A 144,179-nucleotide genomic window follows, 5' to 3' on the forward strand; every position below is an offset into this window, starting at 1 on the left:
GCCCTGCTCCCAAGGAAGCCTATACCTCTGTCCTCCACTGGGAAATGAGGAAGACCAATGTCCCCAGGCTGAAACTGATCTCAAATACCTCTCTGAGATTCTTATGGCCTTTTAGTCCCTGTGTATTTTGATTATCTGATCCCAACACCTATGTTGGTGCCTGCATCCCTTTGGGGATATATGTAGTGGAGGATCTGGCTTGTATCCAAGAATTTCAGCTGAATATTAAAGCCACTAATGGAGGAAAATGTTTGTTAATAGTAAATGAAAAACTTTTCAAGGTGTCTTTATGAAACTACAGGGTGCACAAATACTTTCCTCTGTCCTTAGTGGATTACATTTAAGAGTACTGATTGAAGTACGTTAGACACTGTGGGCTCTAAGAGCTCGTGATGAAATGTACTGGCAGTAATATTTAGGTTAAAAGCAGCAGTTTTACCCAGAGTTGATCCTTTGAAAAAGTGCTTTTTAAGAACTGTGATATGCATAATTCCACCTGAGAATTGCTATCATCATGACTTCCTTCAGCCCATGTTTGCTTTGATACAAACCCACATGCACTGCTAGTGCTGACTGCATGGCAAAGACAGCAGCATCCTGCAGTTGGTGGTGGTTGGCGTGCCTGGGTTGTAACAGCCTCTAGAATGTGCTTTTATCATTAGGAATATTGACTTAATGTTTACAGTCTTGGCTTCAAATACACATCATGGATTTTTCTGTGTTTCTACATAACAGCAAGCAGCATAGCAAACCTTGAGACTGCCAGAGACGAAGCTGCAAACTGACCAAAACCACTGCAGTTTTTGTCTGTAATTTTATTATTGGGCCCTGAAGTTTTTCTTTTTCCTTGGAATGAAACAAACGATACCTGAATTGGCTCTTCCCATCCATATCAGGAAGCTAGAAAGAGGGTGACAGGGCAAATGTTTGCAGAGAGACTCAGGCTATATCTGACTTGAGACGCATAGGAATAGATTTGTTTTCTGGAGTCTGGAGATGCTCTTTGACCAGGGATGTGCCTGTGCTAGCAAGTGCTGGTGTGTAAATGGAGAAGGTTTGCAGAGCAGAGCAACTGGTACGAAGGCAACAATGTCTTTGTGGTGTTTTGTTTGTAGGGCTGTAACAAAGTGGCTCCTGCTCAGTCCTGTAGATGCAGTGCCAATTAGTGGCTCCTTGCATGTGCTCATGGACCGTATACAACCGTTTATGTGCATTTTGGTCTAAACAAGACCAACACAGCCATGTGGAATCACCCATGTTCTGACTTCAGGCACAAAATGTCTCACTGCTTTCTTGCCAGGGAAGGAAGGGAGCCAGCCATGGGGATGGGAAAGGAGCTGTGTCATGCAACAGCTGGGGTGTCAGGAAGGGCAGTCTTGGTGCTCACACCAGGATCAAAGACATCTCCCATCTGGACCTAACCTGATAGGAGAGAGGACTCTCTTCTCCAAGCACAAAGCTTCTAACTTTCACTGGTGGGACTGCAAATGCAATTAGGAGGATGGGCAGAATCAGAAGCTGGGCATCAGATGGGGAGTAGTACTATTGATCTCAGTAAGATGATGCTAGTATGAAAATTCTGCTAAAAAAGAAGCAGCAAGACGAGAGACCAGATCTTTACTTTTTCCATGAGTCATACTTAACCAAGTACTTTATGCCAGATTTCTCTGTTAAATCATGAAACGACTTCTGAAGTGGTGCCCTGGCAGGGCCTTAGCTGAACTGATTTTCATAGACGCCATATTTTTTTTATTGTGAACAATAAAAGAAAGGAGCGCAGATAAAACATCACAGCTAGCCAATAAAAAGTGAACCACTCTACAGAAACATTACGATGCATAAAAAATTAACTCTGTGCTCATGTATGCAAAACTTAATTACGTAGGCTTCAAATCTCATCAGAGTCATTGTTTAACTGCTTTTCCCAGAAACTAGGCTAACTCTCTTGAAACAGTTCATATATATCATTAATTTAAAAAGCATTTTAAATGCAGTAGATGTTTAAACTTCAAAGAAAATTCAGTTTCTTTGTCCCGAGCTAAGTCTGCTATGATGAATTCATTGTTTTGCTATTTAGACAGATGTTCTACAAATACAAATATGAATGAAATAAGACTCTTGAGCCCACATATACAATTGCTGTAAAACTGGCATTGCTTTATTAAAGCTCATGGGGGCAGATTCGCCTCAGAAGAAGAGTTTACTCTTGACTCTTTCTGAAAATATTTTAGCCATGGCAAACACTCTAATTAGCAAACCAGGTAGCCTTGAGTAGCTGCAAAAGAAGAAAATTATCAGCCATTTTGTGCTCCCTTCTGGGCAACAGGGAGTAAGTAAACTCTATATTGCTAAATTTCACTCGTGTTATGCCCAGCTCAAGCTGAACTAAAGACAAGTCCGGAATCAAACCTGTCTATGGTTCAGTTGTCAATTGCTAATGGGCACTGTTGCTGCAGGATCAGATTAGGTTTATGGTAGTTTTGCAGCACAGAGAGCTCCACAACCTCTGCTTTTGATGGTTTAGTTAGTAAAAGCTTTAAAATAAAGATTATTTTAAAGGTAAAGAGAGGAGGACCCTAGGCTAGTTCTCTGACATTATTGAAGTGCTACATAAGGAGTTTGGCTGTCTATGACCCATTAAAGTATATGGAAACTGCATGGTCAGATCCCCAAGTACTATTGTGTCCATAGTGGACTATAGGAGTTAGAAAATTCTGTTCAGTTTTCGTCTTCTGGTGAGGCACTGGAACAGGTTGCCTCAGGGAGGCTGTGGATGCCCCATCCTTGGAGGCATTCAAAGGGCAGCCTGGTCTGGTGGTTGGTGACCCTGCACACAGCAGGAGGTTGGAACTGGATGGTCATTGTGGTCCTTTTCAACCCAGGTGTATGGGAACTGCTGAGTCACGGCCTGAACCTCTGATTAATCACCTGAGGTGAGCCATGAGTCAGCCAGAGGAGCACAGGTGAAGGCAATTCACCTGTGCTGCTGGAAGGGGTGGAGCCAGGCTGCACCCCTCCTGGACCTATTTAAGAGCTGGCTACCAGAGGGGAAGGTTCTCTTCTGGAGATCCCCTCTTTTGGTGTCTTCTGGGGAGCTCAACCCAAGGGTAAGCTCTTCCACTTATTCTCTTTTGTGATCGTTGTCTGCTTTGCCTTACTCTCTTGATTGTATTGTGATTATAACATCTTGATATCTATTGATTATACACAATTATATTGTGATTATAACATCTTGGTTATACACTAGGCCATTCTATGATGGTTTGTTTGTTTGTTTTTGTTTTTTCATTTAATGTATGAAAAATTTTGTATATAAGGGGTGTATGGAAACTGTTGAGTCACAGCCTGAAGCACTGATTGCTCACCTGAGGTGAGCACTGAGTCAGCCATGGGAGCACAGGTGAAGGCAATTCAGCTGTGTGACCAGAGGGTGGAGCCTGGCTGCACCTCCTAGACCCCATTTAAGAGCTGACTGCCACAAGGGAAGGGTTTGTTGCTGGAGATCCCTCTTTTGTGGAATCTTTCCTGCAAACCGAGATCTTTGGGTACAGGTGAGCATTCCTTTCCTGTTTGTTTTTGTTTTTTTCCCCCCCTTTTTCACCATGGTAATTTCTGCAGAGTTTTTGTAACATCAGCTGTAACAAGGGGTCATGCTAGATTGTGGGTTGCATTCTGATTCCTACTGCTTTAGCTCTCACACTAGTGTGTAAACAAGTCTTCTAGAGATGTTCTTCTAACAGTATGCCACTTGGGGCATTGTAAATGCATTGTAAATGCATTGCTTGGTTCTAAGTGTTACCTAAATAAATGCATTCTTCTATGTTCTCCTTGAAGAGCGGAGACAGGTAAATATCAACAGACAAACCTTTGTATGCTGGGAATGTAAAAACCTCTCAATTTCCCTTTGGCTTCTCTGGCCACAGATATGTTATATAAATGTCTGCTTTCAGAATTAGTAACCAACTTTTGGGTGGACTACAGTGAGGGACAAGGAGAAGAGCCCTTTAGACCAGGTTGTGACAGGTGCTATGCTTAATTACTCTGATGTTGGACAAAAATTGCTTCCAGGGAAAATGAGTAAGCTGGGTTTTAATCTGCAGGAATGCTCTGTGAATACTTCTGGCAGGTTTGCAGAGCTAGGAGGACCTGCAACACCTGCGTGGAGGAACCTCTGAGCAGCTCTCATGTGGATGCCTCTGGCTGGTGTTGTGGCATCTGAAATGCCTGGCTTGGGGGTGAACAGGTGATGGTGGTGGCAGCAGTGTCTTGCAAAGTGCATGCACACATACTTTGGCAATCAAAGCTTCTCTCTGGTTCCTCTTATCCTGTTGTACTTCTGGTGTTGTATGAGATAACAGCAAAAGCTTTAAATAAAATAAAGACAAGATGGGATGAAAGGATAAGAGAACATATATTCAGAGAGAATGACTGGCACACACTTCATCTGGCCCATTTTTTCTAATTGCTGCTTATTCCCTGACTTCGCTCATGTAGGCTCCATGGCAATTAGCTTTGGGATATATTTGCAGCTGATAATGGAAGAGGTTCTTCCATCCAGACAGAAGTGTTTAAATTGCACTTGAATGTTCTAAAGCAACTCCAGAGCTGCATCTGACATAGCTGCTACCTACTTTTCATACTGGAATCTCAAGTGGTCTTTGCTGCTACCTTCATCACTCAGGTAGCCACTCTTGTGCAACAATGTATGTGAGCTAGGACAAAAATTAGGTAGCCCTGTCTGCTTGTAATTACATAGCAGATATCCTTTTTCTCTCTATTTGAGAATTACAGAAGCAAAAATATCTTTGTTCTTCAAAATTAATATTGGAACCCAATTTTACTATTAACCTGAACCTGTAGCTGTCTTCACCAGTAAATCTTTGTGTGTGTGCCTATATTTACATTAAAATGTTGACGAGGGATTATTGTAGCTGCACGTTTGGGTATGGCCCTTGCATACTTGATTTTCCAGCTGAAAGGAGGGTCTGCCTGACATTGGAGTGATAGTGATCAAAGAGAAACAAAAAGGGGAGCAAAACTGTTTTTTGGAAACCCCTGGGTTCCTCTGAGCCTCCCCAGACAAGAATGTTTGCCTCACTGGTGTGCAAGGACCAAAAGCAAGTCAAGGTACCACTTCAACCCCTGTCAATGTGAACCATCCTGTATTTTTGTTCTATCTGGATGCAGTGTGGATTTCTGTCCCTCTATGCTCCCTGTCTGCCTTCTCCCTTGCAGTCACCATGCCAACCCAGCTGAATTCCTTCCTGACACAGCTGAGGCCCAGCTGAAGCAGCAGGTCCTCCGAAATGCCCCTGACGATGGACAGATTCTCCAATTCTCTCAGCATCTGTGCTAACCTTGAAATCCTACCTGGTAGGCACAGCACTATCAAAATCTAATCAGTGAAACCAAGCTGGGATTTGATCTTGCGAGCTAACAGGAGGAAAAAAAAAAAAGATGACTGTGCAAATACGTATGGCTTTCTAGAGGGGAGAGGCACAAAGCTGTCGTTAATCATCAGCATCTCAACAGAGTAGCAATGGGAGGACCTGGCAAAGCCTGTCAGCATCTGCGGTAATCCAGTTAATTAGTGGGAAAGGACAAACTCCTCTGGAAGTACCTCAGTGACGGCAAGCTCTCTTCCTATTTCATTAGGATGATTGCTTTAAAGGCTGCAGGCAGACCCGTGGCTCCGGAGCTCTCCCTGGCTGCACAGGCTGATGCTGGCCATGCTGGAGGGTGTGGGGAGGGGGATGCAGTGTATGGGAGGAGGGGGTTTGAGCTCCGAAGCACAGTTTGCATGCATTGTCTTCTCCTTCCTCTCCTGCCTTGCTCTTTCAGCAAGTTAAAAGAAAGAAAGAAAAAAGAAGGAAAAGGCTGCAATGTGTCACAAAGGAACAGACTGGCAGACAGCTGCCTCTTGCCTTATTTATTTAAAAAAAAAAAAAGGAAAGAAAGAGGAAAGAGTACAGAGCCAACTCTTCACTCCAGAGCCCCCGTTCCCTTAGCAAACCAAATGGTGGCTGTTGGCAGGGTATTGACAGCTTGTTAATGAAGGAATTCTTGACAAAATGACAACCTGTGTGGGATGCTGTGTGAAGCAGAATCCGCCCACAAGCCAGTACTAAGTAATTAGGAGGTGGTGAAAATAGCAACTAACTACTTCTGAGGAGAAGAGGAAGGGGCTAAGGAAAAAAAAACCTCCTAAATTAATTATAAAAGCATTTCTGATTTGAAAAGTATCCCTCTTCCCTTTCCCCTAGGAGGCACAATACTTTTTCCTGAACTGTCTATTTTCTCCTTCGCATTTCTCTTTGTGGGGCAAAAGGTGCATTTCAAAGGACTGCACCTGGTGGCTGAGAATGCAGTGACTTTCTCTTGTTCAGAGAGACACAAATGGAAATCAAACAACAAGCTGGGCTCTGGCGCAGCCCGTTCTGCTCCTCAAAGGCTTGCCTTGCTGTGCTTTTCCCTGGATTTTTTTGTTTGTCTGATTGCTTCAGGCAGGAGAGCTCGACTCTGGATGAGTGTGCTGGGCAGAAAGGAGGGTGGGTGGGGAAGCAGCCGGGGCTCGTCAGTCACAGAGTGGGTCTCATGGAAAGGCACAGCTTTGAGCAACAGACTGGCATTTGTGAGTTGTAGCAGCACCATCGTTCACTGACACGGCATTGGCATCAGTGTTAGCATCAGGATCAGGTGCTAGAGCAATGGATAGCAGCAGAGGTAGCAAAATCCATTGCTTCTGGTGCAATTACTTTCAGGTCATCCTTCCATAGGCTCAGAAACAAGATGATGTTCTTCACCCTGTCTAAAATGTGCTAATTTCACTAAATGATTTGGAGAAAGAGAGCCAAAATGGTTTGAGCAGTAAAAGTGAGGCAGTGTTTTAAAATGCTGATTTTTCCCTGGAGACTGAAAACTTTTAAACAACTCTATTGTGTAGCAAACCATTGGAATACAAGGGATGGAAGAAAAAAAAACCCAAACATTCTGAGAGAGTATAGTGGATTTTTTTAATTTCTTCTTATTTTTTTTTTTAAATGAAAGCTAGAATTTTGAGAAACTCAGGTAACTCGTTTTGTAGCTTTAATCTGTGTGGCCTTTTGGCATCTCTTACAGCTTCTGGGACTGGCATTTACTTTCTATGAGCATAGTTCTGGATAAGCAATATGAACAGAAATGAACATTTTATTCCTTCTGTTTTGAAAATAATGAGAAGAAATGTAGAACTTGCAGACTTTGAACAGCCCTCAAACAGTCAATATGCATTTTCAATTCTTCATGAGGTTGTTTTTTGTTTAGAATGAGCAAAGTAACCTCTCTAGCTTTGTGTCTCATCTGTTACTCAGTTAAATTGTTCCCATTTGTGGCTTTTGTACTCAAGCTCTCCTAAATTATTACAGAAGCTACGAACGAACAACTGCCTGAGGAATTAATCACTTTTTTTTGTAGTGGATGGACAATAACAGTTCCATTTAATTCTATGCAATATTTTTGAAGGGGAAAAAGATTGACTTAGTTCTGGTTTACTGTGTGAGGTCAAGAGTAGACATAAGAAAGAACACTTTAAAGGTTAAAAGGCTGCACTTTACAGGGAGCTGTCAAAGCATGCCATGTTTCAGTGGTCTGCTGCACCAGGCAGAAGCAAAGGCCAGGTCAGGGCTATTTTGTGCTTTCCAAGTATACTAAGAGAACTAAGAAATTACTGATCATTCAGAAAGTAGATGTTATTTTGTTTAAGTGCCTTAAATCCCTGATTTACTTTATTTTTGGTGACTTCTATCCCCACACAGTTCTCAAAGAAAGCAAAACGGTGTTTGATGTTGGGTAATTACGTTGCTCAGAAGGACCAGTAAATTAATGATAGGACATAAATGAATGTTTTATCATTTGGGTAGTCACCATTGGTTTTCTTTGTGATGTGAAGCATAGCTGTACTGATGTTGAGAGTTTGACCCAAGTATGGTTGTACATTAGCATCAGCTTATAAGAATTTAGCTTTATACAGATTACAAAATCAGCACTAGAAACCAGCCCTTTTGCTTTCATTTCTGGCAGACAAATTAAAGCTTTAGGGCATGATCTTAGGGACAACAGGATTGAGAAATGAGTCCAGAAAGCCAACCAACGTGCAGGACATAAGGTGAATTAATGCACTAGATTTATTCAGTACAAAGATTCCAAGCTCCTTTCTTTTTAGAAAGATCACTTGGTGTTGTGGCCCTCATTGTAGGGCTGTGGGATGCTACCAACCAAGGGAAAATATATCTAAATACAAAGGAAACAAGGTATGTTATTTGATGGTTATATCAAAAGGTACGTCACCAAAAAAAAGTCGAAGCACTTAATCAAAACAGGCCTATACTGCAGAAGATAATGCAGGTGCTGTAATCATCTTTCCCACAGATGGGGAAGAAAATGTGTACAACCTCTTTTTTGTGTTTGTGCAAGCACTGTAGGGCTGGCTTGGTGATAGTGAGGTAGGGAGAAGCTCTTTACTGTGAGTAGAAGTGCTTGTGTGATCATGCTCCTGGGGCCGGTTTCATCACCTGTAGACTGAGAGACAAATATTAAGGCAGGTACTGATGTGAAGTTCTTACCCCTCAGGGGAATGTTGCTGCTTGTACTGTTTACAGGTTCCAGCCTCACACTACTGGTGCCTGTGCAGGAAGTGAAACCTGCATTGGAGCAGTGGAAAATGCTCTCTTCAAAGCAGGTAGGAGCTACTGTCCCCCCTACAGAAAGGGTCTGTGCATGGGGCTTGCTCTTGTGACGTTCAGAGTAAAATACATTTTTATGTCTAGTGCTTTGCAGGCTCAGAGCTCTCAATCTTTTTGTTGTATCAAACTGTCAGTGAGGAATGATGTACCAGTGAATCTCTTTTTGCTCCAGGGTCTTATTTGTCCAAAAGCAATCTGAAATGCAAGTAAATTCCAAGTGACCGCATGGGCGAAGCAGCTGAAATGCTGTCAGTGGAGACAGACATGTGCAAGCAGTGCGGGCTGTGCTCAATTCAGTTGCATGGGATTTCAATTCAGTTGCACGGGACTTTTTCAGCTGCTAAGAACTGAAGAAAGTGATGGGATGAGATCTCATTCACTCCTCCACGTATTTTAATAAATCTGTACATTTCTTATACTAACTAAAACTATAAAAGAAGTCTTTCCAAAACCTGACAGTTATCTGTTAGTGCCCCGTGATGTGTGAGCACTTGTGATGCTCAGCTGCTCAGAAAGGCATGCAAGGTGCAGCAGAGTAGTGAAATTCTTCAAAGAGCTTTCTCTTGTTTTATGGATGAGGAATTGTATTCTGCTTTGCATTTAAAAGTCGTGCTGTTGGTTATCATATGGAGTTGCACTAAACAGCTGAAATAGAAGAGCATTAAAACATACTTGCTTTTGTGACATTGCAAAGTTGTGATGAACATTAGCTAACTGGTTATCTAAACTTACATTTTGTCTAATTCACAATAAATATCACAATTCTTCTAGAGCTACTGAATACCCATATTTCTTCTATTGTTCATGGAATCAGTTGGAGACACTGAGTACTCGATGCTATTGAAATTGCTCAAATAGGGGCTGAAGTAAGGCCAAGCTCTGTTTTAGGCTGTGATGTTGAAAATCTGGATCTGAGATCTGCCCTGAGGGAATCAAGTAAACCTTGGTATGAGGTGAAACTCATTTGTGTAGCTACCTGTGGGCACCAGATCTCAGCTTGTCCAAAGTTTTTGTTACAGCTTCCCAGAGAGCAAGTTCTCTTTATGAGGGCTGTCAACAAAGTGTCTGCATTAGAGCCCACTCAGATCCAATCATCTGTGTACAGTAGGTAATGAAAGGAGGGCTGGTCAATAGCAGCCTGCATTCTGTCATCACCCCTAAGTAGTAGGCTAATTGTGGATTTTGGAGCTGAGCTTCACTTTTCCCTGTTTTCATCTTATGAGTTAGGGAAGCTCCTGATAATGTCAAGCTGCCTTGTCCCTCACCAGCCAGCACCAGCTTTCATGTTTGTATAGGTGTAAGGTGCTGGCACTTAGAACACATATTGCTTTCTCAAAAAATGACTGTGTTCTCACTGGTGCTTACCAGCAGGTGATGGCTGAGCTAAGTTGTAACCTGAGATCTCTGCTGCAGGTGGATTTTAGTGCAGTGCAGATGCATGGTGAGGGAAGATGCTGATGAAGGAGGTTGTATATGTGTACACATGCAAATATTGTATATACGTGGAAATGCTTCACAAAATTTCCAAGAGAAAAGCCACCATGTTATACCTTCAAAATATTTATGTATGTTCTTTGGTAAAAACAAACAAACAAAAAAACCACCAAAAACACCAACCTAACTAGGGTACGTAAATAAAAATGAGGAACTGAAAAGCAGGGCTGAGGGAGGTAAAGGAAATTGTCTAAGGAGACTGCAATTAAACCATGGGAATTTCTGATTCTAAGGCACCAGTTCAGCTCAGTTCATCAGACCCAGCTGTCTGATTATTATTTAGAGTGAAATGTCTGTTGGCTTGTTCACTTTATTTATTCACTTTAATCATCTTGCAGCTCCTTCCAAACTCCAGGGCATCGCTGGTGGACAGGAGATTTATAATTTGGAGATATCCTCTGCCTGAAAATGGGTGAATTGCTACAGTTGTAGCACAGGTGTCATTTCATAGCAGTAGATCCTCTGATTTAAACCAGTGGATGTTATCGGCTAACACAAGCAGAGCTTGTTCAGCAGGCAGTAATACATAATTGGGAAACTATATGGTGCTGCATCGTTATTAGGACAAAATCTAGGGGTAGGAGGTGTTTGCTCTATCTAGACAGCAGGCTATCAATATTCTCAGCAGCATTATTAGTATTTATTGAAAATCTTTTTGTGAAGCACTGCAAGTTTGCACAGAGGTAATTTACATCATGTAATTAGGATGCCTAAAACCATAGAGGGAAGGATAGATCCTAGCAGTGCCATGTACTTGATTGTATTGCATTGCAATGCTATTCTATGGGGATTAGAGCATTTTCTGTCAATGTTGATTGCATGGCAACAAAACCAGTAGTTTGTTGCACATACTCCTGGGTCTGACTGATGATGAATTCTACACTGTGCCTTACCTGCACTATCCGGGTGCTGCTATCCAGCAAAATAGGGTGCAAGTGATGTGCCATAAAATGTCTCCCATTTTCCACAAACATTGTGCCTACACACATGTAAAGTACCAATGTGTAAACTACCAGCTCTGCTTTTACACGTATGATATTTTGAAAGTCAATATTGCCAAATGCAGGAGTTCTGAATTAACACATGTTTAAGTGGTCACTTCTTATTGTAAGATTATTTTCCCTTTGTAGAAAAAGAATAATGGTATGTCATCACCCCATCAGGGTTCTGGACTTGAGCTTGAATTTCCCATTCAGCTACCTTTGAAAAGACCTGAACATTACTGCTTTTTTTTTCTTGTCTACACAGCCTGGATTTCAGTTCTCTGTGGTGTGAAGTTGCTGTTTGTCTAGTAGGAGGGTGTAGTTCTGTATGTTGCATTCAATTTTGGAATATGCTGAAGTTTGGACTGGATTTTGAGGTACCAAGCAGCTCCAGTTGGTGTCACTCAGCCCTCAAGTTCAATCAGAACCATAATCAATATTGCGAGTGTGATACAAAGCCCACAGAATTCAGTGTCAGGTTTTGATCTAAAGGAACAATCAGTAGCGTTCCATTTGGAGGACTCAGTTTGCTCCTTTTTCGGTGCGTACCAAGAAATGGCACCTAGACAAATGGTGCGTATGTGCATCTGCAGTCAGTCCCTGACCTTGCAGAGATGCTAAGGAGTGGCAAGGCTGGACTGGAGTCCCTGCACAGGGAATGTGGCGAGTGAATTTCTTCCCATGTGGAAGCTGTTAAAGTTTGTGAAAGCCACCATGACCCCTCCTTGTGCTCCTTCCTTAAGCACCCACCTCTGGGGGCCAAGCAAAATGTAGTGGTGACAGGAAGATTTTGCTAGGTCAGGCATGAGGGGTGCTCTCCAAGGCTAAGGTTTTATGAAAAGCAGAGACACAGAGGTCCAGGAGCACTTCTAAATGGACCAATCAATACCAAATCCATTTTTCAACATTCATTCACAGGAAGAATAGCCGTGTCTGTTTATTTTCTGTAAGGAATGATTAAGTTAGACACATTGTCAGCCCGTGAGAAGAATCATTCAGTAATGCCAAGATAATGTTTCTAAACAACTGACTGGATCAAAGGTGAAATCTAATTGATTATGTGTTAAATATTCTCTCCGTCTGACATAACACTTTCTCTCACACAGACAGTGAAAATACACACAGTAGGCCAAACAATTTCTTTCTTGTTGCCATAGAAATTTCAGGAGATTATCCAGTAGCTTAGCTGGATTGCTTCTAGAGGCATAAAGTTTGATCCTTTTTCACTGAAACGATGTAAATCAGAAATGGCTTTGCCTAACTCTGTGAATGGTAGAGCTGGTGTAAATGAGAAACTGCCATACTGTTAGAGGTTTCTTTTTTTTTTTTTTTTTATATCATAAAACTAAGTGAAAGAAACGATTGAATTGTGCACGTGATCTGCTGCGTGTCTTCTGTGGTAAAGTTCAAAATCCTGGGTGGACTGTTAGAGATTTTTTGGGAATTTTGTTAATTGCCTCTTAAGTCTTTGGTGTAGGATTTGAGTACTGTTAAAACTTACAGTACATCTATATCCTTCTCAGTGGGATTTTTGTCTACATTGGGAATTGAAAAAAGGAGGGACTAAGTGCATTTGAGCAAAATGACTTGACTGGAATCGCAGGCAGATCAGAGGCAGGGTAGGAGCAGATCTCCTGTCTCTTCTGCTCCCATTTTTACTAGACAGTGTCTGTGAGTAAAAGGGCAGTGCTGCAGGTAACCAGAAGGCAATGCTCCAGTGCTCGTTTTGATTTTACCAGTACGCATGTGTCAGATCTGGTTTGTAGGCTGAGATCCAACTGAGCATCCCCATAAACACCATATGACTATGACATCCAGCTGCGGTCTGTTGCTGTTGTGTTGAATTAATCAGTTTGGCTCTCTGTATTCCTTGTGGGAAGGCAAAGCCAAGGGAGTGGAAAAAAAAAAAATGAGACTGAGCATCTTCTATGCCAGGCATATGGACTGGTAAGAGGGCATTTGACCCTTGCCTGGGACACCCACAGCTCTATAAGTCTCTGCTCACCTCCTGCCACAGTGCTTGCCCAGGAGGGAACTCTGGTCAGCTGAGGAAGATGTTGTGATGGAGATGACCAGGAACTGAGACTCTCTTTGGGCCCAGCCTTGTTACCAGAGTGGTGAGCTGGCCCAATACACTGCTCCAGGCACAGTGAGGGGGTGAGCTGGTGCAAATGAAGACTCCAGGCCTAGCCTTGGGCCCCATCAACATGACTTACATCCTGCACCTTCACCATTGCCTGCTTGTACCCTTGAATCTACCAGAGTGCCTGAGAACAGCTGTGCTTGGGATTTGCAGTTTCCAAGGCTGGACTTGTTTGTGCATGCAATTATCCAAGCATCTTTTTCAAGTATGTTTACTTGGGCTCGCTCCCAGCACCTTGCATGTGGAACACAGAATGCACATGTATATTCCCTAGGATACAGCATTGGTTGTGCACTGGTGGTCTTCACCTCCAGGGGAGGTAGGGTGTGTGTCATGCAGTAGGATTTGAGTTGTTTCTCTGAACATCGACAGTTTCCCATCTGTAAACTGATCAGGTGCTAGGGCCAATGGGATGGCAGTATTACGGAGATGAACCATCACTGCAAGAACCTTAATTGCATCACAGACAAGTCAAAATCATTCTCTGTAACCTATACAAATCTGGGTCTACAAAAAGAGGTTTTTGAACAAAAGGTCCCTTACCAGATAGCTGTCTCTCAGGGGTTCTTCCCCTCCCTTCCAGTTATTTAATTTGGTAAAGATGTGCCATGTTGTTATATCTTTTATTTTGTGCTGTAGTATGGGAATTTCTAACTGTGAGGCAGGAGTGGTCTTAGTACCTTCCTTGGGCAACCCTGTTATTATTTTCTCAGGTCTGTCCTCACCTCGTAATATTTTCACAGAATCAATGGATGAATACCTGCCATTGATGGAGGAATATGGTATTAATGCACCTTTGATGAGTTAAGAGGCTGCCATCCCAGAAAGAGCTGTGTGTTCTGTATTAACTTCAGGGGGAATGCTGTGCACTCTTACATTTGGGCCATCTGTAGAAACAGCAGCTCCATGACTCATGATTTTATTTTTTTTCTATTTGAAGTCAAGGAAAAATTAATCTGGCCCATCTGCAGCCGGCCTTGTTTAGAAAATCTGATTGCCTCCCAGACACCAGCCATCATGCTCCAGGGATGACAGTCTTTCCACATGCTAATTAAGTGAGGACAGGAGAAATCGTCCCCAAACATTCCCATCTTTGTGCCTGCAGCTGTAAATTCCAAATTCAAATAATTTGGGGAGAAGTAATGTTGTGAGGTGTCATAGAAGATTTGCAGCTGCCAGTATTTTTAAAGGAGCTGTGCTTAGAAGCATGTACTGAATACTGCACTGAAATTTGACATTCACTGGTTTAATGCCTTGTTCTGCCAAACCAGCCCATTAGGAAGACTCTCTAGAAAGCACCCATGTAATTCAGATTAGTAGTTTAAGCAGGGGATTACAAAGATGGGTCTAAAATTACTGAAGGTACAGATCTTTGGTATCTTCTATGTTCCTTGCAAAGCTAAGCCACTGACAGACTAAGAGTCATTAGGACTCTTTTCAAAAATAAAATGCATCAGGAGAAATGGCGGAGGCATGAGGCTCGGCTGCTAAATAAAGAAATTTAAATGAGCAGTATCTTGAACTCCATAGGTTTATGTTATATCAGCTGCCTGAAAGAGACAAATGTTAGTTATTCAGGAGGAATCACATGCAGTGAGGTCTTGTCTTACATGTTAAGAATAGTATGATATTGGTTACTGCCGCATGGAAGTGGAAAAGGTGAAGGGCGTCCATAAGGATTCCTCTGATGACTATGTTTTGTCAGCTCTTACCTTTTACCATCAATCTAATGATATGTGCTATTTTTCAGTAATTCTTGCTTGGAACCTTGGATTGCATAGGAAAGAATGAAGATTGGGGGGGGGGGGGGGGGGGGGGAAGCCTATGATTAAAAACATTCCCTAACCAGAAGATGAATGAAAACAGCCTCACATTTTATCTTTACCTCCAGATTTGTTCCACAGTAAAACTGGAAATAACTCCTTAGCTGCAGGACCTCTCACTCATCACAGTGGCTCTGAGTGGTCTGTGTACTCCCACTTACACCCACACTGATTTCCCAACAGAAATCTGTGTATAGATGAGAACAGCATTCAGGGCTGTTCCAAACTCCATCAGTCAGTCGGAGTCTTTCAATTGCTTACGGTGGTCTTTGGATCAGTCCTATGACCATTAATAATAAATTAAAAATGGCAACTCCAGTGCTCTGGTTACTGTAAAAGTAACTTTTTGTGCTGCAGCAAACCTTGCTAGTGACTGGTCTATTTTATCTCTACCGCTGACCATAACAGGTCTGCACAAGGAGTGTGGGGGAAAAAAGGAAAATGCCTTCTGCTTTTTGATTCTCAAGTATCTTCTTTATGTAGGTATGCCTGCATTGCTGTCTGTCAAGCTCTAGATGCCCTGGCAATGAATTAGGATTCAGCACCCACTGAGTATTGTGCTGAACGCTTTAGGAAATAATCATTTTAAAAGAATGACAGACTGAGTGCAGGTGCAGTCCCAGAAGTTTTGCATTCACTTTGTGTGACTCAAATCCAGAGTGTCTAGCTGGTTCAGACAGAGCTTGCAATGATTTTCATTCTTGTAGCTCCTGGTTGCTTGGCAATGTACAGTTAAACAACCTGCTGTTGCATGGTTACATCAGTAAATGTGTGTGCCATCCTGTGCCTGTGCAGGCAGCATGAGTAGAAAAGCTCAGGTGGGCTCTGAAATATTACTGTTCATTAATACAGTGGATAGGAGCACTCTACAGATAGCAAGAGAGTCAGCAACCCACAAAAGATGACAGAAAGCAGACAAATGTTTAAGGCAAATCATCAAGATGAGTAAAATGCTGGGCACTAAGCCCACATCTGTAGGCAGGCTACCTGTAAGAGGCAATGCTGGGTGGCTTTTTTAAGGGGGAGGACTTGGTAGTTCATGTGAACTTTTGGATCCCCAGCCTTGTGCTGTTACAAGACAGTATTTGTAAACAATCTGCCATAAATCAGCTGATGAGCAGTACTTTGCCTACTTCTGGCTGGGTTTCTACTGAGAAACCTGAGGAAGTAAACATAATGTAGTCACCCTGCTATGGTAAGCAGTATTAAAAATCTAGTTAAAGATCAGCATCTTTGACCAGTCACACCTATTTTTATTTCTAGTGATGTGATCCTGGAAATCTTAATGAAATCATGCTGTGCAAAACAGCTCCTCTGCAACTGTTTCAGGACCTGAGATACTACAACAGTATCTTGAGTAGCTTCTACAAATGAAGTAAAGGATTTGTGAAGAGGATGAAAGTCTGTGCCCAGTGGAGTTGTGTGGCGCTTCAATGCGTACATAAGTGGTGAAAGAGTATGATTATCAGAGTCTGGCTGTACAAGCTGCATCAAATGATTATCTCCCTGTTTATGAGTCACTAGAAGTTCAAGGGGCAAACTGGACTTGTATGAACCCATATGCCCACCTTCCTTCCAAATGGAAACTAGGCATGAAACAGAGACAGGAGTTCATCTTAGTCTATAGTCTGCACATGGCCCTGGTAGACATGTGGACCTGTGATCTAGACTTGGCTCCACACTGTAGATAACACTACTTATTGCAGCTACTGATGATGCAGATTATAAAGGTGCATGTGTAGGGCAGTTACTATTTTAGCTGACACAAAAAATGTATGGCTTGGTTTGCTTTGTGTCAATTCACTTGTGTGTTGGCACTGCAAAAGCCAGTAAAAAAAAAAAAAAGCTTAGTAGTAGATTAGAGCATCTTTCTACGTGACTTCGGTTTGCTACATATTCCTCATTGAAATTTCTACAAGGAAAGGAGATCTGATAGAGTGTCAGATTTAAATCTGTCTGCTTGTGATGATTGAAATTTCACACTTCTGCACTGTTATTCTTTCTCAATAGAAGTATGCTAGTGTTTATTTGACTATAGCTTAGCTACTTGAGAATAGTTTAAACAATTTGAAGGGAAAATGTAGACTATATAAAATGTGTGTGGAAGATGAGAAATGCCTGTGCGTGGAAGGCACATGGTTCATTAGTAAGATGTCTCTTTACGGTGCAGCAGAAAGAGGAGGATGTGGGCAGAGGGTGCCAAGCTCTCTGTCCCACGGGGATCATCCTGGAATTAGAGACAAGAATGTTGTTGCTCCTGTGAACTGGCATGTTTCCAATTATGTCACTTTTTTCAGCAAAAACATGTTTCCACAGTTAGCCCAAATCCAATTTTAGGCTAGTTTTGAAATGCGGCCTGCCCTAAGCTCAATGAATGGTGCTTTCCATAACCATTGGTGGAATTTGCTCCAGATAAGTGGCCATACCTCATAGATACTATGGACTGACTTACCCTGGGACTTAAAAGGGAGATTTACGAAGGCCTAAAGGAGAAGCAGGTAGCTTGTTCCTGTCATCAGATGAAGCTATTAATTTAACTAACTTTTGTTCTCTTGTACATCCGTGTTTCATTTGCGCTTATACGGCTTATCCTTTGTGTTGGTGTGGCGGTGCCACTCAATCAAGCACTGAGTTAATTAAGAACATGTCTTTTACCTTGCTATATACAAAGCTCTCTTTGGCATTCTTGTGATGCTCAGGAAGGTTTTCAATTAGATATGCCACCTCCACATTTGAGCTGTGGCAGTCAATCTGTTTGATCAAAAGAAGGAGCAAAGTCTGCCTGAGGTGACCGATGCTTGGAGTGGTTCCACCCTGATTTGTTTGTGTTTTGAACTTGGTGGTTCATAATGTGCGGAGCAGAGACTAAGCTCTTTCAGGGAATTATGCATGCAACAGACACTTTATACCTCTGCCCTGAGGAGTGGTTGGTTTAAACTGTGCCAACCACATGATGTAGCCAAGAGAATGTTAATGGGGTTGAAGTCAAGATGAGTGCCAAAACAAATAAATAAAATGAAACAATGTGAAAATACTGTTTAAAGCAGCATAATGGCTTAATAGTACGTGCAGAATGAACCTTGATTGAAAAATCTCGGTTGCATCTGGGTAGGCCCTGCAGACTGCACAGACGCCAGGCTATGTGGTGCCCAGGTCAGAAAATTCCTTCTGCACAACTTACCCAAGTTCTGCTTTCATATGCTGGCCACGGGTAGGCATTTCTCATCATTGCAAGTGAGCTTGGCCAGCACATCTAGCACTGGTCATCGTTGTGGGATGCCAAGAGAGTTTTCTTAACACAGTTTATGCAGGCAGGTTCTTTTTGATCTGGAATTATGAACTGCATTTTCCCCCATATCTCTTTGAAAGCCAAAGGGGGATGCTTAATACAAGATTGAGTTAGATTTGTATTTATGTATATGTGCAATCAGTGTGGGTTTGGTATGCTATTGGTAAGTGCCAGGGAGTTTTGTCTCCAGTACTAAGTAAAATAAAATAAAAAATACCACAGTCACATTAACATGCAGTGTGTGTAGGTGAGAAAGGGATCTGATTTCCTTTCTCCTCTATTTCTGGATGGAAATGCAGATATAATGGAAATAAAATGACTTGCTAATGACTTTGGTAATGCAGTATCTCTTAGAAGGGTATTTAGACAGGAGAATGGTAGTTGAGAAACAACTCCAATCGTAGCTTTTGGCACTTAACTGTTCCATTGTAGCCACTAGCTTCCTCTTCTAAAATAACAGATTGCCAGAGCAATAGTTTAACTCACAGTGAATGCCAGGGCTGAGATTCAGGAGACTTTGTCAAAGCTCCCATTGGCTTCAGCAGGGCGTACTTTAATTTTCAGCATAGAGTTCCTGGGATCCCTGAATGGTCCAAAATATGTTTTTAAACTTTTAAGTGCAAAATGAGGTGTAATTAAGACTAGACTGAGGACTGACTGTTAAAATGTGTGTTCGCACTGGGCGTGTGAATGACTGAGTAGGTAGCAGTGCAGATATAACATCTGTAAGGACAAAATTGCTAATTGTGTTTTTATGCTGGTTTTCTATGTGATACTTAGATTGTAAGAACAGGTCTAGCATCTGTTAGCTTTCTTTTAAACCTTTCAGACACACAAGTATGTATTTCTCACGCTTACTGAATCTATCAATCTGCTTTCAGCTCAGCAATATCATTGCCAAAATGCTTTTGTGACTCCAAAGGTTTGAGTGCCTGGAGCAAGTGAGACGTGTATTAGATTTGTCTGAGGTCTTTTTAAGAGTCTAGAGAGAAACAGCAGCTGCAGAAGGTAGTGCTGTTTTCTGCTAAGGCTGAAATTAAGGAAGGCCTTACGTAAGATGACAAAAGTTCTGATTTTAAGCCCAGGTTTATGTTACGGATTCCCAACGCCTCTGGGGATTTCTGTCATGAAATTGTTAATGAGAAGCCCCTTCATGAAAGATCAATAGTTTAGATTCTCTTCTGCACTAGCACAAAGCTTTAACACCTTTAGTGCATGGAATCACTTTTTTAGAGGAAGTTCATCAGCTCTCACTGATGATAGTTGCCTTTCTCCATGCTGTTGTCTGTTGTCTGGCCTGCCTATTCCTTCAGTAGTGGGAAAATATTTTCGTACACGCTATGAAGGACATATGCAGGCCATTATTTTTGCAAGTATGCTACTCACAGCATGGATGTTTTCCATTAAATGAGGCAGGAAAGCTGTCAGCAGAAGTCAGGGTGAACAGACAGACTGAAAATCAGGGAGAAAAGGGGCATGCTTTCAGTCATGTATGTGCTCCTGAATGTCTGTGGAAAGGATGGGATGAGAAGTCCTTTCTTTATACTAGTGGGTTCTACATGTGCAGGCAAAAGGAACAACAGCTATCCTACAGTATAAAATGCCCCCTGATATACCTGGAATACCCATTCCATGCAGGAATATGTGCTAGCCTATTCTCATTGCCTAATGTTAGCCTATTCTTATATAATCATATATATAATACATATATTTACAATTCTAACACTACCTTAAGCCCCATATAATCCTGATATTAGCTCATGGTTATGCTCTAGTATCAGTCTCATGTTTTGTTGTAGATGCAGTCTTTGAGCCATGTGTTAAAGATAACTACTAAAACACTGCACTTCTGTAACTGTGTGCCTGATTCCAACAGATGCATCTGCGAAAACAAGGGAAAAAATGTGCAGAGCAGGGCAGCATCTACTCAGTCTGGGGAAAAAAAAGCGGAGTTAAGCCCAACCAGGTCTTTTGCAGAAGTCAGTGAGAGGCTTAGGTGTATTAAGAGCTTCTCCATCATTATCTTCTCCAAAGTTCTTTGTGGCTTCAGCTCTGGGGTCTCTCTTTCAGCTATGTTGTATTGTCTGTATTAGTATGGGTTTTTAACATTACAGTGAGCGCCCTGGAGAGTGAAATTAAATGTGGATGATGATGGGGTGCTGAAACTCAGCAAAATTACAGTTTCAATTACCCAGCTACAAATACGGATCAGAGACATGTTCCTAAACCCACCATTCTGTCTGGGTCTCAAAAGTATTCGAACTCACAGTTTCCTTGTTCAGCTGAAACCTGTCTTATTTCTGCTTATGATCCATTTATTTTCCTGGGACAGCCATTGAAGATGTTTAGTCTGGGAGGCACTAAAAATTGCTTTAGAAACGAGCTAATATCACTATTGGGAAATGATCTTCTTCCATCTCACACTCCGTGTCTCAGAATGACATCTAGTGCAAGTCCAGAGGCTGAAATTAGAAGGTATGCTGAAGCTGCTTAAATAACCCAGATTCGCTGTGGGTGGTTTCTCCAGGAGTATAAAACTGTCTCTCACTATTTGGGTGATAAGTCAGCATCTTCTGAGACCTCTAGGCACTGCTAGATCATAATCTTACAATAATAGATATGCAGTATAATAAGAATTGTTATTATAAATATTGACCTAACAGTATAAGTGAATACATCAATTCTGGCAAGTATATCCAAATCTGACATAACTTATTCTGCTCTGTATGCTGTTCAAGGTGCCAAGCAGCTAGGCTGAAATGGATGCATATTACAGAGTTTGGCCCATGCCAGAAAGTAAATAAGTAGTAAGACAAAGAATATACTTGAATAGATTTGTGGCTAAGCTAAGCATACAAAAACTTCAAGTTTTAGTGACACAAAAAGTTCTGTAAAGCAAAGACTTTAGAGCAATTTTCCAGTGAAAAGCGTCAGCCCAACAATTACATATGAAATTTCCCAGCAGGTTGTGCAAATTTTTTTAGAGTAGATTGAAAGTCAAAGATAATGTCAGGTGTTGGCTACTGCCTTTAAGCAAGTGCTACGTTAAAAGTAGCAGAAGAGATCAAGCTCTTAGGCCTTAACATAAACTGAGGACGTCCTGAATTGATTTTACTATTTCACGTTGCTAAGAATTTTAGGGAGTATGTAGTTGAATGGAGTTTCAACTTTTTCTGTTATGCTGCTCGTTAAAGAAGTGTGGATTAACAGCAAAAGAATGTATCAAGCTAGTTAGAAATTACTGAAAGGGTTATGAATGGTGGGCCAGAACTTCAGTGGACACAAATTGGCATAGCTCAGTTCAACTCAGTGAACTATTTTAAATCCACTGAGATTCCAGCTCATTATATAGAAACCTGCATCCATTTATAGATAATAACCAGAAAAGGTTAAAATTTAAGATCACAGAAAGAAAGCATTAGTAGAGAATTCTACCTTTTCCCTTTTTTATCAACTAACAAAATCAAAATGACCTTTGGAGATGGCACGGTGTTTGGGGTGCTAGAAATTTATATATCGTTAAAGAAGAAATCCAATATATTATTAGGAAGATAACACAGCTGTATTTCTTTTTATTACAATTTTATTTTTAACTACTCTTGTAAAAGAGACATAAAAGTTTAATGTGTCTGAAAGTAAATTAAAAAAAAAACAACAACAACAAAAAAAACAAACACAAGAAGAATCCAACTGCAATCTTTTGGACATATATTCATAACTGATTTTGCCATCTCCAGACACAGTCCAGATTTTTACTCCAGCGTTTCTCTTTTTATACATCTTAAACCAAACTGCTCAAACAGAAATTAAAATTCTACACTGGAAGCTATAAAAAAGTACATCAAGCCTTCTCCTTTCTGCAAAGAAGATTGCTGTGCTGGAGGTTTGCTGGTACCCAACAGCAAGGGCAGAGTTGTTGCAGCAGTTTTGTATTAAACGCATCCTTTAAAACTGGCTGGCAGAAAGATGAGCTGACTTTTACCTAGAAGGCTTTGTGGTGAAGGGTCACCCCACTAGCATGCTGGTCAGAGTAGCTCAGGGAGATGTGAAAAACAGCAGTCAAAAGTTTCTGCTGCCTGCTCTCGCTGCTGTGCTTGCATCATGGCAGCCTTGGACTTCATCTGTAGAGTAATTGAACAGCACTGGTAGGAAAGGACCTTGAAAGATCAGGCTCAAGCTTTTGTGGGAAAAGGGAGTCTGGATGAAATTATCTAGCACCCTGTTCAACTGCATCTTGAAATCTTCTGATGATGGGAACACTACTACAGAGACTGACATTACTGTCAAAAATTTCTTTCTAATATCAATATGAAACCTCTCCTGATGCAGTCTGTACCTGTTACCTCGTCTTCTCCATGTGACTCCTTGTGAAGAGAAGGTTTCCATGCTTTCTGTACTTACTCTTCAAGTACTGAAGCATTGTAAGGAGCCCCCCTGAGTGTCTTCTCCAGGATCAAAAGACCTCGCTTCTTCAGTCTATCCTCATGGGGCAGGTTCTCCAGCACCCTGATCACCTTCATGGCCCTACTTTTGACCCTCTCCAATCTGTCCTTTTTTGAACATGGGGACCAGAACTGGACACAATACTCCAGTGCAGCCTGACGATGCGCCCCAAACTGGGGTACCATGCCTCACTGAGCGGATCAGGGAAGAGTCAAGTTTTGGAGAATAAAAGGAGAGTATTGTTTAAGCCATAAACTATTCTGTGAGTTTATGCAGCACTCAGGCATTTGAGAAATAAAGCTGACAGGCTGCTATGGCCCTGACATTTTCAATGTATTTTCTGATAGACTGCGATCATAAAGAGGCCCAGACTCACATGGGTGCATTCATTTTTCCTTTGAACTGGAATAAGTCAGGAGCAATGGAATTACATCCAAGTAAGCCCTGGTAGCATGGGTAGCATTGAAACAAGGCTCATTTAGCAGCAAGATGTTATGAAAGATGTTATTAACCCTTCCCACAGAAACTAATCTGTACCCTTCTGCAATGCAACAGGAGAAGCTGATTGTGATACACAGCCAAAGAGCTAATTCAGACTCCGTTATCTGCTGCTTATGATTCAGGCTGAAATTGTCCGTGCCCGATCTGGGTCCGGCTAACTCTTCTTCTGAGGAATGCTGCAGGTGGGGGCGAGTCAGCCATTTCTCAGAGGGCAACGCGGATGGAATACGTTGTTTTGTGAGGGTTAGAAAACAAAAGATCCTCCACCAGCTCTCTGATTGAAAAATTGGAAGTCTTTGGGGTCACAAATGAGCCTTAACGACGCTCCCCGAGGTGGGAGGTGGAGAGGTTTTCCGATCTGCCCCTTTGACCCGGGGCTTCGGTTTCAGCTCCGCCGCCTCGTTTTTCTCCCGCGCTCCCTGGAGGCTTGTCCTGCTGGCAGGAGGTCGGCTGCGCACAGCTGTCTCTCGGGCTGTGTCCTCAGGGTCTGCCTCGTCCCTCAATGCGCCTCGGGGGGCCGAGGGAGCCCCTCACCCCTGTGGTGCTGCTCAGGTATGGTGGGGCTTGTGTGCTGTGGTGGAGGGCACCATGTCGTCTTATCCTCCTCTGATGCCCCAGGGAGGAATGCTGCTCGGGAGGTTTTATTCAGTAGCAAAGTAAGCCAGGTTAAATGAAGGTGAGGCTGTGAAGTAAGCTTGGAAATACCGAGGAGCTTTCTAGGCTAATGATGTGCTCAGCTTTCATGAGTGTTGGTGGTTCAGTGAGTAATCCTCGTCCACAGAGCTTGTTGGATTGCTGTCAGCATTTCCTTTGGTCGGTGTGCAGCAGCCAGGCGTTTTTTCAGTGCATCTCGTCTACAAGTTGCCCTGCATGCCTAAATGGCCTCTTCCCACCCCCTTCCCCCCTTGGGATTCATGAGGGTTTTCGGGGCAGTACCTGAGTGCTTCTGTGTTCTAGAGGGCCTGGAGAGGTGAGGTAATGCCTGCCTACCGCTTAGCTCTGGGAAAGTGAGTCTGCAGTATTTTAAAAGAAGACAGCATTGTGTCATGGCTTTTTAAGGGCCTGCTAATCGAGATACCAAGCCTGAGAAGCCTGAGTTTCTGCTTGGCATGCACTGTAGAAATGCGTCCAGTTATTTGTTTGTTATTCTGTCAGTCCTAAATGAACTAAATGCTGTGCATCCTGAAGGGAGTACCTAGCACACAGCGATCCACGTACCGGGATTATTTGCTAGCTGTGTGAGGAACACGCTCAGCACTGCATGGCACTGGTTTGGCACATGGACAGCAGGTCTGAGTGTTATCCAGTGAACTGAGCTGTCTCTGGTTTCATTGCAAGATACCTGTTGAGACTTGATCTATCAAGTACCTCCAACTGTTGGGCATACGTTTCCCCTTGAGGGTCTAATGTGTGAAATTGGTGTCCGCTTATATATTTAATTAGAGCCTTCTTAATTGTGGAGTTCTTCTCTTGTTGATTGGTAAGGATGTTGCTTGCAAGCCTGTTCTTTTTGCAGCTGAATGCAAACAACTTCTATATGAACATAGAAATGTGCTGGTTTTGTTTGTTCACATTAGTCTTCCACATATAAACATTCTGAATGGCATAAAAAAAGCAAAGGCCTTGTTTTGGTGGACTGGTTGGCTGCCCTGCACACAGCAGAGGGGTTGAAACTAGATGATCATTGTGGTCCTTTTCAACCCAGGCCATTCTATGTCTCTATGATTTGCTTTTTATGGTGAAGTTCTGTGAATGAATGATCTTCTGTTCTTGACTGTAATTGGATTCCTGTGCTTATGTACAATGGAAAGCATATTACATATTTTGAGCGTAATGTAGCTTTTGAACTCAAATATTCATTGTTATTCACTTTATAAGTTTGGTTTTTTTAATATTGTTTTCTATTGCTTGGTGAAATACTATATATGTATTTTTTTAATGGCGAATTCTAAGATAACTCATTGTATTGGCTGGCTAGAACAAGCAACAGGGTGTTAATTAAAAAATGAGTTTTGTAGAATGAAATTTGTACAAGAATTATATTTCTTTTGAACACTGAAACATTTCAATATTTGAGCTGTAATAAACCCTGTATTTTTCACTTGAATGCTATGTCCTATTACAGTTAGATAAAAACAGTGGTAACTCTTGTTTCTTCACAGTATGTTTTCACAAGTGAGGAAATTTATTACTGAAAATATTCTAAGTAGGAAATTTATTGAGTTGTCAGTACAATAAACATACCGAGTCTCAGGCTTTGGCAATTATGTGTGAGATAAATGTAGCAGAACTCAGTGCAGGACCTTACTGAGGATTGAGGTGATAGATGTCTTAAATACTGTTGATGGCAGTCACTCTCTCATGGATTTCTCCCACATGCTCATTAGCACCATATCCAGGTACGTGGCTAATCTGGGACAGATGCATATTTCAAGACATACATGTGCAGGTATTCATGTTATATTTCCAGCACCAGAAAGTTACTGCTTACCTTGGGTATTACAGCATGTCTGGATCCCCAGGTTATTCCTGATCCTGGCCAGCTGCCCAGGATAAAACCAGTCCCTTATCTGATGTGATGATCTCAGCAGGATGCTGAGGGGAAGGATAACAGGTACAAAAAATGGAAAACTGAAGTATGCAGAGAGGCGTGAACTACTCCTAAATGCTGCTACAGTTCTACTACTACAGTAAGTCTTTTAGTGGCTTCAGGCAGTGTTTATATATTCCACACTGCTCCTGAGGAAATCAAATGAACAAGCAAGTAGGACAGCTGTCCCCAGCACATTTGCAAGCCAACCTTTATTCTAGGTTAGACTCTTAAAAAAGCTAATGTTTGCAAAGTGCTGTAATCCGCTTGTGGATCAGGTGTGGATGCATTGTAGACTAAAGAATATTAATATTACCATTCTGAAATAAGAAAATACCATTTCCCGTTTCAAGTGGCATTCCTGAGGGACTAGATGGCAAGGCCCTTATCAAACTGGCAGAGTGCATTTTGATATAAGAAGGTACGCGTTTGTTTCTAGTATTTTATTAAAGGAAAACAACACAAACAGAAATCTTGAAGAGGTCCTTGGAGATGCAGGAGAAAAGGGGAGGTCACCAGTATTGCTGCAGATGGGTCATTCATACCAAATGAAATAAAAAAAGAGTGCAAATCATCATTGCACTGACACAAGTTTTCTGTAGAAGAAAATGATGTGGCTTGATATAGTGTAACCAGACATAATGCGATGTGATGTTGGAAATGAGAGGTACCATATAGATAGTTGTAGTGTATATTTTTTAACACACTACCTTTGCTATGTGTGAGCTGGCAGACAATGTTCTGTGGTTCATCAAGTTGCTTTCAAACGGGCAAGCTTACCACATCATGATACACAAAAATAAAGCAGCCCCTTCGGTTGTTCAGTCATAGACCAAATTACTGAATGTGCACCAACACACTTTTTTGAGTTTGGGGCTGGTGTGTAAGCACAGGTGCTGAGCTAAGAAGTCGTAATTACAAACTGGTAAGTGAGAAAGATCCCTGCTGCTGTTAGAGACAGAAGTAGAGCGGTGTGACTTTTGTCATGCTCTTGAAGAGCATCAGGCTGGCTGAACCTTCTAACACTGCCCAGCCAGCTGGGATATGATGAAATGCGAAGGTTAATTTTGAGTCACTGAGTCCAAATCCTTGTGCTATGATGGTTCCAGTGGCCTCCAGTTCAGCAGCAGTAACAGAAGGTTGTTGAAAGTTCATGAATTTGCTGGTAAATACTGCCTTTGACCAGGAGAAGGAAGGGAGCCGTCCGTTGTTGCCTGGTATGGGCTTTTACTGCCTGGATCAGTATTGCTGATGATGTGTGTAATTCTCTTCTGTGAAGTCCTTTGTTCTTCTGACAAAAGGAGAGCTCGGGTAGATGTCCAATAGTCTCTTCAGCATAGGAAGAATGTTTTATATCTGAAAACAGCAAATATTTTAAGGATCGAGCCAATCCGTCACCAGATGAGTTAATGCTCGCACCGAAAGCGGAGTGATACTGATGCTGTATGAACAAAATTGTTTCCACTGTATAACAGGAAACACTGTGTGATTGTAAGAATGGGAAAATGTTCAAAACATGTGTTGTTATAGGAAACTATGACAGGGGAGCATGACATGTAAGGTGTGTGAGGGAGTTCTTCCAGTGCTCAGCATTCGTGGCACTCCAGACTGAGTCCCGCTGTGGGGCTAATGATCACTTGGCTGGTTTGCATTAATGTATGGATTTGAGATTTGAGTAGGCAGACAGCACCCCATTAGCTGGAATAGCAGTAGGCTGGGATGGGCGAAGTGGTAGAAAAAGCTGAGATAACACCATTATGCTGGCATTCTCTGTGTACTTATTTAGACCAACTCTCTAGTCCATTAGGGCTTATTAGCTATGATTCAGGGCTGGCCCAGGTAATTTCACTCCATCTCTGTCTGCTGCTCCCTGATGCACTGGGTTTTAGGTATAGTGCTGGAGGAAAAGAAAAAATTATTTGCCATCTGTTACATCAAATGGGCCCTGAAGGAACCAGGATGGAGGTGCAAAGGTGTTTGTTCTGGGGGAGGTGGTTCGGGATATAGATGTTGCTGCAACTTGGCTGACTGCAAGTGATCCTTCAGTTGTTCTACCACAGCACTGTAAAAGTTGGAAGTACCTTTTCTGGAAGGACTTTGGGAGATGCTTGTGATTTCTGCCCTGTCGTTCAATACTTGCTTGTGATCAGAGTCTAGACTTTCAAGTAGTCCTGCTGTAAAGAGCTCCTGCTGTGCTGTTCTCTGTCTCCCTCTAAAAGCAGGTGCACGCCAGTACTTTCAACTTGTGTAGCAAGTGTGTGGTGTCTGCCGTGGTTGTGGTCCCCTCGGGAGGATGGTGGATGACACACTTGATTTCTCCACGTACCTGGATTTATTTCCCAATGATAGCCATGAGAACTTCTTGATTTGTGTCTTGGTGTGGAATCAGAACAAGGCAGGGCATTCCCACCAGTCCCGCGTTGTATTTGTGTCATAGAGAGATTTCTGAGATGGCCAGAACCTCTGCACAATTAAACCTTTCTGTAGCTCCTCTTAGACCACAAAGACCTCCAATTAATTTGTTGTTACAGTTTCAGTGCAGGGTTTCTGTGCTGAATTACACAAGAGCTAATTATTATTGTTACACAAAGTATGTGATTTTCTTTGTTTTCTTTTTTTTGCTGCTTCTGTGCAAAGCATGTTTAAAAACCCACAAATATCTCCCTCTGCTTTCCTTTTCAGAAACATGTCTGGCTATTCTATAAATGTAGCTTGATTCACACACACATTTTTCTGATTCACTGCAGGATAACCGCATTGTTTTAAAAGTTGTAATTATAAAGCCGCGCTCTTAAATAAAACAATAATTATTTCAATACAAATATTTTCAAAACCAACATGCATGACTGAAATTAAAATATTCTGTCCCCGTCCTGTCCAGTGCTGGATTCCTGCCCGTCCTGCAGTGCTGTGCATTCATCTGGCATACCGTAGCAGAGGCTTTTCTGCAGGCAGAGATATGGCAAACCAGCGGCAGTCTGTGACCAAATTTGTGATGGGTGCAAATGGTCACAGTCCTGTGGTTTTAGTGGCCAATTTAAATGTTCTCTTATTTTTTATTTTTTAGCGCAGAGCTCATGAAAGTAATTCTGTCTGGTGAGGCAGATCTTCAATATTCTCCTCCCTCTCATCCCAGTGGGTATGGTTGTTTTTTCTTTAATCTGCAGAGAGGGTAGGGATGCAATGTATTTCATTTCTGACACAAATGGCTGGAGCTCTGTTTTCTAACTTGCTTATTGTTTAAGCTACACTTGGCATAGTACCTTCCATTACTTCCACTTTGATCTGCTTGTGCCTCTGCTAACCTTTGGCAAAACCAAATGGAGTTGGATGTGGTGTGCTGGCCCAGCTGGCTGCTATGCCGTAGAGCAGCTGCTGTGCAGGAGGGGCCACACGTACAGAGCTGGCTCCTGCAGAGCTGAGCACAGGAGCAGAAGAGAAGCTTTTGTCTAAGGAGAGAAGGGCTATTTGTGTGCCAGGGTGGATTCCATTAGCTCCTATGCAAGAGGAAAAGGAGATATTTAAAAGAGAAGGAAAAAAAAAAAAGCAAAAACAGCAAAAGCCGAAACACACAAACAGATAAAAGCATCATAAAAGAACGTGGACAAAAAATGGGTCTTTGCCCCTGAGGAGCGCTCAGCCACATGGGCTGTGTGCACCCTTTGGTTTTTGTGTGACACATGGTCAGTGTGCAAGGTGCTGGAGTGAGAGCTGATCTTGTGGAACCAGGACAGAACTTACAAGTGGCTTTGATGAGGAAAAATTACACACATACAAGGATGATTAAAATGAATCATTTTGATAGGTGGAATTGTTATTTTTGTTCTTGAAGCGCTTTTGACCTCTTTGTTTCAATACAGCTTGTGGCTTTTTTATTAATTTTGACCTAGGTAAAATGTGGAGAACAGCAATGAGCAAAATGGTTCCATAACCTCTCAATCAAACAAACCTTTCACATACATAGTAACTTTGCTTTGCCAACAGATGCTTTCCATTTCACTGAGCATCCTCTCATCTACCTTACTGTAAATCCTTCTACAAATCATATATATTAAAACCAAAACAATATCTTCTTTCTGCACACTTTCTATTTGGCCTTAGAGCTGCAGAATCGGTTCTTATTCAGCAGCGCTGTGATGCCTGCAGTGCTGCTGCTCCATGGAGGATGCAGCAGTTGCTACGGGCACAGGTAGAGCCACCTTCTGTCACTTCTGCTTTGCTGGGCACATGAACTGGGCGCAGCTTCTTCCTCTGCAGGGAAACTAAGCTCCAGCATTCAGTCCCTCCAACTCTTTCAATGGCTCTTATGTAAGGGTAAATGTGAAAGAGCTGAGCTCTGAGGAGTCTTGGAGAGAGGGTATTGGTTTTATTCCTATGATTACTGGGAGGAGGAGAATTTAGTTTTTGAACACAGAGGCTGTCCATACTAAGATTAAATGTTTGAGGGAAAAGTGGGGAAGCTGCTTAGAAAACAAAGACAGCAACAAATCCAAAACACAATTAAAAAACTCGCTTGCCTCATTTTGATTTTTAGCTCTTTTGGGTTGTGTGTGACTTTGACAGGAGGTAATCTGATTTTCAGGGATGCTACACACCTGCAGTGTCTGAGTTGAGGTAGATTTCCCCTTGTGTGACGTGATGGGAGATCGGCAACTATTTATCTGGAAGTAGTCCTCTGGAATTGAATGAAGCCTCATGGGAAGGCTGGCCTCTGAGCTGTATGCCATCAGCTCTGCTGATGTACAGAGCCAGTGCAGGGCTTGCGTTGTGTTCCACGGCACTGAGCATGTTCTTAACTCTTGCAGCATAGTATTTAAGGAGGAGGGTGTGAGTGGACACAGAGTTATCCAGATCTGTGAAGAAGGCAGTAACCGCTACTCCTCCCGTTTTATTTCATGTTTTCTGGTAGGAAGTAGAAAGCAAGTGAAGATTTTCATTATGTGATTTTTTTGGTATGCTCGTGTGGTGCCAGGATATCAGCAACAGGTCTTGTTAACAATGAGTTATAGAAACTCTAAAGCTAGAAGGTTAAGCAACGTCGGGCGTTTCTCATTCTGTCCTTGATATATTACAGCAGGGAGAGAAGTCATACTGTGTCTTGTAGTAATGAAAGAAATTGGAAATACTGGCAAAAATATCACAGTAATTAAAGCAGTTAGCCTCTTTAAAAGTTCAGACTGATAGAATCTGTTCATACTTGTACATTCTGCCAGAGAAGCAAAAGATGTTGAGGGCTGCTGCTTTCTCTTGCTGCTATCTGTAAAGCTTCTTTGTGCCAGGTGATGCTGCTGTGTATTTTTATGGTGGTCCTGCAAAATACTGCACTAAAAGATGCCCTCTGCTGAAGATACCCTTTTATTTTTGCATTATTCACAGAGTGCATCATTTTTTCCATCAGTAACGTGCTGAAATGGAGAATGGGATTCAGCTTCCCCTGAAACGCGTAGTCAGGGTTGGTGCTGTGCACACACCATTGGCAGCCTGACAGGGAATCGTCTGGGGGAGAGGCGTGGCTGCAGAGGTTCAGCTTCCCATTTGATGAGCAGAGAATGGTCGTATCCGCAGGGGTCAGCAGCAGCGTGAGGGAAAGGATTCTGCTGTGCTGTAGAAACTGCCTCTCCTTCAAATGTGGGCATAAGGGGCAAAGGAGAGAGAGAATTTGCAGCTACTCAGCTTTTTTCTGTTAGAAAGTTCACAGCAAGGGATTGTTTGCTCAAGTCCAAGTACTTCTGAAAAGTAAATAAAAAAAGTAAAAATTTAAAATATCCTCTAATGGCATGAGAGCACACTGAAAAAATCTTGTGTTAATGGATAAGAACGTTGGGGTTTCTTTTGTCCCAGTGGAAATTAGTAGGAGTAAAAATACGAATCCTTGTTTAATGGTGTAAAAAGAAGCTGTCTTTGTTACTGTGTTTTTATGAACACTGGCATTGCAGGGAAAAAAAAAAAAGGAAAAGTGCTTGCTTGCTAGTGTGTTGTATTTTGTATCTGATCAAAGAGCATAATCACATGAGAACTTCAGAAACAGCTGTAGTGATTGATGCCTCTTTGCTATTGTCCCTGAAGCAGTGCTGCTGCAACGTAGGCGCTGCAGATCCACTTCAGTGTAAAGCCCTCCTGCTTGGTCTAAAACGTTGCTGGTTGGTGTATGAGGAATAGCCATGTGGTTAATTACTGAGGTGCAGCTGAAATAGATAGAAGTAGCCAACTGGTGAATAGGTACATCAGCCACATCAGCTGTTTGCAGAGTTCACACGTGGCTGTGCCCTGTTCATGCCAGTGACATCAAGCTGAGCATCCAACAGATGTATGTATGTAGGATTTCTACCCGAGGCTCTCTGAAAGCGTTGTGAAGTTGGATGTTGATGGGTTTTTTTTTTGTTTGTCTGTTTTTCCCCACTTCAGGAGTTTAAAGACAGCTATAGAGAGGTTAAGCAACTTGTATGAGGTTATTTAAGTCCAAAAGCCAGGAAGAGAACCTAATTATTTCACAAGATAACTCTCATCTACCAAAACCGATCTTTGCATAAAACATGAGCCAAGAAAGGCATTATTATTTTTGTCTCAAAGTAATGTATTCATGCTTATATTTAAGAGAGGTGGGAGGAAGTATCAAGATCTCTCTCTTCCAACTATTTGATTGACAAGCTTCTGCTGTGCTTTTAAAAAGTTTTATAACATTGATGTTTGATAAGCTGGTGTGGATGTGTGTGTGTACATGGGCTTTTTTTTACATGCAGACTTTTTGCACAGGGATATTTGCTGAGATTGAGCAGTGCAAATCCTGAAATAGTGACACTGGAGTAATGCTGAGTGGCCTCTGCCACTAGTCAAGGAATAATGTGATAGAATAGAAAAGTGTTACAGTAGTTATAGAGTATGGTAAGAGCTCTTTCTTGCACTTACTGTTGTCAAAATAGTCAGACCTACACTGCATTGGTAGAAGTTTCCTTAGGATTTTATGGTGGTTGGCTTCAAGTTGGCAAGGGGAGTCCAAGACCAGGGCTGTAAGTTAACTACAAATCCCAAAAGCACCCCAATCAGGAAACACAAAGAAGATGGAGGCCATTATTATCCTGGGTGTCTTAGTAGCACAGCTGTATTTTCCTCAAAACCCTAAGTCCTAGACACGTGACGTTGTGACAGTCTTGGCTTTAACAGCGATGGCCAGAATTGTACGCTTAAAGGTACAGAAACTTCAGTTTTGCAAATGATAATGGGTTAAATTATCAGTATATTAATTGATAGAAATCTTACTTTCGTGAGGTCATATAATGTTATTTTAATACCAACACTGGGATCAGCGCTGGGACCACTGTGCAGTACTTTGCGTTCTGGTGCAGTGTAAGAAGCAGATGCTTTGCAAGAGGTTGTGGCAGAAAAGCAACATCTCACCTGGGTAGGACATAACAGCAGCAAAAGTAAAGGTTCTGGGAGAAATGCACTGTGGATGTCAGTAGGTGACAGTTGGTATCTAAAAACTGTAAATGAGGAGTCTTCCCTGCATTATCAGAATAGTTCACTAGTACTAAGGCAGAATATCGTCAGCTGGAATGTGTATAGCAATCTGCTATTGTCTAAAGATTTCAAGTAATTTAAATTGTTTCACCATTTTATTTTGCAGAAAAAGAAGCTCTTGTAGTTTTTGAATCATTATTTTCAGCTCTACTTTTTAATTGGTGATGTGAATACGCACAAAAAATCTCCAAGCCCCAGGGTCGGGGTTGAAGATGAATGACCAGAGCTTGATCTTTCCTTTAACTTCAAGTCAATGCTCAGATCTTAAAACAAAGGAAACAGGATGGGGAGAGCACTGTCTCTCCTGAGACCCAGGACCTGGCCAGGTGTGAGAGAGGCAGCCATCAGCCTTGTGCAGTCTTTTTCTTTCCACCATACAGCTTGAAACAATGCACATTTGTTTTGCAAGGTCTTTCCAGAGCAGTGAGCTTATCTTGCTTGCTGCCTGCTGGTTGATGATTGCCACACCTACACTTCTTAAATTAGTCACAGGTTGGCTGGCTGTGGTCTAATGGTACCCAAATGACAAGATACAGCTTAGGGACTCATTCTTTGTCCCAGGAATAAACTGGGATTATTGAGCTATTATTTTCCCCTCCTCCTGAGGTGATCACTTTCTTTCTGGCATCAGGAGAAAAGATAAAACAAGGTAAACTAGATTAAGGGATTTCCACTTATTCCCAGCTCTTATTTTCATTTGTTCTTGTTGTTTTCCCCCCTGTGGTGCTGTGGAATTGCAGCTATGCTTTACCTTGCAGTTGACCTTTCAGAGAAATATATAGGAATGTGGGAGCTTCCTCCTGCTTGGAAGGGACTGGAAATAGAAGGTTAGAAAAAGCGGAGTGAAATTAGGATGTTAAGGGTTATTGCTTAGAGAGGAGTTGGCACAAAGTATGCAACAAATCAGTGATGTCTATATTGACTCATTTAGAAGTGTGTCAGAAGGGGACCTGAGTTAGTCGTCTCCCATACAGAAGTGATGTGCTGGGTGAAGAGCTGCTTTAGAGCAAGAAATGAAGAAGCACTTCTCTGCTTTTTTTTTTTTTTTTCTTTAAACATGATAAATGTGGGGTAGATGCTGGCCACTGCTGCCTGCGCTTAAAATTTGACCATTTTGTGTGGTGTTTCCATTTGGTTTTGTTCCTTGTCTGAGAAAGCTGAAAGCTACACGTGCTTCTGAGAACGGTGCTCTCCAGTTCCTTTCAACTCTTTTTTGTAGGGAGGTGCTTGGAATGAGAAGACCCATGCAGTCAAATAGAACAGAGGGAGGAGGCACCACTGTTTGATCGCAATACTGCTTTGTTAAAATGCAAGCCTGTTATCTTATACTATAGTGTAGTCAAGGAAGAGGCCCTTTTTTTATCCAGAGCTGTCAAGCCTGTTATATCATACTATAGTGTAGTTGAGGCGCCCTTTGTTTATCCAGAGGTGCAGTTTTGATGGAATGTATCTGTTTTTCACCTAAATCTTGCTTTAGGTCCATAAATCCTATTCTAAGTGTGGCTGCAGATATTCTTTCTAGTCTAGAATAGGCGCATTTGAAAAGAAACTTGCATACATGTGTAGCTTCCTACAAAAAAGTAACAAGCGAGATTTTCAGTTTTTGGAATCAGAGGGGAACTTCTTTCCCGTTTCCAGAGGATGTGGAAAAGTAATTTGGGATATTGAGATCTAAATAGCGTTTGCTGCACATAGCTGAACGCCGCTTGCTGATGGCAAGAGATGGACCATTGGTTATCCTGCTGCTAAAAAATGAAACACAAATCACTAAAAGCTGCCTGCGGTCATTGCCTAAGGAAAAAGAAAGCAGCCACATAAATGGGTGCTATGGCGTGGTCCCCAGAGCATGTCTAAATACCCAGTTCAAAGCTAGGCCAGCACTACTGGGTCTGCAGTCCCTGTGCCACGGGCTTGGCTGATGCTGCACTCATCTGAAAGCTGAATTTTGGCACTCTGAAAAGCACGGGGTGACTTGTGTTCCTCAATCGTTCCTGCGCCGTGGGAAACCTTCTCTAGTTCAGTCCTTGTCAGGCACTTACATGAGTTTGTGCTTCATGAAAGAAGCACAACGTATGAATTTTACTCCTTTTCTCACTTGCAATGCCTTGAAAGTCAGTTCTGGCCAATTTGCACTGTGATCTGTATTCTGTAATAAAGCATGCAAGAAATGTGGCACGTTAATTCTTGGATGTGGTCAGATTCTCCCCAGTTTGAGCAATTTCCAGCAGAGTGTGAGAGGTGTCATATTGTTCTGCAGGGCAGAGTTAGGCCCAACTCCAGCTGTTCTGCAGGCTTCAATCTCCCAAGGGTGTTAGGGGAGCCAGGACTGAGTAAAGAATGTTAAAGATGAATCTGTTCTCTTTAATGTATAGTATTCAAGAGCACGATTCTGAATGTGCGTGGCAGAGTGGGGTGCGCTAATTAGTTTCCCACAGTGGAAATACACAGCAAAATGCTGGGAACTGCACAGACTTCAGTGTTTCAAAGCGTACTGTTTTTGATGTACCTTCCTACCCCCATTAGATGCAGCCTTAAAAAGTGGGCCCTGAAACTGTTCAGACATTTGTGTAGTTTTTTTTTTGTTTGTTTTTTGTTTTTTAAGTAGAATTCTGAAGCCACTGCTTTAAACATCTGTTAATTGTCTGTTATCTCTGAATGAAAAACAAAGGTGACCATTTGATGTGTGGCTGCAGAGCAGTCTGAAGGCTTCCGGAAGGTGTGTGTGAGCCTCCTGAAAGGAAGGATTTCAGTTTCTGTGCATCTTCCCCTTTGTATTTAACCCCCGGCCTGCTGCATTGCCCAGCACGTGCTACCCAGCTGCAGTGCAGGTTCCTAGCTTATTCTGTAACCTTAGCAGCACAGATGGGGGCTGGTGAGGCTTTGGGGCACAGGTAGCACTCGTTGCTTTCATCAACAGCCCTGTACCTCTAGCTGCTGACCTGGTAGTCATTCTTTACGGCAGCCGCTCAAAGGGAAAAGAGACCGCGTGAGTCACCAGCGCTGCTTTCTTTCTGAACTGCAATGAAATCCACGTGCTCCCCGCTGCTTTTGTTCAGGCTGGCTCCTCTGTGGTGTTGGCTTTTGTAATCTGAAGAGCATTTGGGCTGTCAAACCTGTTTGTATCGGAATGCTGCAGAGAGAGAGCCTTCCTTCCGAGGTTCTCTAACAGGCTTCTCTAAGCCCAGTGGCTCCTTCTACCCAGCCTTTTTTTTCCCTAATTTAACAGCCTCAGCCTTGGTGCTACCAGGTGCTGTCTCACTTCGTGTCTCTCTGCTCACACACTGACACCCACTGACTCGATGAGAACACCGCTGCTGTTCTAATTCGCTGTTAAAGTGTCCAGAGCAAGCTGGCCGTGCTGTGTGCCCTCAGAGATCCCAGTGCACTGGGGTAGGGAGGAGGGAAGGGAGAGCGAGTGGAATAGTTTCTCCTGATGGTGACAACAGCATTAACTCCAGGTATAAAAATGAACAAAGGAAATGCGTAGAGCTATAAGACTCCTGATGGCAATGCTATCAAAACAGTTTTCATTTGTTTTCTCCTCTGGATTTTTGACACACCTGATGTGAGCTGCTCTGAATCCAGGCTCATTTCTTTCACCAAATAACATTACTGGGGGGAAAAACAGCAATAAGCTGTTTGTGCTGATGCACAAAAAAGCCTTAATTGTAAACATGTTCCAAGTTACCTGCTTGTTGCTTTTTATTGTTTGACTTCTGTTTCTTCTGAGATTTCTGTTGCTATTTCCAGTTTTGCTGCAGTGTGGACTCTGCCTTTGATCTTGTTTTGTTTTGTTTGTTCTTGATGTTTTTTGCAATCCAAGCAGTAGCAAATGATGTTTGGAAAGCATCAGTTTGAACCTTTCGGCGATTGCTCATTGCTACTTGAAATTCAGAGCATCTTTCTTTCTGTTAATTTTTATGTTGAATGTTGCTGATTCTTGCTCAATCTATGAGCAAGAATTACTCTGTGATTTTTCCTTTTAAAATAATTTATCATAGAAGAATATTCAATTAATTGAAAGAATTAGTAAATGAAGCAGCTTCAGCCAGTGCTGTTGTTTGATGAGTGCACATGTTCTGTTTTTAATTCCAGGACCCTACAATGAGATCACTAAATGCAGACCTGCACCTGAGTTTATTTGATGTTACACCAGTGCAGCACTGAAGTCTGTTATTTGAGCTGCAGTGCAAAGCATTTAAATAGGTTCCTAAATGTGAACGCAGAAATCCTTATTTGGAGGAACCTATTTTTTTTAATGTCTTGGCCATTAGTATTTATCTCTAAATTTATCTCTATAAATTAGCTTGTAAACAAAACTCGTGTGGGTTCCCATTGCAATATTTTCTTACCTGTAAAAGTTGTTGAAAATCTTCCTTGCATTTGAATGTAGTTCAGGGGGTGTGATTTGTTGCTGTTCAGTAACTGTGCACTAGAGTCTGAGAGCTCTGTGCACATCCAGGCCATTTCCATACCAAAGTTCTACCTCTACGTAGTGTCAACATATGTTGTATTTTTTGTATTGTTAATATATACTGCAATGTATATTTATGTAAATATAGTATTCCATGTGATGAAAAGGCTGCCACTGCAACAGCTGTATTCTGGAGAGATCTGGAATGAAACTCTCCTAGTTTAGAAAGCAACAACCATACTCTTCATGTTTTCCAATACAAGGACTCATCCCCTTTGGCAGCTGCATGTACTTTGGAGATATAAAATATCAAAACCTGAAAAAAGGAAAGCTTTTCAGCCATTCCCCTCAATGATGAAGCTTTGGTCTTCTTTTTTTTCTTGAACCGTCAGTGACAAGAACTGTTGGTGGTGCCTTGTTTGTCTTGCAACAGACTGAAGGAAGATGATAGCTCTGTGCTTTTCCTTCCGGGAGCAGTCAGTGTGCCAGGCGTGAAATAGTAGGCAAAAGTAGTGCAGAGTGAAACGGGCTTAAAAGTCATTTTCCCTTTAACCACCTGATGTTGTGTTTGTCGAACCCTGTTAGACATTAGTGTATATGTGTGTCAGTGTTTTATGGGCTGCTTCGGCACGGTTCTGTGACTAGCAGGGCAGAGGGATCTGCAGATCCGCGCCTCCAGAAAAGGGAAACGGGACCCCAAAATAATTGAAAACAGCGGCAACGATCTGAGGTGGAGCAAACTGATTTACTGAACATAGTATCAGCAAAATATAATGAGAGAGAGTGTGTCTGAAAGGTGGATAGGCCTCACCACAACGCTGAGGTGAGAAGTGCAGTCCTGTTGAGCCGGTGTAGAGAAGCAGACAGAGAAGCGCAGGTGAAGAAGAGCAGGTGAAGAAGAAGAGCAGCAGGTGACCTTGCCAGGAGTTACATCTCCTCGCTGACCACAAAGCCCCCTGGGGAAATGTAGTTCTTCTGCTCTGGACAGGCACCCATAGCCAAACCCCCAGTGCATTACATGATGTTATGATGTGGAATACTGATAACCAAAAATCATAAAACCATGACAGCGTGGTACTATTGGCTACTCAGAAAATAATGCCTCCTATTTCACTGTGTGGGCCGATGACAATATTATTACTTAGGTCTACATTATTTTTATAGCAAGTTTGGTAATGTAAAGTAGTATGTCATGAACTTGAACTGAGATGCTTTCCTTTACTGATGCGTTTGTCCTGATGAGTGCTCATTCTTGGTTTCAGTTCAAGCACCTGCACTCACTAACCAGTTAACTGGTGAGAGGAAATGAAATGCTGTTTTCTGATAGTGTAGAATTACCTTTTCTACAGTCAGAAGTTTTCTGCATCTTCATGTTCCTGAAGATGTGTGTGTGAAATATCCCTGCAAAGTAGCAGAGGGTGCTGAGGCAGGGCAAGGGGCAGCCCCAGCGGTGTGTGCAGTGCGGTGCTGCTCCTCGGGCTGGCAATGAGGGCAGCATGTCCTGCTGCGGGGTACGTTCTGTGTGCGGGAGGCAAGGAGGGGACATGGGAACCTACGTGCAAACTCTAAGGTTCCTAAAGCACTGACACAATCAGTACTTTTCTTCTTAAAAATGAAAATGTGTTTATTTTGCTCTGTAGTTTCGACTTTTTTTTTATTTTGTAGTGTTGTTTTAAACTGATGATTGTCCAGGCTTGACAGAAACATACACACACAGGACCTTCTCGCTACAGTTCAGCACTTCTTCGTGTCCAAACCAAGTGTGGTTCTCCCCAGGAGCAGCTGCTTCTGTCCCTTCTTGGGATTCTTCTCCTGCCCTGGGCAGAGATGAGGGAGGGGAGCAGGAAGGATGGGCTCATGGAGCCTTGTTCTGTCAAGAGAAGGATGATGAGGAAATGGAAGCTCTGTGTGAGCCCATGGGATGGCCCTGATTTGGTGCTGTCCCTCCTGGCTAAGGGTGAACTTACGGGATCCTCGCAGCCCTGCGATGTTTGAGGTTCCTCTGTCAGACTCGTCCCGCTGCCCCGGCACAGCAGCTCCGAGGATGGCAGTCCCTGCCCTGCCCTCTTCCTCAGAAGAGATGAGAGGAGTTGGGAAGGGACGAGGGAGGAGGTCGGGAAGGAAGGGCTCGTAGGAGCCTTGGCTGTGAACAGAAGAAGGACCAGGCAATGGAGGCTCCCTGTGAGCCCGCAGGATGGCCGTGAGCTGGGGCTCTCGCGGGTAAGGGCAAACTTACAGGATGGGAGGATCAGCGCCGGCGTCGAGGCGGCCGTTTTGCGGGAGGTGGACGGATCCTGGCGCCCCTGCGATGAAATTTGGGGCGCGACCTCTTCCTGGTTGGCCTGGCAGCAGCAGAGAGATGGCTGGTCTGCCCTGATGGAGGTGGATCCACTTCCATCAGCTCATCTGCCACAGGTGGATCCACCTCCATGGGCTCCTCTTCGCTGCCAGGCGGGTCCACCTCCATGGGCTCGATGTCATCAGCCTCTTCCAGCAGCCGCCTCTTCTTTAAAGGTGGCTGCCCCATGCCGTCCTCAGAAATCACAAGAAATGCGAGGTATCTCTTGGAGAAGCCTGGCAAGCTGCTGTCTCCTGCAGTGTCAGCTGAGGGACTGCGGTTGAGGGCAGTTGGGTGCCCATGGCGACAGGATTCTGAGTGCCACTGCAGGCCCAAACATGGCAGCTGGCAGTTATTTAAAGCAGTGGAGTTGCTGTGTTTGTATCGGCTGTGCTTTGCCATCCCTCAGCTCTGGCCCCGGAGTGTGAGAAGGTGGCATCTCTTCTGCCCTGATGCCAAAGGAGAGGGGTGTGGAGGAGAGGGCCTGGCGTCCTCTGGGCAGCCGCACTGGGACTGCAGGGGGTGCGTTGGAGGGCCTGTGAGGTCCTTGGGGCCTGGTGCTGGGGTTTCGCACCTGGGGGATGGAAGGCTGATTAGGGATTGCTGTCCTCAGCCTGTTCTCTCCTTTAGAGAACCACAGAATGAGTGGTTGGAGGTGAAGCCAGGCCCTCCATGGCAATGCACAAAGAACAGGTGGCTGTTAGCTGTGCCTGTAGAGATGTAGTTTGGACAGATTCAATCTCTTCCACTTTTACTGCCGTACTGGTTCAAACTTATGAGGAATCTTATTGGTGGCATCAGGGAGACAGTGTGTAAAAATGGCGTCTGATATAGAGTTGTGTCATAGGAACTGTGTTGAATGGACTTCTTCAATGTGGAAGAAATTTCTGCAGTTGACATTCTATTTAATTTGCTGAACATTGATGGAATATAAGCAGTGGATGTCATTGTGGTGATGCGGTGGGTGGTGTGTTTCAGCCAGCAGCGCCAACAGTATTAGTGGGTCACTTTTGCTTGAGCAGATTTTTACAGGGCCCCTTGGTGAAAATGCGTAGCTAATAGTGGTAACTACATTGAAACATATCTTTTGTAGGCGACTAATGACTTTATCTGATAGTATTATTGTGCTCTTTGTATGTGTTGTGTTTTCTTTGAAAATAAATACGAGGCATTACTTTCTGAGTATCCTGTGTTTTTTGCTGTAGGTAAACATTGCTTTTTTTTTTTTCTCTGGTGAGTCTTGGCAGTACAGTGCTGGCATAGTTTATGTCTCAAAGTCTTTTAGTGAGAAAACTTGGAATGTTGTGTATGGTGGAGGGAAAGAAGCCCAAGCATCTTTTAATAAGGTTTGTAAGAAGGGTTGTAACTAGAGGTGCTAAAGTGCTTTGTTGTTCATTTGTAATGATTCTTTTGAAAACACAAGAATAATTCTGGAAACTGCATTTGCTCCCTTGCAGAGATACTTTATCAAAATATATATTTTTTGTAGAGGAAAGAATGTGGAAGGGTGGAACTTCTTAGCTTCTTTGCAGTAGCTAAGCCTACTTTGCAGGCCTGCTGTCACCCAAACATTTATGTTTTTCTTTTCAGTTCATTTATGAGAAAAACAAAGACTGTGCTGTGTTTGTTGACAGTGCTAGCAGAGATTCCTTGTCAAAATAAATGGAAATCACATTGTCACCACAGTGGGCAGTGGTAATGGCTGGCCTTTGCCAGGCCATTGTGGCAGAGGGCTCTGAAATGGGCTCAGATATGGCTTGGAGCCTTGCTGGCAGCAGCGTGGTGGCATCACCACCAAGTCCTGCAGAGGCAAGATGTGCAACTCCTAATGCATGATCCTGAAAACTCATGGACCTCTCTGTAGATAACTTACATGTGATGTTTTTAATACTCGGTTGTCTCAATCTTAACACTTCCCGTAGCTGAAACCTGACTGCCTAGGAAAGTCAGGCCGTGTATTTTGTTACACACTTCAGTTTTGATAGCAGGCAGTTTGGAGGTATTGGGAAAATCATCCCTATGGGTTTGTTGGATTTGTGGGGAAATGTACAGAGTGAGAGCTAGAGACAGGAGTCACTTGAGGTTATGCTGTAGAGGAGTCACAGCAGGTGAGATGGAGTAGCTTTCAGTCTGCGATTAACTCTGTTGAGGCAGCAGTTTGTTCCAAGTAGGTGGAACAAATGTTGGTATCTTAGTCAACACAGGCCTTTGACCTGACATCTGAGCTTTTGTTTGGCACCATTTACAGCAACTTTGCCTTGGTCATGTCTGTTTTGGCTGTGGGATGAATAGTCTTCAACTAGTCTTTTTTGTTGCATTCTTTTCCCAAGAGCCTCTCTTGAGCTAAGACCCAATGTGAAAGTGAGCAGGCCAACGTACAGTGCTTGTTCAGTACTTAAGAACACACTCAGATAAACCTGTGTTTCATGAAAGATGTAGAAGATGCTATTCATACATGTAGATACAGGCATAGCTATGGTAAATAGCTAAAAAGAGATAATTCTTATCTCTTACAATGGTTCCATAGTATATTCTTTCAGTCACGCAAAGGCCTGAAGTTTATAAAAATGAAGGAAGCTTTCATCTCTAAAATACTTGGATTATTAAATTACTCTATTTTGAGGTCTTCTTGACTATACCATCTGCTTTTACTGCAAAATCAGTCCACAGCAGGGCTGTATAAGGTTAAATGCTGCACACAAGAGTGTCCTACTGCCACAGAGTGAGTACCTTGTGCAGAGAGCAGGTAGCTTTGTAATGAGTTTCAGCTGGGTCCCTGTGGCTCATCCAGTGCAGGGGGCTGGTCTGTTTGAGAGACAGTTCTTGAACTTCACCAGATGGGATCTAACCACTGTTCCAGTGAGAAGCCTTTTCACCACAGGAAGGCTTTTCCTTTGGCTGAAGTGTTTGTTGGTGAAACCCTGAATGTAGATCTGAATGCGTAGCTCATGGCTAGTTCCCCATTCCTTGTAGGAAATGCCAGAAATGGAAGCATCCAAATAGGAGTGATTCAGGTGGTTCTGGTAGAGCTGCTGTGAGTATAGAAATTTGGTTTCAACAAGTTTTCATCCCAAACTCTAAAGTGGGCTAAAAATTGCCCCCTCTCCCTCTGAATGTATGATTAAAATCATACAGTATTTAGCTGAAGAAACTCTCCAGGATTCCTGCCGGCTGCTGTGTGAAGCTGAAGGGGTCTGGCAGTTTTGCTGCTGTTGATCAGTGAGGATGCTAATGAAACTAATAGGATTAGATCATCTTCCTGTGGCAGCTTTGTGGGCTCCTGGTGCTCCTTGGCGAGCTAGACTCTGTCCTGGGAGAGGCAGGCTGGAGCTCAGGTGGCAGGAAACCAGCACATCCTCACTTCTAGCTCCCTGCTGCTGAGTAACCAGGTGAATTGCTGCAAAATGGGCAGATATCCAGCCCTGCCTCTGCATTCTGTCAAAAGATCAGTGTTTCTGTTAAATGTTAGAATTGCAAATTTTATCATATCTTGATTTTGATCTTGCTTACTCCTGACTTGAAAACAAGCTTCTGTTCTTTGGATGAACAAGCAAAAGCTACAAGTTCATCGTTGCCTCAGAGGTGAGCCAATGCCTTTTGCTCATTAGGGTTTATTAGTCTGAGTTGCATGCTGTATCAAGCACAGACAGCTCCTAGCTGTCTTGGAAAGCAGACAAATCTCCGCTCATGCTGTGGTGAGATCCCTGGCCTGTGTAGTCAGGGAAGGTGTGCTGTCACTTGTGGACTTTCCTGCAGTCCCCTGTGCCTGTACAGCAGTGTGGATGGGTATGTTCATGCACGCAGTTGTAACTTGTTGCGTGTATGAGTGGACATAACCTTGATGTTCTTTTTTCACAGGCAGGAAGTGTTGTGATTTGATTTTTAGTACAGTATAGTATAGTATTCAATGCCATCTTTGCATTTCTTCTTTAAAGGGGATGATTTGAAATGAAATGCCTTTGTCTGTTGAAAACCTTGATAAACTCAATCTACATACCTGAGTTCCATTTGAACACTTCTTAAAATTCTTTGAGTGATATTATCCATTGTATTCAGCTTGTCTGCAGTAAACGATCTAGAAAGACAATGAAATTCATTGTAGCTTTCTTCATAGCAAACTCTTGCTGTTAGTTTCTCTTTATTTTAGGGAGGAAGAATATCTCCTTCTCCATCATCAATTTTTTTTTTTTTTTTTTAATGTAATGTTTGAATATATGGAATTGTGTTAAGATAGCTTACCTTTTGGTAATGGCTGTCGTATTACTGTGAAAGATCTGCTTTTCAAATACAAGCTATTGAACTGAAGAGTGTTCTGTTCTGTGCTAGTAGTAGTGTACTATGGCATAGCTTTCATAGCCCCCAGGTCTCCTGGGTACCTTTTGTAGGATGAAGGCAGTTTGTGTTAACCTGAGTGGTGCTGGGCTTTGCTTCTTAGTCTTGATGCTGTGTTTGCAATAATTGCTGCAGATGCCTACTGAAAGGGGGATGTGAAAACGAACACATACCCCAAGATCTAAAGCGGTGCGTTCCTGTTACTTCTTCCCCCAAGTGAGTCTGTGTAAGACATGCTAATTTGATGACTATTTTTAATGGTGATCTTTTGAAATCAGTATTTGAATGTTCATCTGACATCTCTTGAATGTCTCGAGGAAGGCTGGGAGTGATCTCTCAGCAGATGACCAACACATTGGTATCTTTGTTCTGTGGCCCATAAAATCTATTCTTACATAGATTGGTCCTCTCTGCAGAATTGTCAAATATCTACAGCGTGTTGTGTTTGTCAGCAAAGCAGATAGGCATTATTTTTCTGTGAAAGTCGAGAGTCCTCTGACACCAATACAAACGTGTCATCCTCCAGATGGATTAGAATGAGAATGTGTTCTGGGCAGAAGGGGAAGGAGACAGGTTAAAAAAAAAAAAACAACCACATCATGGCCTGAAATGTGTTTTTCTTGAAGACATTTTAGTAACTATTCAAATCACCAACTGGTTCAATTTCACATTGTAAAGCAAGGGGATGAAACAATGGAGTACATATTTTCAAAAATGAGGTAAGATAGGTGGTGGGTTTTTTTTTTTCAATGTGAAAACCTGTGTCTTGTCTTCATTCCTGTGACAACTGGAAAAAGGGAAATTTTGCTTCCTGTAGCTACATTCAGTGTTTCATTATTGTGTTCTTAAAGACTCACCTTTCATTTGGAGGAAGGAGACGTTTCACAGCTGTGAGAAAACAGGAGCAGAGACAAAGCTTGGTGGAGTGGAAACAGACTAATTATCATGGAACGTGATTTTATATGAGCCATTTGGGTGCAAGTTTACCAGATCTTGGCTTTTGAGCCTTGTTTGCAGCAATTTTCTGATTCTGTTTTGTGGAACAAGTTGGATAGTCCAGATGTTAAGACTTAAGACCAGATATGGCTTTTAATTGTCACCTGATTATATTGAGCATTACTGCACTACTACTGCTACTGCTAAACTGTGAGTAGGAATTTTAAAGTATTTGCTTCTCAGGCAGTATTTTTGCTATTTTGACATCAAAGGTGATATGAGAAACATCTTTCCAGAAGGTTCTAAACAAGAAGGAAGATGTTGAAATGTACTAGTATTAGTAAGGTATCTCTCTGTAATAGAAGTGCTGAGGCACGGCTGAACCTGTGATGGAGCACCTGGTGGGAAGGCAGGACCAACACAGGGGAGCTCAGGTGCTTGCAATGTACCTGAGTAACCAGAAGGGGTGAAGCAAGGATCCATCCCTTCCCAGACCTCATTTATGGGTTGGCAGTGGAGGCTGGAGATCCCTGCCTACCTGAGGCCTTCCAAAGGTTAGCAGCTCTTTTCCTTCATTTCTGTGTCCTCTGCATTTGGGCTCGTTCTCATTTGCTGTAGCTGAAGGCTTTGCCACCCTGCTATTACTGTGGTGCTTCCCATCCTATTATAGCATTACACCCTCTGTTCCACAACAGGCTGTAGAGTTCAGCATGGGTTTAATTTTTCAGAGCAACTTCATTCTGTAAAACTGAGACTGATTATGAGGGAGAAATAGTCTTACCTATAACCTTACTCGAGGTTATCATATCTCTGGGTATTCTGTCTTATTCTAAATGGGAACAGGGGATTATCAAATCTGAACGGTATGGATAGCTGTGTTGGATTTCCATACATGTAAAACATCTGTATTTGCATCTGCAGAATTTCAGTTTTGTCTAATACATCCTACAGAGTGTGTTGTTATCTGCTACATGTGTGGTTCTTTCTTTTCAGGAAATCCTATTCAGAAATCTCCCCCTGGTTTTATCTTGAGCATGGCTGGACAGTACAGCTTTGATTTTTGGAACTGTCATCTTCATCTCACCCTCATAACCCGATAGATCTATGCTGGCAATCTCACACAAGATAAATTGGGCAATGTGTGAAGTACGTATTGTAGGAGAAAAAAGAAAAGTTTGTTGCTGTTTTTTTATTATTTTTATCCCTTAAACTGCAAAATGCAGGCTATAGTAGGTGTTGGCTATCCCCTGGTCTAGGAGGAGAGGTGTTGGCTAGGAAACATGAAATTTTGCATTTGGATCTAGCAGATCTGGCAAATCTTCTAAACTAGACCAAATTACTTTTCTCCTATTTCCATGTTTCCCAGCCCTAGGTAGCACAGTGACATGGTGCTCAGCAAGGTGGAAGTTGATGCTGGGCTCCATAGTATGCACAGAGATCTCTGGACACATCTGCACTGTTAGCGTTCTTAAGACAGATAAATGTGTTAAAATGTTGTATACACAAGCAGACTATAGCAGTTGCAGGGGAGAAAAAGCTTATTTAATGAAGCTTTGTGAATATGCCATCTAACTGAACGAAGCATTACTCCATTAATAAGAAGTACATTTAGAAGTTTCCAGGAGACTCAACTAGAATTCTGGCTTCACAGCTTGTAGCTGTGACAGCTCGTGGAAATGCAGCCCTTTGACCCAGAAAGAAGTGGAAATGTATCGAACTCTTTGCAGGTAGCAATTTCATTGTGTCAGTTACCCATTGTTCATGACCTAGGGAAAACAAAATACATCACATACCTGGCACGGAAGGATTGTATCAGCCGTTTGCTTTGAACACGCTCCAGTCAGGCTCCTATTCAGCACACAATGCTGCTGCAGACCGTATTGAAGTTCATAGTGACGTATTTTTGTTCCTGTGGCAGGGGAATGCTTTTTTTTGAATTAAAAAACAAAACAAAAAACAACCAAAAAACCCTGAATTAATTGGGCTATTTATTGATCTTAATAAGGCCTTTAATCTTGTGAGTCGTAAAACTCTTGTAAAGTGATTTCTCTTGAGAGGCCTGTGGAGTTCCTGCTGTTTGTGCAGGAGTGCAGGCTGCTAGTGACAGATGCGTTACTAGTGAACAAAATCGGTCTTGAAGTCTTCAGGTTGTATGCTACTTGGTGAGCTCACAGTTCAGCTGATGATGAAACTCTGAGGAAATGGCTCAAATATAGTCCTTAGCACCTTCTAACCTGAAAAGATAAAGCATGCAAAAACATATTGATACCATTTTCAAAAGTGCTTTTGTTGTTGTGCTGAAAGTAAATGAGATGGCATGAATCATTTCAGGAAAGCAAGAGGATACAGTTACAAATGTTGGAGATGGACTTCGATATATGAGATCTGTTTTAAAAATATTTCTTCCTATTTTATTATGTTGCTCATTATGTTATATTATTGAGCCTCAGAAATGACCTCAGGTTTTAACATCTGGCAAAAATAGGAGGCGTTATTTTTGGAGTAACCCATGTATTACATCAAAACAATTATTCTTCAGTATTTTGTTGTCAGTACTCAGCTTTTTGCCTAAGTAAAATGCCATTAACTTAAACAGAAGCATTTTGCTTTAGTTATGTGTTTGTCTTGGCAGGTGTTCCTCAAGCAGCATGAAAGTGTTCAGCCCCTACCATCAGGTGCAGAGGAAAGGGAGGCGTTTGTTTCCTGTGCAGTGATTAAATTGCCAATGGTGTGCCAAGAGTGTGTGCAGACCATTGTTGAATTAAGACCAGAGCCAGTTGTATTCACCTGTCAGGCAATGGCTTGCTGTGCCTGTGCTAACATGGAACCAGGTGATCTCAGTGTGCCCCTACCTCCTGGATATTTGCAGTGTTTTGCTTTCACACCTTGTCTAGATGGCAGAGGCAGCAGCAACTACGAAGCTGTCCTGTAGACTAACAGGGACAGGTGTCCCCTCTCAGCCAGTTCTTAGATATTTCTCCTTTTGTCTCATCCTTTTTTGTGAAGCCCTCTGATGCAGGTGGTGCCTATAGAGGTTTGATTTGTTGTTGGTGCAGTGGGCTTGATTCATCTTAGCTCAGTTCAGTTGGGATTACCTGGGGAGGATGGAGACTTGCAGCCTCTCTGGGTGCCGATTCCACGTCTGACCACCCTTGTGCTTGTCTGGCAGTTGTCCATGCTCCAGTGTGAGCCTGGTGCCTCTGCTCCTTCCAGCACTGAGTACCTGGGAGCACTGTCATGCTCTGTGTTCACATGCTCCCAGTAGGCAGCTGTAGTCAATGCTCAGATCCTCCCTGAGCCTTCTGAGAGCAAAGCAGAGGCCTCTCCCTCACACTGCCCTGGAATGCCCTGTGCCCTTCCCAGCCCTCGTTCCCTGGGATAGGCCCATAGACTGATGGATGAAATGTGAAAATGATGAACCCTGCTGCTCACTTCAGCTTTGCCTGTCCAGGTCAGGAGGAAACCTCAGAAATGACCTCAGGTTTTAGGTGTATTGCCATGCCCAAGTACGAGCTGCTACTCTGTTTCTGAGCTTGTGTTGAGCTACTGGTCCAGTGTTCTTTTACAGCTGGGTCCTTGTTCGAGCAATCCTATGCATTTCCAGGTGTATCTCAGGAGTTTTTCAGTCCTTTAGCACAACCTGAGGATATTTTTAGAGTCTTTGTTAGCTTGATGCATCGCTTATCATGTGCTTCTTCCAGCACAGGGGCGTGGATGTTAGGAATGTTTTCTGAATAGCTGCACAGTCCTCATCAGTAATACAATGCCTGCTCCAAAAACAATGCCTGCTATGTTATTATGCTGGCCCACAACATCGGAGGCAGATGTTGGTGTTATGACATCAGAGGTGGAACCTTCCTACTAAGGAACTGTTCAGTTCTGTTTCCTTGCCTTGTGATGGGTGGCAGCAGAGGGGCAGTGTGACAAAAGCCTCTGACTTAAGTAGCAGGCATTACTTTTGGAGCAACTTCGTATTACATCAAAACAGTTGTTATTTGGTACGTTGTAGGCAGAGAGATGAGTACCCCAGAAGTAACATGTCACTAATTTAAACAAAGATGTTTTGCTGTACTGGGGTGTTTGTCCTGATGAGTGCTCATTCTTGGTTTAATTCAAGCATCTCTATTCATTCAGCACTTCTTCGTGTCCAAACCGAAGTGTGGTTCTCCCCAGGAGCAGCTGCTTCTGTCCCTTCTTTGGTTTCTTCTCCTGCCCTGGGCAGAGATGAGGGAGGGGGGCAGGAAGGATGGGCTCATGGAGCCTTGTTCTGTCAAGAGAAGGATGATGAGGAAATGGAAGCTCTGTGTGAGCCCATGGGATGGCCCTGATTTGGTGCTGTCCCTCCCAGCTAAAGGTGAACTTACGGGATCCTCGCAGCCCTGCGATGTTTGAGGTTCCTCTGTCAGACTCGTCCCGCTGCCCCGGCACAGCAGCTCTGAGGATGGCAGTCCCTGCCCTGCCCTCTTCCTCAGAAGAGATGAGAGGAGTTGGGAAGGGACGAGGGAGGAGGTCGGGAAGGAAGGGCTTGTAGGAGCCTTGGCTGTGAACAGAAGAAGGACCAGGCAATGGAGGCTCCCCGTGAGCCCGCAGGATGGCCGTGAGCTGGGGCTCTCACGGGTAAGGGCAAACTTACAGGACAGGAGGATCAGCGCCGGCGTCGAGGTGGAGGATCCTGGCGCCCCTGCGATGAAATTTGGGGCGCGACCTCTTCGTGGTTGGCCTGGCAGCATCAGAGAGATGGCCGGTCTGCCCCGATGGAGGTGGATCCACTTCCATCAGCTCATCTGCCACGGGTGGATCCACCTCCATGGGCTCCTCTTCGCTGCCAGGCAGGTCCACCTCCATGGGCTCGATGTCATCAGCCTCTTCCAGCAGCCGCCTCTTCTTTAAAGGTGGCTGCTCCATCCCGTCCTCAAAAATAACAAGAAATGCGAGGTATCTCTTCAAGAGAGCCTGGCAAGCTGCTGTCTCCTGCAGTGTCAGCTGAGGGACTGCGGTTGAGGGCAGTTGGGTGCCCATGGTGACAGGATTCTGAGTGCCACTGCAGGCCCAAACATGGCGGCTGGCAGTTATTTAAAAGCAGTGGAGTTGCTGTGTTTGTATCGGCTGTCCTTTGCCATCTCTCAGCTCTGGCCCCGGAGCGTGAGAAGATGGCATCTCTTCTGCCCTGATGCCCAAGGAGAGGGGTGTGGAGGAGAGGGCCTGGCGTCCTCTGGGCGGCTGCCCTGGGACTGCAGGGGGTGCATTGGAGGGCCTGCGAGCTCCTTGGGGCCTGGTGCTGGGGTTTTGCACCTAGGGGATGGAAGTCTGATTAGGGGTTGCTGTCCTCAGCCTGTTCTTTCCTTGAGAGAACCACAGAATGAGTGGTTGGAGGTGAAGCCACGCCATCCATGGCAGTGCACAAAGAACAGCTGGCTATCAGTTGTGCCTCGTGAGAGATGTAGTTTGGACAGATTCGATCTCTGCAGTCTCTGGTATAGCAGTCTTGGGAAGAGCTTAGGGGCACAGGTGTGTCAGTGGCTCTTGCCCATCTGTTGACCCCAGTATACGTCAAGCAGCATGAAAGTGTTTAGCCGCTACCATCAGGTGAAGAGAAAAGGGAGGTGTTTGTTTCCTGTGTGGTGATGAAATTGCCAACGGTGTGCCAAGCAGACTGTACAGACTGTTGTTGAAGTGAGACCAAAGCCAGCTGTATTCACGTGTCAGGTGATGGCTTGCTGTGCCTATGCTAACATGGTACCAGGTGATCCCAGCGTGCCCCTTTCCCCTGGATGTTTCCAGTTTTCCTTTCACTCCTTTCTAGATGACAGGAGGCAGCAGCAACTGTTGAGCTGCCCAGTGGACTAATGGGGGCAATGTCCCCTCTCAGCCAATTTGTCGCTTTTCTCCCTTTGTTCTTATCCTTTTTTTGTGAAGGTCACTGGTGCAGACTCTGGTATAGCTCTGTTGAGAGGATGGGGCAGGGTCAGAGATGGCTGTTCTTCATCAGTTGACCCCAGTGTACCTCAAGCAACGTGGAAGTGTTCAGCCTCTACCATCAGGTGATGGGGAAAGGGAGGTGTTAGTTTCCTGTGCGGTGACTAAATTGCCATTGGTGTGCCAAGACCATGTGCAGACTGTTGCTGAGCTAAGACCAACACCAGTTGTGTTCATGTGTCAGATGATGGCTAGCTGTGCCTTTGCTAGCATGGGTCTAGTTGATGCCTTGTTTTTTCCTGGATGTTTGCAGTGTTTTGCTTTCATGCATAGCATCAAGATGGTAGAAGACAGCAGCAACTATTAAGCTGCCATGTTGGCTAACAGGGACAGGTGTCCCTCTCAGCCAGGTCTTACGTTTTTTTTCTCCTTTTGTCTCATCCTTATTTTTGTGAAGGCCTATGGTGCAGATAGCACCTCTGGAGGTTTGATTGGTTATTGGGACCGTGGGTTTGATTCAGCCTACCTCAATTAAGTTCTGGGGAGGTCAGAGACTTCAGCCTCACAGGGACCTTGGTTTTTGGAGTTTTACTTGTGAAGTAGCACAATGAACATCAGTAATACAAGGTTGTGTCTGAAAGTAATGCCTACAGTTGTTTTGTTTTTTTTTTTATGGTGGCCTGACATATCAGAGGTGGGTGCTGTCACTGTGGATGTGGCAGCTGAACCTTCCAAAAAATATTGCATGTAATCGATGGCAACAGAGGTGCAATGTGACAAAATAGCATCTGGTATGAGATACGTGTGAAGTAGGAAAGGCGTGGAAGAGCATTCCTCCATGTGAGTAACACCTGTTAACCTTTGTAGGCACTTGCTGAGTGTTTATGGGGACTGAACTGTGATGTATTGGGTGGTGCAGTTCATTAGTGGTCACTGTGACAGCATTTTGCCTTGCACTGGCATGGATTGTTACGAGCTTGGTTGGTGAAAATGTTTAGCTAATACTGGTGGCTGTGTTGAGAAATGGTGTTTTATAACTGAGAATTTCTTGTCTAATACTGTTATTGTGCCCTTTGTTGTTTTAATGGAAATAAATATGAAGCGTTACTTTTGGAGCAATCTTTGTATTATGTCAAAATAACTTATTCTTCAGTATTTTTTAGGCAAAAAGATGAGTAATCCTTTCACTGATGAGTTTTGTTTTTATTTAGTAATATAAATAGGTTTTCTTTATATTTAATAAATTAGTTTTCTCCACCTGTTCAGATGCACATCAAGGGAACGGAGATGGGGAGTGGTCTGTGTGGATTTATAAAGCAGAAACTGTGCCTGATGAACCTGGTAGCTTTTATGGTGGAATGGTTGCCTTGAGAGACAAGGATGAGGTGGTGACTGCAGGTTTACCTTGACTTGAACAGGACTTTAAACACTCTCCAATAAGCAGACAGTGAGTTGCCTTGAAATCTGGCTGAACTGCTGGTTTGTGGTTAGCAGCTCAAATTCCAGCTGGAGGCTGGTCTGTAGCGGTACATCTTAGGGGTTGTTATTGTGGCCCATACAACTTTATATCTGCTTTAATGACCTGGGTGATGGGATGTAGTGCACTCTCAGATGTTGTGAGCTTGGTGGACCGACTGATAGACCACGTGGTTGTGCTGCTTTTCAGAGGGACTTTGGCAGTCTGGAGAACTGAGCAGGGAAGAATTTATTGAAGTTTCACAACAGGAAGTCCTGTATCTGGGGAAGAACAACCCCATGCACGTGAACACCAAGTGAACACAGTGGTAGACGACGCTATGCAACAACAGAGCCTGCAGCGTTTGTAGCAGAGGCAGCCAACAGCATCCTTGGCTGCAGTAGAAGGCTGAGGCCAGAGGATCACAGGTGCTTATTTTTCCCTTTAGCTCTGCTCTGGCAAGGCTGCATCTGGAGGTCTGTTTCCTAGACTTGTTCCAGAAAGATGAATAAGGTATTGAAGCACCTGTCATACAAGAAGAGACTGGAAGAGCTGGGACTATTTATTCTGTAAAACATGGGACACAAGGAGATGGGGAGGAGAACTGATCAATACATGTAAGTCTCTGATGGGAAACGATTGTCCAAGTGCTGCCCAGTGAAAGGACAAAACGCAGTGGGCATGAACTGAAATACAAGAAATTCCATATAAATATATATTAAAAAAAAAGATTTCAGTGTGAATTTGGTCATACCCTGGAACAGATTGCCCTGGGAAGCTGAGACATTTCCAACCTTGAGATTTCTTGAAATCCAGCCACAGTCCTGAGCAGCCTGCTCTTGTTGACCCTTGTGAGCCGGTGGAGTTGGGCTACATCTCCGATGGTCCCTTACCAGCTGAATACTTGTGTGACTGTGTTTTATATAGAGAAATAGTTGAAGGAATTGATGTGCTCATAACCATTTCAGGCACATAATGATCATAACTCAGTGAAGAGTGTTAATTATAGTTTAATTTGTTCACTTTGGAATTGAATATGCTGAATTAGACTTCTCTTGAGTCATGCGTTATTCTGGTTAGAAAACCGATAAACTTGCTCTTCTGTACAGACCCAGAAAAGTTTCCCAATTATTATCCCAGACTTAATTTGACTTCTCTCACTATTTTTAACAGCTTCTGTACTTTATTTCTGACCTCAAGAGTTGCAGTCTTCTATAATAGCCACACTAACAATCTACAGATTTGTTTCTTGAAATAATTCTGAGAACCTGCTTTAGCAGAAAGGCTTAATAATTGTAGTTCCACATCTCAATGTGTGTTTTTTTCCTACAGATCGAAAAATGAATGCTTTCTGTATGTGCAAAGCAGTGAATACTCACACCACTTTTCATTTCCAAAGTGCTCCAAATTTGTTGGCTAATTAATATCCAGAATGTGTTTTGGAGGTTGGTGTATTTAATTATCCTTTTTTTTTAATACACTTTGGGAATTTGGAACACATGGGACGCAACACAACAAGCCTTTGCTTTTTTGCATTGCTGCCCCAGACCAAATAATAGTTTTCCTGCAAGTTGTATCAGAAAGTATACAAGCAGAAAGAGAAATGAATCAAGATCTCCTGCTCCAGTTATCCAGCCTGTTCCCAAACAGGGAAATCATTTTTCATTCATGAACTTCCTTTTATTCCGTGACACCACCAGCACTTAAATTTGTCTTGGAGATGGGACAAACAGAACGTCGTTAGTCCATTTCTCTTGAAAGTTGTTGCAAACTGTTTGGCTTTGTTTTCATAAGCTTTGCTCAGCACATCAGCTGGGAATGTGCTGTAGGGAGTGACAATTACATAGAACACAATAAAATTTGTAATAACATTTTGAAACAAGTTAGAACCTGATATTTTGGTGAGATTTCTTTTCTGTGCCTCTTTCCAGAGGGGAAAAGGCAAGGTAAGTACTCTGCTTCTTTTGTGTTTTTGGAAGGTTGATCAGTCGCACTAGAAAGATGGGGAGAGGAAATAATGTTATTTTTCCAAATAAGCCATGGAGAGTAAAAGGAGTTGAACTACTTGGCTTCTCCACAGCAGTTTACTTAGTTCTCTCATAAGCATCTTTATTAACAAACAGCAGGGCTTCATATAGTGATCCTTGACGATTCTTTCAGCCTTCTAATGCAGGAAAAGAAGTATTTTACAAGAGTACATATAAAAATGTATGGGAGTATTTGAACTGACTTGGTCACTTCTAGGCATTAAAGTGAGTCCCCTAGTCTGCATATTTAAAGAAAATAAAAGTATTCAGATTTGTCTTGCTCTGTCCATGAAATCTCCTCATTTGTCTTTGGAAAAGATAACTGATTGTTTTGTTAAGAGAAAGCAAGTAAGCCTTACTTTATCGAGAATTGTTGCTTATTCACGTTGAACAACCTAATGCTTGCTGTCTTTGGGCTAGTAAGTTTTGTGAAACATAACCAGCAGTTCCCCTGGTTCTCTACGGCACTGTTGCTTTGGTGCTTCCAAAGAAGGGAGCCACTAGAAAGCCTCTTGCACAGTAACTCATGCCATGTTTGCTTATGTTCATTTGTTCTGTGGCAAATATATATAGTCTAGATAATTACATTTTGTTTCTTGAGGAAAAAATTAATCTATAAAGGAAAGTCTGCTATGTGAGAAATAGCTCCAGAAGTAATCATATCTCACTTCCTGACAAGTTTCTTGAATAAGTCTGACCTGTCAGTGCTGCTTTACTTTAGGTTTGCAAGTCTGAAATAGCTACTGATGGGCTTTCTCTTGTGTTTGATTGTTTTGTTTTATTCAGAGATTCTGGTTGAAAGCAGAACCATTGCTCATCTTAGTCACATGCTGACTAAATAGTGTCATCAGTAATGTCTGTGTGATTTCAAGAAATGGGACAGGTACAGTGCAGGTACTTGCTACTGTTAAGCAATAGCCAGCCGAGATTTAAATGGCAATTTTACTAATGCTGTAGCTTTTTATTTTCCAGATTTGGTTGGCAGTAGGTGTATGAACTGTTTCCATTAGAAACTGGTGCCTTTCATGGTATTCCGATGCTAATGAAATTTTCTTTGTGATGTTTTTTCAGCCGAAGTGACAGAGGCAGAGTAATTGATACCCAGTTACTTCGTGAGCTCTCCTATCCTTGTGCACCAGTGTGTGGTGTTACCATCCACAACAGAAGTGAGAGCTCTGTTGGATGTTCACTTGTGTGTTTGCTTTCTTATTCAATGTAAATAACCAGGTATTGCCTGAAACTGAATTACTTGATTGGTAGTTAGGATGGTTCCTCGAGCACTGAGCTGATGCTAAGTCAGGTAAAGCAGGGATTTTGGCTTGGCTGGCTGGCATCCTGGGCAAATGCACTGACCAGTGAGCTGATCAGATTGACTCTTCTAAAAGGAGAAGTGGGCAGTTCATTTTAATGTAAAACTTGCTATGGTTTTTTTCTTTTGATAACTTGATTTCATGCAAGTCCAGAGGAACAAGAATGTGTGCAGGATGTTCCAAGGTCTGTTTCGCTTCTATTCAAGCAGGGAGGACTTGAAGTTGGTGTGGGAATATTCTTTGTCAAGTGCTGCCTGTTTCCATTATAGGCTTATGGTAGCCATACCGTGTGTTAGTGCAGATACTGATATGTAGAGGGAATATACTGACAGGCTAAACCTCAACCTTTCTTATATAAAGAGAAAGAAGTAAAAAGGAGTTTAAGGTCAACAGAGCCATTACCAACAGAATATTTATAGTGGGGTTAAGTAAATGATTTTATCAGCTTATTTTTGAATGATTGAATCGAGGCTGAATTCTATTAAATGAAATAATTTCAGAGGATGAATTAGAGATACAAGAGAGAACCACCTTCCCAAGAACATAGTGGGAAAATTCTGAGTGCTGCACCTGTTTAAGTGAGTTTAAACCAGCTGGTTCTTCAGAGCAGTTATGAGATATTTTAATTTTAAATAAAATAGACTCATGGAAATGACAATATAGCAAACTCTGACATTCCAAAATATCCTCTCATGCTGCAGTTAACCCTCTTCCCCTTCTCTTTCCTCCTTCCTATCTGCAGCAAATCACCAAATGAGCCTCTTATTCTCCTGACTTGCATTGGAGGTGAAGTTAGCATTGAGGAGCTCTGGAAAGAATCAGTGCAAGTAGTGGAAGAAACTGGGCTAGGGAGCCTTCTGCTTTTAGCTGGGACAACAGCCACACTGTGTGTCCTACAAATGAAACTGTCCAACATAAAATGCTTTTTGATTCCCTCCTGCCAGCCATAACTCTATTCCACAGTGCTGTTCCCTTCATGATATAGCTCTCCTTTTAGCCAAAATGCTTAGTTAGAATTGGGGTGGTTCTCGTTGTTCTTTTACTTAAATAGTTTTCTTTTTCCCCAACTTCTAGCACTTGCTGTTCATTTTGGTAAGCTATAAAAACAAGCTCTTCCATTGGCTGTCATGTGTGGATTTTTAATTGCATTCATTTATGGAGTTGGTTTTTTTTCTCCACTTCTGGCTAACTGAAAAAGCTGTACGTAACCTTTCAGATAAGGTCCCACCAGGGTCAGGTATGATGGCTTTTAATTTTCTCCCTGCCAACACCTCTTGTGATGTGCTCTCTGTCCCTCTCATAGCCATGTCGCTTGTTTTCAGAGCAAAGGAAAGATTTTACTGGACCCCAACCTCAGCAGCATCTGGTGCTATGTAGGGAAGTGCTAGCTGAGCTGCAGGAGAGGGTGCTTAGTACCAGTGTCATGTTGGGAGTGACTCGAGGAGATGAGAAACTGTGTTGAAGGAAACTGTAAGACGTGAGGGAGGTTATTAGTGAAGGTTCTTGAGGACTGGTTTTCACATTGATCTTATTTTTTGTTTTCACTGCTTACCAAAAAGTAGGACAAAACTACAAACGTACTGATCAAGTTTGCTAATGGGTTAAATTGGGACTGCATAAGAAGAAGATTGTCTGTCGTACAGGATTGACCTTGAGTAGGAAAGAATTGGAGATGGAAAGGAATTAGCATGTAGCTTCACATCATTTAAATACTTTGAGGAACAGTGAGTATTCCTCAGATCTCCTTCACTGGGGCAACAAAACCTTCGAGGAAGGCCAAGCTGTACTCTTTAGTCAGGTAACAGCTGTCTGTGAACCTTGTTTAATATACAGGGAGGTCTGATTCTTCCTCCACTGGAGGGAGACAAGGGCTAATGAACAAATGCAGACAAATGTCAGATGTGCAAATTCACCTGTAACAGCTGGAAAGGAGTCTGACTCTTGTGATGTGGAGAACATTGCCATAGATACATATGTCTTCAGTTGCATTCTATGAAGTTGAGCAGTGCACAAGACAGTGAATGTCACAGGGGATGCATGAGGTGTGTGCTTGTATGCTTTCTTTAGTTATTAGCTTTTATTTTTTATGATTCAGAGCACACGTGCATTTGAGATGATTTGTAACTCATCAGAAGAACTCAGCTGACTGAAATCAAAGCAGTCCCAAGGATGGTGATGGGAGCACATCTGAAAAGCTACTAATATCCCATCCTGTGCTCCCTGGAAAACTGCAGACAATTTGAACTAAAAATGTTTATTATCTAATTTTACTGTGTCAAGTTATTTAATTGCGTCAAGTTGTTATGAATTCTGTGCTGTTGCAGTTCAGTTACTAAGACTACTTTTTTTTTTCTTTTTCATTTGAAGAAACTACAGGCAAGAAGACTCCAGTAAAGACAAGGCACATAGTCATGAATAAAGGAAGACTTCAACAGTAACAGCAAAATCAAAGGTGTGAAGATATTTGTAGAGAAGAATCACTTAATTCTCTGCTCTGACGTTGACAGAATTGCAGTACTGAAATTTTTCTGTTCAGGAGCCAGGATGCAGTGCAGTAGTGAGACCAACAGACAGAAGCTGCATTGATTGCTTTGTAAATGGGGATGGGGGAAGCAGTTGAAGGAACCCGAACAGATCAGGTGTATCCTAATGTGCTGCTCTTTCCCACACTGTTATTCTGGATGCCGTGTCTGTACTGTGGAAAATGCCATACAATCAATGCTGCTTTTCCAGTTAGCATCCAACATTCACAGAGATCTATTGTGCAGGGATTTCGTAGTCTATTTGAAAAGGTAGTAATTGGAGGAAACTGCAGCAAATCAAGAAATTTGTGTACACTTTGCAAAACAGCTATTTTGAATTTGTCAGAACGTTACTGTCTGACTGGAAACTCTTCCTTTTTTCTCGTTTCTTCTTCAGTTATGTGCCCTCATGGTGGCTGCTTTCAGGCTGGTGTCCTCACTAAGAAACAGATTTCTCTTGACTCTAAAGCTCCTGGGGACGTGCATGAACACTTGGCTGTTTTGGTAAGTCTTGGTGATGCTACAGCAATCACACTCACAGGGTTTAGCACCTTTTGATGCAATTTAGTTCTGGTGATACTTACGCTAGTGTTTCACCTGAAGTCTGCAGTTATTCTGCTCCTTCATGAATATGTTAATTATTTCACACTTCTTTTAAAAAAAACCTTTGCAGTCACAGAGCTAACTTTGCATCTTGGGGTGGTATTTAAATAACTTCATGGAAAATGTATAAGTCTAGGTTTAAAAAAAGGATAGTGAATAAATTCAGTGTGGCACAAATCTGACATCTGCATGCAAAAAATATTCAGTGCAAGTAAATTATGCATCTTTTTTGTTACAACAGTTCGGAAACTGTACTTGAAAATATTACTTTAATTACTGTCTTTATTGTACTGTTTCTAAAGAAGTTTTCTACTTAGCAGCTGAATACCTGATATCTGATACACTCAATATTTCTTTATTTCCTGATGTGAGATGCATCTTTTATGATCACTGCCATATTCTGGTTTTCCTCTGTTGATCAAGTAGGTACTTCACATGTTGTTTTCATTATGCCCACAAGAACACAGCATAACAATACTATTTTCAGCAGTTTTATATTTTTTTCACTTAGTTTTCTTTGTGTATGAACTTTCTTGTAGCAAAAACTTTGTCACCCGTTTTGCTTGACATTTCGTTATTATTTTAGATGATTCCTGGACATGCTATCAGACTAAGTATTATTCTAAGCTCAAGTTCATTAAATCATTATCTCACGGAATAAAACTTATTAGCACTGAAGACATGAAGAATTACAAATATTTCTGGTATTTGTAGTTTTTGCTATTTTTCATAAACTATTAGAAATCTCATAAAAAGCTTGACAATAAGAGCCATACAACCTGCTTCTCAGATCAGAGTAGTTCAAAGAAATCTGAACGTGCTGATACTGCTTGGTTCACATCTTACTTTTCCGAAGCCTATTCCAGTCAAGTGGTGTCGTTTTAGTTGTCATCCGTGAGTCTGAGCAAGGATTTTTAACTATTCCAGTAGTTTTTTGGGATGTTTTAGGAATGATTTGACCCCAGAAGATTTATGCTGCTCTTACAACCATTGAATTTCCAAGTTGTATTATCTGTACTGCCAGCCCGAGAAGGGAAAGAGCTGTTTTTTTCCATGGATATTAGGGGAGCTGGTAGCTGAGGAACAGTGGCCTTGAGGAGTACTGTAACTTAGCTAGGAATGATTAGGAGGTTGCTTCCAGACCAGGTCTACTGCATTTTAAGCTGACGTTCTGATTAATGTTTTTACTCTGCACCTGAAATAAATTCTTATTGTCTCCCTGAGAGCACCTGGATAATTTGAGTTCTTGCATCTTTTCATTGGGGCGTTGCTGGTTTTGTGGCTGGTTTTGAGTATTGGGATTCTCCTTTCACAGGGAAATGCAGGATGAGGAAACTTCCTTTCATGTTTCAAGTTAAAACTTCAGTGAGTCTGCAGGTAATAGAAGTGAAAATACTGTAATGGAGTCAGATGGGGAGAGCTGAAACTTTAAACTGAATTATTCGACTGCCAGGAGGAAATACTTCTCCATCTTCTGAAAATCAAGTTTGCTTAAAAAACAACAGTCAGAACACTTTGTCTTTTTGTTCATGGACACAGTGGCTTTTAACTTGTAGCTGTAAAGTGGATGATATACTCAAACATCAGCCGCTCCTCTCTGTATGGGTGCAAAGGTACTCAAAGGTTTGAAAGCATCAGAATAATTTATATAGGTATTTTCCATTGCAGTTGATTATGCTTGAGTCTTTAGAAGCCATTACTCTTAAGACCTGTACTTGAGATGTTGTGGCCAGTACTTGAATTTGAGGCTTAGGGAAAAGACTTCAGCACCAGAGTTGTGTGTTGACTTGTGTCAGTCCTCAGAAGTCATTTAGGCAGATGTGAATTGAGACTGGGATTGTAGCTTAATTGAAGGGTTGTAACTGAGCCCTCCAGGGAATTGAAAATGTTTTCTTTCGGTTGTAAATGTAATGTGGTAACGTTCCTTGGTGAATCATTTGTGGTTTAATCTCTTGCTAACGAGAGGCAGGGAGAAAATTGGCACAGTGGCTTCATGATGTGAATCCCTCATGTCTCGTGTTGTGAATAGGCTTCTCCTGAGCTCTGTCCTGGGGTACTGCAGATGTAGAACGGAAGGATAAAATATTGATGAGAATTGCTCTGTGAGATTTCTCTTGTCCTGTGTTAGGAGTGAATGCTCTTTTCCCTTCCAGATAGGCGTTGTTTTGAAACCAAACCAAAAGCACACTAACAAGTGTATTTGGCTTAATTGCAATCAGTGGGTGTATTCTAAAGCGTAACTGACTCCTCTGCGTAGATGCTAAGTGGTTCTGTCCTTCATTCCTTAGCATAGATAAGCCTTGGAGGGGGTACTGACCCAAGCCAACAGCCCTTGGCTACCTCTGGATTGAGGGTATGTTTTGAGGTACTGTAAACAAATTTTAGTTGAAGTTGTGCTTGATTGTAGATTCCAGAAATGATATAATCAGTTGAAAACTTCAGTTGTCAAGTAATGTTAAGAACTCTAGTGTTAAACTTGTATGAATAATTTTATATTTGGATACCTGAGACACAGTGTACAGGACTTGCTGTTGTGGATGTCTTGCCTCAGTAACACGCCGCTTTGCTTTCATTCTTTTGTTGTGGAGTTGAAATTCTCCACAGTGGAATAGTCGAGAGGGATCTGGACACTTTGAGTCTCTGTACTTTACTAAGATGCAGCCGTGTGGGCAGATGAGAACCCAGCCCAGGCACATACTGAAACAAGTAGTGAGGGCAACTCTGGTGGGAATTTGCTGTGTTTGCAAGGGAATAAAATGTGGATTGACTTTGGCTAACTCTGCATTCCAAGGACACGTGGGGGGACTATCCATGAGCAATTTCATATTCAGCTTTTCTTTGTAATTCTTTTTCTGAACAGTAGTCACAATTACAGCGTTTACATAATTTATTTTGTCTTCTGTAAACCAGCTGGTTATGGACAAAAGGTGTCTTACTGGGCTAGATGGAAACAGTTTTATGTGAGAGATTACAAGATAAATTGGCACAGCCCAACCTAAAGGGATGGTGACTATTTGTACGGTGACAAAAGTCTTAGTTCATTTTGAGAGCTTCACAGTTCAGGAATCAATTGGATTTGCATATCCCAAAAGTTTAGGGATTGATTTCCTAAATGATGATATTCAAGGCATAATGATCATGTCTGCCTGTTATTATATGATCAAATATATTCCATGGAGGGTGAATTACTTAATCTCTGTGGAAACATGGAATTTTCATGATGCATTAGGATTGTAATGGGCACTTTTTTTTTTTCCAAAGGAATGAAATTGTTCCGTCTTCTAAACAAATGATCTGTGATGCCTCGAAGGCTGCTTGGAGAGGTAGATAATTAGCTACCCCACTGCCTAGAGAAATAGCTTGGAGAATTTTACAAGTCTCATGCAAATGGTTTGGGATATTATACAAAATTAGTTTCAGTTAGGCTCAAATTTATCTAATTTAATTTAATTATTGGGAAAAGTAAATCTTTGACTGAGGGGGAAGAAAGGAAACCTGACACGAACAGAAGTCAGGGCAAAAAAAGACACTGCAATATAGACTGCAACAATTAGATACTGATGGATTTACAGCTGCCATTTACTTTGTAGGCGTTCACCTCTAAGGCATCAGTAATGACTTTGTTCTCTAAGACTTCATCTATCAGAATTAATACCCTAGGCCACAGGTGGAATAATTACCAAACTGAATTAAACCCTGTTGCTCATTATGTCTGTATTCTATTTTAGCAGACTATGTACTTAGCTGACAAATCTCCATCCTTCTGGGATTTTGAAGTTCTAGGACGTCCTGCTTGTTCCATTTAAAGTTGCAAGGGGTCTCTGGCAGGGATTGGGTGGTTCTGTGAGGTGGAAACTTGATGGCTGTACCAGGGCTTGAGAGCCTGATTACTTGCCTGTGGGAACTGTGGTGGCTCTTTCATGTTCCTGTGATGTCTCCAGCCGTCTTTTCATTCCAGACTGGGTTGAGGGTGCATCAAATTTCTTCTTAATCTGAGGAAGATAGTTGAGAGATTAGAGGAGCAGGTGGTGCACAGCTGATTGCTCGTGGCTGTTAGCTGCCTCTTCAGCATGCAGAGCTCAGGCAGAGAGCAAAAAGGAAAACGAAATATATTGGAAGTGGCTCAGGCTTTTACAGCTTGGCCTGTGGATTAGTGGCTGAAATGAGACCAGAGAAGCTGGGACATGGCAGTTGTGTTGCCTGAGGTAGGTAGGCAGACTACTAAGATAAGCAGGAGAGGCTCACACCAGCCTGAGGGATGTAAGTTAATGCTGTTAAATGGATGATGAACAGAGGTACGTAGTATGTCAGGGTAGAATGGATGGGTCAGTGGTGTCAATAAAGAAAGAGGGAAGGGTAGATTCGTGCTGAGATGGTGGTCAGGGGGTATAACAGATGAATCTCTGCTGAGACCAGTAGAGCTCGGGAGTTTTACACGCTCTTCATTAGTTGAACTGTAGCAACTTCAGTGAACTTCTGTTTTGTTTCATCACGCATGATGGTTCTGTAGGATATTTTAACATCAAATGTGATGTGACCACTGGAAGAGCAAATTCACTGAGCAGTCTAAATACATGTTTCTGTTAAAGCTTCCTCAGCAAGTGTTTGCTTCACTTGCTGCTTTTGGAACATGTCCTGAAATTTTCATCTAGCATGTTGTCTTGTGAGCTCTTTTGTTCCTAAGCAGTATTTTAGTGCCAACTTGAATAATATAATGAAGAGTCTAATTGCAATAAAAGCATTTTATTTTATGGCAAGTGACTATTTTAACTGACACTTTCTCCATATGCTTATCAGTAGAGGAACTGGATTACTTCACAGGATAAACACAGTTTCAAAGAGACCCAAATGAAAACCTTGTTGAAATTACTCATGCAGCCACCGATGGTTTAGGAACGTATATATATGTTGTTATTCTAAGATAGTCTGAGGTTATTGAGTTCAAGAGACAGGCAAAACTCGTGAGCTTTAGTTGCAAATCTCTGAAAGCAAGGTTCTGTTGACCTGTAGTTAAATTGCTTTTGATATTGTCATGGTTTTATGATTTTTTTGGTTGCTCTATGGGCTGGCCCAGCTAGCTCAGATGGTAGAGCATGAGACTCTTAATGCTCAAAATGGAACTGGGCTGAACCAGCCTGTAAACTGTTGACAGATATGTAAAGTTTGTTTGATGTCCTGAAAGTCCTCTGTAGCCCTTTGGGAAATTAGATGTGTCGTAAAGCTTGGAGTGTGGTGTTGTTTCAGGCATAGCAGCCTACACTCAAACATTATTAAAAGGAATATACCCGAATTGCTTAATTGTGTACAACGTTATTTTGGTGTTCAGTAGCTTTATTTAACCTGTGAAGAGTCAAGTCATCCAATATATGTATAGTAGGTGCTTGATGAAAGTGCTCTTGTTTTCAGTTCTATCACTTTCCCAGTGACAGGGCTTCCTTTTTCCAGGTCAAACCGGTCAGTTGAAGAGAAGAACAGGGAAATGCAGCACCTGGCTTGGATCTATTCTCATTTAAAAAGATGAAAAAAGTAAACAAAAACTAAGCCAACAACAAGCCAACAATTGACCCAAAAAGATTGCCATTCTATTCTAGAGGAGCAGAGGTGCCCCTATCAATATCAGCAGTACAAGAAGAGTGCTTATATATAACCTATACATACCTAAATTGTTTGCTTCTATGGTAGCTGTCCTGAAAGTAATGCAAAGATTATTTCAAAAGGAAGCCTTAAGCTTTTTTGCAGTTAAATTCTTCCTACTTTGAAAAATACCTTTATTTTATTGCTTGCTATTATTATTTTTAGATAGATATCTATTGCTTCGTTACTTATAATAAGCTGTTGAAGCTTGATGCTATAACCTTATCTTTACCTGAAATGCGTCTGTCCAGTTTTCAGCATTTTATTATTATTGTAACATTATAAGAAAAGGCTCAAGAATTGTTTCTAGGACCCACTGTTCTTACCCTGTAGTGAGTGATGTTCCTGGCAAAGATCAAAACAAAACAAAAAAATCAAAAAAAAAGACCAAAACAAAATTTGGCAGAAGCCCAAAGATAGGTCAGATGTTAGTGATTTCCATTTGAACAGTTGGGATTTCATTTTTAGGTAACCCTTAGGTTTCGTAAGTATGGTTAACAAAGATACAGACAGATAAGTATCTTTTTTCTTGTAATTCTATATTGATGACAAATCACCTTGAAATCTTTTAGTATCCCCTACTGAAGTAGCTACCTTGTTTTTAGTCACCTCAAATATGTGTGAGAGTCCTTAATGCAGAGGATGTCATCAAATATACAAATGTTGGTGAATGCTGCTTTCTGGTGTTTGTAGTGTGGAGTTCATGCAAGTTTTGCCCTTGTTTGGCAGTTAAGCCCGTACTTGTGGATCTGTTTTTGGCCATCACTGACAATTCCCCTGTTCTAACTTAACAAAAGGTAGCTTTTAACCATGAAGGATGAACAAAACTCTTTCATAGCAGAAACATGACACATGACATTTCTGGTAACTTAGGCCCAAATGTGAGTTTAATGCATAAAGATCATGACTGTAGGAAATGGAGAGGAGTATGGCTTATTTTTTTTTCCCCAGAAAATCATCATTTTTATTATTTATTATTGCTGAAGTTAGGAAAACAAGTAATTTTTTTTTTTCAACAAAGAGCAACAATATTATTCTTGCCTGTAGAGGTGTGCCCAAATGGTTTGTTAGTTATGGATGAACATTAACATTTGCTTAAAAACTAAGAATTCCTCAGCATTTGTGATGGTAACTGTGCCAGCAAAAATACAGACATGGGAACACATGCTGTTTGGCTTGGAGGCAAGAAGGAGCTAATGTTCTGTAAGCATCTAGAGGGAGAATATTATTATTTTTCTTTCCAAAACATAGAAAACATTGGTTAAAGGCAAATGAGCTGCTAGATAACAATGGATGGTCCTTTGTAAGGCAGCACTGTCCTTGCCACACAAAAAGTGTATAAAGATCTCTAGATAACTTGCTCAACTTGAATAAATATCAGGTGTTCTCTTCCTTCAAGCACATATTGACTTGCAAACCTTTCTCTAATCTTTCTTAATCTTTGTCAATATTTACCTCTTCATGCAATAAATACCGAGAAGTCAACACAACCCAGCTTCATCTTGATTTTTGCACCTGGTGTTATTTCTTTGCCAATTTCAGTGAAATTCATGTGTAGCTTGAGAATGATAAATTAGACTGGCAACATAAATCCGGTTATACAGTTTGTAGTAATAATTTCAATGAACAGCTCAGACCTCTGGCTGTAAGCAGAACTCCCCCAGACCTCTTCTAAAGTGTTGGAGAATATTCAATATTTTTGACCTTTGATCTGTGTGTTTCTTCCTATGTTGAATATAGCCTTGCTATGTTAGTAACCAGTTGAATTCTCTAGTTAAAATGTATTACATTGCTTCTTGTAAGATTCTTTAGATAACTGGTGCACCAGATGATCGTGAAGCATCCTGTGTGAGCACGCACTTCTCTAAAAACTAAGTTGTTATAAGCATATTCTTTAGAAGAAATGGTATGGTGGTGTTGTTGTTTCTGGTTGGTGCTTTTTTTTCTTTTCTTTGTAGTATCTGTTAAGATCATTGACTTTATCATGCATCCTGCTGTGCCTACTTGTTTTGCACTTGAGCAAAAACTTCAAACAGTGGAAGAAGCCTGAGAAACTATTGCTTCTGCTTGTTGTTAACTACAAGATCTGGTCTGGCTGCTGGTGGAGGTGGCGGAAAGGGATACTCATGGGGTCAGAGCTCAGCTCCAGCCCCTCAGTCACAGTGTGGGTGCTGCATCAAGTCTGAGCTGTAGCTGGGTGCCAAGGACAGCCTTGTGCATCTCTGTCATCATTACCTCCTTAAGCTTTCCTAACTAAATTTCCAAAGGTCTAGTGAAAACAGTGAAGGTGAGATTTGTTAGTGATATTGCTCGAAGTGAAACATTAGCTCCTTGGAAACTGCTTGCTTAATAGCAAACTAATTGCCTTAGAGGTAATAATGTATACTGTATTATGAGGTAATAATGATGCTGTATTAGCATAAGGCTTGTCTGTACCTCTTATCTTTTGCTTGTCTGATTGTCTGCAAGAGTGCTTCATGTGACAAACATATCAAGAGAAGGGTAATTCAGTTCTCAGAAGTCTAGTAGATACTACATAGTGTATACTCAGGTGTAGCATGTATATGGAAGGAGAAGCCCGGTTCAAACACGGAAATGAAAGTAGCGGTGGAACCTCGGTGCTGGCCTTGGAAAGTAAAATATGGGAAGGAGAGGAAGGAGTTAAATTGCGTGCATGAGCAAGTCCTGAGAAGAATTGTGGCTTGGATTGCTGTCTCATTTCCAAATTGTCAAGCCCCGTCCTAAATCTCTGAGGCACATGTGGGTGTCTGATGTCATGCTGCTGAGGTGACTGTCATCGCTGGGTTGTATGGAATGTGGGTCTCTAATGCTGACTAGCCACATGCCACAGACAGAAATTAACGAAACTGCAATTGTTTTCATTGTATCTAGTAGACTAGCTGTGTATTTTCTAGCTAAGTATTTTCTTCTCAGAAAATCAAAGCATTTTCTGGGGTCTACTTACTTCCTTGAAAAAATTTGGCAGAAGATCATTGGAATACTTTGCTGGCCTTTGCTTGACTTCATGACATTAAACTCAATAAGATCAGCACTGAGCCAAGAGGGACTTCAAACAGTAGGAATCCTATGTGATCAGGGAATCATGGGGAAAAGTGCAAAAGCAGGGACGTCACTTATTTAAGACTTGATGAATGTTTTGTGAGAGAACTGAGTTGAGATGTATGATTCAGATCAGCTGTTTAAGTAGCCCTGTTAATTAGCATTAAATCCTGACATAGCTGTATTACTTGGTGCGCATTAGTAGGAAATTGTAAAATAAGTTATTAAACCCAAAGGGCATTAAATGTCTCCGATCGTAAGTACTGAAAACAGTACAGCAATAGGAATAAGGGAAGGCCATTCATGTTACTGCTTTCTCTTCCTCTGGAATTTCATGTCTTATTAAAAAGCTTCCCAGAAGGATTATTGGTCTGAAATTATACATTAAAAATGAAAACACAGTAGTTATTCACTTGCCTACAAAAACAAATGGTTACCATAAAAGTATATTGTTTAGAGAAGTCAATTATGCCTTAAAGAGGGAAGAAGAAACATTTTTAGCAATATTTTGGAGAATAAGCCTCTGAAATGCATTGGATAAAAGAGCAGTGATGTAGCTGGGGATGCGTAAGTATTTTGGTGCCTGCCTTTGTGAAGATTTGGTACTGGTTGAATCAGCTCCCTTGTGAGGGTGGCAGTCCCATTATGTTTTTTCCAGGTTGGCTGGTGTAATTGTTTTTTCTGAGGTTATCAGCATGTTCAATCAAAAAGCTAATATGTGCATTATTGCTTTGCTAGTTTTTAAGCCCTTTTCTCATTATAGGTATTGATCTTGATTAAAAGCTGTTCTCCAAATGTTTGGATCCATTGACATGAAGTGATTCTTGCCTCTCCGCCTGCTACCAGAGGGAAGGTAGCCTCATTCAGGTTAATTGCCAGTGCTTGATGCTAAATGCAAATGCCAGAGCACTGCTTGAGGTGAAAATTCAAAAATAAAAAAGAGCAGCTGTTAAAATGTCCTTTCCTTCTGTATTTACCAGAACAGCATGCTTTCCATTGGCATCGGAATATGCCAGAGAAAATGTCATGAATAGTGTTTTCAAGACAGATAATTTTCAGTTCTTTGTCAGTGAATGCATTGTCTCAGTCCTTCACCAGGATCTGGGGGAAGGGACAATAGCAGCAGACAGCGGTGGGTATTGAAACAAACAATGATCAAAACACAGTGAGCCAGTGCCAGCAGGAGGACTGATGTACAGGCATGTTGAGCGCAGACAAAACCAGAAGCACTGCCATTGTAATCTGAAATGTGTGTGTGGGCTCTCGTGTCCGTGGTGGTGATGATTTGCACAGGTGTACATCTCCAGGCAGGATTTGCAAGCACATTGCAGCCTTTCACAACAGATAACCAGTTCAAGAATACATGGAGACGGGCCTTTATAAATGTTTTCTCTGCAATGCTCTATCTAGTTAGGGCCTTACAATGGTGCTCTTTTATTGTAACTTTACTAAGAGTGATGGAAAAAAAAAACTTGCACCAGGTTCAAGATATTCTGAAGTTTAACTGTATGTTACAACCTTCAGTTTTACAGGTAAAAGTAAAGAGAAGAGCAATTGAAACTGGTTCCCTGTGTAGAATTCCTGTAAAGCCTGGGAATTTGATGCTGGATGGATTATGGGGGCGCTTTAAAGCTAGCAGTGAAGTGTGGTTAAAAATTCCCCAGAATTATTTGGTTTAAGATTGTTTGTAAGCCATAGTAAACTGCCCTAGTGGCAAATGTGCTTTACGTAGCATTTGGGCTTTATTCCTTGTCTGAAATGGTTTTGTTTCTGTTTCTGGCTCTTAGATCTTCCTAAATACTTGTCTGTCAGGCAGAGATCCTTCCACTACAGATTTGTTTTGTCCCGTGTTTAGTCAGACACTATCCTTAAGTTACTCTTCTCTGTTGAATGGACTGACTCTTGGTAGAAGATGAAATTTCAACTTTTAATCATTTTCCTAACTCTCTTCTGATTTATTTTTTTCCCTGCAGCATATTTTAGGTCCAAATTGTCTTTTGTGACAAAATAAATTCTGTTATGAACTCGGTCTCAAAACAACCCTAAATGAAATGTTTTGGTTTGGCTGTCTGTCTGGAAGATTTCTCTTGTCAATATTTTCTCTCAGCAGGTAAAAACAAAGGAAAATGGAAACTTAATCTTGGAGGCTAAATGCCTTGGTGCTCTGTGCTCTGTTGGTGTTAATGTGTGTTTGCCCTGAAGCCAAATGTAGTCACACAGCTACCTGCCTGGAAGGCTCCTTCCAAATTGAATTTGGCAACAACTTCCCCAACATGTGGACAGGAGCCTCACTGCTTAGTTTTCCTGATGGGTGTTTCTTTTATTAGATTGGATATGTAATGATAAATCGATTACTTTCTGTTTGAGAAGTGGGAGAGGAGTGGAGAAAATTACTCCAGGAACTAGGGATCCCTAAAGGAGTTGTTTTGTTTAGTGTATCTTCCTTTCTACAGACTGAATTTCTTCCTGCAGCATGAGAACATGAGTTTAGGCCTAATTAACACAGCACTAGATTAAGCTCGACTCCTAGATATTGTTGTGAGAGAATTTTTCTCCTCTCTCATCAAAGATTTTAGCTTTGATGCTCCCGCTCAAACTGAACATACGTCGTCCCAGAAGATCTCTGTCCCTCTGGAGGGATTGTTCAAAGTCTGTGTATTGCCAATGTGAATGAAGAATGTCAGGTCTTTTAGATGCAATTTTACAAAAACATTTCAGGTCCATCCAAAGGAAGCAAGACCTGTTGCTTTGTTGATCACTGTGTCTCACGATCTCAAAGGTTCTTGAAGCAAGGGTTATTTCTTGCAGTGCCAGACCTCCACCTATTTAGCTGGCTCCCACATTATCTGGAATAGACAACTCAGTACAGAAAACTAAAAGAATACTCTTAAAAAAAACAAAGAACATATAGAGGCCTCGTTTCAATGTAGTTTATAATTATTTCTTAAAACGCAATGATCAAAAGATTCACCATTCTGCCACTGTTTGTTCCTTTTTTCTGACAGGTGGGCAGAGCATACCTCAAAAATGCTTAAACTATTTACCTTCACTTAAAAAAAGTGAAAGCTAAAAATGAGGTAAATTTAGTGCTTTTTTTTCCTATTCATTGTGATATTCTAAACTAAGCTGCTACCTTCATTTTACTTTGTTCAACTGTAAATAGAGCTGCATCCATAGTAATAAGGTGGGAAGATAATCAAGTCACTCTTTTGTTTAGGAATTTTTTTCTTTTTAGAAAGTCTCATGTAAAAATGGAGCAGATGCTCACTATTGAGCTGAGGCAATCTCCTTTTAAAAGCCAAGACAATTTATATTTGGTTGAGTTACGTGAATACTCTCGTTTAAGTAAGTAAGTGAAGGAGCTGAGGTATGCTTGAACACAAAAATTGATACGTAAGTGCACTTAAAATCTCATGCTTTGAAAAATCAAGATATTTCCACCATTCTGAATTTTATTAAAGGGAAAATTTAATGATAGAGGATAGATTTTAAAGGACACATCAGCTCCTTGAATCTCATTTGTTTATCTTCTCATTTGAAGTGCTACATGATAAATTAACTGGTGGTGATACAATATTTTATGCTGTACACTTCTATTTCTATGCCTTTAATAAAAATAGAGATTTTGCTAGGAGATATTTTTCCTTTAATGACTTTCTTAATGTGTTTGGATTTCAAATAATCTGTTTTCATTTTCCCTAGTTCTGTGGCATTATCCTGGTTCTTCTGAATGACATAATTATTATTAATAATGAATATAATTCTGTTCAAATAAATAATTTTCAAGGAAGTTTTTTCAAAACAGAATCCAAAAAAGCAAGAATAAAGGAGACTGGCTTTCCTGTATCTCGCTTCCTCAATGGAGCATCTGAGGAATAAGGAAGTCACCAGTTGTCAGTCAACACCAGAGAAACGTTCTCATTTGCTTCAGCTTTAGATTAATTGAAACAGGCAATATTACTTGTTGCCCCTGAAAAGAATAGGAAGTTCTTTTATATGGCTGAAGTCAAATGGAATGAATGAAGTCAAGTGGAAGATGAGTCTGACTTACGCAGGCATGCTCATTGTGTTTGATATTTGTTCTTGAAAGAAAATGTCCTATTTGCATTTGGAAGGAGATGCTCACTTCAAAGTCGAATGTGCTGTGCATGATCTAATGTATGGCAGTTCACTGAGGCTTTATAATCTGTTGGTTATAATGGTGGTTATTGGATGCCATCTTGAAATATCACATTTCAGGGATATCAGTTTCTTCTTAATTCAGACATTTATTTATTGCCTACAGAAAACCAGCTCTTTCTACCTCTGCCAGTATTAATCACCTCCTACTCTGTCACTTGTTGTTTGCCAAAAAATGTCAGGGTCAGAAATAATCAAAAACTTGTTTCTGGATCTTGCTTGATAGACGGGACAAAAAAGCCCACAGCATTAGTGCAGGTCAGTAAATTGCTCTTGAAAGCCTAGCAGCTTTACTCAACAATATTTTTCATTCAGTTTGGCTCAGTGAATAGTTCTTCCATTCCTAGATCAAGCCTGGATCTTGTGTAAGGTATCCAGACAGCTCCCTCAGTCAGGTCCAACTTAAGATGCTTTTCAGTAATTGTAGTTAGATTTGAGTCTAAACGAATTAAGAAGGAAAGGCTGAATAGGATTTTTAGTCTTCCTTGGAATAAGATGAAAGTAAACATAGACACCTCAGGAACCTCAGCCATTCTGACCAACAATTCTACCTACAAAGTTGATCTGTGTTAGGGAAATTAAAGTGGGAGGATTTTCTTCCACCTGCTACAAGCCTCTCTGGAGAAGTAACGTCCCATAGCGGGGCAGTAGAGCTTTGTGCTCAGGTGCTGGAGAAGAGATGCTGTAAACCTGTGTCACGATGCCACCTGGTGACTCCCACAGGAACAGGAGGTTGAGGCAACTACATCAGGCTCGCGTGTGCTATCAGTCAGCTAATTCATTCCACCAATTTGCCCCCAAATTCTTCCTCTGGTTCCTGCAGTGATGAAGGAGTGGGAGGAATGACTCAATCTCCCAGAAGGAACTTCTGATAAGATATTTCCTGTTTAACTCTGGATGTTGCAATCCACAAACACGCTTAAAGTTACCTAAAGGAATGCACAGTTCTGTTCGAAAGCACAGCCAGAAGCATTACAATGTCCATGCAGCAGCTTTTGTGCCAAATGGGTAACAAATATGAATTATTTATAGTTCATATTGTAGCTGCTCTGCACTGTCAGTCTGTGCAGGAAAATGATGTCCTGAAAACTCAGAACAACCTTTTGGATGTATGCAGAGGGATCCTGAGGGTTTGCCAGTTGTCCCCTTAGAAGGAAGAAGTTTGTATTTCTAATAATGTTCTTATGCTTGCTGGATATATTTCCACTTTGATGGTGATCAGATTTGCATCATGTTTATCTTCATGGTGGAATATTTTAGGAGTTGGTACAATTGGTTTTAAAGCATCTCTTTGAATGTCAAGTGATATTTGACACTGTATAGCTGGCACAGACAGCGACATAACCTTCCATTGGAGACTGGAGCTGAGGAAGTCAGCATAAGGGCTTGGAATCTGCTGATTCCCTGGGATGTAGATAGGTCACTATTTTTCTCCAGGTGCCTGCAAGCCTAGCATGACAACCTCACTTAAGTTTAAAAGGATATTTTTTGAAAATACATGTGATTTATTTATTTATTTTTTTAAGACAGGGATAAGCAGTGAAAAACATGAGGAGGCAGAGTCTGTGGTCTAATTGTCAGCTACTGAAAAATGTTTTTCTACTATAAATTTTCACTCTGTTTCAAGTAGATGATTATTGTATGTAACTTCATTTTTTGTTTTACATCCAGGTTGAATGATGGAAAAAAAACCATTGGTTGTCAACCAAATTACAGTCCTGTCCTCCTTAACGTGTCCTGGTGTAGGTCAAGGGAGAATACATTCCCTTCTGCTGACTGCCCAGGCAAGAGGGTGACCTTTCCCCATGGCGATACCCAATGTTGCTCTATCCTTAACTGCCATAGACGAGTGCGTATTGAGGATCCAAACATCTTTCATATTTTAAAAGCTCCACCTTTCTTGAGAGCATGCTTTGATTGTGTGTAGAGTGGGTCAAGGTCTTTGACATCTCTTCTGACACAACAGCACTGAAGTCACGACAGCGTTCTTGGGCGCTTGTACAACACTGAAATGAAAGCTTGTATTAATGCAGAATGGGCGTTTCATAGCTAAACGCTCAGAAGTCAGGAGAGAAAGTTGATGATCTCAGTGTAACTTTCACCTACGTAAGATTTGTCTAGGCTGCTGAGAAAACAGTTTACAAAGGAAAGCCCAGGATGTGCCAAACCGTTACTGTCAAACCTTAATGAGTTAATGATATCTTAATGTTTTTTATTTTCCTATTGTGTCCCTGAACCTTCTTACCTTTACAGGTGACTTAAAGGTTGTTTTCTTCTTTTTGTTGTTGTTGTTTCTGCTTTGTACAGATTACCAAAGAATCTGCCTTATGTCTGCTGATATGTGGATGCTTGCTGCTTTGAAAATCTTTTTGGAATGAGATGATGTTTGTATTTAGCTGGTATCCAAGGGCAGCAAACATTATTAAAAACACAAAAATCAGGCTTTTCATGTAAGGAAAGAAAAAAAAAACAAAACCCAAAATATCTACTTTCCCAAACAGTGTCAATCCTCTTCCTGCTTTCCAAAGCATTTTTCATCACTAATATCTGTTATTATGCCTTTAGTGTTAGCAAGCTGTCAGATAATAGGAGACTTCTCTCCCCTTTCCCTCTCCAGTGTGTTTGGATATACGTTCATGATAGGAAGGACTGCAAATAATCCCACTGTAGAAAGCAGACAAACAGCGTTCTGCTTTACTGTTTGAAGCTGCTTATTATTGTCTTTTCTAGAGAAAACTACATCACGGCACCTGTGAAGGACTGTTTTGCTTCAAACCCCTCTCCTTGCTTTTGAGATAGTGTCGATTAAATGACTCATGTCACAGCTCTTGATTGAGAGAGATCTGCTTTGGTGATTACATGTTAGGAGTCTGCTCCTAATCCATTTAAATCACTTGTAAATTACTTGCCCTCATTTTCTCATTGCTTCCACTATTGTGTGGCACCTTCTTATTTGCATGTCAGGGTGAGCTATTTCCTCATTCCTGCAGAACTGACTCGCATAATACCACAAAGTATAAGGAAAACACACAGTGAAGTTTTCAGCTGTTAGTTATGTTACAGTGATAAGTTTGTATTCCACTGAACAGCTCATCTACCAAGCCTGCAAAAATTCCTAGATTATCCTCACCTGGATTATCAAGCAGTTGTATTTGATCCTGAGGACAGCTATTTTCAGGAATTAGAAGGCTATTTTGATCTTCAGCATCTCTAATCAGATATTTTGTGGTCCCTACACAGTGTCTGGATTTGTCGTTGGACTGCACAATTATTTTTAGTGCTCTCTAGACATTAAACTTTTTGGATATGGAACCATCCTGCTCCATCCTTGCAGAGCCTGAAGTTGCAGGAGTGGTTAGGCAGTATGGCAGAGATGATGCTGTGGGAGGGGACTGCTACAGAGAGGGCAGCAGAGCAGTTCCTCCTTTTCTATCTATCTTGTGGTGGGCTTGCATACTCCTTGCATCAGCTTTTGAGCTTTTCTGACCCCACAGTAAACTAACTGAGCTCACTGGCAAAGAAGAATGCCAGTCATTGCATTTATGGCATTAATTTCCTGCTGGATTAATGAGGTGAATACTTCTATTTTACAGTCAGAAAAACATAAGAACTGTGAATTATTGGACAATAGAAAAAGTAGCAGAGGAATCCTCCTGTTATCCTGTGAACTTAATCACTATTAGAGATAACATTCTTTCCACATTTCTTCCATCTCCAAGCTTGTAAGTAATGCAGCTAATGGCTTCTCTTCTGTGGGTAACATAAAGGTACTTAGCATTTTTTTATAGTGAAGCTCTATTTCTTGGCATCTGTAAAATAATATTTTTGCAGCCTGTTACTATCTAATCGTAGGCAAGGTTTTACTTTCTCCTTTATGAGCTACATTCTTTACCTTGGATAATTGCTCACTCCTGTTATTAGCTGACTAATAGATGACCATAACATTGATTTTAATAGCTCATTTTGCTCACAGTGGGCCATGGGAGACAAGAAAGACTAAAATCTTTGAGCACAGAAGAGGAAAATATAAGTCAATTTAATTTTATTGGATGAAAACCACGAAGTATAGAACAAAATCAATTTCGGCATCATCAGAAAGTTGCTGTTTTCTTTATGCAGTTTAAGTTTCCTTCATAAACTTTTCTGCACTCAGGTTAGAACTTTGTTTTGATCTTTTTGATACCTTTGTTCTGGTTCTTATACTAAGGCAAAAGATCTAGTTCCCCAGAGGGAAATTTAAACCCACCTAACTGCATCTGAGTCAGCAGAAGCTTTTGGATGGATTCCTGTGTGCTTTTTTCTTCTTAGATGATGTTGTAATGGAATTGATTCAAAAGCAAGCAATTCTGAAACTGTTAGAACGATTTATTGTATTAGTATATTGTCACTGCTGATTCTGGTGGTCATCTGACCTCTGTGACAGGAATACTTTCCCTAGTTGTAGTGTCATTCAGGGCAACTGTAGGTGCTTGAGAATTATGAGGACTCGGCTTACCTCAGTTAGAAAGCATCTCGGAGCTGGTAAGCAGGAATCTGACTATTAATGCAAGAGTGCTCATGAACAGATGCAGCCTCTGCAGGAATGGGCAGGCTGGCCAGCCCTAATCACATCAGCTGGCCTGGGAATGGGCTGTCTGTCTGTCATGCCTCCGTCCCTCACTAAGCACTGGCCAGCAGCATCCCTGGGGCATGTGGATAAGCCTGCACTTGTTTAGTAGTATTGTTGATTCTATCCAAATTTGGGAATGGTTGTAGCGTAGAAATACTTGAGGTCTCTTCTCCAGTCTTATTCAGGCAGATTCTGACTTTGTTAATTGGTGAAAAAATACGGCTTTTTTTCATTTTTGAATTGTTTTGGTATTAAAAAGAAAATCATGTCTTGATGCTACCTTGATTTCTATTGATGAGTGCACTTGTTAATGTTATAGATTTTAAAGAAACTTCCATATTTAAAGGCTAAAAGGTTAACAACTGAACCCAGATTGTCTCCAGTGAATCAAGCTCAATTTTCTTGAGCTTATTGAAAGCAATCTGCTCCAAAGAAACTAATTAGAGTGAATACAGAATGCCTAGGCTGCACTGCCTATGCACTCTCAGAGACTTTATTCATTTATTTCCTGTAATTTTGTGAAATCAGGTAGTTGTCTGTCACGCTTTCTCTTCTGGTAGTGGTGATGTGAAAAGCAAGATATACTCCTCTGAAATACCAAGTTGGACCTGGTGTGCTACAAGAAGGATGCTCTGATACTGCTGGCTGGATATCTTTGCTATTAAAAATGATACTGTCAGATTCATCAGCCCTCTGTAGTTGAACTGATGGCTGCTGGCTGGCTCGGATGATTCAGAGGATGCAAAAACCACAGTTAACTAAGGATTCTTAATTGAGGCTTGTAATGTTAAGTAATTAAGAATGCTTTCTGTTCTATTATTATTATTTTTATGTAGTCACATGCCTTACTCTGGTGTGTTGCTTGTTTTGAATTTGAGAGTGGTAATCAAGCTGCTCTTGTGTTGTGCTTCATGTAGGGGGGGAAGTGTTACTTCGTTACATAGAGGGTGAGAGCATCACTTCACATCTGAATGTAGATGGCCTTGGAGTCGTTAACAGTTGAATCAAAAGGTCTGATTTTTATACTCCTGTGATACGTGGGATGTGGATTTGGAGGATTAAGTTTTGGAAGCAGTGTTTGAACAATTATTTGCTTAAGTCCCAAAAGTCCTATTTTGTGGAAATAATGATAGAGCATGTAACAATTTTGAACTTGCTTGATATCCCTTAGGCAGTAGATCTATTTATCTATGCAAAGATCTTCTCTTCCTAGAACTCTAGGCATCCTGAAAATTCACTGAATTACTGTCTTTTTTGAAGGTAGGACCTTTTATATCTAATTTAAATAACTTGGTGGATCTCCGATAGCCTTTGCAGGGCACAGTAGCTTCTAGTGCAGTTTAGAATAGCTCTTTATACATTAAGCAGCTGTGTATTAACCATCAAAACAAATGGAAAGGTGCGGAGCATTTTGTAGTGAAGGGTCTGGTGGTGGATCAGAGCTGATACGGAGCTTATTTTGAATCTGATCCCTTTGAAGAAACATCAGAAGCCCTTTTACTTCTGAAAAGGTGTTGATTTCCTGCAGGGTATCTAGTGATCACTCCTTATGCTGTTTGTTGGCCTGATACCTGAAAAGTCCCTAGTTCCATAAAGATGTGTAGGAAAGCATGCAATACTTGTCTTTATTGGGTGGAAAATGCCTGGATGTTCTGATGATGGGCTGGTGGCACATTCCCCATACATAAGGAAGCGACTGTTGAACTCGTTAACTGTTCTAGAAGCTTTTCTAAATTCTTCTTTTCTACTTTCAGAACTATGTTTTAAGAGAATCCAATTCTGCTTGTGTGTTCCAAAACGTTACAGCTAAAAATAGATGCTGAGAAACAGGGTTTTATTGTTTGTTTGTTTCCTTAAAAAAAAAAAAAAGAGAAAAGGGCAGCATAAAATATCAGGGAGGTGGAGAGAGAGATACTTCCAACAGCTTGATTTGCCTTTTCTTTGTGTGAGATGGGTGAATGTGAAAATCAGAGTAATTAATCAATGTGAACTTTCCAGATTTATCATTGTTAAAGTGCACCTGTGCCAAGCAACATTGTGCTGATTCTGGAAGAAAAAAAAATTGCAGCATATTCATTAACCACCTCTGGGTTTTGTGCCTCATTTGCAGAGAATGGGCCAGGGAGAGGCAGGGTTTTGGTTCATGCTGAGGTAGTGCAGCACAAAGCAAGCAGAAGATATTCAGCTGAAGGTATTAACTCTCTCTTTTTGTTTGTTTTTTTTCCTTTCTTCTCTTTGTTCCTTAATTTTTTAATGAAAAGTGCTTTTAGTGGTAGGTGGCCGCAGGGAGGAGAGATCCTGAAATGTGCGGGCAAGTGTGGAGCCGGTTGTGTTTGCAGAGTCCCTCCTGCATACTGGGGACCAGTGCCTGCTGATAAGGCTCACTTGTGTGCTCTGTGCCTGTGTCCTGGCTTTGCTTGCTCGCTGGCTCATGAATACAGCTGTCAGAGCTATTTAGGTATTAACTTTGCTGAAGCATGTGTGGACATCAAGAGTTGGAACTTATTTTTAACACCCAGTTTTATCCCTTTTGATAGGGAGGAAAAAAATAAATCTGAAACTTCTCAAGGAAAAACTAGTGGACTGATAAATAATTTTTTAAAAGGTGTATTTCAGTTTAAATATTTCACCTCTGCTGCTATGAGTGTAGGAACATTTTATTTTATTTTACATGCTCTTTTGTCAAACCGTTTAATAGAAAAAAATTGAGTACTAATCAGAAATTGCCCTGGAGGACTTTGAAAATAATGGATTATCCATATACTGGCTTCAATAGAAGTAATATATCATTATACAGTACTACTTATTTGTCATGAAATAATGAAGATCTCTACAAAAGGCAGAAGAAATAATTGGAGGTTGTGATGTAGTACTTCTGGAAGTTCAGCGCAGTTTTCTGATCAGAACTGCAATTTCATGTATTCCCAGGGGTGAAAACTGTTGGGGTCTGTTGTTTTTAATTCAGAATTTTGATCAGTTTTCATATTCCAATAGTTGATACGGCTTTCTCTAAAGCAGGAAATCTGTAATGCAAGTGCTCTAATGCTTGAGTTATTAGAGTTCTTGCTAGATAATGTAAACAAGGACATAAAGGAGCTCTTACTCCATCTGTATATGTGACTGCCAAGCAGCAGCGATATTCTCAAACTGTATGGTAGGTTATTCATTCATCTTTTTTTTTTGTCTTCTGAGTATAGGCTAAGATATTTTTCACAGCTGTGTTTAATAATAGGAGAGAGACACTGGGATTGTGACTGCCTAGGGGAGTCTAGGTATGGATTGGAGTATGAAAAATAAGATAAAGATAAGGACTTATTAAATCCTGAAGACAATCAAGTCAAACTACAATCTGTCTCTCTTACAGACTCCATAGCTCTTCAGCTGTCCCCCTTCTACACTGTTTTAGAGAACTGTTGTATCCAATTCACCTAGCTTGTATTTTGTGGATGGCTTTTAATTACAAGCACCTACAACACCAGCCTTTCTGTAAATGTAACCAAGTCAAATGTCTTGAATGCTCAACATGTGTATGCGTGGCTGACTCTCACTAGTCAGCTGCAGTGACACACTATCAAAGAAAAGGAACATTCATCAAGCTTAAAAATATCCCACTCTCCATGCCCAAGTGGCTCCACACCAATCTTTAGCCCAAACTGTCAAGAAGCAGAGGAGAATTGGAATCATTTTGCATATAAATTGGTGACATGTAACTTATCTCAAATGCTGATAATGTTGAATGGCATCTTACATTCTATGATTCTGTGTAAGAGCTGGCTGTTTTGTAAAGTACTGTAACAACCATAGGGTGATAGATAACCATGTCACCATGAACTGTGTAAGTCCATGAGGCATGCAGCAGAACAAGCTGTTAAATGATGTTTGTGTTTCAGCCTTTGTTTTTTTTTGAGGTCTTCATTGCTCCTTGGAGGCTTCTTTCACTCAAAGAAAAGGAGATGGCAACCTCTGTGCTTGTAGATAGAACTAATTCAGTTGTATCAGAAGATACCACTGAGTTGGTGCTTGGAATGGATGGGTTTTACAAGCTCGTGCTGCGCTTGGTTTGTTCTTGCTCTAGACTGCAGCAATCACAAATGGACAGAACTGGTGCAAATACTGTAGCTTTGGATGCTGAATGTGGAAACTGATGGAAACAAGGCTTTGCCAAGTGGTGAAACATCCTCCCAGGCCAATACCAGTCTCCTGTGACTGTGTTGTACCTCAGCCTGGACTGTTGGTAGGATTTCTTCCTCTTTCCAGCTCTAAAGAATCTTCAGGCTCTGATAGCACTGCTTGGAAAGTTGATAACACCTGAATCAAGTGCAAGTAGCACATCCTGAATCCTTGAACTGATAGAATAATGAGATATGCCCACAGTTAATAGCCTCACAGATAATGTACTCTTGCTACACACAGGCTTTCTGGGCTGGAGAAGCTTGGTTTCCAGAAGGAAGAGCTGGTGCTGAGAGATGGGTTCCAGAGAGAAAAGGACGCCCAAAGAGAACATGAAGATCCTGACTGAAGGATGTATCTGGGAAGTGAGGCAGATGCGTGGAGACCAAGGAGATGCCCAGCACCAAATAATTGTGCCTGGGACCAGAAACTGCAAGCAGCATCATAGCAGAAGCCAGCAGGAATTTCTGCCCAACCTGCTCTAGCCAACGTACCTGCCTGCAGGGAAGCCAAGACCTTGGGAACATCATGGGGAAGTTGTAACAGCCATAGAGATTAAGCACAGAAAAAAACAAACCCTGCTGAAGTTTTTGCAGAGGTGGTATTCTTTGTTTTCCCAAGGATTCTGGGTGAAACTTAAAGCGAGCTATGAGATGGAGAAGGAAGCAGGGAGGGGGAAGTGCTGCTGTTAATTTGGCATTCATTTTAAGGAGCTGAACGGCAGCCAGAAGCAGTGCAGATGGCATCTCAATTCCCTCTTCTTTTGAAGAAAATGTATTTTTAATACAGTTACTTTTTGTTTCCATTAAGACATTTTTAGCTGTGGAATAAGGGCAGTTAAAGGCAGCAGTTAAACCCCCAGCTTTTAGATGACATTTCTGAAAGCAGTTTATTTCCCAGAGCAGTAGATGTATGAAACATATGGTTTCTTCAGAGCCACAACCAAGGAGCTGGGTAGTACGGATGCAGGGGCTAGTTGGCAGACGCCCCAGGAAGGAAGCGAAAGGACAGAAAACTGGTGATATTGTTGCTTTTGCGTATGGGTGTGGTGGTGACTGGAGAATTTGTCTGTATTAAATTGTGTCTTCTACCCTTCTGGCAAATCAGAACTCTAAGCTTTTCTAGATTAACTGCATTCCAGACACCTGCTCAGTTTTCTGACACCCGATCAAATGCCTGTCTGACTGCCGTTAGGACTGCAAATCTGCACCAGGTGAAAGCATACCATGCTTTAGGAGTGGTATTTTTATAAATAATTGATTCTTTCAGTAAGGGATTTTTCTGAGAGTAATTCTTTCATGAACCTATTTGTGAAACATTCTCTTAGGTAAACTTCAAGTTCAAAGATAAAATTTGAACTAAAATACACATACCAAAGAGGCTGCTGTGTGCATTTGCCTGTCAATAAGATAGAGCTCCTATTTTGGCAATTTATTGCATCTCTGATGTGAACTTCAGACTTACTAAAATATTGAAAACATTCCCATAGGTTGTGATCAGCACTGCCATCGTACAGCTCATGATTGATAGCAGTATGAATCAGGAAGTGCCACTTAAAAGACTTTATAAGAGAAGCTATCTCTTATTATTATTTGTGTATCTCCACAAGTAAAAAATTTAAAGCTTGATTTTTACAGAAAACCATTCAACTGATATTAGAGCCATTGCTTCTACTTCCTTTTGAGAGACAAAATTCTGAGATTTTACCATTAAATAAGTGAAAGAGAGACTAAAAGGACGTGACAGCTGGAAAGATTAGTTATTCAAACATTTTATTCCCAGAACTATTAAATAAATAATTAGATAAATAAATGAAAGTATCTGATAATGCAGAAGGTTTATTACTCTAAACATCTTTCCAGAACTGTCTATGACCTCTTAACTTACAAACTCATTACTGGTGATGCTGCCTGCAGTGGGTCCCACCTGGGTGCCGGCCGTCCCCTGCCTGTGCCCAGTGAGAGCTGCAGGTGCCATTGGGGCAGGACAGGGCTGCCCCTGCACGGCTGCTGCGAGGGATGAGGTGAGGAGGGCCTGAGGAGCTGCTGCTCTGCTGCCTGTGGGTGCTGGGGAAGCTCCTGCTGTGCTGGGATGGTTGTAAACCTGTGTCCTGTGTCACATGGAGGAGCAGAAGTGAGCAGCAGAGGCTGCTACTTGGTGGCAGCAGGGAGGGGGCCAGAGGCTGGTACGTTTCCCTCTGTGCTGCTACAGCAGGTCTGGCAGGGCTGGAGCAGCACTGGTTTGGGTGGTGGCTTTCTTAGGGCGCTTGAGTGGTGGGGCCCTATGGGTGCTGCTGTCTCTGTGCCTTCTTCCTTTGGTGCTGCCAGCAGGCTCCTGTTTCACCCAGCAGCTGCTCCCTGCATGGGCTGGGCACCTGGTCTGCTCCTCAGGTGGCTCTCCTTCAGGAATTCCTGCAGGGCAGGGGCAGCCACCTCTGTCTCCTCAGAGCAACTCTTTGCTGTCAGTGTTCAGGCAGTTACGGATCATCTCTCTGGAAGTGTGGGTGAGAGTAGAAGAGTGACTAAAAAATGCAGAGGAGAAGAGTTAGTTGCTGTCTGGGACTGAAAGATGGTGAAATACAGGAAGTAAGGCTTAATTGCTGAAGGCAAAGATGGGTAGTGAAAAGGTCTTTCGGTCAGATTAATCTCAGAGCTTAGGTTAAGTCAAACAAGATATGTTGCAAATATATTGAAATAAATAGGCTCATCGTATCCTGATTTATCTTTCTTTTCTGTGTGTTCAAATTGGGATATAACTCAAATCTATATTATCTGTATTTCTGCTGTTCAGCAGTGCAACCTCTAAAATACCCAGAAACAGACAGAAAAAGATATAAAGATCAGAACATTAACTGACACAGACCTCTCTTCTGTTACTAAAGCTTATTGTCTTGAAACTTTCATCCCACCCACCAGAATCTTGTGAGAATTGGTTTATGTGTGGAGCAGCTGATGTACCTTCCTGTGAGCAGCAAATGCTTCTTCCTCTGCCAGAGACTCAGGAATGGAAACAAGATCTTGTGCAGTCATGGTGTATTTTGGTGAATCTTCACGGATTAATTTTGTGTATGAAGATTTTCATGTTTTCAGTCCGAAGAACTCTCACAGGTCCTTTCCTTCCCAGTGCTTGGGGCTTAAACGTTTCTTCATCAATAACAACACAATTTCCACCATGATTCCACCAAATCATCTTAAATTGGTCACTTTCAATTGATAGCCAGAGTTTTTGTGGAAAGCTGAGGGCTGAGGAGATTCTGGCTTTGTTCTCCTCAGAAGAAACGTGAGGGAAACATTTGGTTTCCTCTTCATCAGAAGAAGTTGGTGGATCTTTTTCTTTCTTTATCTGTGCTAGAGCAGCATCCCGTATTGTTCCTTGTTCATCCTGTCCTGGAGGATGAGAAGAAGGAGAGTCTGAGGACTCAGGCAGCTTCTTCAGCTTCAGGTGGCTCAATTTTAATTTTTCTCATCTCAGTTTGACCAAAGTTTTCACATAGAGGCATTTCTGTGGTAAGCCAGTCTTCACCCTGCCAGTCAGCATGTGAAGTCTAAGAGAACGTCCGGGGATTGCACTGGAAGATTGTCAGACATCACTGTAACGCCCATGTGTCATCACAGTGACATCGCTGTGTGGCAGCCAGAGCAGATGTCACTGACCAGCACTTGTTGGTCCTGCACAGGGCCACCGATGTTTAATCATGAGTAGAGAAGCAAAGAGAGCTGTATTTAAAGGGGTTCATTTGTCACCTTTCCTGTGTGGTCCCTGAATAGCCTTCTGGCCTTCTTGGTGTCCCTCTGGTTCTCCAGATGGGGCTGGGGGAGAATCAGTTTCCCAAGTAACACTAACAAAAGAAAATAGCAATCTCTTCCCAGTTTGTAACCACTTCTTGGAAATGCTCCATGGTTTCAATAGCGTGGCTTCTGCAAGGCAGTAGCTGTGTGCTCAGGTGGTGCTCTGCAATGTCAGCAGTCTCCCAGAGGCTGCTCTGTAGGTCCAACTAGGAGAAGGCAGTAAGTACATTTTGCTGATAGTATGAACAGCCACTCTTTGGTTCCTATGCTTTTATTTGGTATTTTATATATTTGATATTTAGAAAGCAAGCTAATGAAACCTGTGATGTTATTTAAGCCTTTCAAATCACACTCCTCTCTACAGGAGCAAGGGCTTCATTTGTCAAGGAAAGGCTTGGTCTGGAGATGGTGTCTGTTTGCAGGCCTTGAGTGTATGCCAAATCTGAGGACACCACTAAATCGGAGGAGCTGTTGACTCCCTCAAGGGCAGAGAGGCCATGCAGAGCCATCTTGACATACGTGATGGCTGGGCAGTCACCACGTGGATGAAGTTGAACAAGAGCTAGTGCCAAAATCTGCCCCAGAGTGGGGCAGCCCAGGATGTATGCACAAACTAGGGGGCAAGAGGCAGGAGAGCTGCCCCACAGAAAGGGGTCTGGGGGTTCTGGGTGATGGCAAGTTGAATCTGAGTCAGCGTTGTGCCTTGACAGCCCAAAGGGCCACCTGTACCTGGAGGTGGTGCATCAGGCCCACACTGGCAGCCAAGGGAAGGGGTTGTCCTGCTGTGCTCTGTGCTGTGTGGCCTCACCTCCAGCACTGGGTGCTGGTTTGGGCACCACAGTCAAAGAATGACATAAAAATGTTCATGCCAAAGGATGGCTGTGAAGATGTGATTACTCTTGCTCAGGTAGTCTGACTCTGTTTTGAAGAGGAAATTTATTTATAATGTGTTTGTTTTATGAAGCTAGTTTTCAATATAGTGTTTTCCAAGCTACAGGTTGCAAGGCTAACACAAGGAACAGTGTTCATATGAGTGTATAACATACAAACCTGACTAGCTGAGATTTGAGCTTCTGTCCTCTTTTGCAATGATAGCAGTAGCTAATACTCTTCTGAATGCCTTAGAATCTCTTATCCCTTTTGAATTAAAATTCACAATGTGTTTTTTTTGCTAATTAATTTGGAGATAGGGTTGGGAAAATATTTTCATGTGGCTGGGGAGAGCTACTGGTGTCTGCCACTGCTAAGGTCGGAGGCTTTTTCTTTCATTCTTTTTAGGAATAGGCTTAAGGCAGTTCAAAAGGGAGAGTGAAGCTCTGAATTCTCTGATGGAGACTTGTTTTGCAGCCAGATTGCTATGACAGAAAATGCTCTGCTCCAGCTCTCATGCAGCTTTGTCTGGGCTTTGTGATCAGCATCATCCCAAAGAAGCAAAACTGTTCAGGAAATTTATAGATAGCAATTTGGTCTCCAGTGTAGCAAAGGCTCATCTGTTAATTGCTTTGAAGATTAAAGTCAAGACCTTGAACTGGCATCTGAAACTGACTTTAGAGATAAGCCCTAGCCGTGAACTTCTGTCATCTCCTTTGCAAAGCCTTTGGTATTTAGAGGATAATAGATAAGCAGGATATCCAGGACAGCATCCAACTGATGTAAAGGATTTGTTTTATGGGAACCTAAATTGTTTCAGGGCTAAAACCAGTTCTCTCTAGGTCTGTTATCCAGAGATCTTTCCAGAGAAGATGTAAACTAAGAAAGAGTGAAAGTAAGGCCAAGTAGACACACAGAAGTGACAGCAAGTCAAATATTGATAATATCTGCCATGTAAATAATAGGCACTTCAGGTTGCTGATTGAATTGACAAATTGACATGTAGTTTTAATTTAAGACGAATAAAAAGAAACGCTTTCCTAGATATAGTGTTGTGTTTTTTGTCCTTTTGTTGTTGTTTTTTTTTTTTTTTTTTTTTTTTTTTTGGATGGGAGAATTCTTTTTTTGGTCTTTTGATCCTCTGGTACCTTTCTTTCACTTCTTCCTCACCACACAAACCCAATTTGGATTAAATTGCCATTTTTTGCTCAATGGAGTGAAACATCAAATTCTGAGGTTGTTTAAACATTTTGTCATTACTTTTTTTTTTTTTCAAGGCAGTTTTCACTGAGGGATGTTTCTCTTTTTCTGTGTTAAGAATGTTGTAGGAAAATGCTTATGGCAAGTTAAAGAATTTGTTTGAGATACTTTGGAATAACTGAATTCTGAATAAACTGATTAGAGTCTGATTTGAGGACAATGTTTGAGAGCTCTCTGTTGATGGTATTTGTTGTTGTGGTGTTTGGGAGCAGTGCCAAAGAGGTGTTGCATGTGGCCAACTGCAAGGATGAAACCACAGACACTCCACACACTGCAGAACTTACAGCACACTGTTAAATGGGGAAAAAACTTGTGATGTACAACCAGTATGGTAACAGCAGTACTGCTGCTGTTTTCTTTTTCTCAGGGAGATTAAAAATAACAGATTTAATTAGGAGAGGATAAACATCAGAGGGAAAAGAACATATGCCATTGAACTTGAAGGACGAGGAGTGGAGAATTTATGAGTAATTGGTGAAATCTGAAATGGGAATGAATTGAAGGTGCTACATGGCAGGTAACAGGAGGCAGTCTGAACAAACCACTGTCAGTGAGAAGTCTGAAAATAAAAAGAGCTCTTGTATGTTGTTAAACCGAAGAAAATACCTGCTCTACTTTGTTTTTTTTCTGTTTCTATCTGTTTTCTCCCCATATTTTCCGACCTCAGGTTGTCCTTGAAGTTATTCTTTCCCGTTAACACTGTTGAGGTTGTTCAGTGATATAGTTTACCTGTTCTTATGGGCTCAGATAATACAGGTTGTTCTCTCATGCTGCCTGGCCTGGAACATCAAGCAGCGGTGTTAGCCTTCTTGGTGGGTGACTAATGTATCCAGCAGCACTTCCGAGCTTAAGAAAGCAGAAAAACACTTCAGGCAGCTACAGGTCTTTCTAAGCTGCAGCAGAGAGAGAAGGAGAACTGGAAAATAGTAATAGGGACTCTGAGTTCTGTTCCAGGAGATGGGAGGTGAGGGCTCATTTCTCCCCCTCCTTTTTTTATTAAAGGGAAAGAAGGGACAAGTAAGAAAAAGGACTTGCATTCCAGTGCTCAGCTACAGTGGAGCTTGCAAAACGTGATGTTGGGATAGATGAGTGTGCCCCTTTTGCTCAGTGAGCAAAACCCTTTCTTCTTTCTCTTATCCCTCCCTGCCCCCCTCATCTCCACAGTTTATTGTGATACGTAAAGTGGATGTTCTCTACCTCATCCCAGCCCTGCAGCTGGTGCTCTGTTTTGAGAAGGAAGATGACGAAAAGAGGATACTGTGATTTGGTTTGAATTGCAGCCACTCTTACCAGCTCAGCTGTGGCTCTCCAACACAGGCATGGTGCTTTCCTTCTCAGTTTTTTATTAGAAGTAAATATACTACTCGTGTAGGTAATGGTTATCCTGTGATGTGCGAGCCAAGCACAAAAGGGATTCTGGTACAACCTCGGGGAGCTGCAGATAACTTAATTTTACTTAATTTTTGTTGTCTTTGTAGCAGTGGCTGGCTACCAAGCACTTGGGTAAATTGTTTATTTGAAGAGAAATACAGGACAAATCTGTAGAGCATAGTAATGTGTCTTTGCTCAGTTTTTTCTTATCAGAAGAGAATCTTAAAAGTTAAGCTGTAGTAATTACTGCTTGCAGGTAGCAGAGATTTATCGTTGCTCTTATGCAGAGATCTGCTGCCTATGTTAAAATGTTTCCTTCTGCAAAAGCAATCTGAAATCCCTGCTTTATTGACAAAAGCAATTTTCCTTAACTTTAGAGGAAGATGGAGAAGGGTAACTGCTGATTTATGTTCTGAACAAATATCCCAAAGCGGTGCATACACGCACATGGATTTCTTTGTTACTGTGCAATTAATATTTACCTTAATATTTATCCTAAAAATGTTTTTATTCACGTAAGAAGCTTCCTCTGCATGATTTTTTTTTCCTACCTGATCCCACATCCCAAAAAGGCACCACAAAAATCAGTTTCTTCTGCCTCTGTGTAGAACTGAGACCCTTATGATCATGAGTTTTACAGCTCAAATGGTACCTTTCATACTGTCACATTAACCTCCTCATACTACTTGTAGAAGCAAGGCATCCCAGGGCAATTACATATAAAATGATAACATTGCTAAGTTTCAAATGTACAACAGGAATAAGCAGAATCTTTGCTGATACTGTGACAAGCATTCTGCAAATATCAGATGCAAATGAAGATCTTCAGCAAATTTTGTGGTATAAATTGTAGCTGATAAAGAAGTTGAAATGTTTTGAGACAATGGCATCTTTGAAGAAGAGTAAACAGTATAATCTTCTGTGTGTGGGAATGATGGAGATGTGTGTATGAACTAGATCTGTACTATATCAGTTCACAGATGGTCCCAATTCAGTTGAGACATCAAAAATCAGTCTTGAAAGTTGCAGCTTTAACTTCAGTACATTTGTTCTTGTCTGACTTAATTCATGCAGAAGGACCTGCAGGAGTGGAATAATCCTAAATTTTCATAAAGGGAAAACTTTGTGACTTGAATTTTTTTTGTAGTTATAACGAGTACTGTTATATTTAAGAATTAAATTGAAAACATCATCAGTTTCATAGAATCCTTGAATATCCTGAGTTGGAAGGGACCACCCAAAATCAAACCATTTTTCTGAAAGCATTGTCCAGACACTTGTTGAGATGTGCTGAAATGCTCAAAGAAACCATCATGCCATTAAGAGACATGCACAAGCTAAAAGGAAGTATTTGCAAAAGAAAATACCTACCTTGAGGAAAAAGAGGAGATTCTACCTCTACCAAAGCTCTTCTTTCAATATATGTTAGTATGGGGAATAGTTTATTGGATGAGGAGTACATGGGTCCTCTGTAGAGAGAAATGAAGTAATGTATGTCCTGTGTCCACAGGGATAGCATTCAAAAGCTAAGAGAAAAAGCCTCAAATAATATTGGTAACGGTGGGCTTGGAGTGCCATAGATTGTATTTAGGCCCGTGGCTGGTGGCAGACAAGACCTGTTTTTAAAGGATTGATTGGAGTAGGGCTTTTTATTATTGATCATCCATGGCTTTGAGATGTACAAATCAGCAGCTTGATTCTAGTTTGAGCAAAACTGTGATGCTAGGTGGACTTTTTCTGCGATAGACTGTTGTCTTATATTGACACACTGAAGACTATTTATTGGACAAGGTCTTGAGATGGTCTTTGCACCTGCAGCTCATATTGGTTTAGGAGAGATCAGTAGGTAATTCAGTAGCTTGCGGTATCAGCCTGTTGGAACTGAGCAGAGTTCAGTGAATACCCTTTAAAATCCTGTTTGAAGGCAGCTGCTATTTAGAAGGCTTAAAATACTTGTTATAGATAGCTTGTGACATTCCCATCCATCTAGTCACAGATGAAGATAAATTAAGAAGTGTAAACAAAGCAGGAGCATTCAAAAAATTCAATACCGTACTGATTTCTCTTTTCTCTTCCATTTACGTCTTCAGGCTGTAAGACTCCTTAAAAATGAGCAGATCTTTAAAAATTAAATAATTTTTAAACAGAAGAGCAATATTTTTGATTTAAGAACAACTATTGCAGTATATTGGAGGAGGGGGGGACGACAACAATTTTATTCTGCCCTGAACTTCATGCTTAACCCAGCTATAGGCACTCTAAAGAATTATTATGACTCTTCACTTCGCACAATATTGGACCAGTTTCTGCCAATATAAATTTATATAGATTTTTATCAAGTGATGGCAGGTAGTGAAAACAAGCATTAAAATGAGAAGGTACAAAAGGGAGCATCAAAGACAAGGGAAGAGTTTTGATGCTCTCAGATGTCAGAAATGCTGTCTCAGGGTAAGGCTTTAAATGAAATCTTGTTTGAGAAAGTGGATTAGATTTATCCAAGGGTCACTTCATGACATTTCTGAGTTGGTTATATTAGGTTGTTTCAGAGGAATTGATGAGAAAATTGGACGGTATCAATTACTACAAGAAAAGATCTTGAACAATGATCTAATTCACCAACTACCACCAGATGTTTGAAGTTCTACGTATTACCTGTTTTAATTTTCTGTAATGAAGATATTTCAGTATTTCAGGCTAATTCTTTAAGCAGTCGTTGATGATAGCTTCTTGATTTTAGGCATTGCTTTCTTTTAAAATTTTGCTCATCCATAACTGATTTCAGCTGAAACTGTGTTCTCTCTACCCCTTTCTTGATGTTGGCCTTAGAATGCTTCACTGTGTGATCAGATTCATGAGGGATGATCGTTGCATCTTACTGAGTACTTTGATGGGTATTTAAGACTGACTTTGTGCTAATTGTGTATGGGAAACAGTAGTGGCTATATGTTTCTCTGTCAAATAATGTCATTAATGGTTTCAAATTAGTTATTGAGAATGATTTTTAAATATAATTTGTGACCTCTCATGAGAGCAAGAAAGAGGCTGAAACTGAACATACACAGATCAAGTAATGGAGCATTTTGAATATCTAGAAGGGAACCTGAGATTACAATTCTGCAGGGGAGTCCTCAGGAGGTTAACAGTACTAGGAGTGTAGTACTTCAAGTTATGTCACATTTTGTACGTGTGAGTATGATGGCAGAACAGAAAGACTTCCTCTTTTCTAAAGTTTAGATGTCTTGATTTCCCATCTCTTTGTTAAGTGCTTTGGTTTGGTTGGTAAGCAGGGATTCTCCTGAATTTCCTTCCCTTTGAAGTGGAGAAAATGCCTTCTAAAGATCCCAAGGCAGACTGACTAGGTGTCTGAGAGAAAAGGAGTTTTCAGCCAGTATTTGGAGATACCAGCTGCACTCAGGGGAATAAGACAGGTGAGCAGAGGAGAAAGCAGTGATGGCATCGGTGCACTTCCTTGCTGTGTGAATTGACGTAGTTAATTATGCATCTCTATATTTTTTCTTAATGATCCAGTAGACCTCAAGTTCAGCAAATCTGTGGTTCTTGCTGATTATTTCACTCAGCTCTTGATTAGAGACTCTTGCCATTCAACTCTGATTGTCATCTGCCCCCTGTTTGTAGCTGGTGATGCTTGCTTTCGTTTGCCTTGATGGATATTGGTATTAATTCCTTGAATAACAAATTTGTTTCATAAATGGAGAGACAACAACAACAAGAAGTTGTCACAGTATATCAGACTTACTTGAATTTTATAAATGCATTAGTAAACATGAAAAAGACCAAGTATAAATATAAAACTGAGGTGGCTATTCTTTTTCTATCAGTATGAATAATGAAAAAAAAATAAGAAATTTATTATTCAGGAAGCTTCAGTTGCCCTTTCTTGGGGAAAATGGTCAACCCAACCCCACAGTAATGAATTATGAAATAAATTCAGATAGTGGTTGGGGTGGATGGGGCAAGGGAAGGTTGCGGAGTTGATAATTGTTTTTAAGCTTTTTGCACACAGCATTCAGAAATAGCCAAGGTTTGTTTGCCTACTTTTACAGCATATTTCATTTTCCCTTTCATGAGGAAAAAAAAATAAAAGCACATTTCCATGAAGCTGTATAGCTGAGTGGGAGCGTTCCCAACATACACCATGAGGCGTGTTTCAGTGTGCTTCAAGAGTCATACCTGCATAGGCCGTGATTCAGGAATGATAATCATAGAGATACCTGTTCAAAGTAATATTTATTTAATTGTACTTCAAGGCATCATCCCACCTATCTTCCATAATATTTTTGAATTTTGTGATGTAATTAAACAGCAGTCATGTAAATGCAGTTAAGAAAGAGAATGCAAAGTGCTTGAGGTTTGCCTGTTGTTTCTGTCCTTCAATGCTGATGTGCTCCCTAACCTTTCCATAATCACCTCCAGAAGATGCATACTCTTGTTATCACACAGTGGCCAGTGGAGTGAGCCTGTAGTGGGGACTTGAGCATTGGTCTGTTCCAAGTTGCTTGGTCTTCCCAGTGTCCTTTGGAGGCACCGTATCAGCTCAGTAAAACTCAAATGATTCTTGCTTCTCACTTTTTGCTCATCTTCTATCTATACTACATATTCTAATTCTTTTCCCCTGGCCTAGAATCCCAACTTATATTTTCCAAGAGAAGGAACCTTTGTATTACTTCCCTTTTTAGATGTCCAATGTGACATGCTTTAAATGTTGGGTTTTTTGCTATCCTTGTTCTTCAAATAGTGTACGCAGCCTATTCTTCCTTAGGCACTTTAATTGCCTTTGAAAATGTAAGCTGACGTGGACAGTGCTTTCTCTTGCCTTTTCTACATCTCCTATTATTTTTGGTGACGTTTCCCAACATCACCTGTCTTTCCATATGATGATTTCGTGTTACTGCTCAAAGTCTGGGAATAATTCAGCTTGCCTTTTTTTTCCCCAACTTCCAGCACCACTGATTGAGTTATGATTCCTCAAGAGAATGTGTACATGTTTTCTGTTTTGGTTCTAAGAGAGATGAATGAAGATGCAATTAGAATGTCTAAGCTGTTTTTTTCTCAAACAGTCTATCTGAAATTCATCTTAAGACATTTTCCAGAATGTTTGTAAGTATTAAATCTCTATGAAGTGAATCATAATTTAAATGACAAAGCAGTACCCTACACTTATCAAAATTTGATTTCTATCTTTTTATTCTGTTTGATTTGTGTTGTGGCTTAACCTGGCAAGCATGTAAACACCACACAGCCTTTTGCTCACTTCCCCTCCTCCCAGTAAGATGGGAGAGAGAATTAAATAACAGTAGTGATAATAATAATAATATACAAAACAAGGGGTGCACAGAGCATTCTGATTACAGAATCACAGATCACACACAGAATCACAGAATCACCCGGGTTGGAAGGGACCCCAAGGATCATGTAGTTCCAATCCCCCTGCCTAGCAGGGCCACCAAACATACACATTCAGATCAGGTTGCCCAGGACCCCGTCCAACCTGGCCTTAAACACGTCCAAGGACGGGGCATCCACAACCTCCCTGGGCAGCCCATTCCAGGGCCTAACCACTCTCCTAGTAAAGAACTTCCCCCTAACATCTAACCTAAATCTTCCCTCCTTCAACTTAAAACCATTTCCCCTAGTCCTGCTGTTGTCAGCCCTTTTGAAGAGTTTACTCCCCTCCTGGGTGTAGGTTCCCTTCAGGTATTGATAGGCTGCAATGAGGTCACCCCGCAGCCTTCTCTTCTCCAGGCTGAACAAGCCCAACTCCCTCAGCCTGTCCTCATAGGGGAGGTGCTCCAGCCCCCTGATCATCTTAGTCGCCCAATGATTACTCATGATGTACATCATATATGTCTGTGATTTTTAAATAAAAATGTATTCCTGTAGAGCATTTTCTTTTCTTATACTTTTATATAACCTTATCATAATATTATATAATTTTATGTGTCTTATAATAATAGTCTTATATTCAGTATCTATCCATATTTGACCTGGATGAACTCTTCTAACCTTCATCTTGAGTTTGTCTCAAGTGCGAATATATTCCTGCATGTATGAAATTAGAAATTAGGAAGAGAGTTCTTGGATAGTCACAGGTAGGAGCACAAATTGTGAAGCAAAGGAATGAGCAGAATTTCTTGTTGTGTAACTATTCTGTGGGAGAAGTCGTGCAGCATTTGCCCAAAATGTCAGCCATACATTGAATAATCTGCCAGCACCTAAGCAGTGAGGCATGCAAACATGGGAGGATGAAGTGGGGCTCTTTCCTTCTGTCTTCCGTGCCACTTCCTCCCATTCCAAAATCCTGAAAGCTGGAGTCTGGATCTTCTATAGAGAGGAATGGCCACACTGAAGAACTCTGTGCCATGAAACTTCTCTAGAGCCTCCTCTAGTTTTGTTTTCTTACCAAAGTTTCCAACAACCTTGTAGCTGTTACGATTGCAACTGAAGGGCCTTGAGGTTTGCCTGCACGTACAGTATCACAGAATGCTAGATAAGAAAGTGAGAAAATACTGTATCCAGAATGCTGCCCATATTGGAGCTACAGTCACTGATAACCTGTCATGTAGACCTGTTATTTATTCTCATATATTAAAAAATATATATATATCCTAAAACCAATGGAGCATGACAACCTCTGTGTAAGATGCTTATTTAATCTTTGGACTCCAATATTACAGCTGGTTCCTGAAGTCTCTTTTGTCTTTTATTACTCTTTTTTTTTTTAATACTGGTTTCTGATTCTCAAATTGACTTATGGTTGAATTGGGGAAACTTTTGAATAACGATTTAAACAGGCTGAAAAAAAAAATCGGGTATTTCTCTGAGAAGTGAAAAGCAGAGATAGTTGATAAGTTATGAAATGGAGAAAAATATCAAAATGTCTCATCTTCTCTCCCCTAGAAAGTCTTTAATCAAGCTGGAATTATATGTATGGTTTTTTTTTTTTCCTGTCCTTTTAATGAGGAATGAAGTTTTAACTGAAAATGCTTAAATGACAGCAGTGCTTCCCTTGGCTTACAAAACTGCAAACAAAATACTTGCTCTGATACAAGGTTAAATTCTTTATTTAAAAATGCTTCTTGTATGACAAGAGATTTTGCTTGTTTAAGGGTGGGAGATTATTTCTAGATTTGACATTTTCCTGTGGAAAAACGCATTTGGACAAAATGAACATTGGCAGGCAGACTGGCAGCCCTAGGTACATCTCGTAAGTGACTATGAAAGTGATTTTAAATATAGGAATAGTAAACAGCTTGAAAGTCAGCTGAAGTTTCCTGTTTCTGGTATGACTGCGAAAGGACTTCATCCAGTGTATAATGCTCCTGAAATGGAATCCATCTTTCCTCTCTGTGTGTCTGTGCTTTTCACCATCAGGACCTGATTCTCCATCAGGAATGCAGGACACACAGCAGCTATGAGCAAACCACTTCATCATACTGGGGCCAGTCACACCCAAGTCGTGCTCGCTGTTCTCTGAAGCATAATTCTCTTGTAGCTGTTGTTTTTGCCCTGTTGTAGGAACGTACAGCCTTAGGATTCGGTAGATGCTGTGAGGAGGGAGACGGCTTGGCTGTAGCAGTAAATTATGGCAAAAAGGGAGAAGCAGCTATGTAGCAGTGGCTGTGTGATGTGCAGATAAAGCATATGTTTTTTCATTGCAATCCCGCTGTCTCTTACACGCTGCTCTCATTAAGTGTAATGAAGCTTATCTAAAAGCCTTAATAATCTTCCGATATATTATTAAGCCCCAGTTATTTGTGAACAATGCCAGTGTATGTGTTTGAGGTCAGCATTGCATGTGAGTGCTTTAATTAGTACATCATGTCCAGTTGTATTCACTTACTGTTTTAATTAGAATGGTAATTGAGAACTGAGTATGTATGTCTTGTCCTGCATTTGTGAGTGCCTAAACCTATTAGTTGTTGTAATTACTCCTTGCCCTACATCTTCTACCACCCCTTGTTTGTTTGCTATTAAATTAAGAAAATGCAAAGAGAAGAAACAGTTACTGTATAAAGGCTTATTTTGCTTTGGTCTGTGTAGATTGTAGAACAATGTAATTTAATGATCGTTGGAAATGACTGTGAGATGGAGTCTTGCTTGTAATTCCTAGACTCTGCCATATTGGATTTTTGGTCCTTATTAACCCTTGCAAAGCCAGCAGAAAAGCAGGGAGACGCACCTTTTGCATCATTCAGTTGCTTTGCATGCTTTTTTTTGGACTCATATCGTCATGTATTCCAAATATCAGCTATGAACTTAGTGGTGTTAGCTGTAGTATCTTGGAGAGTTTTACCACTGCCAGCTCAACCGGGATGTTCTGAGAAGTGGAACAGAAAACAGAAATGTAGTTTTTACTGAAGTCGGATTTGTAAATAGACGCAACTCAACCCATAGTTTGCATTTAACATTTGAACCCATAAGAGCTTAAAATAATTTTTGTTGCAGTGGAACATCTGTTAAATAATCAGAGCTTGAATTAATAGGGATCTGAAAACAGTTACCTGACGGTTACAAACTAATTAGTATAATAATAATATTAAAGTAGTCCTTCCATAACCTAAATTGCAGTCAGTTTTCATGGTAAAAACACATTATTTTAAAGGACCTCAAAATCTTTGTTTGGAGAAATAAAAGGAGTCAAGGGGAAATGTTTTTGTAAAGTTTGAGAAATTACATCGAACTGACTGAGGATTAACCAATAATTTATATCTATCTATCTATGTTTTAAATAGCCTTCCATTTGGGGTTTTAGCTTTTTTGTCTCACATCAGGTCAAAAAGTGGTGTTTTCACTCTTCGTATCCGTACAGTGAAATCTCCTTGGAAACAAACGCAGCAGTTTAATTGAAGAAGGTTCATTATAACTGAAGTAAGTTGTTAATGTTGTGGATGATATTGAGACCAGCTTGCTTCCTGTGACTTCGCTGCCTGCTGTGAACACGTTTGTGCCTTCATTAAGGTAAAAGAATATTTTGGCTAGGTTGTGGGGATTTTGTTTGTTTGTGGGTTGGTTTTTTGTTGTTGTTTGTTTGCTGTGGGGGAATATCATGTGGCTACGGATCTGGAAAGGGACCAGTTTTTCACGGATTAGCATGTAGGTGCTGGTTGTGAATCCAGAAGCCCTGAGAGTTGAGGCTGTCTTGTGGGTGGGTGGAAATGTGGGCATGCTGACAGCCTCCTTCACAGTTCTGAGACACTTGCTTTCTGGTAGGGCTCTACTACCTGGAAACAAACTGTTCTTTGAGGAACTGAATGAACAAATTTGACTTTGTGTCAAATTTCATACAGGTTTCTCCTTAAGGCTGTGATTGGAGTTTCTGTAACCTAGCAGAAATTGGACTTGTGGCTTTCCCACAGCTGGGCCACCTTCAATCTTTCTTGTGTGAATTCTGGAGCAGCAAATAAGTTGAGCTCACTCTGCAGTCTTTCCTTTGGCAAGGGCAGTGATAATGTCTCATTCATCTGCTGGCATGTTTTCATAAAGCAAGTAGAAATTCAGTATCTTAGAGAGAATTACAGCTTTATTAAAAATCAGGTAGAGCAGAAAAATTGGTGATGACAGGAGGAAAGGCTGCTTATATATATATGTGTTACATGATTAATAAGCTCTGTTTTCTTAAGGGCTGGACTAGAAGTCCAGTTCCATTGGCAGGAAGAAGTAATACAGCTCTTTCTTGGACTGCTCCATTAATGTCCGTGTTTGATTTGTCACTCTTGAGATCCAGTGTAGTGTAGTTTAGTAAGAGAGGAGCTAATCTTTTCATAATAGGGGTTGCAAGCTCCTACTAGAAGTCTCCTTTTGGTTTTGGGCATTTGAAATACGTGGTTGTGTTTATTTTACTTTGTTTAATGAGTAAACCATTAAGTAGCGACTCACAGCATTTTTGGAATGAAAGTACCCAGCTACTCAGGGAAATGTTATGGCAGCTTTTGTGTTTTTTACCAGAAAGACTTTTAAGGAATACTTGAACATGGACAGCCGTACTTCACATGCTCCCTTTTTACTGTTTTGTCATCAAATTTAATTCCTTCACCTGTTGTTCTCCCAAACCTGCAGCTATGTGAGGCAAGTTAGTGTTGTGCAAGTCTCCGGTCACTGCAAGCTCTGCTATGATGAGTTACTTCACATGGGCCACTGAACCCATGGGTCTGTTGGGTCATCCAACTTTTGAATTACCTGCTAAGTCTCCATTGAGAACTTCTGACGAATGTAATGAGCTTGTTTGGGAAAAAACAAAAACAAAAGCAAAAACAAAAAAAGCCCACAAACACAACAGTTTTGGCACCTTTTTTGAAAGTGCTGTGTTTATTAATAGTCTTCCTCTTGAGCTTTTTTGTGTCTGTATTTTTCATGGACAGATGCCTTGGGCACATCTGTGCAGCAGTTACTCCTGCATTAGTTTGATCAATGTAAAACACCATCCGTCATTTGGGATGTCACCTGCCAGGAACTTCACATCTCTTCAGCAAGGATCTCTTCCTTTTTAAGTAGAGGTAGCTAGTCCTTCATTGTAAGTGGAAGTGGTTCAAAACCAAGGCTGCTGCACCTGGCACTGTTTCTGCTTTGGTAACACCTCTCCTGCTAGCAGGCAGCCCACCCTGAGCATGGAGCGATGCTGGCCCATGGTGCATCCTCTCAGCTGGAGCTGCCCTCCTTCCTCCCCTCAGAGACAGAGCTGCTTGCTGTCCAGAGCTGTCAATCTCCATTTGTCATGCACACGCAAGTTCAAAACAACCTTTAAAGCAGGAGAAAATGATTTTAATTTCAAAGAGCACGTGCATGCATACACAGAGCTCTGCATTTCTCACTGCCTTAGACCTAGACCCCCCCATATGTGTTTACTGCCTGTCTCGCTGACACCCCTGTGTGAGTCAGCAGCCTGGGAAGGAAGGACATGGCAACCGTTTTTCATGCTCCTGTTCAGAAAAGAAGCCTGCTTCCGTGACACTGAGAATAAAGCTGCTTTCCCCAGCCCTTTCTAAAACATACGCGTTGCTCTCAGTGTGATATTTGCTTCTTATTGGCACCATTCAGTGTTTTGTTCCAGTGCCCTTCCAATTATTACTGTATATTAATTTTGATTAGACAGGAGGCTGCTTTGTGAGTCTTGACTTCCTGCCAGTACAATCAAGTGCGAGCCATGGGAATGAAAAGCAAATGTTACTTTCAAAACCTTGTGAAGAATATATTACTTATAATTCATAGTCAATATATATAATTTTAAAAAGAATAAACATGTCTTTGGTAGAACAGAAATTGAGATAATGAATCCACGCTGCCCTAAAAGAGGCAATAAAAACAGAGGAAATATCTGTGTAAACCATCTTGTTTGTGTATTTTCACCATTCAACCTTTGTATTCTTTTAATTTTTAATCAGCTGTTCCTTTAATAGATCAACAGCTGCTATATGAATTAGAAGAGTAGAACCAATGATAGATAGAACAAATAGGAATGGCTTAAGTTCCTATTCCATGGCTAAACAAGAATTTGAGGAGGAATTTTTTCAGAGAAGTCCTAGAGCCTGTGCTGCTGAGAATGGGTGACCCGCTGGTGTCATCTACCATTTCGTGAGCAATTCAGGTTTAACTCTCAGAACTCACAAGAGGGAATTACAGTACTTGCACACAGTTTTGGGGGTTGGAGTTTGCATTTTTCTTCTTTCTCTTTTTTTTTTTTCTTTATTTCCGCTGAATTTTCCTTTTCACGCTTTGTTTTTCTGACTGAAGCCCTTGTCCTTCCTCATCCCTTTGTTCACCTCACCCTCCTCTTTGGCTGGTGACTACCGACTTGTCATCCTACATTACTTACTGTTGAGAGGGTAACTCCTATGTCCCTGCTGCATGGAGTTCAGTCAGCAGCAGGTGCTGGAAAAGCCAAGCATGTCAATATTTCATGCATTTAAAATCAAACAAATTGAGTCACATATGGTTGCTCCAAGGAGCGCTGTACGTAAGTCTGCTTTCTTTAAGTAGGTGTGCTAAACTGCTCTTGCTAGTGTACCACCAGACTGACTAGATTAATGTGCAAGTAAGCAGTATGATAAAGAAGTATTATCTACATTATAAAATGAAGTATTTGAACGTGAGGAAATGCCAGAGCTATGGTTTTGGGCTGAACCTGATCTTTGCACGTAGCCCTGTGACAGGAGAATCACCGGTTATCGTGGAATGACAAAATGGGTCATAAGGGGTGTGCGCAAAGAGGGAAAGGTTTGGTATGGGCACTTCCTACTGATTGATTCCTGGTTTTGCTGCTACAGTATTATTTTAACATAGCCTTTTGTTTATTATTTAAAAGTTTACTTGTGTTAGAACATCAGACAGTTGCTCTTTCACTGCTTAATCATAGCTGTCTCCTTGAGGTCTTCCTCTAGAAGAGGGGCTTGAGCTCTGAATTTTTAGCATTGCAGTACTGGTCTCCAGGAGTGAAGCTACAGAGGTAACTCCAGCTGGGTAGGACAAGATGACTACAGCTCAGAGATGGGGGATGCTGGGTTACCAGCTGTTTGGTCAAGGAGGAGTAGCTGGGATAGCTAGCTGATTCTTCCTTGTATTGCACACATAAGTGCGGTCTCTTCTCTCGAGGTCTCCCAGCACAGACCGTGGTCTAACAGCTTTGTGTACCATCATTATTCTTTGACTTGCTACCAGAAAGAGGACCCTTAGAATTAAAAGGGAAAGAATAATTTTTCATTGTCTTATCTGTCTGCCAAACTGTACAGGGGGACAAGGACAGCTTGTCTCTGGCTAACTGACTTCCAGAAATCCAAGTCCACTACCCTGGAACTTACATCAGCAATGGCAGGAGAAAAGCTCTGCAGAGACCTTATGCTTTTAGCACTTTATGTTTGTGGAATATTTACAGCATCTCAAAAAAAAAAGAATATGTATAGATTAAAATGCTGGAAAAAAAAATTGAAACTAAAAACAAGCAAAAAAAAAGCCACCAGGACTTCGAGATTTAGAAGTGAGTTTTAATTTTGTTGCTATGGGTCTGAGATGGTTACTGAAGAAGTATGTGAAAATTTAGCAGCCCTGGGGAGAGATGAAGGCATAGCACTTTGACTTTTTTGTCCTCAAACAATTCTAGCTGATTCTTTGTGCTTTTGATGGGCACGTAGTTAAGGCTTAACTACCTACTGAGTGCAGAGAAGATGGAAACTAGTGGAAATGTACTGTAGGAAAATCTTTCCTCTAGGAAATGAAATAGTCGGTAAGATTTCATTGTATCGTCTGGAATTTCATCTCTATCTTGGCTTTGTAACTACAAAAATAAAATAGCATTGGTGTTTGTTTTTATACTGATAGAAAAGAGTTAAACTTGATGTCTTATTTAATGGAGAGCGTATGTGATTGCATCTTTAGAGAAATAAGACTTTGCTTTTAGGTTGCATTTAGTAATATTTCTTACATGACAATTAGAATAGATTCTTCATTGCAATTTCCACACCACCCACTGCAGAAAATGCAGGAATTTCATAACAGCCTTGCTTAGAAAAGAATTCTGCCAGTTTATGCAGCAGTTGTGAAATAAGAGGGTAAAAGATAGAGCAAGTCTGCTTTTTGTTTTTTAAAGAAAATTTTCTTAATTTTGAGCAAAATAACCTCCAACTTATTCCTCCCTTCTTACTCTGTCTTTTGATCTGCATGGCTTCAGGAGGTTTGGGAGTCTGAATAATGATCCTTAGGGACACTTACAGCAACACAGATCATGTTGATGCTGATGAAACAACTTCTCTGCTTTGATTGTATTGCAAAACTACAGAAGATGAAAACAGAAACCAGGTAATCCTTGGTGCTGTGGACTACGAACAGGTTGCAAAGGCTAGATCCTGCGAATTAATGTAATAAGCAGAAGACAGACATGAATGAATAAAGCAAGAGACTTAGAGGAATGCTTTTGGAAAGATTTTAAAGGCATTTTTAAAGGAAGTAATTTATCTCAGCTCCTCTCTGTTCCCTGAACAATGGGTGTCAGTGTTATCTCTGCCCAGATACGTTGTCACATGAGAGCTCCCATTTGTAGTTCCCACCCAATTTCAAAACCTACAAATTTAATCTTTCAAAATCCTTTCTCCGTACCAGGCAACTTCAGCTCCTTGTCATCAGCCTGCTCTTGACTTCTGAAAGAGGTTTGTTTTACCTCTGTGGACAGTAGCGGTGTCTGATGTTAGGTATTCACAGGTATATTGAACCGACCAAGTGAACACACCAATCCTAGTGTGTAGGATTTTCTTGTAATTTGCTTTAAGCAATAAGTGTCCGTGTAAAAGGAATAAGTAATGAAATGCCTGACATTGTTGTTAATCCTTTGCCTTATTAGCAGTTGTCTAGCAGTACCTAGGGATTCCCTCCCGCAGACACCCTCCATGCCTTGTTCTGTTTTGCTGAATGGTGATCTTGAATTTTATAAAGGTTTGCAAAAAATGCACAAACAGCTGGCAAAAGTGCATATCATGCAACTATGCATACATTTACATACATGGAGAGACCCAGCAACTGTAGGCGTATTTCTGGATATGTGACACTATTAATCACAGCACATCCAGAGTCATATATGCAGTTTGAGAGGCAGGAATGAATCTCTGGAAAAATACAAATAAACACTTATTTTCCTGGAGATTATTTACATCTCTCTCTATATATTCATATGTTTGTGTACATATCATGAATGTGAACCTTTTTAAGGGTCTGATGTGGAGTAGAGACAAATCTCATTTCTGCATTGGCTCAGGCTTTAGTTGACAATGAAAGTGGAATGAGCCTGACCTGTATTGTCCTCGTTAATAACCACACCTTGGTTTTGTCTTCCTTGGAGAAAAAGCTCATTCTTTTTGACACTGAGTGATTGTCTTCTATGGAAGACCAAGCCCAGTAAAGCCCAAGGTGTTTGATACAAAATTTGTGAATGGTAAGACATAGGCGTTGTCACTCCAAAGCTCACTGTAGATTTCGGATCAACCTCATGAACCTCATTCCTTTCTTGGAATCATTTAAACTAGCAAGCAACTAACAATGTTTCTGTCTGCATTTTAACGGAAAATTTCATTCATGCTTAACTAACCTAGCTGAGGCACGCTTATTAGTTCAGCTGGGTTCATGTAAGCTGAATGGGATCCAAAGCTGTAAGACACCTCAGTACTGAAACTATGTACTGGTTTTCTCAGCTGTCTGCTGTCTTGGAGGCACCCTCACCATGTTCCCAATAGCTTACACTTAGATTTAGAAAATCTGAAAAAGGCAAAGCTTCTAGGGCTTCCTTTTCAATAGCATTTCATAGTAACTGGTTTAACTGGCTTTCTGTGAACAAACTCTGTATCCATACCCTTCAGAACAAAATGCAATTTCATCTAGAGGTCCTGAGCTGCTTCAAAACAACGTAGGTCAAACTCTGTAAGCGGCCAGTAAACAAAACAATTAGTGTTCCCTGGCTGTAATTCTTACTCTTTTTTACATTGACGTAAAGCTTCAAATATTCAAGTGTGGCAATCTTTGAGGTAGGCTGGTCGTGTACTGCATGATCTGGGGTTAGGACTTCCTTTTGAGTTTCCATGGGAAGTCCAGAAGCTGTGATGTTATTGCATCATACATGTAGTCTGCTGAGACTCTGTTGGCCAAAGTAAAGAACTTTTTAATCAGAAATGGTAACTCTGCTCATCACAACGGAGCATAAGTAAATCTTGGAAGAAAATTGCATTTGATTTGCTTTACCAGTGAATAAGAATGTTCTCTGAGGAATTTGCTGAAAGCTATTTGAAAGCCATCTGATTAAATGGGAGCGAGCCTTTAGAACAATCTAAAATTAATTCAACAAGTAGCACAAAGCATGACCTCACCTGACAGCCAGTGTCACCCAGACTATTAACTTTTTGTCTTCAGGTCATGCACTCTGTCTCTTCCAGCTGTCATCCACTCTGTGCCAAAAGGTGGACACATCCTAAGAAATGGTCTTGGACAAACCAGCTGGTACCCTGTTAGCCTTGAAACCTGCACCTAGCAGCTCAGTTCTGTGGAAGCCAGGTGTTGATTTTCTCTTCTGATTCACTGAAGAGATTTAACTCTAGTTCTTCTGGTGTCCTATATACCAGAGTTTTCTCAGCATGCCTGCACTGTGCAAGTGATGGTCATACCTGATGTGGTGAGGCTGGGAGCCATGATGTCTTTGTGGATCAGTGGTCACATGTCAGATTTGGAAGTGGTCCTTAAATAAGCGTGTCTGTGTTTTCATGTTGACTTCCAGCTGTGCTTCTTTGCTTGGGATGCTACGCAACAAGGGTGCAGTGTCATTGTTTCAGGAGTGAGGGTGGTCAGAACTAGCTCCAAGGTCTTTGCTGTGATCTCACTTGACAGTGTGCTCTTCATGATCTGGATGAAATCTTCTAATTGTGTTGGTCCTATGGACTAGCATTGCTTACCTTCTAATTATACCTTAAGAGGACTGTGCATGTAAACAAATGCATGGGGAAGATATTCACTCTCATGGGATAAGGGATTCACTGGAGCAAATGGACAATCCTGGGATGAGGTTGGTGTGCTGTTGCTCTGATTGCTGGATGCATGAGGGCCTATCTCATTTTTGATTCTCAGAATACTGAAAAGTTTATCCTCAAAATGACGTCTCTAAAATATTAAAAATCCTTATATGTTCGCTGCTGTCCTCAGCTCACCCAGCCAGCTGGCAGAGAAAAACTGATGGAAAATTTTAGATTCTCTTCCCCTTCGCCAAGGAAAGATTTATACAAGTGCATGTTGGCACATATTCATGTATGAGCACATATACGAGAAGTTGCTTGAAAATATACTTGCCTTATTAGATGATAGAAGCTCCTGGGATTTTCGATTTGTTTTTCTGCCTTAATATGAGTATTCAAAATACCAGCTATTCAGTGATATAATTAGATGTTTATGAAGTTATCCTTTTGCATGCAGCAACACCTGCCTCAAAATGATCCAATGATTTCATTTCTTTTTTAGTAAAGGATGATTGAAGCAAGGGCTATAAATTATCTAGAAAAGCAGCTCCTTTTTTTTTTTTTTTCTTTTCTCAGAAACAAAAGGTGGTCAAGAAGTCTGAGCTCTCAGTACCGTGCTCCACAGCTCTTGCTAATTATGAAAGATAAATGTTATACTGCTGCAGTGGTGTGGTTAGCCTGCACACTTAAAACATTTTCAAAGAGCTCAAGTCTTATTTTTCGGAGTGACCTTCATTAGATGCCTTGGGTGATTAATCTCACTGTTACTTGTGAGATACAGACGCTGAGTTAGTGACAACTGTGTAGTTGGATATAGTGAGAAGTGGTTGTTTATCTGGGGATGGGAGGGATGGGGAGAATACAGATGTAGGAATCCTGCTCTGGAAAGTAGTGGTGAATGTGGAGAGGGAGTTGGAAAATGTCAGGAACTCCACGTGATACTCAAGGCAACGCACTGTGTGACAGTGTTGTAAAGATTACTGTACAAGGACAAGGCAGGTGTGGAGACATGGAGCTGTGGTGGTGACGACAAATAATACAAAGCATATAATGCAATCTGAGATTAGAAGGACTTGGGGAAAAAGTAATGTTAAAATTTCAGAAAGGCAGCACTGAAAATTCTACTTTGATGATTTCAAAACTGGAGTCACATCAGTATTGGAAATAAGAATAAATACAAGATCTATAAAGCTCTTGCCCAGAATTCGTGTCAAAAATTCAGAAGAGCTGTCTGAGAAGAGGATGCTTTTTTCTCACTTACAGAACGTTACTGAAAACAAGGAGTTCTATGGGAAATGTGCATATGTGATTGTACTCTGAAGTTTCCAATGAATTCAAATTTTACATTGTACTTTCTGTTGTTAGCTATTGCCACTAAAACAGTGAAATTTCTACTTTCTGAAGGATACTGGGAGAATTTTTCTGAGATGCAGGTACATTATCTCGCTGTTACTCGTGATCCTTCCTCTTACAAATCTAAAGAGTAGATTCCACCTCATGGGTTGGGACTTTTCTTTCTGCAAGTTTCAATCTCTCTTCCTTGTTATACCTTCTGGCAAATTTAAAAGGAAGCAAATTGGATATAATAGAGATTGAGTTCTTTTTATAACCTTTTAAATAATTAAGTCACCTCTACATCTGTACTGTCCATGAAAGCTTAATCCTCTCTCCCAATTAATGAACCTTATCATTTCCCCATGTGCCAAGTATTCCTTCAAGAGCATTTCTCCATAAGTGTTGGCAATAGATTTGTGTTCTTTCCTGAATTATGTTTTTGTAGGATACACTAAGTGAATGTCTAATTAGCACAGTTTAAGACTGATATTTTTTTTTTCCTTATAAATGATGCACTAAGAAACGTAATCTCTTATTTGCTTATTTGGAAGCAGTTTTAATTGCAGGCTTCGTTGTAGTGGCACACAACTTGTATTTAGTTGCTGACCATTGGAAGGGTTATTGGATGCCAGGGACAGAAAGTCAGTCAGCTATTTTAGCAGCAGTCACAGGAGACAACCTTCAATATATTTGAATTATGTATTTCAAATATTGCTTTTTCACATAAAGTGTTATTGCAACATGAATCTTTTTTTATTAAAATAAAAGCTCTGGTCTTTATAAAAGCGTAACATTTTTTAACACTGAAAAAGAGTGAATAGATGACAGCATTTATAGCAAGGAAGGCAGATGTGATTCATGTATGAAAGCTGGCTGTGAAAACAGAGCTTTCTCCAAGGTCTTATAATAAGTGAGAGGGGCTCTTATGCAAGTCTTATAACACTGCAGGAAAATATTCAGCTGCAGAGAAGTCATTTATCAGCACATGACACCTGTATTTCTGCTTTCCCAAAGTACTGACTTTCTGGTGAAAATGATCATGTTTCATTCTTTTTCAGGGACTGCCAGAGAAATAAGCCAGCAGTATGCTGCACTTTTGTACTTGATTTAAATATATATGTCAAGTATTTTTCTTCTGCGTCATTATAACATTATCTGTAGATATATTTGATTTCCTTTTTTTTTTTTTTCTTTCTGAATAAGGTGAACACAGAAATAGCATTAATGGGCATTCTGCTGCTTTTATTATTTCTATATAGATTGCTCCAAAGGTAATGCCTCCTATTTATTTCCGTGGAAACTACAACTGATACAAACAGCATGGTAACACTATTTGGTAGAACAAGTTCTCAGCTACAAAACATTATTTTCCAACATGGTCACCAGTATTAGCCAGTTTCTATGGATGAATTGATTGAAATGCTCTTACTTTGGGGTATGACAGCTGTGTGTGGCCATATAGAACATGGCTTGCCTTTCATGTTGCAGTTGCCACTGCTAAAACGTACCACCCCTCACCTCACTGTGCTCATGTTCACTGTTCCATCTCCATAAACATTCAGGAAGCTTTGAGTATCAGTGGATCAAATTTTTTCTACATGGGGAAACCTTCAGACACAATTTCACGTGAGACTCCATTCTATCAGACTGCCCCTCTGTTGCCATCTCTCTCAGGGCAAAACAATTTATTGGAATAGTGGTGGGACAGTTCAACCTTAACTGCTGTATGACCAACATCCACTTTTGAGGTTGTGGACCAACGTAATAAAATAGGAGCAGACATCATATTGATGTTGACTGTGCAGCTATTCAGAAAAGATTTCCATCTTTTGCCACGCAGCCTAAACTTCTGTGCTGGGAAAAGGACGTGGTAAGTGGTGCATTGAGCTAGTAGGCATCCTGAAAATATCCTCAGGTTGTACTAAAAAACAAAAAGATAATACTTCTCCTGAGATACCAGAAACTGCATAGGATTGATTGAAGAAGGACATATTTGTAAAAGAACATAGGACCAGCAGCTCAACAAGAGCTCAGAAACAGAGTAGTAGCTCTGTGTGCAGGTATGGAAATAGACCTAAAACCTGAGGTCACTTCTGAAGCCTGTTCCTGACCTGGACAGGCAAAGCTTAAGTGAGCAGCAGGGCTCATCATTTCCATGTTTCATCAATCAGTCTATGGGCCCATCGCAGGGCCTGATGGCTGGGGAGGTCCCAGGGCACACAGCATCCCAGGTTAGTGTGAGCAAGCAGCCTCTGCTTAGCTTTGAGAAGATTTTTGGAGCAGCTTAATAGTTGCTACTGCTTCCTGCACAGGGACAAGGCATGAAAGCAAAACTCTGGAAACATCCAGGAAAAAAGGGGCACTTTGGGCTCACCTGCTTCTATGTGTGCCTAGGCACAGCAAGCTATCACCTGACATGTGAATACAGCTGGGTTTGGTCTCGGTTCAACAACAGTCTTCACAGTCTGTTGGCACACCGTTGGCAATTCAGTCGCAGCACAGGAAACAAACACCACACTTTCCTCTTCACCTGATGGTAGAGGCTGAGCACTTTCATGCTGCTGAGGTACACTGGGGTCAACTGATGGGGAACAGCCGCCTACACATCTGTGCCCCTAAGCTCTTCCCAAGACTGCTGTACCAGAGACTGCAGAGATCGAATCTGTCCAAACTACTTCTCACAAGGCATGACTGAGGGATGGCAAAGGACAGCCGATACAAACACAGCAACTCCACTGCTTTAAATAACTGCCAGCCGCCATGTTTGGGCCAGCATGTGGCACTCAGAATCCTGTCGCCATGGGCACCCAACTGCCCTCAACCGCAGGCCCTCAGCTGACTCAGCAGGAGACAGCAGCTTGCCAGGCTCTCTTGAAGAGATACCTCGCATTTCTTGTTATTTTTGAGGACGGGATGGAGCAGCCACCCTTAAAGAAGAGGCGGCTGCTGGAAGTGGCTGATGACATCGAGCCCATGGAGGTGGACCCACCTGGCAGCGAAGAGGAGCCCATGGAGGTGGATCCACCTGTGGCAGATGAGCTGATGGAAGTGGATCCACCTCCATCGGGGCAGACCGGCCATCTCTCTGCTGCTGCCAGGCCAACCACGAAGAGGTCGCGTCCCAAATTTCATCGCAGGGGCGCCAGGATCCGTCCACCTCCCGCAAAACGGCCGCCTCGACGCCGGCGCTGATCCTCCCGTCCTGTAAGTTTGCCCTTACCTGTGAGAGCCCCAGCTCACGGCCATCCTGCGGGCTCACGGGGAGCCTCCATTGCCTGGTCCTTCTTCTGTTCACAGCCAAGGCTCCTACGAGCCCTTCCTTCCCGACCCCCTCCCTCGTCCCTTCCCAACTCCTCTCATCTCTTCTTCACCAAGTCCTGAGCAAGAGGGCAGGGCAGGGACTGCCATCCTCAGAGCTGCTGTGCCGGGGCAGCGGGACGAGTCTGACAGAGGGACCTCAAACATCACAGGGCTGCGAGGATCCCGTAAGTTCACCCTTAGCCGGGAGGGACAGCACCAAATCAGGGCCATCCCATGGGCTCACACAGAGCCTCCATTTCCTCATCATCCTTCTCTTGACAGAACAAGGCTCCATGAGCCCATCCTTCCTGTTTCCATCCATAATCACTTCCCAGTGGGAGAGGAGGAATAAAAAGAAGTCATAGACGCAGCTGGTCCTGTGGAGCTTCAGTTTGAACAGGAAGAAGTGCTGAATGTCAGCAGGAAGATCCAGTCCAGATGCTTTGTTTGGACTCTTCTTTCAAGACTGGACTATCAAGAATTTACAGTGACCAAAATAAGGAAGAAGTAAAAACCTCAAAACAAAATAAACACATTTTCATTTTTAAAAAGAAAAGCACTGATTGTGTCTGTGCTTTAGGAACCTTAGAGTTTGCACGTAGGTTCCCGCGTCCCCTCCTTGCCTCCCGCACACAGAACGCACCCCGCAGCAGGACACGCTGCCCTCATTGCCAGCCCGAGGAACAGCACCGCACTGCACACACCGCTGGGGCTGCCCCTGCCCTGCCTCAGCACCCTCTGCTACATTGCAGGGATTTTTCACACACGCATCATCTGGAAAATAATAAAGAAACCATTTTTACTGTAGAAAATCATAAAACTCAAACCTTTGAATTTTTGTTAATGGATTAATGGTTAATGAATAGAGATGCTTGAAATGAAACCAAGAATTAGCATTCATCAGGATAAGCATAGGAGTAACTAACATTTCAGTTTGAGTTAATACAGCACCTTCATCCTTCCAGCACTATCCTGGTGGTAGTCATAAGCAGTTAAACACTTCAACCAAACTTTTAATTGGCTTTGCAAAGCTTTTCTTTTGTAGCCCTGAAGAGTTTTTTGCCTGGAATTTCACCAGAAACATGAATGACTGGCACAGAACAGCAGATAAGCTGTTTGGAGGGTCCTCTGGATACTATCTAGTCCAGCCTCCTGCTTTATGTGTGCCTATTGCCAACAACTGATCAGGTCAGCAGAGGCTTTTCCTGGTCATGTCATGAAATCCTGCAAGGATGGAGATTTTACTACACCTAAGCGACAGGTTCCCACGCTGTGCCAAATTCCTAGCTTTTCCCAAAATTGGGACTGAATCTGCCAGGTCTTCATTTGAGGATGCTGCCTTGGGCTATACTGTTCTACACAGCTGTGCATCTCCGTTCTTTAGCTCCCCATCAGCAACTGTACATGCTGTGAAGCTGCCCTGTGGCTTCCTCTATGTTGGGCTACACCAGCCCAGAGCCTTCTTTATCCACATGTGCTGTTACCCTGCAGCTCTCTGCTGGATCCATGCTAGTTTCTCAGCAGCCATTCTGAATTGGGAGGCCTCAAAACTGGGCAGAAAAATCCAGGGGTAGCCTCACCAGCACCAATAAGTCAAGCAAATGGTCTGCCTTATTCATGAAGAAAACACAATGCTGTCCCCTGTTCAGTCTGGCATCCACTGTAACACAGTTTTCAGCAGATTTTTTAGTCCATTGGGCCTCTCTTTGTACCCATGAGTGTTTTGGTGTGTTTTTGTTGTGTTTTTGTTGTGGTTTTCTTTTTTTTCCCCCCACTCCAGTGCAGGTGTTGTTAATTGGACACTGTAGCAGCTAAAAATACTGAGTTGCCTGAAATCAGATTGTACCTAGTTCTCTGTGAAGAATTCATGGAAAAAGAGTGGAATGTTATATTTCTGATATTTGCAGTTAAGTACATTGATTACATTACACTGCTTTTCTAAAACTACTTAATCCTTTCCCAAAGGATGAACACTTTGAGAGAAGATGAGATGCTAGGAGCCTGATCCTGCCTTCCTGATTTAGTTTTTCCTTTCTTTTGTGGCACTGCCATTAGCTGGCATTGACAAAGAGTTTAAATCTCTTTTTCTGTGCTGTGGTCTTTGAAAGAAATAAAAGTTTAAATCCTGCATAATCCAGATGGACTTTTCCCTTATGCCCATCTTTTCTTTAAAGTACGCCCAGGTAGGTCCAGACTCACATCCCACATGAGCAGCTTTCCAGTGTTACTCAAGAGTCCTGCTGAACCTGAAAATGTAGAAAGGCATTCTTTCAGAATCCTACTATTGCCCATTAAAAACTGTGGTCTTAGGAGGGAAATGTTTGAAATCTGTGCTTTCTTCCTGCCCTTAGAGATTATGTAAAGTTTCTTAATTACATTCTGTGTGCCTGAAACTGAGCTTTCCAGCAAAACAAAACCTGTGGATAGCTAGTAGTGTTATTACTTAATTAGCAGTAAAAGAGCAGGATCAAAGGATCTTGAAGGAATCAAGCTTCTAAAAAGGCAGTTGGATACATGTCTCTAAAGAAATGTTCCAAGTGACTATATTTTTCTTTACTCATACAGTTTTAACATTTTCCACTTAAACAGCTTACTAGTACTAATGAGAAATGAAGAACTTTTCTAAATACTCAACACATTACTGGAGTGGAACCACTGGAAAAAGACAGGGGATGTTTTTATTTCTCTTTGGAGAAATAGAATTATTGGATGCTGAAGAAGAAATTATTAGAACCTGGAATGTGTGTCAGTGTGGTGTTCATTTTCCTGATGTTAGAAAACTCATAGATGATTAGGTGATAAGAAAAGCATGCAGTAAAGAGCCTTACAAGGACTTGTGTAACATTTCAATATGGGAATATGTTTTATAGATCTGGTAAGGAGTACTAAATACTTGTTCTGATTTAGGAGTTGTTAGGAAAATATCAATGCTTGTTAACTTATCTATGTAAGTCACTCCAAAAGTAATGCCTCCTGTTAATTTCAATGGAAACAACAACAGCTGCAAAGAACACAATAACACTATTTGATAGAGAAGACACACAGCTACAAAGCACTATTTTTTAACCTTGTCACCACCATTACTTATGCATTTTCACCAGAACAGGTAGAGCCTGCATGTTGTGCTCGTAAAAATCTGCACCAGCAGAAGTGGCCCACTGCTTCACAGCTGCTCTGGCAGTGTCATTGCTAGGAAATGTTGCCCACACAGTATGATTTTCACTGCTCTGGCATCTGCTTTTGGTGTCCATAAACATTCAGCAAGCATCAACGAATGTCAGTGGGTGCAATGCACAGAGGAATTCAACAACACATCTTTGCTTCAGACACAAATGGCATCAGACACCATTTGGTCAGACTGCTCCTCTGCTGCCATCTGTTGTACAGCAACAACATGTAACAGCATATTAGTGGAAAGTTTCAATCTCTACTGCCATATCAGCAACCTTCACCTCTAATGTTGTGGGTCAACATTATAAAATAGGAGGCATTACTTTCAGAGCAGCCCTGATATTTTAGGGTAGGAGTTGTCTTTTTGTCTTTTTTGTGTGTTAGGCTTTCATCATAGGCATAGGAGGAGGCAATCAGGTCAGCTAGGTTACCATAGCTCTTAAGAAATTGCCGGTGCAGTGACTGTTCCTTCCCAAGATTCCATGTATTCCCTGGTTTTTGACTTGTACCATGCAGAAAACATGACATTCTACAGCTTTGTTCCTGATAAAAACAGAGTGCAGAAGGCAGTTTGTCAGTAGGAGGGCAGGGTTCCATTTAGAAATGGAAAGACATTAACAGGTGACAGACAGTAGCGTGTAGAGGAGAAAAAAAATGAAGGTGAGGTGGAAAGGAGGCATCACTTTGCTTAAGATTGCAATTTACAAGTGGAGGGAGTGCACACTGAGGAGTTAGACATCTGTGTTCAAGAACTTCAGAGCTGGACAGAAAAAAACTGTCAGGTCAAAACACAGGGCACTATGACTGCAGGAAAGGTAAATGTTCCTCACATCTTAAGAGAAGGCAAGAACTACAGGCCAATTGGCCTCACCTCTCTCCCATGAAATATTATGGAGGAAGTGCTTAGAGAAGCCATTTCCACACTGGTGATGGTCAAGCTGATTGGGAACAACTAGTGTGGATTGAACAAGGGAAAACTGTACCTGATCAGCATAACTGCTTTCTGTGCTGTAATGATTGCTTCTATCAACAAGTCAAGAGAAGTGACTGTTATGTACCTTGACTTCAGTGCTTTCACTTGTGCTAATATCTAGATATTCACTATCTACTATCTAATATCTAGATATCTATTCCCTAACCTAAAACTATTATGCCACTCTCTGAGGCCTCTGAGTGTAGTACTTTCAATAGCCACAAAAAATGGCTGATTGTGGAGTTTTGTCATGCCCACTGACATCCATTGCATGTTTTTCTCTGTATTCACCAGGAACACAACATGAGAGGCAGGTAATCACTTCAGCTCTTAAAGTGCATCGTGAGCAACTTATCATTATCAGTGGCTGCATCATTAAATATGTAAAAAGCTTTGCTAATCACTGACCATTGTTAAAGATTCATATAGCCTAAATACTTCTCCAGAATTTTAATAACCTAACCCTTCAATTAAAAAAAAAAAAAGAAAACAACAACAAAAAAACCCAACAACACAAAAAACAAATGTATCAGCGTGAAGAATGATCAAGTGTAGAAAAGTACATTTGAAAACAGGCATTTTTTCCTTTTGGAAAAGACACTTAATCAATAGAATCATTAAAGTGATGTGTAATCAACTACTAGGGAGTGTTCAACAAAGAGCTTCCATGTGCATGGAAATTGTGAATAGAATTTAATTGTTCCTGGACTGACATCTTGTCCTGAAATCAAGGTTTTTCTGTACTAATTTTCTTTAACCACTTTGACTTGTGTTTGAGCTACAGCATTGTGTGAAACTACAGACCTGAGCTCTGAGATATTACCTGCAATCAGTCTATGGAAATGTTTTCTGAGGCCTCTAGAGAAGTCTTCAAGGATCTAACAAAAGATGTACAATTTATATGTGTCTGTAAAGTCGCTTCTGTTCAGAGCTCAGAAGGATTTCTTAAGAATGAAGAGGTGACTCCTGAAGCCATCAAACCCAGGAATATCATTTGGGGGAGTATATCACATGGATGAGTAATCTTCCTGCTGGGTCACTGAATTATTTAAGAGACTCGTAAGGGATTTTAATGGAGAGCATCTTTTGTTGGAACCTGTTAAGCTTTGGTTCAAACTCTTATTAGAGTTTTACTCCTATTACTAACCAGTGGCTCTGATTGCCTTCTTAGATAATCCTAAGGTAATAGGATATACATTCATTTATGCCACATTGAATCCTACCCTTGGACTAAACTCACAGGAACCAGTTCTTACATTTTGCATGATGCTGATAGTGGTTTGCATGGGATATTTAGATCTATGTTGAATATAGGTTTGGTAACAAAGGGACTTTATTTTTGTAAAGCCCTCTTTTCTCAAATGGGTACAGGAGATAACAGCAACACCACCCTTTTTATTTATTGTGCCTGGAACAGTTTTCTGTTTTTGCTGTCATCATTTCCTTTTATATTACTTTGTTTTTTCAACACTGAAGTTAGTGAAGCTTTTAACAGTGGATTCAGCATACATTAATTCTGTGAAGTCCTATTGATGCTCTTGCACAAGAATATTGATAGCTGTGAAAGAAACAAATGCTGTGGAGCTAAGGACTAAGGTATTTGGAACAGAAGGGGTTCTAGGGCAAGGAATGTGCTTTTTACTGGGAAAAACATCATGTAATGTTGTGTCAGAAGCGGGGATTACTGGCAAGAAAAAGATATGTGCATTCAGCAAGTATGGCTCTGAGAGAAGCCGTTCTTTAACAAGTAATTAGCAAGCTTGTGGCTGTCTGTTTCTTGCAAAGCATCTATCAGAGTTTTTAGAAGAGAGATGTTCAGATCTGGATGTTAGCAGACTGTACCACTTGGCATTATGTGATGCCTCTGAAAATCACAGTAAGGTTTTAGCTTTGTCATATCTTGCTTTTATTATGAATTCATTTAGCAAAGGCCAACACTACTCAGTTTTGTTTAATCAGAATGTTTCTCCTTTGTATTGGAAGCCTGAGCAGGCACAGACAGGTGCTTCAGTATTCATTTATGGATTGAAAAGTAAACTGCAGCCATCTCAGTCTTCACTGTGAAAGTTCTGATGGGCAGAGAACACTTGCTATAAAAGCAGATACGTTTTTTTGGCTGTCACGATGAGATTGTTACAGAAAGGCACCATAAAATTAGAGCCAGAATTTCACTAAATGCTAAGCAGTTTAAAATTGCCACTGAAAAGTTGTTTGTAGCTTTTCACCATTAGAAACTATTACTCTCCATTTTTACCCTGGCTGTGAAATAAATTCCTTAGAAACCTTAATTGTTTGATTCTGTAAGATTCATCTAGACTCCTCCATAACAGGGATGGAAGAAGAACCCAAGGGGTCTGAACTTGCTTTCGGCTGCTATTTTTACTCATTGGAGACTTTGTGTGAGCGAAGTACAGTCTTGTGTACTGAGAATGAAATCTGTCAAACAGTTTGGAAAAACGTGGCTAATTTAGCAATGTTAGATAGAACAACTCCTTTTGCTTTTTCCTCTGAGAGTAATAGCCTGTACTTTCAACACAATTGGCCTTTGGCAATTCGTGGTAACTTGGGAGGATATTTCTGGAAAAGGAAGGAAATAAAAAAGGATTAAACCACAGGGAATTGTGTAGGAGATGGAATGCTGAGGTACTTCGCTGCTAAAGAAGAATCCTCTTCACATCAGCTTCCATGGCTATAGATTTTTATTGGCCACATCCCCCCTGTGTAGGCCTACAATAGGTCTGTCAGACACAGAACACAAGCATGTTACAAAAATGCATGCTTGGTCTTACACACAGATAATACAGATAGTAAAAGGTATGTATCTATGCACAAGCACTTAAAGAATACACTCCAGCCTTCAAATAAACTGGCTATGAAGATATTCTGCATCCCATTTCTGTCTTCTTACTTGCCTGATAAAATTTGTTCAGATAGCAGTTTTTTATTAAACTTTGTCCTTGTTTATGTAGGAAGTGGATGCACTTTTGTTCACTCAGGGAAGCTTTCAACTGAATGCCTTCTCTCAAGAGGTAAATGCATGTAGACTTCTGTTTCCAGACCAGTCATGGATTTAGTTTTTTTTTTGTTGTTGTTTTGTTTTTTGCTTGCCACAGATATATAATGCTTAGAATAATGAATACACTTGGAAAAATAGCCAAGTTGGAAAAGACTTATATTATTAATTTGTCCAATTAATTATTTATTGTGAAATCTTTTCTCAACTTACCATTTAAACAGTAATAAAAAGTGACTGTGAGACCACTTATTAATAGCTCCAACTGAAGATACTGTAAATACTAGGCATTTCATATAGTGCATTGTCCTTTGTAAGAAAAGCATTGGATTCGATGAGGCAAATTTTAAAACTACCTCTAGAAAGCCAGTTTGACAGATGTTAATGTCTTCTTTGCCACCAACTTCTACAATGAAAAGAAACAACAAAATTTATACTTTTGTAGCCATGTTTTAATCCTGTTTTGAGGTTTCCTAAAAGACACCTGAGAAATTAAGCAACAAACCTGCTGTCACGACTGTCTTCTATCTTGATGGTCAGGACCATCGTGACTTAAACAAGACTGCTCTGTTTAGTGAGCAGAATTACTGACTTTGTTAAGAAATAATGATTTTAAGTATCAATACTGCAGAGCTGGATTTCAGTAAGAAATTCTAGTGAGGTGAGGGGACAGGCATGTATGACCTTCAACATCTGCTGACAGTCACCTACTATTCCTAGCTATAAAATAGATTCAAAATAACAATAAATACAAATTATAACTTTTTTTGTGTCTTCTGGGTATTTGTCCTAATTATCTATTGGACAGAAATGCACTGGACCTACCTGGACTCTATGCTGCTACTTGAGCATTATTTTAAAACTGCATGACAGCTTAGCAAACTTTCTCTTGATTAGCAGAAGTAAATTACCTCCCCAAAATAGCCATTAAACTGTTGGATTTTTTTTTTGCCACTTACCAGAGACTGTCCCAGTAGTTAACTTCCCAGGGCTTTGCCTGAGGCTGAAGTAGTTTCTAACAATCCATCATTAACTTCTATGACAACCATGGGTAGGCTGTGATTGTCAGAATTAGCCATGACATACTGTAGGCCACCTACTGCCATCTTAAAAAATGCAGTTAAACCAGGTTTTGTACCATTGCTAAGTGACTGGATAGAACAGTGAACAAGGAATAAGTTTGTTTTATGTAGTCTTGAAGGCAACTTTTTGCTGTATTTCCTTAAGCCCATCCTTAATATCTTAAATATCTACTGCTGGGATCACCCATTCTTCAGTATCAGTGTCACATTGTCTTGCACACATCACAAGTGTTCTCATTTCTGCCTGGAGCCATGTGCAAATCACTGGAGGGGAATCAGAATCTGCAAGCAAACCTGATGAACTGGAAACAGTCATAAGGTACAGGGTGAATTGCTGATCTCCTGCTATGAAGAAAACATAGATATGCAGCTTTAGTGCCTCAAATTCCAAATTTATTTCTCAGAACATGCTTCTAGTAACACAAGTCACGTAATTGCTCCAGGTTTTTGTAACTTATGCACTGATTGTGTCTATTGTCATTGTGTTATATGTTGTACCATCTTGTACCTGAGAACTCCTGTTCTTCTCTGGAATGGGTTTGCAAGACAACTCCAGTGCCCACCTTACAACCTCTCCAAGCCCCAAACAACACTTCTGGTAATTTCCGTGTTGATGTTGCCGATATATAACCGTGTTTCCAATGAAATAAATCATATTATGTTGTATAAAAGAAGGTAAATCTGTTCTCTGTCATTTGCATGGGAATCTTGCCTGAGAAAATGTCTTCGAAGCTGTATTAAAACTGTGAATGTACGGGAAGAAAACCTATACTTTTCCTAGACTGATTTCATTATGGAGTAAGCAAAATGTTCATGAACAGTGGAAGAATTTTTTTTTTTTCTTTTGTGAATAAATATTGATATTTCAACATTTTATTTCACGTTGAGAACTTCCTGTGGGCAGAATACTTACTATATCTGTTTCTATATTTAGTCATGAGTGATAGGAAGATGGTATCTTTTTACTTTTCTAGGTTGAAAAACTTGTAGTTATTGTTTGGGCCAGTCGTGTACACTGAAATGGAAAACAGCTGAATCAGAAGCTCTTGTGTGATAAACTGAAGGATTTGCCACAAGTACTCTAGTTTACAGATCTTCAGATAAATGGCTTTTTCTCAGCAGCACAACAGTCTTGCCTTATGTTGTAATCACTGACATCCATCCCTCCATCCCTTCTTCAGAACCAACTTGGCCACTTTTCCCGTCTTATATATGCACAATTTGATTTCTTTTTACAAACAGTTGTCTGTATTGATTAGTATCTTGCATTTTTAAGTAACTTCTCCAGCTTGTTGATATTTTTGAGCTGTAGCCATGTTTCAGATGCTCAAATCTCTACAATACTGTCATTTACATGTTGAACAAGCATCCTTACTGCAACATAGAAGGCATAAATAGCAGTCTTCAGTGGCAGTGGATCAAAACTAGTCTTTTATACAGCTCAGTCTTGAACACTTGCTAGTTTAATGGTGAGACACCAATAAGTATTCAAAGTGTGGTTTTCTGACAAGTACATCCATTTGTAGCAGGTTCATTTAACCTATTTTTTAGAAACATAATATGGAAATATAATGTGAGATAGTGTCAAAAATCCTACTAATGACAATTGATGTTTGCTTTTCTCCCTATTTGCCCAGTATTCAGACATTTATTTCTATCTTTGTGTCTACAGACAGAATAAGATGGCATTACAGATTTATACAGAAACAGCATAAAACAGAGAAGGTAGTGTTCCAAGCAGAGCCTTCTGCTCCAGGGGGAATTTTGGAATTGCTTTATTGATGGGGAAGTGGTTCTGATAGTCTATTAGAAATGCTGTTGTATTTTCTCGAGCTTCAAGGAGGCTGAAGCTCATGTCCTAGGCATGAAGGGGAGCAGCAGTATGATAAATAATAGCAGTGCTACTGCCGTGAAAGAGATCTTCCTGTGTAGTTCACCGTGTGTGTGTGGATCTCCTGATCAAACAGAAGCTTGCTTGTTGCCCTTTTGATAGGTTATGGGTTAGATCTCAGAACAATATCTTTCCAGTAAGTGCAGCTGAAGATAGGCTACATGGAAAATTTTGCAAACTCTGCTTTTTAAGCTTGGAACAGTTTTAAGAAAATAGGAGCTAAAGTAACTGGTTTTGTGGAAAGCGAGAGAGATGCATTATGATGAATGAGAGACTTCTCACCTTTGTACCTTTAGGATTAGTACTGCTTGTACTCTGCGTGTGTTGACCATGTGGTGTCATGGACTTCAAGCCATGCTGGATAGACATTGTCCCCTTTGTGCAGCTACTCAGAACTTGTCCCAGGGAGGGGACATCTAGCCATGCCTGCTGTCTGCTGTGGCTGCTTGGCTCCTCTGGGAGTACTCTCACTCAAATGTTTGTAAGCTTGCTAGACGTGCACTTATTTACTATTTGCCTTGATCCCAAAGTCTAATTTTGCTCTGGGTTTCCTCTGCTAATCCCAACTGTATTTGCAATAATACATCTCTATAGAAGAGTTTTCCCAAGCCCCTTTGCAAGGACAAGTGGGGCTTGTAAATTTGTGCACCAAGGATAACATGAGCACCAAGCCCCTGCTTCAAGGGATAGATAGGTAAATGTTGGAAAAGTGGAGATGTAACCAGAGAAACGTGCCTTCTCCAGGCGCTCTCATAGGGATCTAGCTGAAGGTACCATTTACACAGAGATCCATCCCTCGCTTGAATTAGTTCTAGATGGGCTAAAACTTTCTGTACAGCTTTCTGTTGAACGCAGTGTAGAAGAGAATGTACAAAAAAAGGAAAAAAAAAAAAGGGAATATGTTGTAAAATCTCTGTGGCATTTTTATGAAATATACAATGACATTATTTGCAATAGGTAGTGATAGTTATGAAATCCATTCTTGTTAGCAGCTTTCATTCAAGAAATACTTAACCAGGTCCCAAAAAAAATTTTTTTTTTTTTTTTTTCTTCCAAATCTAGTACTACATACTTCTGGAAGCATCAATACTACTGTGCCCTTTCAAATTGGATGTCATAGCAGGGAATCTGTTCAATGGAAAATGTGAAAAATCATTCCAAAAGTGCAAAATGACTTTTATAACAACTGTGATCAAGATAAGAGTACTCTTGCTTATGTGGTGCTATCCAGTTTTAAAAATTAAACACAAGAACTATAAAATCTAAGCCTTCATAGATGCAGAATGGCATTTTGCTACTGTTCTGAAGTGCTCTGATAAAGACGACAGTGTGATCTGAGTTCCCTGCTATGTGGCTACTGTGTAGGTAATAAAATACTGCTCCATTATCTTGCTTCATGCAATGTGCAGCTGGGCTGTCAGGTTGTTTGTAAGGTACTTCTTGCACAAAGGCAAATTCTTCTCTTTGCCATGGATGAGCGCTTAGTCTGGTGGAAGTTGCTTACTTTACCACCTTACAGGTAAAGTTGTGGTGGGGTGGGGAGGAGAGGTTTCCCCTTTGTCTGTTGAGAAGACAGAGAATGGATCTGCTGCTGTTTCTTTCCATGTTCTCCCTTTCTGAAGAGGACGATATCCATGTCATGGAGGGGGAAACGCATAAAGGGAATATGGGCTTTTTTCTTTTCTTAGTCGTGTTAGCCTCTAATGTATTTTTAGTCATGTGGACTTGAATTGTTCCAGGTTTGTTGTATAACAGAGTGGGACTTTTAGCTGGCTGGTGCCATCTAGAAAGAAGAGAAGCTTGTAGGGTAGGGTTGTATTTCTAATGCTGGCAATGGATTTGGAGTGGCAAGTGTGGGGTTAAACCTAATGATATTACAAGAGGGAAATGATTCCGTTGACCTGTGACTGCTGGGGACACTTTTCAGATTTTGCTGTTCCTGACTGATAGAGTCTCTCTGGTGTGAGCATACACACCAGATTATTATTTATTTACTTATTTATTTATTTAAGTACAGTTTCATTCCACGCTAAAGCAAAAAAACATTTTTGAAGCCTCAACACTTCTTTCAAGATATATTTGAGCTACAGTTTCCCACTATGCAATTTGCTGTGAATTTGATAGCAGATTTATACAAGGGCCGCTCTGAAAATATTGCCTCCCATTTTATGTTAACCCACAACATCGGAGGTGGATGTTGGTGGTATGGCAGTAGGGGCTGAACCTTCCTGCCAGTATTCTGTTACATTTTGTTGCCATGTGACAGATGGCAGAAGCGGGGCAGTCTGATGATGTCTGACATGGAAGCGCGTCTGAAGCAAAGATGTGGGATTGAATTCCTCCATGCAGAAAAAATTGCTCCCACTGACATTCATGAATGCTTGCTGAACATTTCAGGAGACCAAACAGTGGATGTGAGCACAGTGGGATGGCGGTGGTGTGTTTCAGCAGTGGCAACAGCTACGTGAAAGACAAGCCATGTTCTGGATGGCCATGCACATCACAAAATGAAGAGCGTCTCGATCAGCTCATCAAATCAATGGATTACAACCAGGGAACTGTATATTATCAACTTCATCCTTGCCAACAGTGGTAGCATTGTTGAAATACCACGTTGAAATTTAAGCCAGGTGGGTCTCATAAATGCTTACACAGAAACTGAAGGAGCACCATCTGAAAGTTTGCCAAGATCTACGGAGCCAAAACGAGGGTGAAAGTGACAATTTCCTGAATCATGTCATTATTGGAAATGAGACATGATGCCACCACAGAAGTCCATGGAGTGACAACATGCGAGTTCCTCATCAAAGAAAAGTTCAAGACGCAGCTCTCAGGGGGTAAAATGATGTGCGTTGTCTTTTGTGGTAGGAAAAGGAGGATCCTTCAGGATTTCCTGGAACCTGGACAAAACATCAACTTTGACTGCTTCATCATGATGCTGACTAAGCTGAAGACTCAAGTTCCCAGAGTTACGCCAGAGAACTGCTGTCTTGCAATGCAGTGACACCAGGGCCTGTATCAGTTTGAAGAAGATGGAACACATTGCCAATCCTGGCTGGACTGTCTACCACAACTACCATATAATCTGGATTTGGTGCCTTCTGACTTCCATCTATTTGGTCCAATGAAATATAGACTGTGTTGGCAACATTTTCCTAGCAATGACCCTTTCACTGCAGCTGTGAATCAGTGGGTCATCTCTGGTGGTGCAGATTTTTACAAGCACAACATGCAAGCTCTTGTTCATCACTGGTAAAAATGCATAGCTAAAGGTGGTGACTACGCTAAAAATTAGTGATTTGTAGCTGGAAATCTTCTCTATTAAGCAGTGTTATTTTGCTTGTTGTACCTATTGTTGTTTTCGTGGAAATAAATAAGAGGCATTACTTTTGGAGCAACCTATATGTTTAGTAGCAACTTAGGTGATGTTTAAAAGAAAGGTTTTGGTTTTGCCTTTGATCCATGTCTGTATTCCCCAGACTCATCCACAAGGGGGATGTAGCTCTAAACAAATACACAGCTCGTGGTTGCTTTTAAATATGCACATTTCTAACTCTTCTTAATTTAAGCGACTCTCTTGGAATGCCTTGAGACAACCTCAAAACTGTTCAGGCTGTCACTGAGGAAAATCTAAGAGAAAGACAGAAAAATGCACTGACTTTGAATGTTGGGTTTTTGGTTTTTTTTTCTTTCTAGGGACCTTTCTTTTTTGTTTACGGATGAACATGCAAGTCCTGGGGGGAAATACTGTTTTCACCTGAGTGTCATCCCTGACTTGAGATGACTCATATGTAGATGTGTGCCACAGAAAGCATTGATTTATTATTTTTTTAAAGAACATTCCGTCAGCCTGGAGAATGGCTTGACATTTCTCCATTTGCTTCTGGCATAGCTGAAGCTATGTGATAATTAATCTAGAGGTAGTGGCGATGAGCCTTCCCTCCTCTCTATGCCTATCTTCTTTCATAGCAATTAGTATGGTGAGAAACAGTGATTTGAATAACAACAAAACAGCGTATGAGATTATTTAACAACTTGACTTGAGTACTCCAGAAATAGTGCCATGGTTTTACAGTTTTCACTTTGTACTGCAGCTATGGTAAAGGGCTCCTAGAAAAATCAGACCTGTGACTTCTAATATCCTGTGCCCGAATCCTCTGTGGATTCCATGATTTCTTCTAACATTTTGGTATTGAAAGTCAATCCTATGTGCAAAGAGACCTTCCTGAAAGAGAATGGAAGGCAAGCTGGGAATGATGTCCCATTTTATGATTAATTTTCAGTGAGATTCTTCACTTCCCATTGCCTGTCTGAGCTTGAATCTCGGAGGGCAATTTTGATACTTGGCTGGGCAGAATCACCTTGAGTACTGACTAAAGAAATGAACCTCTAATAGGGGCCTATTCTTACAGCCACCAGCATGCTTTGACTCTCCTTGTATGCTGCTAATAACACATAACTCTGTATGCTTGGTCTTTTAAATGCCATCTTCCCTTTCTAATATCAGAAATCAAAGAGCAAGATTTTGACTCTCTTTTCAGCTGACTGTAGATAGTATATTGATGAACATTGTTTTCCAGAATAAATTGATCTGAGTTTACTTAAAATACTCCCCAAACCCACTCAGATGACTCATATTATCCACTGGAGACCAAATTAGATTTTTGTAAATAACAGGCTTCATTTATGTTTATTTCTCAGCATCCTATTTGAAATTGTTCTTGAGTGACATTTTTTTTAATTCTAGATATTTTAAACTTGCTTTTTCTTTATTAACTCATTTTCTATTTGTCCCAAATGTTTGAATAGAGACTGTTCCATTCTCCTCTGCATAGAAATGATGGTATTTAGAGATTTATAGCAAGGTGAGATTTCATGAGATTTTGCAGCCCAACATTTAAGTTCTGGGAGCACCAAATGTGTTTAGAATTGACACCACCCTGGCAAAGGTTTGTTAAACCTATTTCCCAAATCACTATGTTTAAAAATCCAGAGTGTCCTTTTAATCCTTTGTAATCCTTGCAGTTAAAAAGCTTTTCCCAGTAGCTAATCTAAACCTTATCTTCTTGAAATTTAGCTAATCTTTTCTTGTCCCTTCTCCCCACTAGACATGAGAATGACTGGTTACCTTCCTCTTCAAAGACACCTTTTTAGTTCTGTCATTGTTTCTCTTCTGCTATCAAATCCTGTTTAGTTTCCTTTTCTTTCTTCAGATGATATATTTCATGTACCTCTCCTCTGCTCTCTCATTTGGCTTCATCCTTCTCAAAGCTGCACAGTGTTGCCACTGAAGTCTCAACAGCACTGAACAGAATAAATAATTACCATCCTTATCTTGCATATAGTGTTTCTGCTAATACATCTCAAAGTGGTATCTGCCTATTTATCCTAGAAATGGGTCAGTGATCTCTGTTCCTCTAATACTTCAGATCCTTTTCTTCAGAACAGTTGCCTGTACTGGTTTCTGAGTTTTGCTCTTGATTTAGCCTTAGTAAATGCAACACTTTGCATTTTCTACACTGATTTTTTGTTTGTTTGTTTGTTTGTTATAGCTGACATTGGATTATTTTTTATTTATTTCAAAGTAATAGAAGAATATTCCAGCTTGATTTGTGTGTTTTGTGTGTATCTGTACTCCATGACCTCTGATGAAAATAGTTGATAGAACTGGTTTTCTTCAGGGTCCAGCCTGAAATCATAGTATGGTTTGGGTCTGAAGGGATAAAGACCACCTAGTTCCAGCCCCCCTGCTGTGGGCAGGGAAATCTCCCACTGGATCAGGTTGCCCAAAGTCCCATTCAGCCTGGCCTTGAACATTTCCAGAGATGAAACAGAATGGGAAGAATCACCTCCCTCGCCCTGATGGTCATGTTGCTTTAGATGCAGCCTGGGATATGGCTGGGTTTCTAGGCTGAAATGCACATTGCTGACTCTTGCTGAAATTCTCATCAACCAGTGCTCCCAAGTCCTTCTTCAGGGCTCCTCTCAAGCCACTCATTGCCTTGCCTGTATTTGTGCTTGGGATTGCCTTGAACTCAGATGCAAGGCCTTCTGCTTGGCCTTGTTAAACTCCATAAAGTTTGCATGAGGCCATCTCTCAAGCCTTTCCCTCCGGAGTGTCAACTGCACAACTCAGCTTTCCCAGTTTGACACAGAACTACTGACAAATTTGTTTTAATTTTGGCCTTTTGTTATCACCAGTAAGTGCTCTGCAGCATAAACCATTTTAAGCTGGCAGTGGCAAATCTTCACTTTGTCATCAATGACACCTGGTGCAGTCTTTCAAGACTGTATTCTCTATGAAGGTATCTTTTATAGCCAAACAGAATGACTCAATCAAAATTCTCATCATCAATTGGCTTGTGTTATTGCCAGGCATCGCTGGCAATCTGAAGGCAATGAACCAGCCTAGATTTTCCTCAAGGGACTATGTATTTGCCACATGTCTGTGCAAAGTGGAGATTTAGCCTATCCAAATGCTTCTCTTTTTCCAATGTTCTAAGGAGACGTCTAGCACTTCTGTCTTTCTGACTTGATGCATAGAGGTAGCTATGACACAAAGAACAAAAAGTGCCAGTTTGGGCTATCTGCCCTTCTGGCACTCATTTCAGGAGTGTTCCGAGAGCAATCAGTGGCAGCTGCCTCTGGAAAAGTGTACAAACAAAGCAACAACCATTGAGGGTCCTCTCTTCTCTCCTCTCTTCTTTGGGTATTCTTTCTCTGTCCTGGTTCAGCTGAGACAGAGTTGATTTTTCCTTCCTAGTGTCTGGTATAATGCCAAGTTTTGGTTTTAGGAGAAAAACAACACTGATAACACATTGATGTTTCTTCTCATTGCTGAGCAGCGCTGCACAGAGCCAAGGACATTGCAGTTTCTCAGCTTTTTGTGCTGCCCTGCCAGCGAGAGGCACAAGGAGCTGGGAGGGGACAAAATGAGGATTTAAGCTGAAAGGGATATAGGGATATCCATACCATATGACATCATGCAGAAAAAGAAAAAAAGGAAAACAGCGGGGAGTTGGCTGGGGGAGCAGCCGCTGCTTGGGGACTGGCTGGGCATCAGTCGGCAGGTGGTGAGCAATTGCTTTGTGCATCACTTGTTTGGTACATATATACATATTACTGTCATTAATATTATCCTTTTTTTCTCCTCTTCTGTCTTAGCAAACGGCTTTTATCTCAACCCATGAGTTCTACTTTTTTATTTTATTGTTATTTTCTTCTTTTGATTCTCTTCCCCACCCCACTTTGGGGGAGTGTGAGTGAAGGACTGCATGGTGCTGAGCTGCCTGCCTGGTTAAACCACAACACCCACCTTCCTGCAATTTTTGGGCTCTTAAGCTGGTTGTTTTTTTTTTTTTAAATAGAAAACTACTCCTCCTTTTGTGCGGTTGATTTTCTTGCTTTGAATAACACAGTTTCCCATTTACCTGGATTAATCCTTTGCTTCAGTCTTTGCTGGGCTGATCGGAACAAAAGGCAGCATGCAGAAGCCTAAGGTTTCCAAAATAGGCAGCGTCTAAAATCTTCCATTCCTCTGAATCTTTGTTCTATTTCTGCAATCTCAAACTTTGTCTATTAATCTGGCCTTGTTTGCTTAACCTGAGCCCAGGGACAGCAATGTTGATGAGGAAAACATGAAATCTTTGCCATATATATGGCAGCTGCACCAGTAATTACACTTCCTTTCATCAAAATGTATCTGAATACTGTCACTGTAAATCCAGATTCATTGTCAGATGATTTCCTTGTTATCTGTTGCTGCTTTCCTCCTACCTTCTCGCAACATCTGTAAAGGGACTGTTTTTTTATTGGATTAATTTTAGACAACCCTTTAATTTTTTTCCTCAGTTCTAGACCTTTTTTAAATAGAATGTGTTATGTACTTAATGCTGAACAGGGCGTGTGAGCTCAGACTGTGAATGAAGAACTTTTTTCCTGGGAAATAAGCAGCAAGGCAGGGAGGCAAAGAGAGCAGACTGTCTTTTAGCACAGTTATATGCTGTCTCTGACTACCATAGCTTAAACTAAATCCCAACGTTTTGCAAGTATCCCTTCGGTTGAGATGGGTATTTGTTTGTTTGTTTGTCTTTTCCCCTGTAGGCATGCAGCTCATAAACCTATCCTAGCAAAAGTTCACAAGGACCTGGTATAAAGCTCCCCATGTTCACTTCAAAATTACTTTCAGGTTATTGCATCTAATCACATTTTTTGCTTGTTAGTTTTCTGCTGGACTAGCTAATTGAGCAAGCCCTCAGAGAGGGCAGGGGTGGTGCAGCCAGAGCAGAAGGGAAGTAAAGCAGAGTGAGATGGAGAGAAAGGGAGGGAGCTGCTGCTCCCCGACATAGCTGTGTTTGCCATAAAACTAAAGTGGCTTTGTAGTCTTGTCAAACTGTGCCCTAAAATGTGCTGATTTACATGTTGGCTTTCACAGTCAGTGGAAATCATGATCTTCCAGGGAGCATTAAGCCACAGTGAACTTTAAGCCAATTTACTTCTGAATGAAAGTGTTCCCATAGGTACGTAACGTACTTTCACTTTGGCACGCCAATTTCACGCCTTTAAACTCATAACTGCTCAGCACTCCCCATGCAGGTCTCTCCCAGTGATGTTATTGTTTTCATTATTTCAAATTAAAAAAATAAGGGGATCTGCAAAACCTGAATACAGCCAGCAAGTGTTTTACAAGTCTGCAGTGCTTACCCAATCTTACCTTCACCTGTGTCCAGGCATGGGGAAGGTAAGCAGCAGCAGACCACAGCAATCATTTTTTTTCTCAACAAACGTGTGTCTCTGCTCAGCTCAAGCATGCATTACAAGTCTTACATGGTTATTTTGACATGATGCCATGCACCCCTCTTTAATGAGAGCATTGCAAAGCAAGCTAATCCCTGGATAACATGTTAGAAGCATCACCAGGCAGCACTCACCAGAGGTGTGTGCCGGTTACGTAGCGTGCCTGGGTGCTGGCAGCGGGTATTGAGCTGCAGGGGCAGATGTGACAGGTGCAGAAGCAGGAAGCTCTGGCTGAGAGATGGAGCTTTGCCTCCCTGCCATCTGGGAGCAGCCCCTGTCCTTGGCTTTGAGGCGGGTGCTGCTGCTCCTGCTGCTGGGGCGCGTGCTGCTGGCCAGCAGCCTGCATGGACTCCTCAGCTGCCACGGGGCTGCGAGTGGCTGCTTGCTACCATATGGCTGCATGAAAAAGAGACAGAGGAGAATAAGCTGTAAAGCAACTGTAAAAATTCAGTGCTGTTCTCTGGTGAGAATGCTGCTGGCTCACCCTCCTCTTCCCTCAAGTCATTACCGTTACGGGTTTAAATAGGTACACCTGCATCCATTCAGCCCCTATCACATCCCCACCGAGTTGTTTGAAGCAGGGAGACACTTCTCTGCATAACACTCTGAAATTCTGTTTAATTTGGGGGTAGTGTGATAAATGCTCAGTTGTATCTTTTCCACCCACTCTGCTGTTTGGCTATGGGTGGAACTGAGTGAGATAGGATTTGCTTTGATGGAGATGTTTTAGGAAAAGTTGCCAAACTTGCTGGATTGGTCTGGTGAGGAAGTGGGAGCTCTTCTGTCCTCTAAAAGTGCTTAATTCCATTGTACTGCAACAGGAAAGAATCACATAGCAGCAGAAGGAACAACAGGAAGAAGGTATTTTGGAATATAATAATTGTCTATACAGCTGAAGAAGAACAAACGCTTTCCTGGCTCCCCATGGAACTAATAAAGAAAGGCAGGTTGAGGAGCCTGGGATAATTATTTAGTCATCTTAAATATTCATGAGCTGCAGTATGTGCTACATGCAATTTAAGAGGGACTTGACAATTGCAGCATACATCATCTTGTTTCACATGAGCTAAAAATACTTAATCTTCTTGCTTTAAAATAAAAGCATTAATCCTAAGTATGTCTTCAGCTATGGGAAAAGCTGCAAACTGCAGGAGGAAGGAAAAGGAGCATTTTCCTGCTCCAAAGGTGCAGACTGGGAAAACAATGCAGAACAAAAGGATTGTTGAGAGGGTTTTAAGCCAGGCTCTCTGAGAATGGTGATGGTGGTAGGGAGTGTTCTCAGTGTTAAACACTTTGCCACTGGCTTCATGAAGATTGGGGAATGTTGCTCTGTTTAGTAGACTGGAAAAGAGATACTTCTCAACTGTGGTGATAATAAAATCACTGCTGGAAAGCCAAAGAGCTGGTTAGGATGGGCTAAACCCTCCCCATGGCACCTTGCTACTGTACACTGGGGCCACACATCCAGAATGCAAAGTCTTCCCTCACGTTCTCATGTGGGATTCCCACGTCCACGTGTGGCTCACAGTGGAAAGTTTCTGGAAAGTTTAAAGAGAATTCCATGTGGAGGGACTGATTCTCCTGGCTGCTAAATGCAGGGAAGGTGAAACCAGAGGTTTCTAGAATATGTTGGTGTATTTTGAGCAGCAAATTGAGGTGAGTACTTGAACAGACTTTCTGAATTTGGGATGCTGTCATTTTTGTCTGCATCTTCAGCTCCAAATTGTCAGTAGCAGTTGTAATAAAAACTTCAGTTACTGAGTTTTGTGCAGGTAGATATACACTTATTTCATGTGTTCAGTTCATTATGATGGGGACAGCTCTGCTGCAGAAGAGCTGTAACATGTTCATTTTTGGTTTCTTCACAAGTTGCATGGTAGAAAAGTTAGCAAGCGTGAATGGATTTGGGTTTATGAACTTTTCCCTGTTTGTGACTCTTTGTGCATTTGGTGTGTTAGAAAATGTTTCATTAATTTTTTTTGCAGCCTTTGATAGCAAATTGAGATAGCTCAGGAGTGGCCAGGCTTAGTGCTATCAGGCAGTTGGGTCTATTTGGATCTATGTTGCTTTTCTGCCAGAAAATTCTGTCAAGGAGGAGTTTGAACGCATTGGCCATTAGGATAGGATGTATCTCTGTGCATGCCCAAAGTAAATCCATTGGATTTACGAAGCATGTCGATGTGCAGAGGCATGCCCAGGAAGCCAAGCACTGTCCAACCACCTTTTCCAAGCAGATGTGCATTTGCTGCTCAGCATCACAGGACATGTGCAAACACTGAGGAGCTGTCTGGTACCAGAATGCCTCGACTCACTGCTCACTGTGAGTCAGCACGTGCAGTTATTTATGCCCTGACACCCATGGTCGCATTCTGAAGACTCTGTATTACATCATCTGTGGTATACATATTGAACAGTCTGCACTGTAGGCAGGAAAACAATGCTCTCCTCCCTAGTACCTAAAATACTTGATATTCCTCGTGAATAATGTAAAGTTTCATGTGGAATGGCAGAAGTGTAAGGGTTTTAATTTATTGGAGTGAAAATATAGACAGCAGACTTGTAAAGGGAAAGACACTGATTATGATCCAGGGTAAACTGCGTAGGTGGACTGAATATACTGCACACTGAACATCTGCAAGAAGAGAGCCCAGAGGTTGCTCGTGCTGTGGCTCACCTCTCATTGGGCACTTGTTCGGGCTCAGGCTGGCTGTGTGCCCATAAATAAGCCCAGGGGGGCCTCCCGTGACCTTTCTGCTCCGTAGCAGCAGCGGAATCTGGAGCTTGCTGAGAATGAGAGAAAAAATACGAGTGAAAGGGAAACATGCTTTCCAATTAGATAATGGCAAATATCATACTTGTACTTGTGGAAGGTCAGAAAGGCAACATCTGAAGGAGTCAAATAATAGACAAATTGATGACGGTAAGTAAGAAAGTATAAAGGTGACCCAATCTCTCTTGCACTGATAAAGCTGTCTGAGGTGCAGTAGATCAATTTAGCCGTGGCTGTTGTTAGGAAATTACTCTTGTTTGATGTTCCACAAGCAGATCATGCAGTTTCCTAGGAAACAGCTTTTTCCACTTAAAATCTAATTTTCTTACATAGCTAGAACTGATGAGTCACCCTGCCTGACTTTTCCTTACTTCCTCTTACCTATTAAAATATACTCACCAGGTGGAAATCCAAGGATCCATTAGCATTAATCACCTGGCCGTTCGATTAACTCTTGTGCCTCCCTGTTAGCAGTGCTTGATTTGACAAGCCAGGATTAATAGGATAAAAGATGATCAAAATTGGAAAGGAATCGTGTGTGCATTAATGGGATGTGTCTCCTATAGGCTGAAGTATTCCCTTAAAATTTCTTCCCTTATGTCTCTCTACTGAATGCTGTCTCTCTTTGCCAGTAAGGTCCCATCGTTATTATTGTTATGTTAATTATCACATTCAACTGATTCGCAGATGACATTAAAGTTATTACAGTTACAGTTGGCTACTTTGGGAAAACAAATGAATGTTTTTGCATATCAAAAACTACAATCAAAACGTAAAAGCCTCAGTCTGCAGCTGTGATGTTGAGCTTCTAGGGTCGTGTAATGAGGAGTGCTTAAGCTGAGCAGAAGGTTGGTGGAGCAGAGGTCAGGGAACAGTTTGCTGGCTGGAGTTTCCAATGACCAACGAAGTCAATGAGCCCCCTGACAAAAAGGAAAGTGCTACAATTTACAGTTACCTGTTGTTTGTGCTTTATGTAAAATCCTAGTAGTCTGCAGATGCTTAATGAGCCCCTGTGGCTGCATCATTAATAAAAGGTTGGTCCGGCACAATACAGCTTCCATGACAGTTCTCTATGGGCTGCATTGCTTATTCCCTTTCCATATGCAGTTGTGCTGGAATCAGTATTCCTGCCACTTTCCCAGTGCCTCTGATGCCTCAGCTGTCAGCGCACCACTGATGTGCCAAACTCTAGTGACTAACACTTCAAAGTTTCAGCTGCTGACAAACAGCTTTCTGCTTAAAGGGGCAATCTCTCTGCGCTGCAAGAGTGCAGCTCCCTGTGACTGTACCATCCCCAGAAGAGGATGGGCAAAATAATTCCCTGTCCTGACTGTAAAATAGGAAAGCTTTTTAAAATAAAGATTAGTGTCTATTTACATATCATTTGGTTCTGTTCTTGCATCTTGCTCTGTATCTGTTCGTACTCGTTCAGCTGCAGCTGGTGAGTGGGAGGCCTTACCATATACAACAGTGTGTAATGCCTCAAGAGCTTGGTAGGCTTGTTGTTTGCTTTGCCTTGTGCTGCTTCTGGTGCGGACTTTTAAATGCTGAAAGTCAGAAGGAATGACTAGATTTTGAACAGAAAAGTTTCAAATTAAGGTTTGAAAGCAGCTTCTCTCGTGTCATTGGAATACGAAATCTGTAGGAATGGCACTTAGATAGCTGTGATCTGAAGACACTTTAGAGCTGTTTGCAAATAACAAGCCTTCTTCTTAATGAAGAGCTTTGCAGCTTCATTTCAGATGATTAATTCAATTAAAATAGGCCTTCTGAGCTGAATTTCAAGCTTTTTATGATAGCTTTGAGAATCAAAGAGTGTATAAGCCTGAACTGAACTGAGCAAGACAGGATCCAGAACTTCGCCCAGCAGAAGCAGCAGCAGGGTTCAAGCAATCAGCTTCTGTTTGTTCCTAAAAGCCACATGCAGTATAGACAGACTGGTGGTGAGTGACCCAGGCTTTCACTGTGTGTACGTTGTTCTGGTATAACGGGACTGAGATAGAAGTGAGATTCCATCTTTTTTTTGTTCCTGTCTCTCATTACTCCTCTGTCACTCTTCTATAACTGTGTTGTACCACTGGGCTGCCCCGTGGCTTTTGGTTTGAGAGTGTTGCAGTAGGGCCCATGGCTCTGCATTACAGGATATTTATTTATTGCTAGGAATGTGTTGAATGGCACGGTAGAACTTTCCTAAGCAGAGAACATGGGCTTTTTACTGATCTGTGGTCCACCAGAGTAATTCACAGTTAAAACCACTGATTGATCCACTACAGAATCTGACTCCTCAGATCACCGTCCATTGTCAAGGAACAGAGTACAGAAAGGAGGATAATTCAGCATCTCTTGGTTCTCCAGTTCATGCAAACCTTCTCCTTGTTTCCATTTATCCACGTGTGTTAACCAAAAGGTGAAAGCGATCAGTTGGTTTTCTCCTGCTTCTTCAGAGAAAAATCACTCTTATTTTGATAACACGTGAAGCAGAAGGTTTTAAGAGTTTGAGATTTGTTGATGCAAGATGTGCAGAAGCCTCTAGTTCCTGTAAATTTGGAGATTTTCATGCAGCTGTTGACTGATAACACACACAGTGAATATGTGAGTGTAATCTACGTATATGTAAAGGACATCTAAATCTTGTTAAGCCCAGTGCAGTCTATTGATGAAAACCTTTAGCTGCTCAGTCCTGTCTTTTTGTATACTCTGCTGTCAGGAAATCATTTATCCTACTGCTAATGTAGCTCCTGCCATCTGTGAGTAATCTTTACCTCTCTCGCATCAGTATAGTGAGAAGTAATCTGTGTCCAGAGACACTCTGAGATCCTCACAGTTAATCCAGACTGCTCATAATGTAGGCGGTATTGCTCTTGGAGAGAAATGGAGCTATGCTCAGTGTGCTAATGATATAATTATAGGTCTCTCTTCCAGGAGTATAAGGGAGATATTAGTTATCATAATGTGCATGAACTTGGACTTCAATACAATATTTATAAAGAAGATACAAATGGATCATTTCTACTAAATAGAGCAGGTCTTGGTGAATAATAGCATGGAAAAATACACTCGACAAATGTGACCTTCACACTTAGGAAAGCGCTCTTTTTTTTTGGAGAAAAGATCATGTTGGGGTTCTGTTGTTTTTTTCTTTTTTCTTTTTTCTTTTTTCTTTTTTCTTTTTTCCTTCCTGTAAGGTCTCTTGCTGCGTGGCATTTTAAATATTAAGCAGGTGGTTACTGAAATGTGGTCTCTAGCTGGTTAGGGGTAGCTGCAAATCACAGGCTGTTGTTTCTGCTTCCTGATTGTATCAGCAGAATCCTTGCAATCAGCCAGACACCTCAGGAATGCCATGGAGAATTTTAATCTGTCACCCTGGATAGCAAAAGGAATAGAGGATCTGACACTGTCAACTCATTTGTCTTGTGTGGCCAGACCTTTCCTGCAGCGTTGCACCCAGACCACCTTACCTACTTACTGTTACGTTGCTTGCAAGCACTTTAAATTTTACCTTCTCATCATGTTTGCCCAAAAATATTACATAAGCAAGTATGTTCCTAGATGAGATGGATCTTTTTAATTAGCTCTCTAAAGGTTGTTAAAAGGGTTTACAAACTTTGGTTATGCGGTGTCCCAGTTGCATAAAGTCCATTGCTTGCCTTTTATTTGTATGCATTCTTAAGGTTACTTTCCTTTGTGTGCATATGAGGATAGGTATTGATTTCTCAGCATCCCATGTTAAGCAAGCAAAAACCCAAAGGAAATAAGTTTTCAAGCCTTTGTGATGGGTTTTGTTCAGTTTGTGGTGTATGGAAATGAATGAGTGAGATGAAATGGAGAAACCTTAATGGAGTGGTGAGACATCATCAGTTTGCACCAAGGTGAAAACTTTGGGTGTCTTTCTAGTTTTGTTCTGGAAGAAAATATTCTGAATCTGAATGACTGACAGAAATTTCCCAATTTAAAATGAGTGTATGTAAAACCTCCTGCCCTTCAAATAACGTAACAATATACATAGGTATTGCTCTTCAAAACGTTGCTCCTGGCTTTTTCCACTAGCAGGTACAAGGTAGCATTGTTATGATTTCACAGGGGCAACATGAATAGACACCTTATTCACACAACACTACCATAAGAGTACGTTAAGGTTGGTGCATCAAACAACTTCTAGAATTAGAAAATACCAAAATTGGGATTTCCTACCTTCGGAGGAATGGCTTTTTAATCTTGATCCTATTTTAGTGGCATCCTTCTGTCTTAGGAAGTGTTTTTCATCTTAAGCAAATAAATTCTTTTTCCTTGCTTTCTATTCATCATGTAGCATTCTTCCGACAGCCATAAAGACCCTCAACAGAGGAGGGCTCTTCAGACTGTCCTAGAATAAAGGAGCACAGTGCCAGGCCATCATTCCCAGCACAGATGAGTATCAAAGAGGATGGAGCAGACTCGGAGAACTGCAGATCTGCTGGTGGCTGAGCCTCAGGCCTCAGTTTCCAATTCAAGGTGCACATTCCTGGCCACTTGTCCTTCTGCTCATTTTCTCCTTGTATCTCCTGTGTTTCCAAGCTATCCAAGTCCTTTTTATTCCTGTGTCTAGCTGTATCCAAAGCTGTTCTCAGATCTTTCATGGATAGTTTTCATTGTGTGGTATCTTTCTCCCTAATCTTGTCATACTTCTGCAAATATGGAGGCTTCTCTTCTGGGCACTCTTGTGTTTCCATTGCCTTCAACAGGTCCCCACTCCTGGTTCCCTCTTCCTTTTTCATCTTGTAAGGCATGTATCTCCCTTGGGACTTCCACTTGCCATATGATTCTGATTTCCATTTCTCTTGTCAACCTCTTACCCTGTAGATTATTCAGTTACGAGACCTCTCAGGCGTGATCTCCATTTCTGTGTGATAAATATTTATTAATTTGTGTCTTTAGGTGTTTGGGTCAGGTTGTACTGAATGTGATGAACACGACAGACACAACTTGAATGAATGATAATCTAAATCACTCTTATCTTCTGTTACTAACAAGCTGGTGGTGATTTTTGCTACCGTCTTTTATCTTCTTTTTTTTTCCCCTCAGTATTTCTCCAGCTGTGTCGTTCTGAGATCTAAATTTTATGTGGAGGCTGCTCTCTGTGCCACCACTTACCAGTTGTTTTATTTCCCAGCCCAGATGGGATGTCTGGCAAGTGACCTTTCCCTAAGGGTCTTTTCATTTCTGCTGAAGCAGCCAGAGCTGGAATTAGAAGCAGCATAACTGTCAGGACAATGCTATACTCACACTAAGCAACCCGTTAGGTAATGTGGCTGTACTGCTAGTATTTCATCTCCCTATGGCACTGCAGTGAATGGAGGGTTCAGGCGGTGCAGGTCTTTGCCCTGTGTTCTGCTGGGGATGCTGCGAGGTGTGGAGCACAAACATTTCTCACGGGTGCTTCTTCAATGCCTAGCTTTTGGGTGACAGCAGTAGGCACCTGAATGTCCACTATTAACAAATGGCTAACAGCACAGCTGAGTCACCAACAAAACCTCTCGAATCTCAGGTGCTGTGCTGCCAAGACGAATACAGTCAAAGTTTCCATGGCTGCCTTACTTCTCTCCTGCCCCAGGAGACCTCGTCACATGCAGCATGACAAGGTGCATCTTTCCCCTAAGCCTCCTTCCAGGCACTGGGACTTCAGTCATCCTTTACTCAAGGAGATGCTGTGTGCTTGACACCTTGGTGGGAGGCAGAGCATGTGGGAGTGAACTGCACTGCAGCACGTGGTAAGGAAATTGTTTTAAATCCTGTCATTATAATAGTTTAGTGTTGTGGTGGGAGCTTTTCCTTAATTACTCCCAAAGGGAAAGAACTGATGATACTAACGAGGCTGAGGCCATGTCCTAAACCCAGTATTGTTTTTTGTGTTTTTTGCTTTTTTTTTTTTTTTTTTAATTCTAATGATTAAATATTTATTGTTCATAGGAACACTGTTTAAAAAGAAAACAGGAAGAAAAAAAAAAGATAGAGCTGGAAGAAGCCTTAGAAGGTCACCCAGTCCAACTCCCCTGCAGTGAACAGGGACACCCACAGCTCCATCACGGGGCTCAGAGCCTTGTCCAGCCTGACCTTGAAGTGCTATGAGGATTTAATTCCTCACCTCTTGGAGAGCAGTAGTGGATGTGTGTACCTCCCAGGGGCTGCCCTCCTGCTGGCTACAGTGGTTGGAAATGTGATTCTGGACACACTGAGGTGTTCAGGTAGAGCCAAGCAGAAACCATTTGAATGCTCATCTATACACTCTCACTTTGACAAGAGCAGGTTTTAAACCTGAACTGCACAGGACATTGCATACTGACTCCACAGACTTCAGAGCAGTTCACTCTGAATATCTTTGTAAGACCTTAGGCTAGCACATTTTAGCTTTCATTGTAACCTATGCTTTCATCTCTCTTCCTATACATGGACAAAAAGTTTTCCTGAATTTTCTGCACTCTGGTATTCATACCTGCTGTTCCTCTGTAATTCTGCATACCCTTTCTCTCTCTGCTTTAAGCAGAGATGCAGTGAGCAACCATCTGAACAAGGTGCATGTACTTCACCCTGTGGTCATTAGCATTCGGTCTATCAGGTGATGGAAGAGATTCCAGGAGTGAGGAGATTTTGGTGCTGCTTCTAACTCTGCATCTGATGGGATATACAGTTTTAGGCAAGTCTCATCTGTTGGCATCTATTTTCCTTTCTACAGTTTGTGTATCTTCCATGTTTCATGTGTGAAACCTCCCTGGAGGTGTTCAAGGACCATATGGATGTGGCAGAGGGATGTGGTTAATGGGCATGGTAGGGGTGGGTTAGTGGTTGAGCTGGATGATCTTAGTGGTCTTTTCTAACCTTAATGATGCTGTAGTTCTGTGGTTCAGTTTTTCAGCATGAAGGACTCTTATCGTATGAGTCAATGCGTGCAGGGCACGACTTATCTCCTTTCCCTATTTGCACATATGTCTGTTCCTGTTTTCAACATTGAATAATAACTCTTAAGAAATCAGTTTTGTTCAAGTTTAGAAAAAAAAATATTAAATAAAATGACAGTTTGAGGCCTAACCCAAATATGAGAAGGCTCTGGCAAAATGAAGTTCTCGGGAGCTTCGAATAACTCGTGCAAGAGGGAGGGACTGCAACAAGAGCAGAGATGTCAGCTCTGCATCCAGAAGGGAGTCTGTGATTGATGTGCCTCTAGTCACCTACTGCAAGGTGCAGTCTTAAGGAAGATGAAGGCATAAATAATTTTTATTTCATGTGGTTAAACTGTTTCTCAAAATCCCTCCTCCGGAGTTTGCCCTGGGACCAGAGATGCACAGCACCTTGTCTGCATCAAGCTCCCTCACAAAACTGTGCCGGGGTGGATGTGAGTGGTGCTGGGCTCACTGATCCCACCGCTCCCAATAGCAGAGCTGCACGTGCTGAAATTAATGGCATTTCTGGGAGTAGAGATAGGAAAGCTAAACTTGATTGCTTCCTTTTATTTTCATAAAGCTTGGTAATTTTCAGCAAGTGCCTTTCTGTGAGCTCTCAAGCCACTTTTTAATTATTTAGCAAAACATTTAAGCACATGCTTTGATCCGCCCTATTCAGTAAAGCACTTAAGCACCTCTTTCAACCTGTTTAAGTGGCACATAAGCAGATGCTTAAGTGTCTGCTGAATAGAGGAGCATTACTGAGCCAGGACCCTAAGAGGGAGACACACGGTGCAGGTACCAAAAAGTGCCCAGCCCTGGGGACCTGAGAGCAGGACAGGTCACACAGCCATGCAAATGCTCTCTCTCCTCCCCGTTTGGGCAGATTTCACACAGTCTTCAGCCAGTTTTGCTGGCAGATTGATTGATTCTGATGTGTGTGTACATGTGAGGTTTCGGTATCACCAGCCTGGTGTCCCTGGCACTGCATTCTCTTTCAGAAGCAATAAGCCATGCAGTGTGATGCAGAAACAAGTCTCCATGGAGCTAATCGGCTTTGGTTTTTTGCTTTGAGCGCTTGCTGTTTCATTTTTCTTTCCCCCTCGCTTCCCTTTGCAGTGCTATTGGAGCACTGGGTTAACTCTAACAGAACTATTGATTGAGAAACTAATGCCATGAAGTTGTTTTATAAGCTATGCTGTGGGAATAACTTAAACCTTGCTGTGGCAGAGGGGCTAAAATAGATTCAGTTGTTGGAATAATTTTTAGCATAGCCCTTGCCTCAGTGTTTCAATGTTTAAACTGTACATTATGTACCGATTATAGGAGTTCTGGTCCCGGGACTCATCTGGGACACATCTCTTCATGCTGTGCTGCTCGTCACCAGCTTGGGCCTGATTTTCAGTGCTGCCCTGGAACACAGTGAGCATTTCTATCCAGCTGCCGGGCCAGCTGCAGCACTCACAGTACACCATGCTCAGGTGGTACTAAATTTGCCTGGGTGCTTTTTATGTGCATCATTCCAGGAGCTAACGGTGCATCTCCAGGGAGCTGTGCAAAACAAAAGCACGCATGCTTGTTGCTCCATCTTTACAGTGTTCTTCTTTTGATCTTATTTCCTCCAAAGAAACAGGGCACTGTCTTTGCATATAGGCTTAAAAATTCGAGAGAAGTGAAGGAAAGGTATCAATCAGAACTGCAATGGGAAAATGCATAAGGAAGCTGAGTGTCACTGGGGTTTTCAACATGTGTAGTGCATGGTATGAGTCCCAGCAGGAGCCGTGTGGGATTTGGTGAGGAGATGGGCATGTTTGAAAGCACAATGGAGCATGAGTACAAATCTGATAAATAATTACTAATGAGGCTTACTGTCAACAGCTTTGTTTACAGTAGGATGGGGGAAAAAGCGATGTCCAGGCTGTCAGTGGGACAATTCCACCATCAGAGAGACTGCTCCAAAGTCACCAGCACACTGGTGTATGTGGAGTGGGAAATACATCCCAAGTGAGGGGCTGCTAAACCAGCAACTCTTCTATGCGTGACCAGAGGAGCGTACCCTTGTGTACCTTTGGTTTTGCTGGAAGTTTTCTTACTAAAAGCCAAACCAACCAACCAACCAAGAAGGCCTGCACAGAAAGTTATTTAGTCATTTTTATAGTACTAGGGTTACTGCAATACATTTTGACAAGAGTCATGCAGGATATCCACAGCTAAATGATGACATGTAGTGTATGCGCATAAAGTTGGACTGGATGACTGTTAGGTAGAAATACTCTCACGTTGCTTTGGCTAGACCTCAGAATAGCTAAGAGTGAGATGCAGAATGGAGGGAACATGGAACAAGCAAAGCTTTCAGAAGGACCAGGAAGATTTCTTTTACTTTTAGTGTTCACCATAGGCAGCAAATACTTCCCAGCTCTCGGTCACAAATGCCGTATGCAGCAGGAGAGACGGAGGCCAGGATCAAGCATCTGAGCCAGAACAGGAAAAAATCTCAGATGATCGCAGGAGATTGGCAGTACCTCCATGGGAGTGAAAAGGGTCCTTACTATTCTAGGGAACCTAACTGTGGGAAAGTTCCTCCCTAACCTGGTTGCTATGTAATTCCTGGGCTCATGGATGCAGCTATTTGCTTTCAGAAAATTTAATGTCACTGGTGCATCAGTTCATGCAGCCCAACATTTTCCATCTAGCTGTGGCACACATCTGTGCTGCAGTAGGAAGGGAAATAAAAGCAGCAGAATGAGATGGAGGTGGAAGGGGAGGAATTTTCCGTGCAATTGGTAGGAGGCTCAAACATAATAGCCTGTGAAAATGATGCAAACAAAAAATGATTGAGTCTCCTCTCAAAAGGTACTCAAGTTATCAGCACATCAGGTACCAAGAACTTGAATTAGAAGTTTAATGTCTGGTTGCTGGGATTTGCCAAACAGTTCCTTCCATTAATTTAGCAAACTCAAATCTTCAGATGTCATAGATCCCCTGTCCTGATGGCACTTTGTAAGTACTTGCTTTATCACTCCCTAGACAATCAGAAATGTTCTGAATTCATTTAACTCTAGACTGGTCTTGCTCTCCTTCCATTTCCATTGTGCTGCCATCTTCACATTTAGCCCTCCAGTATATTAATAAAGAACTTTAATATCACATTTCTATCTTGGTTTTGCTAAATTTGACTATCGGCTAATGTAATTTTATAACTGATGTTCTATTGGTCTGTTCCCACAACCAGGCCTTAGGCATTTTCTTCACCTGCTGCAGTGTAAACCTACATCAGTGAACACTGCTGAGTATAGCTGATGTCCCCAAAGAAGTCACTGTACAATTTCATACAATGTTTTTCATACATGCAATTGGGCTTCCATCCCTAAAAATATCTTGAAACCTCATTAATTCTTTCACAGCAGTATGACTGCAGCACATGGTGGACATTCACCACTTATCAGAGCTGCCAAATCTCTTTTCTTAAAGCCTCCAGCTCCTGAGTTATACCTTACAGGATGTACATTCAAACTGCTTTTTAATTTATTCACTCTTGAACAGATGAATGTGTACTGTGGGCAGTTACAGCTCTACTCCTTCACTCTTGTGTCGTGTACTGGAAGTGAAAGGGTTTGTGATCTTGCTCACATTCTAGTGATGCTTCACAGCATCCACTGATGCTCCCATGCCTCTGGATGTGAGAAATGGAAGCTTCATATTGGAATGACAACAGTGGAATGAGAGATGCAGGAAAGGCCACGTTATATTGTTAAACTTTTTATTTATTGGGAAGTACTCTGAACTCACTCTTAGTTTGCCTTTCAGAACTCAAATGAACATGTAATAATTCATTTTTTTTTTTAAACCTAAGATTCTGTTTTGTTTTGAAATATGGCTCTTCTGTTTTGAAAAGAATGGTGCTTCCATAGCTGAGAAACAAAATGGGAGGATTTGAATGTTTTGATGCAGCCTCAAATGTCTGTTTGATAGTGTTCTCATTTTCTCAAGAAAATCATATCTTTTTCCTTTTGGGTAACCTGAAATCAAACCCAGGCAGCAAAAGGAAAACAATGGTATTTGTACAGCTTTAGCTGATATTAAATTGCTCCTATTTCTTGTGGCGATAGCTGTGCGGAAGGTTCATAGAAATCTCAGTCCCTGTGCTGTATGTTTCTCTTCATAACTCATTCTCCTCTCTGTTATCTAGAAATAAATTTCATTGCTCCTTTGATATTTCCTCGGTTGGAAATTTTTCATGGAAACCCAAATGCTTGTGAGAAACCGCAGGACCACTGGATGCCAAGCTCCTGCTGCAACACCTTGCCATTCCCTAGGGGATGCAGCCAGAGCAGAGGCAGCTCTCCATGGGAGCGTTGCTGGCCCAGCTGAAGGCATGGGACAGCCCAACCCAGGGCAGAATGCTGCACTGGGCATTGCACTCAAAATCGTAAGCTCTGGCCAGCTACAAGGGTGGTTTTCATTTGTTTCTTTGCACTTGAGTTGCAAAATGTAGACTATTCCTATTACTGATCAATTCAGAAACCAAGCATCGTGATAGCTATAAAGAATAGCATTGTATAATAAACATTTATTTTTCTGGAGCAAAGCAAATCAACTTTCAGTTCTTGTCCATAGCACTGATTTCCAGCGTGGCTTTGGTCAACTCAGTAAATCAATCTGAGCTTAGTTCCAGTCAGCTATAATGTCAAGAGAATAGTGTTTCTTTCCATCCACCTGTTGTGTAATTTATTACAAACTCTTTGAGGCAGGAGCTATATTTTTTTTCTATCCCTTTTTTTACTTCTTAGCCCAAACTCTGTGAGAATAATGAATTTTTTTGTGGTCATTTTGAAAACTAAACTAAACTAAAATTGATGTGTGTGCAAAATGAAACTTTCTTCTACAAGGTATCACGTTGCATTAGAAAGAAAAATTAAATTTGGATTCAATGAAATATAAACCCTTTTATTTCAAATAAAAACATACATCAAAATTAATAATAAGGAAATAAAAGAAATACTAAGTACATATAAACACCATTTTAAATCAAAAACTTAAGTTTGAATTAAAGTGAGTAAAAAGAGAGTTCTCTAGGGACAAGTTTTTGATTTGTCTCTAGCATTAAAGCCTGAGGCATTAACACTTGGGTTCTCACTTAGGGGGTGGGTGCAGTTGCAGCTCCCAGACCTGATGTGGCTGTTCTCCAGCATTGCTGTGCCCTGAATGTTGGAAGGGAACCCAAGCAGCTCTGTAGCAATGTGAGGTGCTCGCGTCACGACCTCTTAACCTGAGCTCTTCCCCACACAGACGTAATTGGGACTTGGAGCGTTTCCTGCTGAGGAGATCAGAGTTCAGGACCCATTTCTTCAACCTTTTGGAAAATTGCCCTTTGCTCACAATCTCCTGTGTGTGTACGTCATGGCATGGCTCAAGCACTGCAGTAATAAGCGGATATCGACTTCCAACCAAAACGGCTGCTTCGCTGAGCAAGTGTTTGCCAATGGATCGATGCAGCCTTAGGAAACATCTGACTCCTTTGAGGAGGGTTGCCTGTGGGTGACTTCCCACTGCCAGCTGTAGGTATTTCATGCCAGAGGAGATGCCTTGGGGGAACGAGAGGCCATATGTGACAGCTGGGAATTGGGTTTTAATTAATTTTAATGGATTTTGTGCATGCTCAATTTAGGATGTGTTGATTTTTAACCCATTAATTTATTTCTTTACATAATAAATGCAACAAACTCATCGCAGTATTGCAAAACTAAAAAAGAAAACTAAAGTCAAGGGATACAAAAGCTGCTATTGCAGTGAAAAGATTGTCTCCATCAGGCTACACAAGTCAGTGTGGCCCATGTTCAGCCAAAGACATGACTAAAATGCTCAGAGTGAATATAAGCTCCAGTTGAAGGCAAAGATCCACAGCTCCAGCTGCTCTAAATCAGTGTAATTCCATCAAAAAAATACTGGCATGGTGTCAGTTTATTCATTTCCCTCTCCACCCACAACCCAGGCTCAGTTAAATCCCACAGTTAAAATATGGATGCAGACATGTTCAGAGCAGAGCCCTGTGGCATGTTTGGTGAGTGGATGGACAGATAATACCCCAATACAGAAATACTTCTTGGACCTGTTCTTGAACCCTGTCATTAAGGGAAGTAAC

At 41.4% G+C, this 144,179-nt stretch overlaps 1 long non-coding RNA gene across 1 annotated transcript; it reads left to right on the top strand.

The window, feature by feature from the left end:
- The first annotated feature begins 3,055 nt into the window (after window positions 1-3,055).
- Window positions 3,056-84,644, top strand: LOC125696444 (uncharacterized). The gene is made up of 4 exons (XR_007378343.1): window positions 3,056-3,107; window positions 58,601-58,685; window positions 59,153-59,259; window positions 81,254-84,644. It is a non-coding gene; the product is annotated as an uncharacterized LOC125696444 (long non-coding RNA).
- Window positions 84,645-144,179: the final 59,535 nt, after the last annotated feature.

The sequence above is a fragment of the Lagopus muta genome, chromosome 7, assembly GCF_023343835.1.
Source record: "Lagopus muta isolate bLagMut1 chromosome 7, bLagMut1 primary, whole genome shotgun sequence".
Taxonomy (NCBI): domain Eukaryota; kingdom Metazoa; phylum Chordata; class Aves; order Galliformes; family Phasianidae; genus Lagopus; species Lagopus muta.